The following is a 123,054-nucleotide window of genomic DNA, read 5'->3' on the forward strand; positions in this document are numbered from 1 at the left end:
CATTCTGAATACTTCACTGTTGAATTCCAAAAAGCCAAAGTTTTTACCATACCAAGAGACCTGTAAAAGCATTCTCTTACATTCCTCAACACCATGAATCCCCAATGGCCTGCTTTTTGATCCCATGGATCTACACACAAATTACTCTTAATGTCTTAGAGATTGTATAACATAACAGTCTTTCTGGAAGTTATGTCTGTGCACCATTTGTCAATGACAATTTACATGGTTTGAAGAGATAAAGGAAATGTAAGCTAATGACTGAAGCAAAAGTTAATTGTATACTAGAGGATTCTGCAATTCCAACAAGTAAATTCCAAGAGGATGAAAAATACCAATAATCATTGTTGTAAAGAATCTTTTCAATTCCAGCAGAAAACTATGTAAATCAATCAAATATACCTGATCCTAACGTATCATGAACACAGCGTGGTTAAAGGCCCTCCAAGGTCACATAACATTAATATAAATAAAATAGCCTGTTCCTATTGGGCACTTGTGACACTTCATTTTATGTACAGGAAGGTTTCTAAACCTCTTACATTCTGGCAACTTATAAACACAAAATCATTTTTCCATATATGAAGCACAGAGAAGAATGTGCCTATATTTCTCAACAGATTTGGAGGAACAGACGTGTATATGCAATGTTCAGATACGCTCACATTTTTTAAAATTAACATCTGATAAGCCTGGATACTGTTTTTTTAAACTATGCCCAAAATTAACATTCTTGAACTTTTTCACTCAAAAATAAAGCTCAGTTGAAACATTTCATCAATCATATTTTAAAGATACAACCTTAAATACCAATTTTTTTTAAAAAAAGGCAGAATAGCATGCCTGCACTGGAGCAGGCGGTGCATCATGCATATTGAGATACAAAATTCTGGTTTTAGATTACTGTGATTAATTGTGCTCCCTGCAGACACTAATGTCTCCATCCAACCTCTCCCCTCAAGCACAGTCACCTACAACAGGAACAACTGCCCAGGACAATATCCAGATATTCTGAATATCTCCAGTGAGGGAGACTGCACAGGCTCTCTTGGCAACCTCCAGCACTCAGTTACCTGCACAGTAAAAACGTGTTTCCTTATCAATCCCAGTTCTTTAGGGCTCGATACATACATGTGCAGACAAAATCTGACACCAGACCACTACATCCATCTTTAGCAGCATTCCCCAGGACTTCACTGCAGTCCAACCTGCAGGAAGCTCTCCCTGTCCATCACTCTGCTGGGCAGCAGCCCTCTGCAACAGCTCCCAGGACACTGGGGACCTGTGATACAGAATATAGGCATATTCTGTGTGCATATGTGCATGTGTATCTCTCCCCAACAAATACATAAGAGTTGTCACATCTGTGGTAGGCACTAAGCAAATACTAATTGTCTGGATCTGAACAGACACCAACACTTGCATATCCAGCCGGACAGTAGCTGCTATTATACACTGGAACTATTGAGATTCATTCTCCCTTGCTGAAGGGGCATCTTCACAGCAGTGTACAGTGCAGACTGATAAAAACCATCTCTTAATACTACGTTCTGATCAGTGGCCACCAAGACTGTTGCAAAAACCACGGAGGCGTCCAGGCTTCCAACATTCCTTGCCTACATCATCCAGCAGATGATGGGGGCAAGTACTACCAACCTGATCATTCCACCTACAGCAGACACATCAGCCTCGGTACCCCGTAAAACCTACAGCCGTACACATCTTGCTGAAGCAGGAGAACATCTGGCACGTCACAGTGCTCCGGTGGTCACCTTACCCAAGAAAAATACAGAGATGACCCAACGCTTCTCATGCACTGCAACAGCTGTACTCCTAGTCAGTCTTACCGGATAAATACCTGGTCTTCTTAACGCGTACAAGATTCACGTGCTTGTTTACCTAGAGGGCAGCCAGCCCATTCTCAGGCTGCCCCTCGCTTGCCCCCAGGGCGTGCAAGGGCCCTGAGAAGGTCCCTAACTATAACCGAGCAGGGCCCGCTGGGCTCCGTGTCCCAAGCGAGGCCGGCGGCACAGACGCGCGGCGGGGCAGGGACACGCGACAAGCGGCAGCAGCGAGGGACCGAGCCCGTGCTGCCCCGGGGGCCGAGCCCTGCCGTGAGCGGCCACGGAGCGCTTCCTCCCGAGGCTCTGCCGGGCGAAGCCGCCGCGCGGGGCAGCGGGAGAGCCCGGGCTGGGGGCAGAGAGCGCGGCCGCGTCACCTGAGGCCGCCAGCACCTCGCAGGCGCCCGGCTCGCAGTAGATGGCGGCGAGCGCCGACAGCTCCTCCCGCGCCAGCTCCGACATGGCCGCCAGCGCGCCGCAGCGCCCCCTGCCGGCCGCGGGGCCCGCACCATGGCCGCCAGGGGGCGCCGCCGCGCCGGCCCGCGCCACAGGGAGGAGAACAAAATGGCTGCTTTGCGGCGGCTGGGGCCCGCGCTCTGTCCCTCTGTCTGCCCCTGTCCCCAGGAGCCCGCGCCCTGTCCCTCCCTCCATCCGTCCGGCCCTGTCCCGAGGAGCCCGCGCCCTGTCTCTTTGTCCCTCCCTCCCTCCGCCCCTGTCCCGAGGAGCCCGCGCCCTGTCCCTCTGTCCCTGCCCCGGGGTGCGGAGCGTTGTGCGACGATCTGACCCATAGTGAGGAAGAGCCGGCTCGGCCTCGGGCTGCACACGACCCACGGAGTTGCATTCGCACACACCCCTGCACAAAGAGTTACTAGAATATAAAATTATGTTTCTTACAATCAACTACTGTGACTTCGCAATCCTGTTACCAGCGCTCATACCGAGGTTGTGCACTGCCAACAGTACAATTAACTCCCAGGCAAAATCATTCCGTATCTTCTGTTATTACAAAAATCACTTTAAAAAGCAAGGGCTGGGGGGGTTACTTTTCAGGAGATTATATCCTGCTACTTTTAAGCCCCTAACTTGTGTTGAAATAACAAGAACTATGAGGGGGCTTAGCAGGGGAGGAGGGAGATGCTGGGAGAGAGCAGCACTACACTTGGCAGCTGTCAGAGAGAAGGCTGTGGTGGAAATTGGCCTTAGAAGTGTCTCCATTCTATTATTAAGAACTTCCTTGCCCCGGTCTTTCCTCCTTCTCCTCTGCTACTTTGCATATTCCATTTTACATGTTTAAATAAAAAAGTCGATGTAAATGTCTTGAATTGACACTATCACTAGACGTGGAGGTCCCTATGAATAAGTTACTGCACTCTGACATTTGGAAGTCATCAAATGAGACAGTATAATGTCAGCTTGATATTTTTCACTCTATGAAAAGATCAGCTTCATGTCAAAGATCTAAATTCCATCTTAATGTAATAATTTTTCTTGTATTCACAGACAACTGAAAATGCTAAATATTTAAATTTGAAACGAACTTCTACAGTTACAATCTGGCCTTCAGAGTCTATTATTATGAAATTGAAAGTCAAGATCTTATTTCCCCTCTTCCTTTTTTTTATTTCTTCAAGCATTGCAGTGTTTGATAGAATATTAGCCATATTCTCTAAATGGATGAAAAGATCAGCTTCATGTCAAAGATCTAAATTCCATCTTAATGTAATAATTTTTCTTGTATTCACAGACAACTGAAAATGCTAAATATTTAAATTTGAAACGAACTTCTACAGTTACAATCTGGCCTTCAGAGTCTATTATTATGAAATTGAAAGTCAAGATCTTATTTCCCCTCTTCCTTTTTTATATTTCTTCAAGCATTGCAGTGTTTGATAGAATATTAGCCATATTCTCTAAATGGATAGTTTCCCATCAACATGTGGCAAATAAAGTTAAAAAAGAAAAGTCTCGCTTTTTAGAGTAAGCCTATATTAAACCAGCTCCAACATCCTGTCACAAAATGATTGTGCCACCACAATCTTCCACTTTGCCTGACAAGGCAAACAGAATGCAACCTTTCATACATAGGTAAGATTAGTCTTCCCAGTGTTATTTGCAAAAGCAGTATCCTTTGCCTTCCACTCACTATAATTATAGCCTTAATTAGGTGTTGTTTCAACAACCACCAGTGAATACATATAAAATGGTGCGTTTAGACCGGTTTTTCCCTAACCTAACAAGCAAATCAGAGGAGTAGACAGACATTTGGAAAAGAGTTAATTTGGAACATCCATCTTATTCCTTTTACCATCATTTCCATGCCAGCCCCTTTGCCATCTCATTGATCACAGCTGCAGGCAGTCCTAAAAACACACATTCCAGAAGGCATTAAAGGACCACTAGGAAGTCTAGATGTCACTGCAGTTGCCCATTTTGCGCTCATGAGACAGACACTAATGAGGAACCCATAACCATAGCGAAGGTGATGGCTGACCAGTGCAACACAAACCACCTCCGCCTTTTGGCACTGCTGCAGGACAGCTGCAGTTCCCATATTTTCTGGTACAACAGTGCTGCCAGCTCTAATGCAGCCAAAATGGCATTCTTACCAGTCAGAACTGTTCTTACCTGAGTTAAATAGCACTGCTTTTTCAGAGGCCTGAGAAAGAAGCTACCATTTCTCTAATAACAACTGTAAGTGTTATTGCAGTGGTAGAAGTCTTAACCAAAGTGGCTTGTACAAAAATGGCAGAGAGAAACCAACAGGAAACCTGTAAAATCTCTCCAAATAAACTAAGAGGCAAAAGCTTGAAGAAAACAGAAGGATAAACAATCCCAGTAATTGTGTAAATACATGATAAAACATGGAATTATTTTTCCCCCAGTATTCTCAAGTACAGTTAGTGCAAAAGTTTTCTTTTTTCTTTTCTTATTTTCTTTTTCATTTTTCTCTGTCTTTTTTACAGTTGAAATAAACTCATTTAACAAAAAGTTTACATTGTGAATTAAAGCTGCCAAAAGTTGCATTGTTTGCTGTAAGGTTAAATTTTCATGAGATTTTGCTTTTCAATTCTTGAAAATGAGATAACAAATTCTCACTGATATATTAAAAAAAATCTCTAATTTGAGGAAAAAGCAAAGCGGAGGAAAAACCTTTTCTACTACTTTTCCATTACTTTTCTTTGTAAGTATTTTAGAAGCAAGTTTTTCATGGATTTGTGATCTAGCAGTGCTTTTTAAAGGCACTTGCATTTATCCTCCATGCATCAAACTGCTCTAAGTCAATTCCCTGAGACACTTAATCTTTTGGCAGATGGAAACTCATTTTGAAAGTGTACTAATGATCAATTAAAGCATTAGCTATCTCTGCAGACAGGAGGTTTATGGGGTCATAGTCTTCAGAAGCTGGAGGCAAGAACAGCAGCATGTTAGCAAAATAGCTAAAACTTTCTGTAGTTACCACAAAATTGGCAAAACATTGGAAAACAAAAAACATGACAGGTTGATTTTTTTTTGCCATATTATGTAGAAAACAAATGTAATGGTTTCTATATGATGAGAGGCACAATGGTTCAAACTGAACATCAGCAAAAGAAATGATCTAATATTTTAAATTTTCTTAATGAAGCCTAATAACTATCCCAATATTTCCAATAAATTTACATAATCCTTTGAAAATTGGATTCATTCAGACTCCAGTCAAAAATATGTACCCACGCCACAAATATGCAGACACGTATTATGAGGAGCTGCCATCGGAATCTGTGGCTCCCTGGTAAATAATGTGTCATTTCACACATGCTCAAGGCTCCACAATTAGGTTTGAAGCCAAGTACTCTGCCCAGAAGTTTCTATGCAATGTGATGTGCAAGTATTAAGACCAAATAGCTGTAACTGTCACATTCATAAAAGAATATAAGATTCTTCTTCTAGGAGGTTGACAAGCCATTTTTTCTTGAAGGAGAAGCACCTAAAAGTGATTAGCCATCTAATGCAAAAATCTAATGCTTTTTATGACATGACATGTCTAGTATGACCACAGATTCCTAATACTAACATTGGTGAGAGAATCAATACTTACTTGATTCACTGCATAAAGATCTTTGCATGCAATTTACCTTGTACAAACATAGACTAATAAAGAGAACATATTTTCTTTCAGTGAGAATAAAAATGCATGAAGTTGCCCACTAAAAATTTGTAAAAAGCTAGCAACCCTGTGCATTTTTAAAAAGAACATATGTAAAAATACTTGTGGGTAGGGAAGAGTATGATACTGAGGACATAAGCACATCTAGCATCAAGTAGTATAGCCTATCCTCAAAACGTTCAGCTTCCACATCAAGTACATTGACTTGTGGAACCTTACTACATGGATCCTCCTCCAGGTGTAAGCAAAGGGAGACAGAGAATTAGCATGCCATTCAATTTAGTAAGTGTTGGGAACAGATGTCTTTGAAATGTGATGATTCTGAAAAAGGCATTTCTACCCTCTATAAAAACCAAACTTCAGTTGGAGTCCAAATATTAGGCAGTGCTTCTTAGTCTACCAGTTCATTTTTAGCTGCTGAGCTACAGCAATGTGCCTGTGCCTCCATCTTTTGCGATTAGGCACATTAACTACTCTTCCCCCACACTTTGATACAGGAGTGGAACAAACACAATGGGAGTGCATAGGATGACAGACTATTTATGACTACTTTCAGAGCACTGAGAGGTCCTTTGCCACACTCACACCTTTTGAAAGTAGAACAGTATTCATCAGCGCATTTGAGACTTCAAATTTACAGAGCACATTAAAGTCCTGATGGTGAATACATTATGTAAACACTAGACAGCATTTCACACTAAACTAGCATGCCTCTTTCACCTCATAATTCAAAAGTGGTAATTCAGAACATTTTGCTTTGGGAGTAGAAAGTAGCAATAATAAAGAAGGGACACAACTATCTTCTTACAGCAACACAGTCTCCTTCTTTTACAGCAAAGCAGGACAGAAAATTTTAAGGCTTAGCTTAAAATTCTTAGAGGAATTGAAGCTAGGACCATCAGCATAGTATGAAAGGAAGGAGCAAAGGTGTTTCTAGGGCACAGAGGAAAGAAAAATAAATGAACAGGAGAGCTACAGCTCCCCCTTCCAAACTGCCTGCAAAGGCAAAATGTTGCAGGCTCAACAGATGTCAGGAACTCCAGGCATCCCAGGAAGATAAGCCTCTGAATTACTCCCCAATTACAGAGCACTCGTGTTGGCCAGATCCTCACAGGACAAACTGCAGAAGAGCAGAGAGCTGGTCCATCGTGACTGAGCAGGGAGGGTGTTGGAGGCAGAGCACCCAGTCTGGTGCCCGTGTAGTGCAGCAGTGCCAGGCACCCCAGTGCAGGGGAGCCACTGCAGCCTGAAGCAACGCCAACAGCAAGTAGACAAAACCCATACCTGAACGCAGAATGGCTTCCTGCTCCAGGAAATAAAGGTCAGTACCATTCCTGACAGCATGTGACAGCATGTGCATGACCCAAGGCCTAATTACAGTTGGAAGTGTTATGCTGGAGTCCTTTTCCACCAGTCCCAGAGAGTGCAGTTTCTGGGCACTGCAACATCCTTCAGAACACGTCTCCAGGGCAGGCCAGGAGGGCACCCCTAACTTGTTTCGGCTGCAAGAGTCAAACACCATAGGTCAAGCAGGGCTTTGACAGAGTAAAGCAGAACACGGGTGAACTTTAGATATCTAAATACAGAACTAATTTTAGAAGCAGCCTTTTTTTAGCGACTGTCTGCATTTTCCCTTTGGAATGTGCACAAGGTTAACCTTGGTTTGAGATGTTGGGTTCCAAAATTCTGTTTCAGCCTGACCGGGACTGGGAACCTGATGTCACTGCAGAATTCCCTGAAAGGGCTGGATCAGGGTACTTCTTCACTTTCTTGGGCTCCATGAACTCTCCATACCTTCCTATACTTACAAAGAAAGGATATAAATGTATTTATTTATGTGTATACACAGATTTCTTTTAATATAGCCTGAACAATAGCTTTTCAGTTAAAACATCCTTCCTAAGGATTAAAAAAAAAATCAATTAAAATCACTGTTTTTCAAATTTACATTGGAATTATAATAATTCTGACATCCATACATCATGCATCAAGAAACCCAAGCCTAAAGAAGAAAACTCCATTCACTTCCTTAAGTCTTACTGCTTGTAGAAATTAGTTATTTTCATTTACTCTTTTTTTTAAATTTCCTTGCATTCCTCTCAAGTTAGCCAGACTCAGGATGAATGTATTTTTTGTCATAATATGTAATATTACGTAATATGTAATATTACATAATATGTAATAATATGTAATATGCTCTTATTCTCAGAACTGCTCTTTTAAGTTAGCAAACATCTGAATTTAGTTCCTTAGGTTTTGGTTCTATATTCACCTGAAAAATGAGTAAGTATATATTCAAAGATGTGACAATACTTAAGTTGTAGTAATATACAATAATACCTAGTAACGATATCAAATATATCCTCCATAGCAAGATTGTAGTTGCAACAGACTATAATCTCATATGACACATGCAGAAGCTCATCTTAATAATTCTTACAGCTAAAAGTATGATCACCAAATACCAAAGTTAAGAAAAGTATATTTATTTGATTCTCCTTTTAGTTTGATGACAAAGTAGTACATTTCATTAACAGTAGCACAGAAAAGAACAATTTTGAATCTGTGGAAGATGGAACGTAACAGGAGATAGTAAACACATGAAGTGGCTTGTGACAGTTTCCCCAGATTTGGCAGCAATTCCAATTTCCATAATGCTCTCCACATCATACTGCTGAAATCAACAAAGCAAACTCGTGCTTTTGAAGCTTCTGAAGTACTCCCTACAGTGGTGTAGCCTTTCCGTATTTAGTTATGAGAAATACAGAATCCTCAGTGTATCAAGCTGCCAAATGCATAAACCAACAGCTACAAAAAAAAATCCTAAAAACAACCCACCACCCCAAAAAGAGTGCTCCTCAATCTTTACTGTTAGAACAGAGCAGTTCCTTCATTGTCAGATATGCTTCATACAAACTCACTTTTCATTTATATCATCCATACAGTGCCTACTCAGATGGAATTTTTTTCTTCTGTTTATCATGCATATATCTATATCTGAATCACTGAAGGTGAAAAAGGAATAAGCAAAGTGGATATGGGCAAGAGCATGGTTTTCCTCTTAGGATTCTGCATAATATTTATTTCTACCTTGCACAATAGTTGCCTCTGAAGTAGGAACTATTTGTGACCATTAGAATTCTGAAGTAGGAAAGCTTCCCTGACTAGTTTTTCCCTAAATGGGAAATGACTTTCCTGAAACATTGAGAGGAACTTCCCATAAAAAAAAAAAAAAAAAAAAAGCTTCCAATGTCACTTAAATATAGGCCACTTTCAGAAAATGAAATGTACAGCTAGTTCCCCGTTAAGGCTGGGGAGTTTCAAGAAGGCAGCTTCCCCTATCTGAGAAGCTACAATGTAATAATGTCTTACTCCTTTCCATTCTCAAGTGTTTTGCACAGCACCCGAAACTTAATGAGTTGTGCAAACTTAAAGCTATTACAGTGGAAGACTTAAAAGAGAAAAGTTAGTTTCCCTTACTAAGCACAAACAATAATCAAATCTTTACACCGTGCATCGCTCCTAGAAAACACTCCAATCAACCCTGGCACTTTTCATACCCTTTTAGCCCAGTTATATACACACCTGGAATATACCTCACTATACTCACATGTGTGACTGTGTAGTCACTCCCCCTTGTGCAATTCCTCATGATATAAAAACCCAAGCTGTAATATCATTAACACAGCCAGGATGCTGAATACAGATGCACTGCAGGAGGTTCTTTAAATAAGGCTTAGCTCTGTCCTGAATTCATTACATGACACACATTAAGGACATAAAAATACTAAAATAATGCATTTTCTTACATCAGAAAACCACCTTCAAATTCAATATTAAATATTCAAATAAATAGCCATTAAATATCAATTTTTTGTCCTTTTAAAAATGCTGTTTTAAAAGTAACACTCATTTCCTGCTTCTAACTGGTGTTCTTCTGCTCAAAGATAAATTGCAGATTAAGGCAGGAGTATATTCTCCTTTTCTACATAACATACCTTTAAAATACTCATACTACACTACACCTCCTTTAACTGATTAACTGAAGTTTTCTGAGGAAGTATGTATTTGAATAGGTAAAACGTGAAAACAAATACATGGTTCTACAGTGTAAATAAAACATGTAATTTGAAAGAGTCCAGATCTTTTACCCTTTATTCATCATGGAGGTATCCAAATACTTTAATTATGTGAAATAATTTATGAAATTTCCAGTTTTCACTAAGTAATACTCAGAACTCCAGTCAGAATCAGAATAGTAATGTATTCGGAGCAGCACTCAAGTCATCAAATGAAAAGAAGGCGAGCTTACACAGAATCTGAGACAAAGTAAGAAAGGCTTCCCAGTTTTTAAGAAAATTAAGATACATGTTTTTGCCACTGTAACTTTATTATTCCATTTGAAACACCACATCACATTGGTGTACTTAACAAGAGATTTTCCCACCCCCAAAGAACAGTGGTGATGATGAAAGCAATGACAGCTGCAGTGAACTTCTCTCTCAAGTCCTGATACTCACATGTCCCTTGTCTAGGAGGAAAGTGGTTACTGTTTGAGTACACACCACAGGAGCAGTTAGGAAGTCCAGCGCCACCAGGCCACCTTCACTCTGTCCCAGACGGCCGAGAGCGAGTCCAGCGCAGGGCGCACATCCAAGATGGTGAACTGGTAGTTCTTGTCCACTGCCCCGCCATCATAGTAATCGATAACATAGCGCACTTCCTTCCCACAGCGGTCCACTATCCAGTCATGCCGATCAAAAGGCAGCTCATACCTGGAAAGGACAGGTAACAAGCCATGGAGATATTTTAATGGATGTTATGAACCTGGGAGAAGGAGTGAAGCCCAATTCAAAGTTTATTTGTCTGTAAGATCCCATTAGTACTGCTATTTTCTGGCAATTCTAACTTGCAATACCAGTTCTGAAACATCTTTAAATTAATTCTACACCATGGTTTCAGACACACGTCTCTAGCCTCCCATCTCACTGGAAGACCTTCTTTCCTGCCCACGTACCCCATCCATGAACGTATTCTGGCTCTTGGTGAGTACTCCTTTGCTTTGCCTCCAAACCGCATCAGTGACGGCCCACATGGACATTCCCTGTGCACACAGTTAAAAAGGAAAATAGTTTTTACCTTTTAAAACAGTCTTATTTTCGGTGATTAAATCACTATGGTAATTTGTTTTAGTAACATAGAAACTGAGCAGAAGAAAAAGCAACAGTAAAAAATTAATTACACATGATATAAACCAACTTTTTTTTCTTTCTTTAAAGGTTTGAAAAGCCACCCAGTTTCTGCCAGCACTTACTGCTGGTACAATAAAGTATCTCGGATATGCTCCACACCATTGTTCTAATTTGTCAACAAGGCAGTTCTCTGCAAATCTAATCCACAGATTTAATAGATTAAAGAACAGAAAATCATAATCCAAACTACTGTGTAACAATGATCATGAAATTTCAGAGAAAAATATATAATACCAAATGCTTTACTAGTCTGTCTCTTGTAGGAACAGGGACTATGCTGACCTAAACAAAAAGTGACAGTTTGCTTTACAACAGTCATGCTAATCTAAGTTTACAACTCATATCTTTGTCATAACATAATGACAAATATTCCATATGCAACATTTCATATGTACGTACATAGCATGTAGAGCTTCCCACTTCAAAATCTCCTTCCAAGCTTGCTCATTATTTTGGTTATGAATCTTAATAATGTTGGTCATGTCTTCACTTGTTATGTCATCATCTTTCCACCTCCACCTAAAAAATAAGAAGTTGAAAACAGTTTATAAACATTACAACGTAACTACTCCACCTTCCTCAGTTTATCTGAGGAACTTTTGAATTGAGATTTAAGGTTGTATGCCAGACACAAGACAAGTATGCAAACTTCTGGCTCATCTGCTTAAGCATCTTGAGAATCACTTCATTTTCTGTGCAGAAGCGTAGTTATCCAACTTATCATCAGAGAGATCCACAAATCCTACATAGCTAAATTAACAGCTTAACTGGATCAGAAAGTTATCAGAGTGTGCAAACATCACCACATCCACAGTATTCATAAAAATACTTAGGAAAAATCCCACTTGTATTCCTAATGCATGGAAGTCCTGTATTCAATACATTTTGCAAACACTTAGAAACACTTTTCATCTCTCTTGACACTGCACTGTGACTGTATGTGTGCTTCCTTTACAACTGGCATAACATTTAACACACTTCAATGTTTACAGGACCAAAACCTGTATGTTCATACAGGCTGCTCACGTCATACTGTGTTATGAACCATATCAACACACAGAACAAAGAATTAACTTGTTCCTAAAGTAAACCACCTGTAAAGTTCACCTGTTCGAGAATGACAAACAAATCATTACAAAAGAATGAGGAAACACAGCACAGGAGGGTGTTTAGACCACAGGAGACATTAATCATTCAGTTATTTCTTGTCTACGCTAAATTCCTGTAAATACCGAAAATATCTACTTGCAAATTTCCCCATTTTCAGCAATTCTGCAAAGTTAGATGCTCTCACATAGAACTTCTGCTGTCATTTTATATGATTAGTGTGAAACCAACTGAGTTTGAAAGCTGACAATCATGGAAACTTTGTCTATGACTGTGCATGGACTTTAAAGATAATTTTCTGAGCCAGTAGCGTTGCTTGACATTCCTTACTATCTTCCTGATCACTAGAAGACACATGGCCTTTGAGACCAACTCACCCTTTAAAAGAAAGAGGTTTATAAAAATAGTATTTTTTAAAAGAGCTACTTTATTATTTACTGGCTAAAATCCACAAACTCTCAAAAAATAATGAACAATAACTAATGATACTAGTTCATGAATTCCAGGCTCATAGACACCATCTGATAATTCACAGTGTATTTACCCTTTTCTTAGCATAGCATTCCAGAACATTTGCTCTGAAGGGTAGACCCATTTCTTGTCAGAATGTGCTCTAGGAATAGAAGATTCTTCTCTAACAGTTGACAGTGGAAATGGTTGACCTGGGGATGGCTGCTGATTGGGAGGAGGCATCTAGAGAACAAGGAGAATCAACAACAAATTAGAGTATTAACATTTTTTTAAGTTACAGTGTTCAAGAAAAATCAAAGCATAATCAGTCAGCTCCTACAAAGATCAAGAAGTTCAGCCTTTATTTAAATCCACTGAAATTATCTTTTTTTGCAGCAGAAGTCTCTGCTCAAGTTTGTCATCAGAAGACTAAAGGAATGCTTTCTGCCTCAACTTCAACTTTCAAAAGAGCAATGCTTTTTGTAAATCAGAGGAAATCCTGGAGAGACACTAATCAGAACTCAACCATACTGCTATTACGCAGAACCTAAAATGCACTAATGTATCATAAAAAACATATATGGAACTAGTAAGTAGAGAGCAAGAGATATTTAAAAACTGGAAAACCACCAGAGATGCAAATTTTAATACAATGTTAAATAAGATGTAATTTGTTTTGAAATAAAAATTTTCACACAAAAGGAGAAAAAGCAGCATTTAAAAAAAAAAAAAGTTACTTCCCAGAGTTTCCAGCTTACATTGTAACACTATTTACATTTCCAGGTATAATACTTCAGAAGAAACAAGACTAAAGAAAACATGTGAAATAAGCAAAAGTTACCATATTGCTGGGATCTATGTCATCTTTCACTTGAGAAGCACCAGACTTCACAGGACATGCTACAAACTCATAAGCTCTTTCTTGATGTGCAGGAACATCATCTGTATTCTCAGTTCTATGATCAGCAGTCTTCATGTGCATTGGACAACCTTAAATACAAGAGTAGTATACATTCTGCTACCAGATGAAAACTCTAAGACGTGAAATGGAAAAGTTCACTGAAGGCTCACATAAATGCAAATGGCTATTTCACTCTTTCTTCTGAGCTTTTCAACAGTTTTAACTGCTCTCTTTCCTGCATCTCAGGACCCAAAATCATTATAAGATCTGAGTTTCCTGTGTAGTCTTTGAATATTCATTTCCTACCCCATGCTGGCCCCAATACTGAATTGTTTGTACTTAAGATTTCCTCAGGGAAGCTAACCCAGTGCGTTGACTAAGTCAACGGAAGAGCTGATGTCCTTCTCCAGGCATTCATCTCACCACCCTTCTGCAGCCCTTTTCCAGATGCACGGGTTTTAGTGACAACCAGTCAAGCAGTCACCATCTCTGTAGGGGTTCCCTGACCCTCCGTGGTGTACCGCACCACAGAACAGATTTATATGGCCCCTGTGAAATGGGACAACTGGGGGTAACCCACAGGTTCTACAGCAAGCACCTCCTGTCTCTCCAAACAAAGCAGCTTACACAGCATTCTGGTGAACAAGTGACTCTTCCTAAAGAAAGTTTACTTGAGAACGAAAAACTGAAGTTTATTTGAAGAATTTCTCCCCTACCCCCAAAATTTTTCAGTCTGGTTTCCATGTAGAGTTTAATTCATTTAGGTTTCAAGAATGATTACCGCTCATTTTTTCCTGATGCATGGGACATTCTGACGGGGGAGACGCCGTGTGATATTGCCTGGATGCATTCGGTGACTGCTCTGCAGCAGCCGGGGAGGATGCGGACAAACCCATGGCCTCTGCACACCGGGCCTTTTTAGATCAAGTTTCTGAAGAAAAAGAAAGCAAACATTCGTAACACAAATCTACACTGGTTATTTATTAAGGTGAACGGCAAGTGCAGATACAGTGCTGCACCACAATTAAAAAATTAACTGAAAAATCGATTTAAGTAACAAGCTTCTAGCCCAAACAGAAACACAAGCGCCTACCAGGGCTGCCCCGAGCTCCTCCCGAGCCGCTCCTCACGGTCACTGGCGGGGGCTGTGCCCGCACACCCCGTGAAGGGCAGCGGCTCCCGCCGGAGCGCCCCGGCCCCCGCCGTGACCGACCCGCAAGGTCAGGGCAGGCCCGCCCCTCTGCGCGGCCCGGCGGCGCCCCCGCCTCAGCGCCCGCCCCCAGCGCCGCGGCCCCCGGAGCTGCCGCTGCCCCATCGCACTCCGCATCCTCCTCCTCCTCCTCCTCCTCCTCCTCACCTCGCCCGGCCCGGCCCGGCCCGCGCCTCCGCGGCGGCCCCAAGCTCCTCGCGAGAACGCGGCTCCGCTGCACGCCTGCGCCCGCCGGCGAGGGGCGGGCACGGGACCGGGCCCCGCCCGCCCCGGGGCTGCGGCCTCGCCCGGTGCGCAGATGCCGAGGTCTCGCAGCGCGGGGGAGCCGGCGGGGAGCACCGCCGGGGACAGGAGCTGGGTCTACGCTTGCCAGCGACAGCGAGCTGTGCGAACCGAGGCTCGCGGTAAGCCCGGGCAGCTGCGCTAGCGAGAGCTACGTGTGCTTGTACCTCGTGCTGTGGGCTTGTTTGCGAAATCGTTATCCCTTATAAATAATTGTTTAAGTGTAGAAGGGACTCACAACGTACTAGCAGCACGCATCGTTACCGTAAAGGTGTATCCTTTTTAGTATTAAACTTGCAGAGATAGTAAGGTTCTTTAAGATTATTTTTGAACATCAACTAACCAAGAAAAGTATCACTTCTCTTTTAAGATGTCCTAAGAATATTGCCTTATTTCCAAGCCAGAAGATGCAGTTTAACTATATGTGTGAAATACCGTGCATGACGCACTGAAGATGGAGCTCACTGTGCATCAGAGCATGGAATACTGCCTTCATCCCATCCCTTTTTGACCAACAAGTGATAAGACCTGGCTACGTAGTAACCACTGTAACAGTAGGTACAAACCCCACCGGACTATTTCAATGTTCATCCCACCACATGGACTCTCAAGGGGCTGTCGAATACAAAAAGCAGGTGGGGAGACGAGGAACATTCATTATAAATGTATAACAGTTAGAATTGATCAAAAAATAACTATAGCTTTTTCCCCAAATATTCTATTTCATTGCAACAATTAAGAATAAAACTAAAGTAGACAGGAATTTAGTCTTCAAGTGATACAGTTACTACAGTAGCTTAGGATGAAGAAAAATCAAATTCAAATCTGAAAGAAGGGTGCACGTAAATACAGAAATGAGTGATTCTCTCCCATTTCTTTCAAAAAAAAGATCACAAAGATTTAAAAAGACAAATTCTAAACCACACTGAAATAGTTCTAAGCAGCAGTATTTCAAAATATATAACTACCTGAATTTAAAAAACTTTTATATATTCCTCTCAAGAGCGCTTTTAAGATAATTTTCACATCCCATCTTTCAAAGTAGGATCTTTCTTATTAACAAGGACATTGCCATTCAGTGTGAACATGAAATAAAAATACAAGTATAAAGCAATATCAAATATTCATCCTTTCAGTCATCTTTGCCCTTTTATAGTCCTGATTACTTAAGAGGAAGTTGTTTTCTACCCTTTCTGCATGCAGAAATTATTACCATATTGAGAACCTTAAGACAGAAATGTAGCATCATGTCAGTAACTGAATCTCTACTATATGCCCTAGAAAACATTCTGATTGCCTCCATCATTTCCCAATTTAGGCATATTTGGCCTTTCTGTAGTATCTAAGACTACACTCACAGTAACTCCTGTGTAAGCAGCACTAAACAATCATTTTAAGTCTTCACTTGCTACACATACAGAACCACAGAACAGTTTGGGTTAGAGGAGACCTTAAAGATCCTCTTCTGCCAACCCCTCTGCCATAGGCAGGGACACCTTCCCCGACACCAGATAGCTCAAAGCCTCATCCAAGCTGGCCTTGAACAGGGGCATCCACAGCTCCTCTGGGCAACCTGTACCACAGGTATCACAGGGAAATATTTCTTCCTAACATCCAATCTAAACCTGTCCTCTTTCAGATTAAAGCCACTCCCTCTTATCCTATCACTACTTGCCTCTGTAAAAAGTCCTTCTCCAGCTCTCTTGTATCCCCTTTACATACTGGAAGGGGCTCTAAGGTGTCCCCAGACCCTTCTCTCCTCCAGGCTGAACAACCACAAGTCACCCATCCTATCTTCACTTAACAATACTGTTTAATAAGATCCTCCCACAGAGCAACTGAAATCTCTGCTTCTAAGTATTTCAAGTCAGTGGCAGAAGGACTCTATGGTAAAATAGATTTTCTCTCTCTGATGTTCTCAAATGGAAAATTGGTTCTCCTCTTTCCTCTCAAAGTACATAATACTGTAGATGTCAGTGTGCCATCTCCCTGCTTTCCGCCATCACGCTCCACCAGAAGCAACAACTGCACTGTGAGCCATTGTATACATAATCGTTTTCACCCTCTGCTAGATACGCCAAGTAGCAAATATTTTTTATGCAATATAAAGCACTTTTTACAAAGAAGACCAAGGTCCCAATCTCAATGAAGCATACGGTCTACCCTTAGGTATATTGCCCTGTGAACTCCAGAAAAGCAGAGCAAAAGATACCACAGTAGCCCACCATCTAAAAAATTACAGATATCCATTGCGAAGATTAAATAATTTTTTTCTTTAAATCTTAGTACAAAATTACCACACCAATACAAGGAGTGAAACAAAAGTTTTCAGCAAGAACATGAAGACTAATAAAAAAAATCCTGGGGAGAAAATGAAAAGCAACTTTGCACCTGAGTATGACAAAGAAGTGGATATACAAAATACTTCCTATATCCTACATCTTAGGGAGAGATAACGTTTCTCATGCTTTAAGCAAGACTTGTTGAATGCATCAGTTTAAGAATGGCTCACTGAAAGGCATCCCTTGCTCCCAGCCATGCTCAGCCCTTCCTTTCCACCATTCAGTGTTAAAAGCTGCCTAGTGCCAATACGAAAGCCTCTTACCAAGCCCCATTGTCCTTCCTCAAGCAGTTGGAAATCTGACCTATATAGCATCTGACCCCAAAGAATGTCTGTTTCCAGAAATTCCCACTCACTTTCTAGCAGACCAACTAGTTAATGAGTAGTTTACTACACTAGCAGTGTAAAATTAGTACCCTAAGTATATAATCTACAAATGCAACCAAATACCCTTCAAAAGATGAGAGGAAAAAAAGTAAAAACACTGGACTGCTTTATGTTTTCTTCTAGTAACTTAACCATTGCATAACACAAAAGAAAACACAAAGAAACATGAGTAATTCCTGTGCTTGGAAGCCAGTGGTTAAGATTTAAAACAGCAGCAATCTCTAAGGATGCTCGAAGAAACCTCTGGGCTTTACCACACAATTCATGCTTCCATGCATACGTTGACTGCACATATAGAACCTAGGAACTGCCATACTGAGGAACTGAATTGCTCATCTTAGTGTTCAGTAAGGGAGTGTGTAGTGCATCACATTTATACTGCACTGACAATAGCAGCTCTTTATCCTTAGAGCCTTCAGACAACTGTCCAGCCTATGCCCTGACACATGTGGTATTACAAGAGAGTAATACATTATATATATATAAATATATATATAATATAATGATACTATCCAATCCAAAAGTTCTTCCCCAATACACAACAAAAACTTAAACTGTAAGTTACATTCCTGGCCCCACTGATGTCCTACACAGAATTTCAGCATTGAAAAGTTCACCCACCTGAGCAACAGTGTGGCTCAGACCTCATACATTCATCTTCACCTTCTTTAAAACAAATAAGATACAGCATGGAATCTCAAGATACCATGAAAGCCAGTTGTTTCAGAATTGAACCCCGCAAAAATTGTTCTTTCATGATGCACTCATTATAGATACATAAGCTCTTGTCATATTAAGAAAGAAAAATTCACAAAATAAGAAACTGTGTTCCTTTTCTTTATTATGAAGTACCAATACCTTGCATACAACATGCAATTTATTGCTTATTGACATTATTGCATATATCAAAGGGAAAAAAATCAGCCAATATCATTTTATGCAAGCTCCTAAACTGTTCAAACAAAATACAGAAATGCTTTACAATATCACTGAAATGCTAACAAATAATTCAGATTTTTTTCTTATAATAAAAAGTATATTTAAACCTATAATACTTAATCATTCACCTTACTATGACAGATTACTTTTATCACCAATCTTCAGAATCGTTATATTGCATTTTTAAGTTCTTGTGCCATGATAAGGATTGCTACTACAATCAGGTCACGTTACTAGTTGAATTTAATAATGTGATCCTGACATTTTGTGACAGTATTAGAATTTACTGCAAACCAGATTGTCAAGATTTACCAGAAATCAGTCTAGCAGGATCTACAGTTTTCATCCTTGCTCTGCACATCAGTTAGATAAACTCATCAAGTTTCTTCTTAGACAGAAGATTATATAAACGTTTTTGAATTACAGGCTCCATTACTTATGCCTAACTTGTAACTCATTTGTTCCAAACAGGTTTTGTAATTTGATTTTATAACAGGTTAGCTGTGCTTATTCTACATATATAGGTGTCTGCCAATATTGAAGAAAACACTGGTAAATGCATGCTAGAAGCAAATCCAGGATACTTGGATGTGTGCATATTAAGTGTGCAAATTATATAGCCGAGCTCATGATTAGCCCTTTTCCTCCCTTCCCCCTATGATTTGATGGATTTTTCTTGTGAAACTGGAATAGGATTACTATAAACAAAACCACATTGCATTTAAAATTTTGTATTCGGTATTACAGCTTAGTATAAATATTTAAATGTTGCTTTCAAACTTAGCAAATTTTTAAAAATACCAAAATTTTAAAACTTAGAAGACAATTTACATGCAACGTGTTCCATTTGGGTGCAGATTCTCATATACTTAAATACTTCTAGGCTCGTAAAAGCATGTCCTGTCCACAAGACAAGTACAATGTTTGACATCCCACACATAGATTAAAAATAAAGATACAATACAGAATATTTTATTTGCTCTTATATTTTCAATTTCAGTAAGTAGGAAGTTATAAATAGCACACTGAATCATTATATGGTTGATACCAAGCCATGCTGAACTCTTCATACTTTACTCTCTTAAAGACATTTCTTTTACTTACAAGAAGGTTAAAAATGTATATACTTCATAATAAACAGATGCCCTCTCAGTGCAGGACATCACACAATGAAACTGTTCTCAGAAGAAATTTTGCCAAAATATTTCTTATACTAAACAATAAAATTTATTCTCCATAGCTACCTTCCATTCTTCACTGAGCTATAAAGTGCTTTGAATGAGAATGAAAAAGAACAAGAATGTCAAAGGAGGTAGCTAGTAGAAATTTTTAATGGATAAGAAACCTTACCAAGTGTTACCATCTAAAAGTATGACTTGATGCTTAATCCCAGATCCCTAAACAACCCAGGCAGCACATATTTCATCTTCTCTGCCATAAAAACAACTTTCAGGTTGCTTTCAGAAAATCCTAAGACCTTCACCTGTCTAACAGAGATTTTATCCAGGTTTGGATTAATGTTAAAAGTTCATAAATATTATCACTATTTCCATTTGACTGCTATCAATCAGAATATCAGCAATGCTTGCTGATAGTACTGTTCTTTTTCTGGCTGTATTCCACAGACAGAGAAATTTGACCAGGAGCAAACTTCCCCTCATGAAGTTCCTTGTAGCTAGATAATGCTGTTGTACAGTAGGCTATTAAAAATATCAAAGGGGCTTGTGATACTTTTCAAAGTGTTCTACACTTGCACTTTTTCATCTGAAAATTCTAGTCCCTTTCTGTTTGCTTTACCGATGGTTTTCAGCAGCAGCCAACACCACACCAGACCCTAAACTGGAGTAATTGTCAAGCAGCCCTTTATTTTCCTCTGAATGGCTCAGCAGAAGCATCACAAAATTTTTCAAACTTCTCTATTAAATGGTCTTTTACAGAAAGCTTGTACGTACATATGCTTAAACACACACAAGGCCATGAGAAAAAGTCCTCTTCATACAGTAATCAACAATTGGTATTCCATTTTATACAGCTTGAAAATTTTAAAGAATAAAGTTTCATTTTCCATTGCCAACAGAGACACAGAAACACCTAAACCTTTCTGCTACGTATCAGTCTGCTGTTGTCCCAGCTACAGCAGTAGGAAGACATCTGGATCTCTGTGAGTGTACTCAAAACCTCCTCCTCCTCTCCTCTTTAAGCCTGCCTGAATGCATGTCTTGGGGTGACTTTATGATGTGTATCCCATGTCGCTGGCCTATGCCCAGGAATTAACTTTGTGCCTTTCTATGCCTCTAAACTGATGCATTTGCTCACTCATGTAAGCTTTTATCCTTAGGGTAATGTTAGTTCTGCAATATAAGTAATCTTCTCCCACAATATTTTAAGTAAAGATGGAAGTAATTCTCTTCCAAACACCGTAACTAATTTACCTTTTAAAAAACTTTAGTACAAAATTTGGAATTGTTAAGAATTTATATATTAAGTCAGCTCTTCTCATTTTCCTGTGCATATATTTCATTATTAAATTGATTATTTTTTATGCAATTAAGTTATTAAATTACTGAGCTCAGTCAAGATAGCAAGTACTTACAGAGGTAGAGTAGGCTTCAGAGATGTAATTCTTACCACTGAAGAATTCACACAAATAACCCATACAGCATCTCGTTTTGTGAGACTTTCCACTGAAATCCACTGAAACACTCACTGAGAAAATGAGTATTTGAAGTATAATTCCTCTCTGCAAGTACTGATTCCACAAATCAGTTACAGAAAGCCTGACCTACCCTTCTCCTGTAGAGTTCTGAATGTGGTATTTACTCATCTTTTGATGAAAAATTAAAGCCATAAAAAAGGGTTAACTTGCATTTCTACATACAGCCTAACCGGTACAAATAGTCTCTCCCGTGATCAGCGAGCTAATTTTATGTCACCTGGTATTGAAGAATGGAAAAGAAAAGATAAACAGCAGTTTTTACAAGTCACTCCTTCCATTTGATATGCCCACAGAAAAGACACCTTTTTGGTGACATGCCAAGAGTCTGCTTTTAGAATGCATCTGTTAAAAATAGAAGTTTTAAGCCACTAATAAGATATTACATTCAAAAGCATTTGTTACAATGCTAATTATCATGCATTTACTTTTTTGCATAAAAAAGCAAAGACACAAGCTTACAACATTAAATTTCATTATTTCACCACATTTTTAAAATTAATAAAGTGCAATTAAAAATGGGTTCCTCAGCTATCTAATTTGCTGTATTATAAGCTTTTAATGGCAGGTAAAAAGTGCCCTATATACTACTGTATTCAGTACATCACAACTTTGCTGCCTGTTTACTAAAGTCTTTGCTGAAACCACAACTGTTAATAGTTTTTTCATAAGAAAATTTTCTTCTGATGCATCAGGACATAACTGTAATAACTTTTTAAAAAATGATAAAATTTGAAGCTAATGCATTGCAAAATAAAATTTTAATTACACTAATTTTGTGCCGCAATCCAAAATACTAGGTGTTCTGAAAGAATTTGTCCTACTGCTCTTCAATTCTGGACTGTTGGCCAAAGTGTAGTATGCAGAGTTTTGGATTGTTTTTTGTTTCTAAATCTAGTTTTAACATTAATTTAACATTTTATTATAGCTTGACTTACTTTTTTTTTTTTCCCCTACCAAACACAAGTCTATCTAGAAGTGGAAGAAGTAGACCATTTTAATGAATGGCCTCTACTGAGACCAAAATGTTTAAAATACTGAAATATTAAAATCAATGCTAAGAAATTATAAATTTCAGATACTTTTCATGAGTTATCACCCCAAGAGTTTCTCCAAATCATCTTCTCAATTTTCTCATCCTACTTCCCTAAAAAGAAAAGCAGACTTCTGCTTTCAAGCATAATTCTCCAAAATGCTTGAATTTACTCAATTTATTTTAGAAAAGAACAAGCTATTACAAAATTATTAAATCACAGGGATCTAGTGATTTAAAAAGCAAAGAAAAGAGTATTTCATATCCATCTTTAAATCATAAAGATGATAAAAACACAGCCTTTTCACAATTTTGCATTAGGTACACTGAAATCACATTTTAAAAGATACCAGGTTCTGCAAATTAGCATAAAAGAGAGTCTATTTCTTGGAGCAAAGCAAGTCACAGGATCAACTCTCACAGACTGTGGATTTACTGGTACCCAAACGAGGCACTGTGCTCACTCAGATCATACAGCTCAACAGATTAATTGCTAACTCTCCCAAGGCATAAATAGATTTTTTTGTCTGTAGGCCTGTGAAGTACTAATAATCACAGGGTCCAAAAAACACAAGTACTAACAATCCTTGCTATCTCCCTTAAAAAGGCAGGATTGGGAAACTGTTTTAGAAAAAAAGCCTGCCCAGCTGAGCAATGGAGCTAGGCTGTTAAAAGTGCATTTTACACAAGTCCAAACAATACTCCCTGACAGCATTTTAACTGGGAAACTAAACTCATTGCAGCTGCCTTGGTAAAAAGGCATTTCAGCCTATGCATTCCTCTTGGGTCTTACATCCAGCTTCTGTAGGCGGGGAACACTGAGTCCCTCACCAGGGAGGACAGCACGGGGCAGTCACACCTCTGACTAGGGAGGGGAGAGCTCACATCACCCAGCTTTGTCAGCTGGAGCAGGACTAGTCACCCAACACAGGGCAAATATGCTATCTTTCTCTTTGAAAAGAAATTGCTTTAACAGATTGCTACAATAATTGGGATGTGCGCTAAAGTCTCAGTGAAAACAGACACTTTTAGCAAACCTACACCAAGGAAAAAAACCAGAAGTTAATCAGTCCCAATTCCAGTTAAAAGAAGTGAAACAAAACAAATTTACACTTAAATATAGCTCTCAAAATTATTTTGAATAAAACAGAACTCAGAATTTCCTCGAATTGTATTATAATTGAGATTTAAGACTATTCCTAGATGGCAGGATTCCTCTCTGATGACATCCAAGCCTTCAAGTTCACAGAAGGAAGAACTGAGTACCTATTGACAAATGTGTGGTATAAAAAAAAATATGTGTCTACAGAGGTCAACTGTTCCTTCTGCAGAATTACCATACAGCTTTAGAGGAGTTTGGCACAGTTGATACAAGAGCGTTTTTAGTCAACACCTCAGATTTCTGACTTGATTAACAAGGAAAATGTGACCAAAATTCTGAACACTTCGTATCAAATAGGTCATTTCTGTGATAAAAAGGTATTACTGAAAGTTACACATCACATATACAGAAGATTTTTATTTCTTTGCTATTAAACTTTGAATCCAAATAGCCAATGGTTAAAAATACTCTGAGAAGAATTGCAGCCCTTCTCAAAGGTAGTAGCAGCAAAGGAAAAAGCGCTTCAGTAAGAATTATGCCATTTCCACGCATCATTTACCATATTAACTTACAAAAAAAGTTCCATGGGGAATTTAGATGTACTATTGCATGTAACCTAGCACAGCAAATGGTAATCCTTCCCATCAAAATGGGAAATCTAACAACTTTTAAGAAATCATATGGTCTTATAATACAGCATTTTAGATAAAATTATTTCATAAATTTCCCAAAATGGTTTGCATTCATATAAGGCAGAAAAAAAAGCAGTAAAAGACTTCACAGAATCAAAGCCAAATTTTTAGCTTTTCTTGCAAAAATTAAAAAGTTGTCAAGAATGAAATCTTGATTGTTATTCCTAGAAGAAACCATAGAAATGTGCCTGGAAAATTGCACCATAATCAGGAGTTTGGGGAATTTTTCATTTTCTAAAAAAACAGATATGTCAGTATTCACTGGATTTATAAAACATTTTAATCAGAGAAACCTGAGAAAAACACTTTGAACACACTGGTGGACAATAAGCAAGTAATCAGTCTCCTCCTTTCTAATTTCTGATGCTTGCAACTGCTTAGATCAGGCATGTGGAACTCATCTGTGTGAGCTTTTGCTTTTATTCCTCACTGGACAGGATCCGCAAAGCGTGGCCCTGGGTGTGCAGGCAGTGTGGCTAGGGAAAGAGTAAGATCAGTACAGAGGTAATACCTTGTTTCCATAATAGGAGCATTCCATGGCAGAAATGTGCACTGTTTCAGTGAACCCAAAATATTTTCATAGCAGAAATTTCATTTTATGTATGATTTCTAGGCAGATTTTCCATTTCTATGAGTTTTCGCTTCGTCCTGTCCAATAAGACAAATGACCTTGTAGCATCCTTTTGCAATTTTGACCATCCACATCACATTCATAATATCCAAGACAACACTTGAGATAATCCAGGCGCTCTGGGCTGCAAATCCTAATCTCTGGAAACCTTCTGTTCCAAATGAAGAAATTACATGGCTGTAATATACAGGCATGACGGCAATCCTCACCACGAAGAACACAACTGTCATCAGCACACCATTGATGATGTTGGCCTTTGAAGATCTGGGATATCCCAGTACTTCAAAAAACCACCTGCAAAAGAAGTGTTCACAAATACCAGGCAGACTTGAAGCCATCTCATTAAAACTTATTCTACGTCATGTTTCTTTTTAATTCATCATTTATTAATTCTTTCTACCTTTATTATTTCTAAATTATTGCACTGTGTCTTGGCTTAGTTAAAAATTCTTCTGCTTAGCTGCACTTTTTACCCACCACTTAAGCCGTGTATGATATCCAGTATATTGCAGAATAACACACAGAATATCCTGATATGAATTGTAAACCAGTTGACAACCAATGTGCATTTCAGTGACTATTGTGTAATATACATTCATAAAATTATCTTTTAAAATCATAAAGACATATTTGTTACTTGCTATTATAGTTCATACCAACAGCAGCTAAAATTCTCTTTGTTTCACTGAAAGCAATTCTAAAATTGCATTTGGATTTGGTAATCCAGGTGGAGCTCTAATTTCTCATAATTGGGATTTTCTGACTGCTTCTGTTCAGCCCAAAACCAGAACATTTTCAGAACCAGACATTGTAAGCTCTTGATCATATCACATCTTGGAATATTATGCAATTAAAAAGATAAATCTCTCTCTCCATCTACTACTGGGTCATAAATGGTTTTTAAAAAAGAATTCTTGCAAATTTATTCCTCAGTAGCCAGGCATAATTTATCTATTGCCTAGCACACAGAACCTGAGGGTTGAAAAAGGAACAACAGACTCCTCTAATCCTTTGTTATTCACACTTAAACCAGAATAAACACAAGTAAAATTTGTGCAGCAATGGCAGGCAGAACGAGAGCAAAACAACTTAATGAGGGATGGGGAAAAGAATGAAATAATCTGTTTTTTTCCAGTAAGATACAAGGCTAAAATTATTTAACAAAAAACAGTTCTAAAACTGGTTTTAAAAGTAATGTTTAATTTAATTACCTACAGATTACAACCCAGGTAATTATAAATACACTAAAAAGATTTGCCAGACATCCAGTTCTAACAGAAATATTCCAGAAATTCATTAAGCATGCAATTAGGACAACTAAAATACAGGCACTCGAGGTGGCAGTCCATCTCAGAAGCAGGATGCCTCACCACAGAAACACTTACTGGCATGATGAAGAGAAAAACCTGATATGTTTGGTCAGACTTTTACAATCAAAGCCTTTACTTTCAATGATATATACAATGCAGAAAAAAAGTAATGTAAAAAATGGTTTTCAAACATACTGCAATATGCCAGTATAGGTAATTGGACATCTAGCAACTTCCTTCTCCCAGCAAATTAAAAAAAAAAAAAAAAAAAAAAAAAAAAAGTCTGTAAATAACAGTTACCATTAGTTTTACCCACACAGTTCAGAATTAATTATATAAATGCTGATACTAACATTAAATGATCTAAATGCTTGGCATGGAGACAACCTCCAATTAGAGAACCCTAACAACACAGACAGGAAATACACAGACAGTTCTGAGATTAGAATATCTTTTTATATTTTAATAAGAGCTCTTTTGGTAGTACTAAGAATGCAAACAAGAAACATAACGTAAGTCGTTATCATTATCCACTTCTTACTGTCTTAAGTGTCTGATTCACTTCAAATGTAATGGAAAAAAAAATCATGCACTAATGAGATGACATCCCTTAGTGCAAGGGACTTTATTATCTCCTGCAGCAATTTCTGCTTTTCTGAGAGAGTGTTAAATGTCAGTATTCAAAAAGACCCATAATCTCACCATAGGCATTTTGAAAGTATAACATAAATTACTTTTAAGAGCCAGATGTACCACAATACCTCCTAACGCCACAGTCCAAAAGGTAAGCATCAGTGTAGGAACCCACAGGAACCCAGCATGACATCCTATTTTGGTAGAAGCTGGGACAACAGCCAGTCACTAGGGCATGAGTATCAATATAAAACTTTTTTTCTTCATTAAGTCTGAAGGAGCGTTTATTTAGTCTTTAGTTTCTCTGCACACAGAGCACAGGCTACGACACTGTAATCTACTCCTCAGCTGCACTGGGGCAGAGGAGAGCAGCCTTTGGAGAGCTCCATAATCTCACCCTCTCCTCCTGTATGTTTGAGTTTACCAAACTAATGTTCAAAAGGGATCTCAGCACAATCTTTTTTATTCGTAAGAGCTCTGAGGAATGCTACAGTGTATAAAACACTTCAGAGATTACAGTCACAATGCAGTAATGGGCAATAGCCTGTCTGCAGGAGGAATACAGTTTCTATTTGCCTTATCCTTTCTCTAACAGACATCTGGAAAAGAAAACAGATGCCACACATGCATCAGTAAAGCAGGAATGCACTCCAAAAAGCATGGGTAAGAAAAAGGCATCTGATACACTGAAAGTTCTCATCCTACATTGCAAAAAATTGGAGGAAGAGGAGAAGACTGCAGCACTGCTCTGTACCAAAGCCCCTCACCTGAGGTGAAGCCTTTCTGGGCAAATTCCTATCCCCAGCTGCGTCCTGGTGGCTACAGAGTAAAGAGAGAGGCCACCCTCCCCACAGCACCATGAAACTCCAATGACAGCTTTCCCCTTGCTGCAATGTGTGGCATTATCATCCTCCTTGTCTGATACAGCAGCAAATCAGGTAGAAACACTTGAACCAGCAGCCAGGGCAGGCTCTGACTCTGCAGGAAAAGCTTCTGCCCCTTTGTTCTCTAAGCACAGGTGTGAAGACTTACTATTTAAGATATATTTAAGTGCTCAAAATACAGAAGTATTTTTGAAAGCAAATAAAGAATATACATTCATATTATTCTAGACATTCATATGCATATATTAATATTGATCCACATGTGTGGGATATTGGAAAATAGACTTCCAAGTTATACAGGGCAATGCAATTCCATTCTAGGATCCTGATGACAATATTATCTTGCTTCTTTTCCTGGTCCAGGATACCAAGAAAAAACATCCATACTGAAGATGGCTTCATTATAAAAATTATATTAGTATACAGAAGTTAGTAAACAATATTTTATTTGTGAACTTTTTTGTTTGGCATTTTCATAAAAATCTGGCATTTCATAAAAAACCTGGCCTAACCTAAAAAGGAGGTCAGGGATGAATACATTAGTTACACTGTTGCAGCTATAGCAGCAAAATGTTTTCATAGCAAAAAAGACTTTCATATAGTAATCCTTAGTTCAATATATATAAATTCCCTCTCAGCAGACATACAACAACTATAAAAAGACTTCCTAAGTGACAGAAATAATAATGCAGATTGAATTTTAAAAGAACTATGGAAAAACTCCCTGACCACTTACCGCTGATTGACAAAAGGAGTGGAGAACTCTGCAAGCAGACGGAAGTTTCCAAAGTAAGCCAGGAGACCTTTGCTCTGGTTAGCAAAACAAAACAGACATACAAGAATCAACAATGTAGATGTGAAATTGTCATCGAGTCTCTAAGTGTACACAGAATGATACATTATCTCAACTTCTTCAATCAAACTGAGTTTGCCAGCTGAGGCCACCTTTCTTGCACTTTCAAAAGAAGGTTTATCACAAAAGCTGCAGTTGTCCTTCAGGTATTTCCAATCAGTAGCTTCTTACTTCAAATAAATCTTTATAAGACCTACAGGTAAACGGCCATGGAAAGCTAACTAGAGAAGACCTGCACAAGTAGTCATAGATTATTAATTATCATCATAGTATTACTGTCTAAAAGAATTATAAGTATTTTTGACTTTTCGATGTTTAAACAAGCCCAAAGAGAAACACTGTATCCTGAAGAAAAATCTCCCTGCATTGTTTTAGGACCATATTTCGCGAAAGCGAAGACGAATTCTCAGCTCTTATGTGACAGCAGGAAGGGCACGTGAAGCCCTTTCTTCCCTCCTGCAGAGGGCAGGGGCGGCCCTTTCCAGCAGCTCTGCCAGGTCCCTGCCGTGCCCGTGGGTCGGAAGCCGGGCACAGCTCCTCCCTGTGCCACATTCACACCACACCCCTCCAGCTGAGCCCTTTCCTCCAAGTGACACAGCACAGCCTTGGATCTGCCTTATCAGCTGGTTGTGCTGGAAACAGTATCCACTTACACAATGGCTGGGTAAACAGCAGTTTGCAGATGTAGAGATAAAAAGGTTGGGGGGTTTTAATTTCCATAGGTTTCCTGATCAACCTATGGAGTGTGCGTCATGATTCTTCCTTCCCCCATCAAGCAAGCAAATACCCACAACTTCAAGCTTCTCATGTCAGTTTGCACTACACCAAACAGAAAATCTGTGTGTTTAACCAAATTCTTTCCTATCCTCAAAAGTCAATTTGGAAATAACTTACTTAGGAGTAACTTTCTCTGAAGACAACAGACTGGGAGCAACACACTGACATCCATGGGCAGAGCTATATCCACATAGTAATAAATGCTTCAGAAGAAGTTCACACTAACACTGTGCTTTCTGTTTCCTCCAGAAACAACTAATGAATTTTCTGTAACGGGGATTAGCCTTGGTAGTGGTATTTTCATTTATCTAATATTCAGCTCTAATTCACTTTCATCCATTATAATATTAATAGATGTAATTATCTTCAACCAGAAACAGAGTATTTACTTGTCAGTGTACTTCAGCCCCTTTAAACTATTACATGGGAAATCTGACAGTAATCTGGCATCTCAACACTTTTAATATTATAAGCCTGGGATTCACACAGTAGGCAGGGAAAACATCATTACGGTTGGAAAAGACCTTCAAGATTGAGTCCAATAATTAACTGTGCTCACCACTAAAGCATATCCCCAAGTGCCACATCCACACCCCTTTCAAACTTCCAGGATGGTGATTCCACCAATTCCCTGGACACTTGCCTGACCACCCCTTCAGTGTAGAAATTCTCCTACTATCCAAACTAAACCTCCCTCGCACAACTGTGGCCATTTCCCCTCATCCTCTCACTTGTTACCTGGGAGACAGAAGCAGAACATAAGCACTTGAAACCATTTCCTTCTAACTTTCCAACTAAATATTCAAGCTTGTGGTTTTATTTAAAACCCTCTTCTATAACCATATGAAAAGCTCTTCTGTCAAAGTCTCTTTACAGCAAAAACTGAGAAAAGTTTTTAAGTTCAATGAAGTTACACATTTTTGTTGGAGTGTAACATTGAAAAGGCATGCCCTTACCACAAATAACCGATAAAAACATTTAAAAATAATGATTCAAAGTATAAATATGCCTCTCAATTTTTTTCAGCATTAAGCAAATGAGGTCTATAAAAGCCATGTCTGTAATCTCATCTGCTTATGTTACAAGAAAATACAGCACTTACCAGTACAAAATAGTAAGCATACAGAGCTGCCAAGTGATGTATTACAAAAAATTTGTCACCAATTGCTTTCCAGTAGTAAATAATAAGCAACAGATCTACAAGAGAGCAGAAATAACTATAAAGAACAATTTATTATACAACCATTGACCTCAGAAGAGTTTTTCTAAGTTTTAGAGATATACCAAGATATGGCATCAGTAGAAACCCTCTGAATTAATGATCTCTGAAGAGAACATTTTTATCCTAAAGACTTTACTTCAGTCAAACCATTAAGCAGCAGTATTCTCCCAACAATTTCCACAAATGGTTACTTTCCACATCAATGGAACTACAGATGAAATAACCTTAGCCAAAGTATTTTGGAAGGAAAAGGTGGATCCTGAATCTCATAGTGACTTTTCACACTTATGACCCCAAAAATCTGGAACAAATGACAAAAAAAAAAGGCAGGAGGGTCTCCAGGGGGCATAGCAAGCATACAAATACGTGCAACAAATGCTACTATAGAGAACCTCTGAATCAAAAAGTAATTATACCAGTAAATAGGGAACCATTTACCAAAAATATTTTGCAAGAGGCATTTGGAGTAAGAATCATATTGGTTTTATTTAATCCAAATTTTCCAGTTACTTCAAAAATGACATGGCAGACCCAAGTTAGTGTTATAAAGAAAGCTTTAACATAAAACAAAGCAAGACAAACAACAACAACAAAAACTTTCTTCTCCCATGATGGTCTGAGAATTCAGAAGATTTTCTTTTCTGTACTGGAACAAGCAATTTCTGTCCCTACTTCCTGCAAATGAGTACTTTGGACTGGAATATTATTGACCAAGGTTCCAAATCGAAGACTTTACCCCTGTGCCTTGATCTCTTTTATATTAGCTATCCTCAGGCAGGGCTCTACATCATCTGACATAGCTGCTTCACTTCCTATTAATAATTAAACATCAACTATATAGGGAAGTGAGAGAGAATGAGTGGCCAGGTTGAGATGCCTGTTCAAAGGCATTCATTAATTCATAATGAAACTTTAATGTATAATTATTCAAAAATAGATACTGATTAATTTTAACATGGCAGATGAAGCTATGAAAAAAACCAGACACTTAAACTCCTGCACAGTTTAACTGAGTATGCTGATCACCAGATTATCACTTCCACTGGGCTGAGAAATCTAGTGTGAGATAACCAAGTCCATGGCCCAGTCTCTAACCAGAGACTTCATCCTAACATGAGAAGTTTTCACTGAAAATAGTCCAAGTCACAAGTTTTTGCTTTGATAAGCCAGTATTATCCCCACACAACAAAAAAGAAAGCTCCAATCCATTTTTTGTGGCAAAATTCCCATGCCAGTGTTAGTTGACAGCAAAACTAAGAACATAAAACATATGGAGGAATAAATAACATACCAAGTAAATAATATTAAGTTACCATGTTTTATACATGAATAAATTTTGACTTAAATGAGACTAAAATATGGGCAGGCAGGATCCTATGGTATCATTTGCCTCAGCTTGTATCGAGGGTTACTAAAATTCTTCTGCCAGCATTCTGAGGTCACAGGAAGAAACTCATGATAGAAGAGTTAGGAGTTGTAGGCACTGTGAAGAGAGTGAAGGGCACTGCTCTAACACCTTCTCAATTGGCCAAGGGACAAAACTGAGCTGGAGCTGGTGGTTGCACATCAAACCATCACAAAGCCACACAGTGGCATTTCCTCAGTGCTTGAGGAGATAGTCCATCTTTCATATCCACTAGCAAGATCCTGTGATTTCCCCACAACCCACAAATCCATTAGTGATTTGAAAAGCCACAGTAGAAATTGTATTGTATGCACATATCACATCTTCACCATAGTGGCTCAGTATAAACATACAGGTATAGCGACTCAATAGAAATAAACAGGTTGTGCATGTTATATACATGTTGCATAATTACCAGAAATGAGGTAGCCTGTGGTAATAGCAATATTCAGCTTCACAATTGAAGGGTCACCCCTGCAAAGATACCAAAAATACATAGTTACAGCCTAATTTACAAAAGACATACACATCTCAAACACAATGCCCATCAGAACACATTATCCTTGGCTCATCAGTAAGGTATTATGCAATCTAGTTAAGAAGGGTTCTAATCATAAAAGTGGATTCCTTTCCCACCCAGATAAAAGATATCTACTAACCACCCTCATCACGATCAACCCCTGCCTTGGCATAGAGACTGCCCCAAGAGCCTTGCTAGAGACTTGAACTGACACCCAGCAAGCACTCTGAGCTGGCTTCTCAGGAAACTGAGGATAAAAGAGAACAGTGCAGTCAGTGCCTCTTAGCCCTTTAACTGACACTCTGTGTCTCCATTTTTGTCTTCTGCCAGTGCTAAAACTTTGGTAAGGATGATAAAAATATCTTGCTCAGCTGGTGCTTTTTATATTCATTTATAGGGATAAACAGAGTAGAAGGACACAGGAAAAGAATTATTTGCCAGTTCTTTGGAGCCAAAGAACCTTTGAGCAGAAATGCTTTTCAGAGTAGTTTCCACACCTTCTATCCCTTCCCTTTTGGTGCCAAACATTCAGCAGGCAAAGCTCTTGGTAGCACACACAACTTCAGTTTCTACAGAATGTTCAACAAACCCAAACTTGTGAATACAGCTCAAGAAAGGGAAGCATCCACATTACAGCAAGCAATGTTTGTTCTTCCCTCCACTGTCCTCTGTGCACTCCAACTTTGAGGAGTTTGGTAAGCAAGTCTTTTTTCCTTGGCATAAGGATTGGAACTTAATTTTTTAATTAAATTGTGCAACTAATCTAGCTATGTTTTGTGTAAATATGAATTGAGCTTCAAGTGACAGGTCAACAGATTCATAAAACGTGGACTGCTCAAGACAAGCTGTGAAAGTAAGCCTTGCTGTAAACCTTTCCAGAAAAAAGGAACCTAACTGTGCTTACAGCCAACTCCAATACAAAATCTGCCTCAGCCAGAACACAGTAAAATGCTATTACTTAACTATTTTTTCTTAATCCTGTTGGAATTGAGCGGTGGAAGAGATTTCCTGTATTATTACAATCTGATCACTAAATTTTAAGGCTTTCTTAGTGTCTAAAACTAACTGTTTCCCTCAGTAAGAGGATAGTTTACAGGAAAATAGGACTCACAAAACCAGAATTCTGCTGCTAGGTGAAGAAAAATCATTACCAGGAGAGTTTGGAGCTTACTCCATCTATTAAGACTGGCCACAGAGGCTCTTTTAACTACTGCTTGAAATAGGAACATTTTTCCATGGTTTCAAAACCTGATTTCATGAGCTACATAGGTTGTGGGCTGAGTGCTTCTTTAGGTTTAGACATAGAGCATAAACAGATGTGTTCTCATAACGTTAGCAGAAACTCTTTACATAGAGCCCTCATGTTAGAGCTCCCAGCTGCAGCAGCATCATAACTAAACTTTTAAGTGGTCCCAACACAGTTCAGCACATCACCACCAAGATTAAGCCTGTGCTCAAGAGCCTTCATATTCTCCAGAGAACATGCAAAGGACTGAGTATATGAAATTGGTTCTGTGATAATGGTAGACATGACTTAACTGGATGGGACAGGGAATGGTTCACTTTCCTTCTTTTTTTCCCCCAGAGAACGGTCACTTTGCAACAAACCTTCTCTAGGCTTTCTAAACCAACACTTCAACAGCATATATGGCTGCACTGTCCATCTGTCACACCCCTTCAAGAGGAGTCCATGTTAGAATCCCAAATTAACCTCAATAAATGGAAAACTCAGAATTTAGTCTAAAATCTTCCAGATTTCTTGATCTATCTCCTTGAATAGAAAGTGCAATGGAATTAATGGGCCCTGATGTTTGCAGGCCAGTTTTGATGCAAGCAAGAGTGTGGAATGACAAACAGGGAGTGACTTGAATAAGCAAATGGGAAGAGCTCTCTGGTGATTGCTAAGGAGGTATGTGTGGCAAACATGCACAAGCAGATAGAACAAATGAAAGCCCACATGACTGACTTTTTTCCAACTTCTTTGCAGATAGAGTCATATAAAATGCTAATCAAACACCAAACTTAAAAAACTGTAATGACTGTGAACAGTAATAGGAAAGAGCTTGTTCTCCTATGAAGCTACAACTTAATCCACTTATTTACATCTTCTCCCTCTCCTTATCTGATCTCTACCACCTCCACATTTTCTACCGTGTGATCCTCACCACCACAAAAACAATTTCTACACCATCTATGTTAGCTAGTCTCTAGTACATACAGAAAAAAAGGAAAAGTTTTATGAGAAGTCCTAGACCATCAAAAAATGTATACATACACAACACTGATGCTTCTCTGGAGCTTACTGTCCAGCTTACTGCTCCAGTCTTTGTTATGGTCTACTGTATCTATTTTCAGGCATTACCTGACAGTAATACCACATTTTCTCTGCACTGAGCCCAACCCTTTGCAGGGTTCAATGGAGAACTTTCACACAGATAGACACTATCCAGATCTGCTACAGCTTTTCAATTTCACTTTTAAATGATTACTGTAAATAGCAGAGTTTCAGTCATACTGACTTAGTTACAGTTTACTCTTTAGCAATTTTATATGCTATTTCAAATCAATTGCTTGTATTTTATCTATTCCACTTCACAGAGACACACTGAAGACATTAATACTCACAAAATAATTATCAAATTTTCACATAGTACAGACATAAAAATGAACACATCACAACTGCATATTTTAATGGAAAATGAAACAATCATTCAGTACTTAATACATTGCAGGATTTTTTTTTCTTCTCAATTATGTTATTTTTACTGTGTAAACACAACATATATGTAACATGCCTTACCAGATACGGTCAGCATTAACAGCATCATCGTACAATAAAATATATAGGCAAAACCCTCCAACCACCAAGGCGTGGAATGTGGACACTGTCCTGAAAAAGAGATCACAGTCACAAGGAGGTACTGCCATTCACAACTCCCCCTGCTTAAGGCAGGATGTTTCCAAAGGCATTCTCAACTGCACCCAGATACTTCTGTGGAAGACAATCATCTGTTCTCTATGCTACATCTGATCACTTACACAATGACAGGTGAGAAAAACAGTCAAAAAGAAGGACTCTTAAAATGGGGTGGGTCTCGTGATATTAGATACAAAATAGAGTCTATTATATCTTAATATAAAATATTAAGATATAATAAACTGAGATCCAAATTTTCCTCTAATTATTCCATATATTAATGAATCCTTAAATACAGTATGACATCTAGTTCTCTAACAAATGTTTTCTGTATTGTCCTATTTGCTGGAAAATTTGTATGCTTTTCACACTCAGATTAGCCCAAGAGTCCTGCAACAGCAGGTTTCTCCTTTCAGGCACCAAATTAAAAGACCCATAATAAATCTAGTTTGGGTTTGGTTGTTGCAGTGGGGATCCTGCAACAGGAAAGTGGCATTAAATGAAAAACCCTAAATTTCAGATAGAATTTCTAGTGCATTTGAAGTAGATTCTGGTTTTCAAAGAGAAAACTTGTATAACAAAAGGTTGTAGCTGAGTACCTGAGGTATAAGAGCTACAGGTTTATATCAATTAGTAACTCACAGCTTTGTATCGGACAAGAGAAGTACAAAATCAAACTCACAGTAATCAAGGTTGCCTTGTCCCTACCTGGGTATTGGACACTTTTTTCCCCTGAAGACAACAGTCTCCAGTATACAGGCTGCATGCACAGTGTAGATAGACTCTGCATGTTAACAAGCATTTACTTATAGAGAAATATCTATTTACAGAAGCCCTAGCAGGGTTTCTGCCAGCACACAGGCCAGGGCCACTCCTGCCCTATTGAGTCCACATGTATTCTTGGAAGGTAGAGCAATGCAACAGGCATGAGTCCAAAATGTGTAACCTTCCTCCTCTAGCCATGGATTTAACACTGATATAAGCTGCATCTAATACTGTGTAACTACTGTCTGCTTTCCCACTTTCCAAGTGTAACTAGAAAGAAAAAAAATGATGTGAAAAAATATCCATACTGAATCACGGATACTGTTTGAAAGATGAGAACTAAGTTCAATGCTGTGTGATTGGAAACACTTCACACCATATTCACAGCACCAACAATATGCACACAAATGTACAGATGCTGTATTCTTGTCTTTGTACATATTGAATACATGTATTTGGAAGTCATTAATAATTTAAATGTCCTTAAGACACTCTCAGGAGTCTAAGCTCTACCATGCAAGATTTGAAGAAAACATCTTACTTCCTACAGAAGACTTTGCAAAGAAAGAGAAAGTTATAATCCCTACTCCATTTATATTGTTATCTATTGGCAATATGGAAGATTCTGTAACTTTTCATAAAGGAGACTGTATTTACAATTTTTTTCAAGAGTGTCCCTGTGCTATTTTCAGCAGCATTTTCAACAGTGTTCTAGAAAATGAATGATTAGTATAATATGAGTAGTCAAAAGCTGGATGAGAAAAATTAATAACCATTATAGCACAGGCTGCCCTCCTGCTCTCTCTTCTTTTAACAAAGACAGAAAATTTAATTATCAGAATTTTAATGATAATTAATAGTTTAATTAAAAGGTCTACTCTCGCAACACAGGATTTAAAAGGATAGGAACTTTTCTTTCTTCTTGAAAACAAAGTACAGCATGCAATACTAGTGTCTGAGAAATACCTGGAATTTTTGAACTTGAGGAGAAGATAACGCTGCAAGAAGGAAAATTTGTCCTAAAATACAGCTCATTAGTTTACAGTTGCAATTTGTCTCTGAAGAGGCTGTTTATCTGAACCTTAGTGTTTAGAATACAAGCTATACACAAGTAGAGCACTTGAAGGGGGTGAAATAAAAATTAAAAAAAAAAAGAAAAAGAAAAGAAAAAGCAACAGATTTCCTCCTTAACTCTGGACTTTGAAGCTTCTCCGTAGAAGACAAGGCAGAAGGGAAATAGTACAACAGTCCATTTTAATATGGAATCTAGGTCAAGCTATCAAGCTCTGTACATTTCCTTGAAATTTTTGTCAAAGTTTACATCCTTTAACCCCTCATTAAGCTGCAAACAAAAAAAGTTGCACTGCTAAGCTGCAGATTTGCTCCTTTATTATTGAGTATACATATTTTTTTAAAAACTAATTAATAGCAGCACAAGCATGTATTATAGGAGAGATGACAGGAATATATGCACAACAACTTGAAGAGTTGGGACAAAATATAGCTTTTAACTCACTTTGAGTGTCTGCATACTTTAGATGCCAGAAGCAATTACTTTATTGGTTCATAATTCTTGGAAGGTCAGAATGAACAAACTGACAGCATGGAAAATACAGTCAAGAGCTGCAGCTCAAATGCTTGATTACAAAGCCCTCCAAACTGTAACAATATATTTTCAATGCTACAGCTCATTTCAGGCAGATGCCCTCTTCCAGACCCAGCTGAGCTGATAAAAATGCATAACCATCCTCTGTGCCAGTTTCCTTAGCACTGCCAACAGAATCATTTGTGTGTGCACTCCCTGCACCAGTTCAATATAGGACAAAATAGCAACCATCTACTTTTAAATAATTTAAATTAAACCAAAGGATTTTACTGGGACATAGTAACTGTCTCCACCTGCAGAGGTCTGCAGAATAAATACATACTCGTCTACGTTCTCTGAACTTGCAAGGTACTCCTTGAGGTATCTCTTCATTTTGGTGAAATACTGGAGTGACAGGGCAGTTTGACAGAGCACTGTGTTTGGTTAGCAGAGCTGAAGTAACACAAGCACAGCTAGCCTTTCTTTCCCTTCATGCCCTCCTCAGTTATAACATCCACAAGATGTTGATGAACCATGCTTTGTGTTTCATGCCTTCTAACTCCAGAATTGGATGAAGCCTGGGATCATGACCCATATGTGTCCTAACATCCACATCCTGCTATTAACCCCTAGGTAAAAAAAAATGTGCAAAGAGGAAAAAAAGGACATAGTCTGGGGTACTGTATCAAGTTGAGCAGTTAAACACCTTACTAGAAAGTAGCCCAGAGATTATGGAGCAGCTTATTTCCAGCACACTTGTGATGTGTAAAACAATTCATGTTATTATGCAAAGCACTACACCAGCATAGCGCTACCAGGCATGGGGTAAGTTCTCATAAAGCCTATTACGCAATTCAAGGGCCATTTGATGTGGCTTACAGACAATAGTTCAGCTTCAAATGGAAACAGTTTAGTTTACTTTCCCTGTCTGCCTCTATTGTTAATTGTAACAGAGAGATAAACCTAAGCTGCAGTGATACTGTGAACTGGCATCCTACACAGTTGTTCTGGCAGATAGGTAATTATTCGAAGATGGAACTGAAATCAAAATGGTGCCTTTAAGAACACTGCAAGTGGGCATTTGCCAAATGGAAGGGCAAGGCTATTTGAGTTGTTAATGCTGCCTAGAACAATGGAAACCACTTTAGAAGTATCCACCAGATACTAAACAGCACTGAGGAAGAATCGCTTTAAATTAGGGGAACACCTGAAAAAATATTTTAAGGCTGTAATAGGCTACTCAAAGTCATACTGTACCAATTAATTCCAACTGGAGAACCTTGTGTACTATACAGACCCTTTCAGAGTAGTATGTTGCAAATAAAACCTCATTCATCATCCCATTTTCAATTACTATCTTAGGCTTCCTTTATGGCTTAAAAGATTCACTGGGTCAAACAAGTTTCTAAAAGTCCTGTATCTGAAGAGACAAGTGTAATGCAGGTAGATCCATCCCACTGATGGAAGTGCAGAAACACAAAGGGAGTGAGGAATGTTTTTGGACTGAGTTTCCACAACTCCTTCCTGCACGTGCACCCTGTGTCTGCTACAGCTTCCCCCTCCTCCTCCTCTTGCAGTCTCGTTCCCCAACACCACACACATGTACCTGACTCTCTTCAATACTGCACCAAAGCTTCATTAAATTCCTTGGAAAACATTAACTTATATAAAGCAGTTTATAGTGTAGTAACACCAAGAGAACAGAGAGCAAATTGTTTTGCTCCCAAAAGCATGACCAGAGATACACTGGGATTTAGAACAAATTGCAATAATTTTGATTTTCATATATGTTTGAAAAGGAATTTTATATGAATTTTATATCTCTTCTCTTTACTAGAAGCATCACAGAGCATCCCTTCAGCTTATTACCTCTCACCAGTCACTGTTTTCTTTTTTTACTCACCTTCACTTGGGCATCACTGTCTAAAAAAGCATTTAATGTACGAGTGTTTGTAACGCTGTGTTTCCATGAAAGGGCCTCAACCTTTCACATGCATAATTTGTTCAGTGCCTGGAGCCAGCCATCTGATCTTAACAGACATTTAACTAATAGGGCTTTCTTCAGTCTTACACATACACACACAGATGGTTCAGGTGTCCATGATTTCAGGTAGGTCAGTAGCTGCTGTTGTTTTGAACATCCTACCTTGAATTCCATTCGATCTTCCTTTTTTGGCTGAGATTGTTAAAACCAGGTGTTATTCGTGTTGACACCCAAGAACTTAAAACATGGAACAGGAGCTGAAATACAGTAAAACTGGCCACAGCAATGCCAATAGTCAAGTTGCTGAAGTAAGCCATTGTTCTTCAGCCTGTGAAGAGAAGCAGAAGGTAATTTCACTCTGTTCTCCATTTAACTATTTTAAGCAGACACAGAAAGTGTTTTTGACACCAAACTTGTCAACAGAAATATTATTCACTAAAAGTTTCTACCTGTTCAATATTTCTACTTAAGTATTAACAGTATAAAGTAGGCCCAAACATTTAAAATAAAAGTTGCATTTTGGTTTTGTTTTTAACATTTGCGTATTATACATTTTTGTGGCCTAAAATTGCATATGTTTTATCTACACAGAAAGGGCAGTGGAGACCACTGACCAGCGCAACCACCAGCTCTGAAGCCTTCACTCCTGTCCCAAGAAGCTCTAAAGTTAAAACTTGTTTCATTATTGCCAGATTGACTGCTGCCAACACAATTTTAAAGTGCAACAATGAAATCTGCTAAGCATAGAAGAGAGGTTTTTGGGTCAGCTCAGAGAAGCAATATCCTCACTGCAGCTCTGTTTGTACACTTCCAGAGGCAGTAGTTCCCAATTCACACTGTGTTCACAGTTGAGAGCTTGTCCTTGTGATAGTCTGCAGGCTCTCACATTTGAGCTTTTTTCCTTCACAAAATTCCAAACTTCGCACAATTTCACACACACTGAAAGGCTTCCTATCATCACAGCTGATTGGCTTCTCAGTTGCTGGTTGTTCAGCTGTTTCATGAGGTCTAAATACCAAAACAATTCCAAACATAAATGTCAGTCTCTAATGCTTCAGCCATTTCTTCTGAGTCACCAGTATTTGCAACATTGAATGATATTTCCCAGAAGCCACAAACTTCTGACATACATCTCTAATTTGACAGTGAAGTGGTTTATACTCCAAGACTGGCAAAAGTAACAAACTCAAAAAAATGTCAATTTATATTACATTGAACAGAAAAGGGGGAAAAAAGCCAAATGGCTTCATTTCAAATATTTAAATAATTATTTTAATATCTGTAAAAACCTGCCGTCGCTTATTTTAGTTTTATTTAAGAAAATATCTAAAAATAAAATGAAGATTTATAGCATAGCATAATTTGTGTTACTACAGAAACCTAATGGTCAACAAAAGTGATCCAATTATATAATACATTTACGTCCACCTTTATTTCACATGCATTACAGATTGACTGAACATGCCTTAGATTTTTGCAACTCTATCTGCATTGCCAATGGTAAGAAACTTGAACTTCAGGAGAAAAAAATTGAAAAAAAGTCCACCATAATAACAAAATAACAACTTTTTAAAAAATTAAGTACACTGTTCTCACTTTGGGGTGTAAATGGTGAGTATATTGAAATACATATATCAGAAAAAATATACTTTCATCTTCAAAGATTTAGAAACAGAAGGTTCAATGGTCTCAAATTTCTCCCCCTCAACCTCTTTCTTTTCTATTTATTCTCCCCAGAACTGAAGTTAATAAAACTTCCTCTGACTAGTACCCACAGAGCTACATGTATAAAAACAGAATGCAGGACAAGTAAGAGCAGAATTTACTGAGTGAAACCTGCCTCTATCATCCGGATTTCAAGTGCTTACTTCAGACCAGCTTTAATTCTGTCCTAGGGACTCCACAGCTCTTGGAACATATTTGATGTGCTCCTAGGGCCTATCTTCCTGCCCAGTTGAACCCAAAAGGAATCCAGCTTGCATGCTCTGGGACAGCTACGCAACACAAATCAAAGGGGGTGACCAGATGATACAGTTTGTAAGTGCATTTTTAATCCAAACTAAAATCTTCATGTACACAAGCTGCAGTGCATTGTATCACAATCGATTCCAGTTGTTTTCTGATGACCTGTTCTAATGCAGCAGCATATAAATCCTGCATACTTTTTAATGTTACTCTATCAACACCTCCAATTTCAATTACTATCCTGAATATTCACTATTCTTGATTCTCCACATATTTCTCCCTTTGCCTCCACTGACCAAGAAGATACAAAATATAAACCAAACTTTATACCTTTTTCACATAGTTTAAAGTACCAGAGACAATGGGTGTTCGGCTAAATTTTCTAAAAGCTTACCATTTAAAGAATAAAACAATCAATTTAGTATCTACCAATTTAAAGCCACTGAGAAGCACTGCACAGTGTCCAATTCCAGATTCTACCCTCAGGGACAAAACTTTGTTATTACGTTATCTCATTTGTAGCAACCAAGTCTTCTCTTGGACCATGTAAGGAAAAAAAACTCAGTTGGTTTAATTAATGAAGGAAGCTGAAATCCAGGTTAAGTACAATTCTCTTCAGAAAAATGGCAAAACCACTGAGCATCAATCACACCTACTTCATCCTTTTGATAAAATACAGCAATTCTCATGATGCTACATTTTATTCATCTGCAGTGACTGTACTAATACCTCTGAGTTTCAAAGACATTGACATAATCTCTTGGACAAGAGAAAACCATGCTTTGTTTTGTTTCCTTAGTACCAGAAGATTTTATTAGATAAGTAATGCTTCAGCATTTGACAGGTGTTCATTTTAGTACAGATTATGGAATTAAACAAACCTTCCAACCATCCCTTGAAAGAAATGCATTAGAAGACTAATCTTTCTCCTAAGGAGCCTGTGGAGGGAACTAATTTTTAAAAAAGGTACTTGCATGGAAAGCGTATGATCTGACTTTCAGCAAATGCAGAACCATGAGGTCCACAAAGGAGAAACCAATGATAGTTTTAGAGATGAAGAAAGGCAGAGAAGAAATTAATCACTAAGCCTCTGTGGTTGGTGTCACAGACACTCAAGTTTTTGCAAGTCTGATTTCATATATGCTTATCAAGATGCTGTTTAAGTATATTAACTACCAAGTGCAGAATAATTTCATGTTTTACTTCAGCAATTAAGAGCGTCATATTTTAATTCAATTCAAGGACCAGCTGTAAATATAGCATTTCACATGTGACGGAAAAACAGTTCAGCTATAAACACTTTATCATATCTGTAGGTTATTTTCTCATATCTCTAGGTTGTTTTCAACTGTATCCTGTTTAACATGAAAATTAACTGTTGTTTACCAGATATTCTTTCCATTTACAAGAAAAATTATGTGCGTTGCTGAACCTAAACGGTTTGTTGCATTGTGCTTGTTGACTTAAAACAAGCACAATAAGCTTCTGATTACAAATTTCTTTGACAGAGGCCAAAGTCAGTAAGTCAGGCAGCTTCAAATACACTGTGGGGTTTTTTCCAAGTATCTTCTTGTAGCTGTACAGCAAAGTCTGATCAAGATACAGAACTTCGTGGATTATGCATGAGCAGACACTTTATCACCCAAACTGCATAGTCATTGATTACTGTTCTGTCAGCTGATACAGGGTTTGAGTTAATGGGAGGCTGGGTGGGGAGGAGGTTTAGTGTAACTACTTTGTAATTCAGAAAAAACAGTACTGTGTACAGGTTGGTTCTTCACCATTAGTATTTGCCTTGCTTACTCGAAATTACTGTCTTAACCATTAAGTTAACTACATACGATCAGAACTTCACTCTTGCAGCTTTTCAATGTAGTCTTTAGGTAAATAAATATTACCAAATATTTGAAACTAACATTTTTCAGCAAGGTATTGCTTACATGCCTAGTGTGATTTCAAACTACTCTATTGACCCAGTAACTCTGGAAAGGTTAATAACAAAGGGTTTTTCATCATACTCCACAAGAGCTAAAAATACGTTGGTTTTCATTTGCTATTAACAAATATGCAGTGGTTTTCCTGCAGTTCTGTTTCTACTTGAAATTTAGAAGAAAAAACTCAACAATATTAAGATGCAACATCCATTCATCCCAATATGAAAACACTATGAACTCCTGATAGAAACAAGTTGGCACTTAATGAAAGAGTATAAAGGAGCAGAAGAGTTATCAAGTGTTGTACCATCAAAAGCATTTAGCATTTATGTTCTCCTCATCTTACTGTTTCCACATCAATTTTTCACATCACAAAAATAAGAAATGTAGCAGTATAGCCACAAGACATGGTAAGAAGGTGCAGTGGAAGGTTTAAGGCCCACAGCCCTTACTTTGCTCGAGACCGGATTTCAAGATGAGTTGGATCAATTTCCAAACAAGATTACACCGTAAAGCTGATAGTGATACCAGGACATCGCATGAAGTACTGTGCTCTCCTGATCCGCTTAAAACTGAAAGCCAAATCCAATAGCTGTAAAACTTGTCACACCTATGTGCAGAGAGCAACATTGGACTACTGACTGTTTGCACATTTGATAATAAGCCCAGTAATAAAACATCTGCAGTGCTGGAGCTTTGCTGTGCACTTGGTTCTGAATGGTAGTTCCTATTATTGATATCTTACTTACCTCAGTAAGCAGCGTTAAGGAGAACCGCAACAAAATTCAAGCTACTCACACTTAAGCCATTCCCTTTTCTATTTAAGGCTATTCACACCCTAAACTCCACTCAGCTTTCTGCTCTTAGAACACCAAAGAAACCAGCAGATAAGGTACGCTTTTCATAAAGACAGGGTAGCCAACGTGAGGTGCCCGCTGATACCATTTACCGAATTTCCTCAAACCCCGCAAGCAGTCTGGAGTCGCAAAGCCCCCGAGAGGGAACCCGCAAGACTTGGTGGGCGCGGAGGGCCCCCAGGCTGACCCCGAGGGGCGCTGCCCCCGAGCCGGGCATTACCTCGCCGTCCCGGTCACCCGCGGCGCCCGCCGTTTGCACCGACCCGAGCGGCCGCCGGGCGGGCGGGCAGGAGCGCGGAGGCAGCGGGCAGGAGCGGGCAGAAACGCGCACCCACCGCGCTCGTTCCGGCCGCGGGCAGGCGCTGCCGCGGCGGCGGGAGGAGGCGGCCCCGCGCAGCCCTGCGCTGTCAGCGCGCCCCGCGCCGCCGGCTGCGGCCCTCGGTCCCCGGGGACGGCCCCGCGCCGAGGGAGGGAACGGACCGCTCCGCGCAGCCCCGCGGGGCGGGGGAAAGCGGCCGCGCCGCCCCCGCCCCGCCAGCCCCGGCCTCTCAGCGCCCCACCGCCCTGATTCCCCACCCGCCGCACCTGGGAGCGGGGCTACGGGGGCTGCGGCGCCGCCTCCTCCTCCTCCATGCCTTCCCCGCGGTGTAGGGGACGGGACAGCCCTTCCTGGGTGCAGGATGCTCCGGCGGGGATCGCGTTACGGCAGCCGTAGCCTTAAAGGGGCCGAGCCGCCGCCGCCACCTGCCGCCGGGCTCCGCTCGCCGCCTCCGAGGGGACGCGGCTTCCCCGGACCCTCCCTCCCTCCCGCCCGCCCCGTGCTGGCGGCCACCGCCCCCTCTCCGCAGCCGCCCCCTCTCCGCAGCCGCCCCCGCCAAGGGCCGCGCAGAGCGGGGCTCGCTAGCCCACGGAAATCGCCCGGGAGCATTCCGCAGCTCCTCAGCGCGACCCGGACTCAGCCGCGGTGACAGCGCACGGCCGGGACCGCCCGCGCGGGCAGCGAGCCCCGCCGGCCACCCCGGCTGCCACCGCCGCCCCTGCGAGCTGCCACCATGGGCTCACGGGGCCCTGAGCGCTGCTGACTGTACATGGTGTTCGTGTTGGGGCAGGAAAATGGCCAGTCAGGCATAGCACCTCACCTTCCAACAACATTTTAGTCAGTGTCTTTCAAATACACAGCCCGGTTGTCTGAAATGTGTCACGGGAAAAATGCTGATGTGACCGCTCGTGCCTTAGGAATGCATTTATGCACTCCTTGGGAGCACTGTACAGCACAGAGTACTGCCAAAACTTGCTCTTTTCTAAATTCAGTGCAGTGATTTATAACAAATTATTTTTTTATTTTACATTTTTGAGCTGTTGTGTTGAAAAACAGAAGCAAAATTACATCGACAAAATTAAATATGATAGACAGACATAGTCTTTCACCAACTAGAAAATTTAATGGTCGTGACTGCTCCTCTTGGCATCCTTCTGCTATCACCCACATCTTATACCCCCTCAACTTTACATTTCCATTAATGATTTGTGATCTTTCAGATCAATATATTAAAAATTCTCCTCTAACAAAATAATGATGAAGGTATTAATATATATGTCACCCTATAGATTAAGGTGCAGCTGACGAGTCATCTACCCCACTAGGTACATTGATCTCTCTTGAGAGACATCTCCCACTGCAGGAATGCTCTGGCTTAAGCCTGAACAGAAACTGATGTTGGCTTGCCTTAATGCGCCAATCTGCAGAACGCAGAAACCCAGGTGCTGATTAAGGAGGCATTGAGCCACTCCTGCTGCTGAAGTGGGAACCTGTGGGAGGTGGGCAGGGCATACCACCAGCATCTCTAACTGTTTCCAGCCAGTTTGGCTTAATCCATTGCTGGACATGAACCAACTACGAGGTGCTTGTGTAAACATCAGAACTACTGAAGTTTGATTTCGTGTGGACTTGTGTCTTATGATTGACTACCTTTTGCATTGATTTTTGTTAACAAAATCTCACATGACTTCCTCAGACAAGTGAAAGGGATCCCATTCCTGCTTCCAATCTCCTTCCATTTCAAAAACAGATGGACAAATAAAGACAGCAATACCATTTCAACACAATCTCTTAGTGAAATTAAGATTAAAACCTCGTATTTTAGTCTGATGTCATATCATTTTATTCCTGATATAAATGAATATTTCAACCTATTTTCTACTACATCTGCAATTTTTAGTGAATCAGAACAGCCACTAAATCCTAAGAAGTCCATGGTAACCACTTTCAAGATGACATAAACCATAAAAATTCCATGAGAATTTTTTCTTCATTAATTTACTTTCCAAAGAACAGCCCTCAATTTTGCTTAATACAATATCAGTGACTTTGAAGCTTCTTTACACATACTCCTTGCTCTTCTAAGTTGTAACAGCTGTGACACCACTACTCCATATGGACAAGCACTGGACTTCTGGGGTGATAGAGGACCTGCAGTGGCAGCAAAGGCAAGAATGGTTGTCCTCAGGCGTGCAGGCACTAGCAAGGACTCTTTCCACTCATGGCTAAGAAGCAAAGGCCAAAGGCTCTGAACAACAAGCTCTGGCACATTTACTTGCTGTGTTTTAAGATGTGATTTCTCTCAACTTCCTGAGGTTGTGATCATTCTAGGAGAGTACAACAATGAAAGTAGGTATTTTTTTAACAGAGTAAAAACAGACACTTGAGAGTGGTAATGTCTTAAACTGAACGGGTAACTCTGCCAAAGACCACTTATCAGAGCTCTAAGCCTCAAAACAACCCATCACCATTATGCACTTAGAGGTTAGGAAGCGTCTAGGAGAAGACAAAAACCAGACTCTCCCCAAACTTTGTATCAGGCCTGTGTAGCACACAGCCTACCAAACAATTGCTTTGGCCCAGTGTGCTGTGTGGGTGAAAGAAACAAGTTCGACCTGCCTCGCTGCTCTCCCCTTGGCCTGCGCTCAGCACGTTGCTGAGCACGCAGCAGATCGTGACCAGAGGCAATGCCCTCTTTCAACAGCCGCATAACATGTGCTGGTTCAGAGCTGCTGACTGTAAAGCTGAGAATGGTGATGCACTGAGGATTTCTGACTAGCAACTGCTCTCCACATGAGCATACAGCAGGGCACCTCTCACACTTTTGACAAAGAAAATTTGCCGATAAGAAAGAACTGGCTATGGGAAGCATGAAGGCATTGCATTAGAAGGGAGACCTATAGACCTGGTTAGATATGGCTATCATATTCAGGTTGCCTTAGATTCGTTGTCTGTCCTCTTTTCCAACCAGAATTGTTCTCTAGGGAGATTTTGAGAACTGAGTGTGTCTGGGATTCTTGGTATCTAATAATCTCATCATGTTACTGCATACATGCAGCAGTCTCACCTTGGATGTCCCATGTCCAGCAATCCCAGAGACCCTCAGAGCAAACACCATAGGCCCATATTGCATAGGCAGTGTAATGCCAACAAAACTAAGGGAGTGCTCTACCACTCCTACAAAGCGTTGCATGAACATACCACACAATTACTTTGAGCATTTCCAGCAAGTCCTAGAAGTATTAGGCTTACTGTACTTTCATGATGCAACTGGTGCACCTTTTTGTGCATCAGAAATAGAGTAGCCAAAGGGTGGGATCAAGAGGCACCAGAGCAGTATCACAGCCAACTGGTTGCTGTACAGTGACCACAGTTTGGCTTTCACAACTAATACACTTCTTCCTCCCTCCCTTGTGATACGCAGCCACCACCTTCCTTCCAGCTGCTGCAAAGCACAAGCTGCCATTGCTAAATGGCAATGGTCAAGAGCTGACCTCAGTAACAACTGCAACTTCTGAAGTCAAACTTCAGAACAGATGTACAGGCAATGGGCTTGTTGCTAAGGTGGGCTGCAGAACAGAGATTTAGCAACACAAGTGTAGTGGTTTTGGTCCAAAATACTCATTACTTACTTATTTACCTTCTGTATGGCATTGAGTGGGTGTACCATATCTGTTGCCATGCACCAGCTGCAGGCAAAGTGGAACGGTGCAATGGAATGTTCAGAAAGATGGAACAACACGTTGTGTACCGCAGGGAAATCTGATTGTTGGGTGAAAACCACCTGTAATGTGGAATACCTGTGTACCCCTGCTTGCTGAGTGTCACTTCCATAGCTATGCTAACCCATGACAACAAGGCAAAAAAGAACATTATATTCCACATCAACACATATGCATAGGAAAGGTAGGGAGGACAGGGAGGTATCACAGAAGCACTTGCATGTAGCAGCATAATTCTGTTGGCTTCAGCTGAATCATTTACACTATGTAAGAGAAAAATGGGGCTGTGCTTTTCATTTATCCTTTAATTACAATAAAACTTATTGATTATATTGATGATTTTCAGCTTCATGTCAATTAGACCCATTAATTCCATAAATGAAGAACAAATTTGTATAAAATGGATGGGATTTGTTACAACAGGGTAGTAACTGGAAGGCAGCCCACCATAAGTAAGTCAAAGTCTGCAGTAATCTATCCTCAGCTAAGCTGTACACACCTGTTCCATACCCTTCTCCTTCTGGAATTACTTTCAGAGTGGCACTTCAGGTATGGCAAAAATTTTTGTCAGATGACTGTTCCCACTAAAATCTGCAAGAGGGATGTGACCATGAAAGAAAAATACTCAGTAACCCTTCCAAAGTATGCCTGTAATTTCAGAATCGTGCTTTCCCAGAACTGAGCCCCCTTCTGCCAAGAATGAAGCCTTTATCATGGTTGCTGTACTAAAAAGTGAGACATAGGTGAGAAAGAAAAATACTTTTAGAGCATTTGAAAATTATTTCAGTTGTGGTTTTAAATTTACACAGGATGTAACTAACCTTTCTGTCTGAATTTACCCATTGTAGTAAGAACAGATCTTAATGAATGTTTAAAGTCTGAGCAGTTTATGAAAGAGATTATATAACATAATATTGTAGAAGCAGTGGATTGAATTCAGTGACCCAAAAATGCTTACATTTATTTCTGTCTTAGGAAGTTCCTAGGTCTACCTGTCAGCAGCAGGAGATATTCTCAGAAAATCAATTATACATGTAAGCAAAAATATAATGGAGATTAAAGAACATAGGAAAGAGCAAGCACAACTCTTCCTTCACAACACTGTGAATCAAGAGTAACTTCACTGAAGCCAATGAGTTACAGTGGTGTGAGTGAGAAAAGAACCAGCTCCATTGTCTGAAAATTACTCGGACCACCCATGGAGTCCAATCACAGGAACTGCAGGCAGCTAATATTGCAGCATTTAATTCAGAAAGCCCAAGATTGAAAAGAGGAGACTGAAAAGAAAGGACCTGAATTTGGTTTTAGTAAAAAAAAAATCCTGGAAAATGGTGAATGAAAAAGAAAAAAAAAATACTCCATTTCTAAAAAATCCTCCCCCTCCAAAAAGAATTTGCATAGACAAAAGAACAAATCTGTGTGCTCTGGGCTTTTTTTTAACACCCTGCAGGTACCCAGTTAACAGTTGCCGAGCTGTATGCCTCCCTGAAGGGAAAGTGTTATCTTGGCTTTCCTAACAGCAGACCCATTTTGTGAGTTGATGCATACTGTGCTACACCTACTCAGATGAGTGCTACAGAACGTGTGTCACACCTTTCCAGCACAGGTCACTGTAACATATCCAACCACATTTTTAGGTAGTAATATGCTGTCACTTTCCCTGCTTTAGTTCACTCCCTGTAAACACATGCTCCATTTTTCATCTGGTCAGTGAGTTTAACTTTCCCAGCTCCTGTCACCTCCCACTTGAGAGAGCACTTCTGCCAGTAGTACTTACTGTCCATAAGAGAACAAAAGCTTGTTTCTGGAAAGCTGTCTGTTCATGAACCTCTTCCTGTTCCTTCTTCAGTTTTTTTCCAGTTTTTCTGTCTTCTCCATTTATGTCTTTCATCACAGGCTGTCTCTTCCATCTATTTACACCTCACCTGCAGCATTACCCCCTCCACTGGTATTATTGTCCTGATTATAGCTGTTCAGAAGTTACTGAGGACCTGTAAAACAGCACATTGTGAGCTTACCATGCTGCACTACAAACCACTACACTGATGCACCACGTCACCATTATAACAAGACATCAAACCACATTAAGACAGATGTGCTGAGCATGATCCACAGAACTCACAGGAATGCCATCTCTCTTTTTCTTTTCCAGGTCATTCTGTCTCCTCTTTTACCCCTCTTCCACTTTATAATCTATTTTCCTAGCACCTTTTCCTTTTCTGTCACTTTATTTTCTTCCTCCCCACAGTTACCGTCCCCTGGATTCCTTCACTGTCTACCTCACATTCCTCCATGCATTTTCTTCCCTCTGATGTGCCTGCACAAAGGAGTATAATGAAGGCAGTACTGCAGCTTTGTTAAATATGTCTTTGGCTCTTTAGTAAACAAAGCTGTAACTGGGTGCATCTTTAGGATCTGTAAACCAGAAAGGTCTAGAGAAAGCATTTCATTCCCAAAGGCTTAAGCCAGAGAGCTCTGAGATTTAGAAAACTTCTTGGTTCCCTAATTTCTGACATGAAGCACATCACAAACAGCAGGAGGAATCTTAAATAATACCAGATTCTTTTCTTCACATGCACATATTTCCTTTTGCTTTGTGAGTTGAGGCTCTTAGCAACAAGAGCACTGTAGAACAGGGTAGTGACTAGAATTTGATGATGTCAGAACAGCAGAAAATGGAAGAAGATGTACTTTGTAATGGCACACAATTGCAAAGAATAAAATTGGTGCCAAACAGTGCTAAAACCAAACAAAATATTTCCCAACAATTCAGCATACAGAGGGTCAGAAAGCAATCTGGGTTTTAACATTCTTAACTGGTAATTAAAATCAGCATAATTCAAGTGGAGAACAAAACAGTGCTTGTTGAGAGGAGGTATTTTGTTTTATGTGATAGCATCAGATTTTCAGGTAAAAAGGCAGAGCACGTGCTTTGGATGATGCTAAAGACGGCTTCCAAGCCTTGCTCAGCTCAGCCTAAACTCTGGCACACACCACAGCAGCTGCACTGCATGTCACTGTGCCTCCTTCAGCACACACCACAGCGTGGAAAGAATGGTTTGCAAGGATATTTTAATGGCAGATGTGTTAGCCTGAACAGGTTAAACAGCTTCTTCAGGCAATATAATTCCCTCTGAGTGCTTTGTCAATTTTTACAATTTTTCCAAAAACTTTCTATCACATTTAGGGATTTTTTGATCCTCTGTTGATCTGTGAAAGCCTTGAGGAAACAAGGAAGGAAAATTTCTTGATGACACAAGGAAACAGTAAGACCTGGTCCACACTCACTTCAAGTATGTCTAAGTACTGTTGAAATCCATTAAAAAAAAACTGAATAAGAAAGCGAGAAATGTTTTCCACATAGTTCTCAAATGCAGTACTCAATAATACTTGTAATAATTACATATTTTTCAGAGAACATGATTTAAAAATTTCTATTTCTTAAATATTAAAACTTTTTCATTTCATATTTGGGGATAGATATGAAAGTGGTGTAATACATTGTTTCAAAAGTAAATATAATTTATGTCCTAATTTTGTCAGTTTAGGAGGTCCAGAATGTACTATTCATTTCTCCTTTCTTGCTAATAATGAACTCTAGCAAAGCCCCTGCTTTTAGCACTGCTACTTGTTAATATTGTAATTCTTTTCTAGTTTTGCATTGGCACTATTACAGATCCTGACCTAGGGTTTAATTGTTAGTCTTTCTTGATATCAGGAGGTCTAGTGCTTCCCCACGCCCCCAAGGCCTTGATCTGCATGTTAATTCATACAGACATATTTCTGTTCCTCTATACAATTCTAGTTACAGGAAGGATATCATACTCTATACTGCTAACTTTGAAATCTAAGATTTAAGACAGCAGTCCTGATAAGAACATACAAAAAGACAAGAAACTGCATTAAATACAGCAGTGCTAGAATTCAGAAAGAAAGCTTGCCTTTCAAATCAAGTGAGGAATTTTGTTTAGGCTTCTACTTCCAGTGACACTATTCAATACCATACATTACTGATTAGACAAATACTGGAAAAATATCGACTATAAAACCCAAGAATACCTAAAAATAAAGAAAATACAAAAATAATCCTAATTCTATATGTGAGATAGAGATAGATAGATAGATAGATAGATAGATAGATAGAGATTAAAAATGCTAAGGTGGAAGAGTTTCACCATGAAAGTGTATCATGCAAACATTAGAAGTGGATTTGAAAAGTCATTTTGTGAATTGCACCAAATGTATTGTCTAACTGAATAAATTGCAGAAAAATTGCATTGTGATATACACAAATCAGAATATCTTGGTTGTGGGTTCTTTTTAGTGTTGCAAATTTGCTTTTATTTTGTAGTAAACACACACATTTTTCTGTAATAACTCTAATGGGACTGCTTGAAGAGCCAACATTTCAGCACCTGCTCATCTGATTTGCTGAATAAGAGACATCACACATCTGGAGTGCCTCAGGCGATGTCCTCTTTTTCTGTGTGGAAATTTTGCCCCAGTGGAAACAGGAATCTCACCACTGAAAGTGGAATCTTTACAATTCAAGGTATGTTGGAAAACTGTACCTGCACATACACAGACCAAAACATTCCAGTCCAGTGCCACGTTCTGCAGTGCCAGGTCAGGTGAGTTCCGGCCACACTGTACACCACACATATCCACTCTTCATTTGGAACAAACTTGTTTTTTCTTTTGTGTGTACAGTACTCTTTAAAGGTGATTGCAGTATACCTTAAAAACAGTTCATCAATTAAATAATAATAATGATAATAATGATAATCATCATCATCATCAAGACTTATACAAGCTCTTGGCTTGACTATTAGCTACTTAACAATTGCTTGTATTTACAATTGTACCAGTCCTCAAACACAAAGGTAAAATCAAAAAGACAACATATTTTTCCTTCAAAGTATTCTAAAAAGAGTATGAAATCACATGTAAGGTTTCTTTTTGGAAATTATTTCTATTATTTCTTTGTTTTAGTCAGTATTAGTAAATTGGAAGCTGACATTGGAAGGTGACACAAAACTTGTGTTTCACATGTGTGAAGCTTTTTCTTTTCAGTAATATATTAATCACAAGTCAGCAAAATAATTAATACCATAACTTAACTCTAAGTAATTGTCTCATTATCACTGTTTAACTCACAGGCACTGGAGTCAACCAACTAACTCTCTTGACACCTTAACAATGCATTAAATTCACAGTAACTAATGCAAATGGTTTATAATTTCCTAGCATTCATTAAAACTGTAATAAAGGCAAGGACATTTTTTTCTTGTACTGTCAAACAGAGACAGAACAGTGTTACACATCACCTGTGGTTGATGAAAAAAATGTGAGGGGTATCTAGTTTTAAATCTTACATTATCACATAATTAAAGACTGTTAAAGTACAGTGCAGAAGGCAAATTATATTGGCAATAGCTGGACTTTACACTGTGACATCTTTTTCTTGATGGGGTTTGCTGTGCTTGCCATCTTACATATTTTTGACTAAACAGAAGGAAAAAAAAGAATTTCATATTTTGAAATTTTAATATTTTGTCTTGCAAGAATTATACACAAACATACAGAAATTAAAACACTGAGATACCTTTGGCAGCCCTTGCAAACTCTGCAAAGAATTCAATTTATCTCCATAAGAGAGAAACTCCACAAGAGCTGGTGGAGTCATTACATTCAATTGCCTTAAATACTACTTGATCAAATCCCCAAATCCATGGCCACACCTGGCAACATCCCTAAAACAGTAGTCAATAAATGACATATTTTTAAACACAACTGCTTAAAGAAAAGATGGGAGGAAAAGAAAATGAAAGACAGTGTAGAGCAAAACCAGAAGACATCTTCCCTTCTCCTTTAATATGACCAGTTATTTCCAGCTCCAGCATGGCATTAATTCAATGCTAGACCTTTAGAAACATAAACAGGTCAGAAAACCATCCTCACTTTCAAATGAGTAGCCTTTCCTTACAGAGTAGGGTCTCAGTTCTGCTACATTTTGAATGCTCATAAGGAGAGGCGGGTGAGAATGCAGAAGGATGAGACGCCCGTTCCTCAAGCCTAAGATTGCTGAGAGCTGAGCTCTGAAATCCAGGGCCATGACAGCAGCAGCAGCCCCAGAACTGCCTGGGTTTCAGTCTGAGAGAGGAAAAGCTGTGCACCCAAAACAAGCTGATAGCCTGGTCTCATCTACCTCCCTGCCCCAGCAATGGCCAGTTTTCTGACAACAGGAACCCAGGAAAGGCTAAACCAATGTGCATTTCTCCTCACCCTCCTTACAGGTGCTTACATGGAGAGCTGGGGAAAACCCCAGTCAAAATGCAGCAGTGAATATGTAGAGAATCCTACATCCTAACCCCCAAGTACCCTGAAAATTTCATTTAACATTACAGATCAGAAGACATATTTCCAGGAGATTAAGAACAGACTTCAAATCTATTTTTAGGAGTGTTTTAAAAAAAGGCCCTATTTTCACAGGCCAGGTGGCCTGAGGCACCCAAGTGACCTCCAGGACACTCAGTACTTTTAAACAGCAGTCTCTTTCTCTTGGCCTTTTGAACAGATAGAAGAGCATTATTTTACATTACGTTACAGGGACTGCTCCCTCAACACACTACCCAGTCATTACAACAAGTTGCATTATGTAATTTCGGTGCTGTCTACTACAAAAGTTCCTGCTTCATAAAAGCACACTGAGAATGCACCCAAATGGTTACCACGCCTTGTGTCATCAAAGCCACACATACCAGCCCTCCAGACATGCTCTCAGATGTAGCAGGTTAAAGAAACATCTGCTGGCAGTGTGGCTCATGCCTGTTAGAGAAAAACATTTTCCTTACAAATTGCTACGCTGATTCTAAATACGTACATGGTATTTAGACCCAAACAAATTTCTAAAAATAACCTCCTCTCCCACTTCCAAAGACTATTTTCAGAAAACTTGACATTGCCAACAAGGGGGAAATGTTCAAATAGTAGGAGTGAAGGATACCTTATTTATTGAGCTTTTGTAAACTCACATCCACTTTGCTGTCTGTCACTGAAAATTAAAGTGTAAAGAGAAGCAAATGTGAACGAAGGAAAAAATAAAAATTTTTAAAAGTTTTTAGTATGGAAAAAGTCTCACTATTTGGGGAATTTGGTTCCACTTTTTTGGCTATTTAGCACAAGCACTGTTTAAGTGTTTGCAAGTGCTGTATTTTTATATCTAAACAAATGAGACTCATCTTAAATATATACGAGAAGTGCCCTAATACCAGGACGCACAGCACTAACTGTAACGTTAACATAAATATTACAGCTGTTATTGATTGCAAATACAAATCAGGACTTCTAAGATTACATTCCTTTAATTCTAATGACTCATAAGAAAGTGAAACTGCACTTGGTCCAAAGTAATTGAAAGTAGCAGCTGTCTAAAGGGACAAATTTTGCCACAGACTGGCTCTGATAACATCCTAGTTCTGCCTTCAAGTGAGATCGGCCAGTAGCTTGTCTCCAGCTGATCCCAAATGGTCTAGTCCACTGATTAAACTAAAAACACCTTTCCTTCCCAACCACAGAACTTTTTACAATACTTAGGATGTTATTGTTCTTCTAGAGTATTCCAGATGCAGTTTGCATTTCTAATATTAAAGAAAAACTGTGAGAAACCCAGTTAGAAGCCTTCAGGTTTTGTCTAATCAAAAAGCATATCACTTCTCTTAGTGTTTCTAGAAACACCATAAGCACATAAAAAGAAATAATTGCTTCCTGCAAAAAAATTAAATTTATTTATGGACTGTATCTGTTTTTACAACTCCCTTCTATGAAAATATCATGCAGAAATTAAGAATAATATTGAGATATATTTAAATAAATTACTGAGGTTTAACATGATAAATGGTTCCACATGACAACTTTTTCCAGTAGCAAAGCCTGACTAAGTGATTCCTGCCCTTTTCTCACTCAACTGCTTCTACCATTTTGCTAGTTTACTCAGCAGTAGTGCTGATGCAACTGTTTGTGGAGATGCACTCTAAGCCAAAACAAGAAAAAATGACCTCATTTTAGAAAACAACAGTACACTCACTCTTGTTCATAGGCCTAATTTTAGAACCCGTAATTAGAAGGAAAAAACCCCAAACATTACAATTATTCAAAGTGCCATTTAAGAAATCATGAATATAAGGTGTATTTCAGTTGAATGCAAAGACTCTTGTTTAACAGTTAAGAGTCAGATCACTTACAGGTGGAAACTTAGAAAGGGAATTACTAATAGCCAAAGCTGTCTACATTTCATTTCGGGGGGGGGGGAAAAAAATTCTATTTCAAATACAGCCTTTCCTATTGGAGACAAAAGAAACTGAAACACAAAGAGAGCGAGTTTTGCTCAGTTGCCTTTAGTATCCAGCAGTGTAACTTTCAAAGAAGACATGCACCCCATGTACCAGTAGGCTTCCACAGAGAATATTCACATATAAAAAGGAGAGCAGCATGTCTTTCTTTGGAACATTGTCTCACAAGCAGTACATGGAAAAATCCTGTACCTATTTTTGCCTATTCAAGAGTTTCAGAGTTGCAAAACAGTGACAGATTATTTAGAACAAGTGTGGTTCATGTCTCTTTCAGTAAGAAGTTCACAGCAAACTTCCTGCATCAGTAGCAGAGGTGTCAGAGGCAGCTTCTGCACCTGCATCACTTTCTGTCAAATGACTTTTCAGACCAAGTGCACTGCTTCTCCCAGACACACAGGTCACTCACTCACTTGCAGCATCAGTGATTTTGCAGACTGGAGGGCAGTATCCAGCACTAATCACTGCCCTCCTCATGGAAATCCTATACTTCACCTGCTTCACATACTTAGCTCACGTGTTGTGCTAAATTTTGGGAGAGTTCTTGCTTTTCATATTAGCTTTCATATGCACAGCTGATGCTGAGATGAAGAATTCTCAAGACACTTCCCACATTGGAATCATGGCCAAGCATTCAGCACACAGCTGGAGGAGTAAACAGCAACCTGCTTTCTTCAGGACTGTTACAGCTGTTGCACTGAAGTCTCCCAGGCCCAGAAGGTGGTATCAAGGGAGCAGGGAGTTGCCGTGATGAAAAAACACAAAGACACCTATGTCCTGCTGAGAAAAGGCATAATTAGCAGTGTTACACTGCAAGTGGGATCTTCATGAGCTCTGCTCAGTTTTCACAAAGGAAAAAAAATATCCACAAAACTTTATTGCAACTAGGTAGCAGACTGTTGTTTCAGTCTTTAGTTATTCTAACCAACCTTAACAAACCCTGACTCCTCCCTGAAGCCTTGCAATCTTCTGCGGATACTACTTGAAAACTATATCCCTTACTCTTGCAAATTTAACAGTGAATTAGCAGACTTCAAGCACTAGCTGTAGGAGTTTATGAGGTAAACTCACTGGTTAGCTTTTTAAACTCCTTGGAAGTCAAAAACTTTGCTTTGCATCCAATAAACTCTCTGCTCCAAAGAACAGGTATTTCCCAGTCTGCATCACTCTTATCTTTTCCTCTTGTTTTTAAATGCCTTCCAACTTCCCTGGGTTTAGGTCAGTTTCTCATTAATTTCACCAAATACCTTTACAGAAGAATTCTGTATTAGAGGGGGAAGTATGTACGTACAGAATAAATAACATGAAAAGGAGAAAAGGAGTTGAAGCTTTTTATATCACCCTCTATTGCTGAGTTTCCAGGACTGTTTCTTGGAATAAAATGCCTAATAAAAAGCAGTTCTTCAATACTTATGGTACAAAAAAAATAAGAGCAAAGGAAAGATCTTGAAAACTCTTGGAAAAAACACACCTTAAATAAAACGACTGCTAGCTACACCCACTGTGGCAACCAGGATAAATTCTACATCAATGACATTATTTTCATTGAAGAGAATACAAGCGGGGAGAAGATGACCATAGACAAAATTAGTATTTAAATTGTCTATATAATTTACTGTCTTGTTTTGACTTAGTAGTTAATGTCCTGAAAAGGTACTGTGGTACTTTCTTCTGTCATTGACTTGCATCTCTATTTTCCCTACTTATTAGTTTTATGTAGCTAATTAAGTGGAAATCAAAATGAATTTTTGAAATTCATGCATCATCAACAGAACTTTTAATTAAAACCTTGTTGCTTTCAAATGTCAACAATGACCAGTCAGTGAGATACTTTTTGTGAGGTTACTCATTTGGGTGGAAGACGAGCTTACCATGGTAATACTGTTTTTAATAGTCTCTGCTTAAAACAACTGCAGAATTATATGTTACAATGATGTAAAGAAAAAAACATAATCTGTAAAGCTGTGGAGCATGAATCAGAAAGATTCACTTCAGAGCCAAAGATGGCAAAGGATTGCTGGAGTGTGTATCTTTTACTTGTATGACATGCAATAACCATTGGAATCCACAACTGGCACATTTTTGTTAAAAATGAGAAAGAAACATTCAGCTTCCACGGCTGGTAGGGATACAAAAAGTCCAATTTGTTCAGAATGAGTAAGAGGCAAAAAAACAGCCGGAGAAACCATGGCAGACAGATGCAGAATTGCAATGTGTTTGATCTATTGTGTTTGTGCACTTGAGGTACAAGTGCACAGCTGTCACGTTTTATGTTTGACAACTCACCCCATAAAGCAGTAGCGTCAAACCTCTCCATAAAGCTCCAGAGTTCATCGCTCCTGATTCACTGGCCAAGAGGAGCGCCTTGCTCCCTGGCACATAATTTAAGGACAATGATGAACAAACTCTTTCCTAATCATAAAATGCAATATCTTACTCTTTCTAGCAAACACACGTCTCATCTGAGATTAGTCCGATGGCTGAATCATCGCCATCTCCCAACAAAGACCGGATGCTGACGGAGACAGAAAGAGTGCTGATCTGTTGCTCCACGCTTCTTACTGAAATAAAAAGCTTAAGTACTACCATGAATGAAAACAAGAACCACGACAAGGAGTGAAATGTTAATATTCTTTATTTTATGCATTCCTGCAGGCCGTGTAACCTTTCAGTCGCATGTGAGCAGACGTACCTGGGTCCGTACCTGTGCGCGGCAGCGGAGCCCCGCTGCGCTGTCCTACAGCAGGCAGGTCCCTCTCAGCTCCTGCAGCCCGCGCACAGCGGCAGCCTCGGCCCGCGGGCCCTGAAAGCGCCGGCTCTCGTTCCCCCCGTGCTTACAGGGGTATTTCGGAGCCCCGGGACGCGCGGGTGCCAGCGCTGCTCGGAGGTGCGGGGAACCCAGGGCGGGCACACGGGGAGCCCCTCATGCCGCATCACCGCGCCCGCCGAGCCCCGCCCGCGGCCCCCACCGCCCCCGGCGCCACCACCGCGCTCACAGCGCGCTTTGAAGGGAGACTTGAACCGCGCCGGCCGCCGTACGGGGAGGTGCCACTGTCGCTTCCGCGCGGGGTGGCCCTGGCGGCGGATGGAGGAGCTGCCTGTCGTCGTCGTCCTGCTCCTCCTCCTCTCCTTACTGCTTGTCCCCCTCGTGCTCCTGGATAAGAGGCGCCGCGGCCGGTGGACGCCTCCGTTCAGTCTCCTGGTGGTGGCCGGCTCTGGTGAGTGGGGGTTGGCGCCGACGGGAGCGGGTGGCGGCGCAGAGCTGCCACTCCAGGTGCCGGGAACTACGAGTCCCGGCATGCAGCGCGGCGCGCAGCCAGCGCGGTGCCGTCGCCGATGTGCCTTGGTGTGTGCCGGGAGTTGTAGTCGCGGCGGCACGTGTCAGCAGCCGGGCCGGGGCCCCGCCATGGTAGCTCCCGCGGTCCGGCCGGGCCGGGTGTCCTCGGGGCCGCCGCCTGTCTTTGCCTGTTTTGGTTCTCGATTGGAGTCATTGTTATGCGACATACTCGTCTTGGGCATTTTCGTCCGTGTTTATGTCCGGCAGTTCAGTTTCAGAACCTTTCCCTCCAACAGCACGTGCATTTCACAAAGTGACGCGCGAAGGCATCGATAAACTGGTGCAGGACTGACACGTGCAGCTTCTCGGTCTTCTGACTGAAAATCACTGATGGTGATGGATTACTGAGGGCACGGCTTTCCAAAGATTGGCACGTCCCTTACATACGTGGCATTTTGCAATTTACCCAAACCATCTTGCTGTGATTTACTTACAAGAGTCACACGTGAATCCATTAGAGGCAGGAATGTCACCCCACGCTCACAAGGGGGTATACTACTCCTTGTTACCCCTCCAGAGTTGAAGGGCAATTAATTTACCCCAAAAAATTTTTTTTTTAAATTTGCAGTTGACAAATACAAGCCAGCTGTGATTTCAGCACCTCAGTATCCCTTTGGTTTTTGCACACCAATGAATTGAGTAATAATCCCAAAATCTTTCTGCAATCTGAGTTTGACTGGCAGTTTTATAATTCTTGAGGTCATCTTTACTTCCACTAGGGCTGGAAATGTGTGTGCTTTCCTTCAGTCCTTTGGAATCTAGTTTGTCTGTATTAAAAGAATACTTCCACTATATATAAGCTTACCAGGTCAAATAATGCATGTCAGTTAAGATTCATGTAATGTTCAAGCTTATTCTGTGAGACTTTTAAGTAGAAATCTCCTGTTCTTCTGTGAGTGCTCAGATAATTGCATTAAAATTTGTGAAACCTTTAACAAACACCACTCCGGAGAAAATATCTCCAAATGAATTTGAAAAATACCGTCGTGAAATTGTACAGAAAGGTGGCCAAGTCTGGTGCAATGCTGCAACATTGCTTGTCAGTTCTTCACCAGCTACAAGTGCTTAACCTGTGCAGCAAAGGTCTCTTGGGAGCCTAGAGATGCCGAACAGCAGGAGGTAATAGGAATACATTTAGTTTACTGTTTTGATCTGCAACTTCCAGCAGAAAAGTAACACATCCAGTAAACACTTATGGGTGCGGTTTCATGTTGGTCTGATCTCTAACTGCTTTTCAGGAAACTCAAATGACCAAAAAAAAAAAAAATTAACCCAGCTCCCAAAAAGCACAGTAAGTACACCCTCCCCTTCTCTCTGGTTTAGTGCCAGTTTAGCTCCGGGACAGAGTGACCCTGCAGGAGAAGGTTGTGAAGGCCTGTTCAAGGGCAGTGGTCAGAGCAGCAGCTGGAGAAGGACAGCTTGTTCTGTCAGCACCCAGCGGCTGCACCGCTGTGGCTGCAGGGTGACACCGCTGTGGCTGCAGGGTGACACTGCTGTGGCTGCAGGGTGACGCTGCTGTGGCTGCACCGCTGTGGCTGCAGGGTGACACCGCTGTGGCTGCAGGGTGGCACCGCTGTGGCTGCACCGCTGTGGCTGCAGGGTGACACCGCTGTGGCTGCAGGGTGACGCTGCTGTGGCTGCACCGCTGTGGCTGCAGGGTGACACCGCTGTGGCTGCAGGGTGGCACCGCTGTGGCTGCACCGCTGTGGCTGCAGGGTGACACCGCTGCGGCTGCACCGCTGTGGCTGCAGGGTGGCACCGCTGTGGCTGCAGGGTGGTGCTGCTGCCTGGCTGGTTCGGTGTGATGAGCTGGGATAGTGCAGCCCCTGCTCTGGCAGGTCACAGCACAGGGCAGGGTCAGTGACAGTTCTGCTTCCAAGGTGCAGCTCTGAGCCAGATCCCGTCCAGCTTCATTTTGACCATCGCACCATGGGGTGGCCTTTGAGTACAGATTACAGTGTCACTCTTTGCCCGGTGTTCTGCACTGTGTACAGGAGATTAAACACAAATGTCAGATGCCTGTGTGACCCTGATTCAATCCCATTTCACTGGAAAACATCCATCAATACCACTTCAGTGGGAGCTGAGTTCTTTCCATGTTACCGTTCTCTAACTGAAGCCTTTACTCCCAGAAGATACTCTCACTTGTAGTAGTAGTACCAATATGCTTTAAAATGAAAAGTGACTGATTCAGCTGAAGAAATGGAAAGCTACGAAATTTTTCACATACTAATTGCAGCTTTTGTTTAACAGGTGGGCACACAACAGAAATCCTGAGGTTACTTAGCTGTTTGTCAGAGTCATACTCTCCTAGACATTATGTTTTGGCGGACTCAGATAAGATGAGTGAAGCTAAAATACGTTCTTTTGAACAAAAAAGAGCTGAAACATACTCCAACTCCCAGGTAACTTGTTAAATATACTCATGTAAGAAAAATCTTAACATGACATTCTAATTCAAGGCAGTTTGGAAGTGGTTCTTTGGAAGGATATTTATATAATCAACAAGTGCGTTTGATTTTCTAGGTATTGATGATCACTTGCACTAAAGCTCAGCTAAGGGTGCCATTCTATGCAAACTGGTTCTAGAAATAAAATAAATAAACACTACTAATTAATGCTGTACTAAAGAGACACTGAAAATGCAAAGTAAATATACCTAAAAATAGCAAATGCCATTCTTGCTCCTAGTTTGCATTACCACCTTCCTTACTTTCTCTTAATAGCCTTTACCTCTTGTTTAACATGTTAATCCACTTAAAATGATGAGAGAATGTAATTGTAGTGAAAGTGACTGTACAAGGAAGGCTCTCCCTTGCTCAAGAAAAACATGCTGAAAAGAAGTCTCATAATTTTGTAAATCAGCTAGCCATTAAAGTGTTACTTGTAGCTATAAGAGTACTGGGGTCAAAAATATGGCAGAGGGGATTTTTTTTTAATTTGGCATTTCCCTCAGTGACACATAGTATTTTTTTTGAAAGAAATTATATATAAAAATATTTTATCTAAGAAAACCATAATTTAAATTGTATTGGCTTTGTGTGTTTCTAGACTGTGTCTTGGTTGTATTTATAAAATAAATTATTAAACGTGTGTTTAAAAGGGATGCAAGGCCTCTAAATGTCAGCTTTCTGACTGATAACCTGAGCAAATGCTGAACTCCTAAAAATCCTGAAAAAATCATTAAAATATCTTGTTTATCTTTTTCTCAGATGTTTGCTTGCTTTCAACTAGTTTGCTGTATGATTAACAGACAGCAGCGTAACTGCTGACCTAAAGTGGGATCTGACATCCAGTGAGATTAGTAGAGAGTATTAGTGGAATAAGTACAGTGGAAATGAATGTTCTGACTACAGAAATTGTAAGTTCTTTTGAGCAAATAGTACAACACACAGTAAATTAATTATTTACATGGTGTTGATTTCACATGGTGCACTTCCATTGTCGTCAGCAGCCCTATTGGGACAAAAGACTGTCGGACTCAGTACCAATGATTTTCAGAATAAACCCTTTTAATATAAGGCAACTGCTGCTAAGGTGGAGAACAGGCTCACTTAGGAATGACATTTTTAAGTTTGTTCACCCCAGCTTTCACCTCTCATTGTGCACCAAGGATGGATGCTTAATAAAGTGACCAGAGGTATTTCCTGTCCAGAGAAATCTTGCTGGGTAAATAGCCATTCACGCAGTCATGTTTGCTTACCTGAAAAATTTCCAACCCTAAATTATTAAATTTCTTGAAGATACATATTTTCAATATTAAAAGGTTATGTGGTTTTCATAGTTCACTTGTTTTTGCTAAGCAGCTTCCCTTTTATAAACCCTCCAACTACTAACAGATCCTGTAGTTATATTTCCCCTCAGCGTTGAAAGCCAGAGGAACGCTTTTGGCTGCATGTGGGTTTGATGTCTGGATAACAGATGCTGATGATCCTTTGACCATTCTCTTTCTACTGAGAAAAACTTTTTAGAGTGAAAATGAAAGATAAATTTTGGAAAGTAAAGATCACATGCCTGTAACATATATTTGCTAACTTTCAGAGTGTGCTTTCACACACTCATACACCGTGTGTGTTTTGTTATTGGGGACACCGGAGATCACCAAACATTTAAAAATTATGTCTTAGCTTCTTACAGCTTTGCATAAATGAAAGGGAGAAGTCTGAATGCTTCAACATATGGTCATTCTCTTCCTCATCTTGTTAAGGAAGTAAAATTTTTCAGAACTAAGGACCAGATGGAAGACAAATTACAATGATGATGTAACAGAAAATCAGTGATGTAAGAGAAAATTAAACACACACACCTCCCCAAGTATTTTTCTTTTTCATCTGTGGTCTAGCTCCATTCTAACAGCTATTCAGGGAGAAGGAAAGAAAGCCAGAATGGGCATCTTGCTTACAAGAAGAAAAATGCTGCACCTTGACCCACTCAGTCTCTTGAAAAAGAAATCAAAAATGCCTCCTATGAAAAGTCTCTGGTTCTGCTATCACTGACCTTTTTGTTGCCCCCCACCTTTAACCACAGCTATTCCACATGGATGCCCCCAGAGCTGTTACTCAGGGAACCTTCTGTGCTCCTACAGAACCTGTTTTAGCTGCTGTCAACATCCTCTAGCAGCAGAGAGACAACTTAGATTTGTTGACTGAAGAACACGAATTCCTATACCCCCATTGCTCATGTCTGAGATGAGCAACCAGATTAACTAACCTTTACATAAACCTCTTCTGACCATATGTTCTTTTCCATTTTATGTTTCATGAGAGGTACTATGCTAAGAAATATTTTTTCTCAGCATAAAAAAGAATTAAGTAAACCCAGTTTCTTTGCAGAATATTCAGCTAAGCATATTATAATAATTCACAGCAGTTGCAGTTTCCCACCAGCTTTTCCTTGCATCCTTGCAAAACAACAATATTTACTAGGTAAAGGACTACATCACTGGTTTTGAAATTACATTATGGACTTGCCAGTTTGGAACATTTGTTTTCAAAGAAAAAAAAAAATTCATCACTTACAAAGATGTAAAGAAAAAAAATGCAACAATATGACACCATAATAGATAGAGGAGAAATCTTTTTCTGGTATCAGACATATTATGCAGTATTCCAGCAAAATAGACAGGATGTACCTTTGTCTGGAACATTGGCAGGACTTCATGAGGTGAGAGTCTGGGATTACAGAAGCATCTGGCAGTGGCTTTTAAACAAACAAACAACAACAACCCCCCCCCCCCCCCCCCCCCCCCCCCCCCCAGTTTTGTTTTTTCTTCTTATTATTTAGGAGTTGTTTGATGTGTGGATTGAAGTCCTAACATGACATAAACACTGATGTGCAAAGTTTTCAGCATGTTTTTTGCAAAGTATAGATAAAATCGGCCTGATTTTTACTTGAATTATACGAGTAAATTTCTACTTTGATACTGTTTGGAGTTCCTGCCAAGTTTTGCTGAAATTATTTGGGTTTTTTAATGATGGAGAAAATAATGTACAGTTTTTTTGTCAAATACTCTTTAACACCATTCTTACAGTGAAGGTTCATCTGAATAGTTCCACTGAGCCGTGATCTGCCTAAAACCACCTTACCATACCCATATTTCTTGCAGGGCTGAGTACTACGCAAGGGTCTAAACTCCACTTACAGCATTTCTTTTTATTACCTGAACTCTTCCAAAGCTTTAAGAAACAGAGGCAGTGATAACCAGAAACCTGTTGAATAGGGAGCAGGGGGGATGTTTATTTTTCCATATTCTGTTGTCAGAGTAATGCAATCAGAGTTTCAACACCTACAAATAAAACATTAAAAAATCAGTTTGTAACACCTGTTAATGCTTTCCAGCTATTAAAGAAACATATCACAGTGAAACAGGATCATTTCTGTCAAGAAAATTAACATTCTGCATTTACAAGTGTTAGGAGTTTTTTTATTCTTTCCACCTTATATATTAAAAAAAAGTCCCAGTTATTGCTATTCAAAACAGATTTGTACTTACAGTTTGTACTTACTGTACAGCTTTTGTCATCTCTCAGGGGCACAAATCACCAGGACTAAGCTCTGACAATTAGCAATGTGCATTTGAAGTAACTGGGCAATTTTCAGTATTTAGAGTTTCTCACACCCAATGTAAGTTCTTCCTGAGTAGTAGTGATCTGGTGTCCCATGTGAACTGAGATAACAACTACTGTCCACATGTCAGCATCACTGAACACTGCACTGCAGCCACTACAGTTGTTTCATTTAATCTGTCAACAGTGTCTGTCAGGAGGAGTGCCTTCTGACATAGCAGTAATTCCTAGGGGCAGCTCCTCTGCATCGAGGTAAAGCCACCTGCGAGGAGGGCAGGCAGCCCAACAACTGCTCCCTGCTCCCAGAGTTTCAAGACAAAAAGACAACATCCTTGCTTTATTAATTTGGTACTTTTTACACACAGTGAATCATCTTCACTTAGGAAAAGAACCAAGAAAGTTACTGCTTTACCTCTTTTTTATTTAATGGTAAGATGTTCTTTCCTGTTTCTTTAGGCAAATATTTTGCGTTTTGAACATGCATCATGCATATCTTTTGAATACTCACTGAGTACTCCTTTAAAGGATGGTGAGAGTTGCTTTTCCGTTTTTAATAGCACTCCGCGGACATCAGCTGGGAAAAGCCGCTGCATTTCCCGCAGCGCAGCCCCCCGGGAGTTTCAGGGGCCGGAGGCCGCAGTGCGGCTCCGAGCGCCGCTGGTGCCCACGAGGTGCCGCACTCGCCCAACACTCCCGGCACAACTGCGGGGACTTGCCAGTGGCTTGGAGTAACCTGAGACGGGACTAAACAATAGCTACACAGTTCTGGTATTTCTCTGTACTTTTTATACTTTACTGTATGCTTTTTATACACAAACGTCTCCAAACTAGAGTAAAAAAAAAATTAAGAAAAGGTTGCTACAGACAGATTTAGAAAGAAGGAGCCACAGCATTCTCAGAAAAGTAACAGCTCCTCTCCTCGTGCTCTTTTCCAGTTCACCCTTGATCGCATTCCCAGAAGCCGTGAGGTTAGACAGTCTTGGATCTCCTCTGTGGTAACAACACTATACTCCATACTTTACTCTCTTCCTCTGACCTACAAACGGAAACCAGATTTGGTAGGTAAAGAAAATTGTAATTTATTGAGAACTTGCTAATCCCCATCATAAAAACACTTGGAATATCAACAAACACATTGCAGACTGCATCTCATATGTATGCTTAGATTTGCAATTCACAGGAAAACTATTTTTAATGTTAAATTAAATAGTGCAGCAATACATCAAGAAAGAACAGGTTGCACTGCTGATGAATTAGAATAGCAAATACCAGTTTTCCCTCTCGAAGTTTGCAAGTAACATCAGAGAGTCACTCCCTTGTTATGCTGGTAGAGCTAGCAAAAACAAGATTGCTCCTTCCTGATAATATCTCTTCAGGATTGCAGCAGCACAAACTATGCCTGAAAGCCTGGTTATCCTGTTGGCTGGACTTGCTTCTAAAATGGTATGACCAGTCTGGCACAGACAGGTTCAGACCAGCACAAATATATACAGATTCAGTTCTTGTGCTTACATGGACTTTTGAGCTACAATGCATATTTATTTAGTCTTTGGCTGACTGACATTAATTATCTCATCTAATGACAAAAAGCATCACTGCTGAAGTAGCAACTCCTCAGCACTTTAGTAGCTTTTTCAAGCTGTTCAGAAAACTGCACTCTCATGCTAATTACATTTATTTTAAAATATTCCACACATTTAAACAAGGCAGAAGCATTCAGGATTGTCAGATGGTAGAACTACAATGGAGATATTCAATCCATAAAGTTTTGTGTTAACATAAAAGGTAGTGCACTGGTCTCCTAGATTTAAGTCTTAAAATTCTGTAAGAAAAAATTTGGTTACAGCTGGCTTCTCACTAGAGTTGGTGTCATCTTAAGGAGTTAGTAATCTAAACTTGAAGGCTTTTTAAAAAGCATTATGTTAGCAGAACTTCAAATTCATATTTTATGAGTTTTAAAATATTTTAATGAAGCATGTAAAAACTAGTGCAGTTACAAGGTATTTTTCATAGTTTTGTAGTCGCATCCATACATGCACAGAGGATACTTGTAAAGAGACTTCTTAAAAATCCCTATGTGAACTGTGTAACTAATTCTAAAGAGGCTTTTTAATGTTTGTGATATTTTGAATGTTTAGAGAGGCTGCTGTGAGTAATTTGATCTCATTTGCTTCAATAGTACTGGTCAGTTCCTGTCAGATCAAAAGCTGCTTGCTTGCTGGAGTTTTCAAAGCAGTTTAGTGTGCAGAACAACAAAAGTAGCTTTTTCTGCAGTTACTGTTTTTCAAGCCTATTTCGAAAACTGGAGATAAAATTGGGAGAGGGGAGAAGGTGGCATATTCTTTCTGCAGTGATTTTGATTGGCGCAGAGGTGATAGTCAAGTTTGTTTACATGAGCAAACAGAAGAATGTGAGTAACATAATAATCACTTTGCTACACCATTGTGTTAGGTTAATGTATATTTATTTTTTTACTTATTACAAAAGAAATTGACTGGAAAAATATCACTGTGTAGCTTATTATAGGAAGCAGGAAGTTACTAATCTAATTCTACATTTTCTCTGTTTACCAAAGGAATTTAAAGTGACAGTGAGATTTACACATAGAATTATTAGAAATGGTGTTGGAGTTGTGAACTGTGACAAGCTATCAGAAGACTAACGTTTTTGAAGAACACTTGCCCTTGTAAAATTAAGGATACATTTTAGCAAGGTCTTTAAGCCCTTTGCAGTGTTTAAAGTAACCCCTGTCTCAAAATGAGATCCAAAGAGTCTTCATCCGTAGTTAAAGAGCTGCAGGGGAAGGCAACCCCAACTACTTTTTGTCAGGTGCAATTATCAACCACAATAGCAGCTGGCAGAAGCATCTCTGGCATTGTGGCAAATCGTGTACCAGTTGAAAGCTGCTTACATACTACTACTTGTGTGCATATCTTAGTTTAAGAGTTCTGTAAAATATAATAACTCAGAGAGCTGCAAAGATTTTAAAACGCTTATTTGAGGAGACTGATTCAGGGATTAAAATGCCTCACATTGCCAGTGAAAAGACTGTATGGTATGTGAAGCAACTGGTAGTATTTAATTGCCTTTCAACAAAAATGTTTGCAGTGAATTGAAACTCACTCTACTCTTGGCAAAATGCAATGCTTAGTAATGTAAAGAACTAGAAAGGCTGGGACAAATGCTGGCATTCACAGGACTCATCTATAACTTTTGGCATGGAAGTCAACAACCGAGTTTAGAAACAAGCACCATATTACATCATGCTGAGAGCTTTGTATTTTTAAACAGCAGAGCTTACAGAGGGTGCTGTACATTTTCAGTCTAGACACTGGTTTTATTTAACTGCAGGAGTGAAAGACAACTTTGAGTTGCTTCTTAGTCATTTGTATGTATGAGTGATGCCCAAATCCTTACCTGTGATTTCAGGCTTGTCAGAAATATGTTTATAAAGGAATGACTGAAGTCTTCTCTAGGTACCCAAAATCTAGAGAAACACAGAAATGTTGCAGTTGTCAAGAAATGCAGGAAAAGAGAAGTACTGCAAAGGGAGCCCAAAACCATTAGGTGCACAAAGGCAAGATTTGGAACAGATATGCTAGTTATGCCAACCTAAGCCTATCTGTGGAGTGCAAATAGCTGCAAAAGGGAAACAGCAAACCCAGCTGCACAGGAGTTACTTGATGTATGCTTTACTTGATGAGCACTTTTGTATCTCACACTGATCTGGCAAAGCTTCTTGGTTTACTTTCCATGAGAAATCAGTTCCATCTAACCTTTCTTCAAGACAGTAAGTTCAGAAAGAACAGAACGACTTCCTGGAGATCTTTGCTTTCTTGCAGGACTTGACCCACACTTGAAGTGGGCCTCCAGAGAGTTTTAGAAATATAAAAGTTAGCTTAGTTGTTCAGCTTGAGATCATCTTCAGGAGGCCCATTTCTGAGTTACAAGCATCTGCGCTCTGCAAAGTTAAGTCCCTTTAGAGACATTAAGCCAAGTAACAATTAAGATGTCAGAAGTCATCTGACATGACTTGGCTTCTGTAGCCAAGAATTACAGAACTAATGTGTCAGAGTGTTTTGCAGGTGAATGTGTGGTGGGCAGTTTTTACATCATCTATCTGCCTTAGATAGGCTTCCTATACAGAGACCTAAAATTCCAGGGAAGAAAAGGCTTGTGCCAGCACACATTGCCTACACCTACCTTCCCCCAGAAAAGCTTTTAAAAGCATTTGTCAGCTGCAGCCAGACTTAACATGCAGTCTCAAAGATTGCAAATTCCTACCATGAAAACAGGCAGCTGGTCAGAGAAAAGAGACTTTTATTGTCTTCGTTGAGAGAAAGGCTAAGAAGAAACATAAAACCAGAAAACAAGATGTTATAAGATCTGTTATCTAGGAAAGGATGCAAATCCTTCGTATTTACAGAAAAATTAGACAAGCTGCACAGATATTTTTTCCAAAGATAAAGAAAATTACTGCATCTTACACAGATTGTTTGATATACAAGAAGGACAAAACTAAAGTTACATCTTTCTTATAATATGCTTGAGGTCAGTCAGTAGATACAAGTTCAAAGGAAGCTGGCCTTCTCTTCTCTTGCTGCTTACTGAACCATTGTCCTTGGGCTAGTTTGCCAACCCTGAAGCTAGGTTTTCAGGTGATCTAGCCTTTTGTCTGGGTCATGATTATCCTGGTCATTCTGGCATACCTGAAAGCCAAACTGAAAACAAAGGATGTGCACCGGCCACACAGCAGAAGCTGCAAAATATTCTATCCATAGCCATAGATGTATCCAAGCCATAGATGGGTTATGTAACTGGGTCAGTGATTTGCTATCCTTTAATATAATTAAATTTCACCTAGAATTGTGCAGAAATGTTGCATAAAGTTCCATAGTAGATTGCACATTCTGGACCCTTAGGACCACACTTTTTTTCCTTTTCTGGGGACACTTCTCAACAGTTCCTACTGCCTCAGGGCAGTACAGAGCCTGAAATAAGTAGATATTTTCAGATGACTGCTACTTGGAAAAACCTGGGTTAAATCAGGCTAAGAAGACGGTCCTCCCACATTAGGGCCTCCTTCCTGTGGGAAGTCTGTAGTAAGTTTACTTTTGCACAGCAAGTACGTGCTCTGCTGTTGCTCCCTCCCCACCAGCTGTCAGTTGAATGAGTCTCTCCTTTTTAAACTTCTTTCTAGAAGCCTGAAAGCTGCACAGCTCACCATGCTTGTAGCAATCTACCTATTCTTTTATGACTGCACATCACACATGCCTGGTCCCCTGACTGGTTAAACTGACTGAGGCGGCTTCTGGTTACAGAAGTGTTCACACAGTAAGCTAAATGAAAGGAGATCATTATTTCATTGAGCTAAGATTTTCCATTCTTTGTGCCCTGCCCAAAATATCTTAAGTTCATAACACTCTCACAAATTACTGTGACAAATAGTAAGTTATTGTCCCTTATATCACGGTTCTAATTGGAACTTTGTGGAAAGCTACAAAATCTGGGTGGTGGCGTTTTTTTCTCTATTCATTTTTTAACAAGTGAACTTTGTATAATGCAGTATTAGGACTAACTGCTGCATTCTTTTGTATGCTGAAGCTTTCCCCAGTGTTTATAATTCTTTTCGACCAGATTGACAGTATGTCTGATCTACTCTTGTGTTTCTAGGATCACAACAGTCAAAATAAGCAAGAGTAAGAACACTGGATTAAGACCTCCAGTGATACAAATCGTTTCACCTAAAAAGAAACCAAAGGGAAAGCATCGAAATTTGTGTTTAACTTCTCAGTGTTGATGAAAATGAGTCTTATTCACCCCTCCTACCTTGTGTACAGCTACCCTGCAGCCACAATGCAGAATTACCCTGTGCTGAGCACAGATAAACATCTAAAGCTATTCCAATCAGCTGGTTCAAAGCCGAATTGTAGCTCTGCCCTTTCTGCCCTTTCTGTGACTGCTCATTAGATGTGCCTATAGACACTCCTTTTCAGAGGGAGGACAGAAGTAGCAGTAAAGATGAACTGAGATCTTAGCTTAGATTTAAGGAGGCATTTTTAGACCTAAGAGTCTTAACTCATCAAGTATCAGGCTCATTATGAACCTAATGAACACCCTGGTCACACTTCCACATATGTTATAAAGCATAACAGTCTTGCTAAATCTAACCACTGGTATGCAGATACAGACTGCCAACACCCCTAGGTTTTACACTTACTTAGAAGGTATTTCAGGCAGGTATTTGGTGCACATTCCTGCTATACCAGCTTCAGTGATTAGGCAGTAGCTCGGAGATGTTTTATGTACATTTAAATGTCGTGTGTAGTTAACCTAAAATACTGCTTTCAAATTGAAGTTAAACGAATGCCCGATTAATGAAAGACACACTGAGCTTTGCAATAAAAGGCTCATTTTAGGCTGCTATTAGTAACATACATGAGTATATTTGAAAGTCCTTGGATTTAATTTCTCCTTTCAAGTAGAAGCAGGCTACTAGAATAAGCAGTATGTAAAAATTATTTGTAAAGAGGCTCTAAAAGGTTGGATGGTATTTCTCATGGTGACCAAGATGATGTAGTCAGGTTCAGATTCAGCCAAGGTGATGTTGCTGAAAGCCAGATAGTACCTAGTGTTGTAGCTAGAGATGTAGTTTAGTAGCTACCATTTAATTTGCTTGGCAAAGGCCTTTTACTGAAGTCTTTTATGACCAACTTTTTCATCTACACTAAGTCAAATTTCCTCTACTTCCTACTAATTTGTCAGCAGCAATAAACCACATACCCACTCCATAGTAACATAGGCAGGGAGTTAGTTTATTCTCCACCCTGTATCTGCTTTGGTAATCTTGTTCTTTCTTAACCAACCTTCTACCCATCTCCCACGGTTTCTCAAAAGACTCAGTAGTTGTTTTGTTGGTCCCACTGACAGCCTGGGTTTTCTTGTAATGTTTTGATAACCAACACTAACATTTTCACAGACTTGAGCCTTAGTACCAGTCTCACAGCTGTCATTTATTATTATTTTTAATTGAACATTCTGTGTTTCTCATTTTACGTTTGGCAGCTAGGCTGGGAAGTATGCTGATGGAAACTACCACTCCAAAGACCTTTTAATCCCAATGACAGACCTGTCACCTGGCATACAGGGGCAGTTAGGTAAGGTGCCTAAGGTTAGACTCCTTAGAAAAAATTAAAGCTTGCATGTTTCTTTAGACATCCAAATGAAGATTCTCAAACCTTCCTCACTAAGCCGTTGCCTAACTTCTGACACTCTTAATGACCCCAGTCATATCTTTTATTTTCATCAGTAAAGCCCTTGGGCATACCCACAAGCAGACCTGAGCTGTTTTAAGTCTTTACAGTGTCAAATAGCCACATGCACAGCTAAGCTCCTGTGCTCTGCTGGAATCCAGGAGCTTCCCTCACTACTTTGTATGTGGATGCTGATGCAAATCACATCAGCTGAGCCTCTTCCCTTGTCTCTTGCCCCTGAGGACAATGGGTTGGTAACTCTGGGTCAGGCCTAGAAGGCAGAAGTGACAATGCCTAATGCTGTTATGATTAAATCCTTACATCTAGTTCCTAGTGCTTTTGCAGAAGCTCTCCTTTTCTCCTATAGAAAAATCCACTAGGTAGGATTTTCCTTTCTCTCTCTCCCCAAACCTTTAGAAAGTGAGAGCTGCATAAAAGATGATGCTTCCCAATCTATTTCATTCTATGATGAAAGTAATACTCAGAAACAAATAGAACTCCAGCTGTGTAGTGTACTGATTTAAGTCCTTGCTCTTCCACTTCCCCACTCTGGCATTCACTAATCTTATTTATCCTGGTTAGGTAATCTGCCTGTAGGACCACACATGTCTCTGCTTGTTTTGAAGAGCACCTCATTTACTGGGTGTATTGTACAATAACAAGAGCTACTGTACCAGTGAGATCCAGAGGTGAAGAAGAAAGGTTTTCATGGCAGTGCTACAAGCTCAGCTGCTGACCAGCCCGAACACAAGCTGTTGCTGTAGGACACTGTAACTTCCTTCTTGCACCCCTGATGATTCAAGTGATTTAGACAGTAGAAGATAAAAGTGTAGTCAGGTATAATTCATTCTACCTTAATTGCCTGATTTACATCAGACTACACAGCTAGTTTTTTGGCATTTTTTTGTCCTACCTTGCATTCTGCAGGTAAGTTCAAACAGCAAATAGGGTGTGAAGTTTTAGCTGGTTTTATATGCAGGTGGTGGAGGAAAGTGAACTGGATAAGATCTTCACTCTTCAGAAAGAATAAACCAGTAGGTATTTAACAACCTTTCTATTGTTGAAACAGAACCTGAAATTCTTCTTTCTCCCCATCATTAGCAATAATAAGGAACTGTTGAAAAAGGTTCCTGCTTTTTTTAAACCGTAAAACATATTAACAGTTCTAAGTTAATTTTTCTTAAGGTTCAAAACTTGAATTTTCAGACATACTAAAGAGCAGGACTAGCAAAAGCTTCAATAACAACACTCTCTCTCAACATGCTTAAGTATTTGAGTGTGAAGTTTTTTAGACAATAATATAGTATTAAAACCAAGCAAGTGCTGGTGAGCTCATGAGATGCTGTAATTTACACAGCAGAATACAAATCAATTCATTGCAGATTCTCTTCTTGTGCCACAGAAACAACCACCTCCCCCATCAAAACAAAAACCACACAAATGAAAACATTCATTATTCCTATAACATAGAAATACCTAATGGGGTTTTTTTCCTACATTGTTAAAAAGTAGGTATATTGCATAGCAGTTTAAAAAGTAGGACTTGCATAGATATATATATTTCTATATCATTCAGTTAACTCAGCTTTGGTCCGTTTTGTATCACTCCACTTGCCTTTGCCTCTCTTAGTAGTTGTCTATCAGCACCACCTCCTATTCCCTTAGTCCTATCTCCAGTTGTTCAGCGCTGTGGAGTAGGGAACAACGCCAGAATGAAGGAGGTCCAAGCAGTGTCCTAAAGGTCCTCCAGGAGGTCACTCCATGCCTGGTAAGCAGCACAGTCTTCAGTTCACACATGCACATCCCAGCAGCAAACAGCATTGCCACACTCCCACCAGCCCCAGCCCCAGGGAGCAGGGCAATTTTTCTGCTCTTGACCAGGTGACAAAAGGCCAATCTCTGCAGAAGACATTAAGGAGAACAGCAGGTGTTGCCAGTTTCCTATGCAAAGCAAAACACAAATTAGTTTTCCACTTTCTACTAAGTTTAGGGGGACTTACGTTGTGCTCCTTTTGATTGTTATAATTTGAGAACATAAGTAGTACTTAAACACTTGTTCTTTAAAAGATACACAGCAATTGTATGTTTATGTACTAACAAGAAGAACTGCAAAGCATTTTTGGTCTAACCAGTGACATTTAATCCCAGTGAAGCTGCAAGCTCTGCTTTCAGTGTTTTCACTGGTAAATGTCACTCTGCTACAGTGCTGCATTCACCAACTCTAAAGTAGCTTTTATCAGCAGTGGTGCCATGTGCCAGTGTTCCCAGCAGTTCCCAGACTGCTGGCTTAGCTTATTTTCTTTCAACAGCTGTGGAAAATATCTGAAACACAAAGGCAAGAGCTATTCCATTTTTATATAGAAGTGATTAATAGGAAATTAGATTTATAGAGTTGCTGAAGGTAAATGTTGTATTCTGATCCTTTACTTCTAAACTTCCAGTAATATACAGCTTGATTAGTTTATTGTCCTGTTTAAAGTTTGGTTTGATTGAATTGGAAGTGAATTTTAGTATGTAGGACTTAGGTTATAGACCTGACTGCGAGCCCAGGCAGCCAGTGAGCCAATTTAACAGTAAGCCGGGCATTTCTTTGCATTAGAGGTGCATATAAATGGTGTAGAGAGACCTGGAGCACTGGCTTCTGGGACAATCCCTTACAGCTTCTTGGCAACAAAGTTGGAACCCCCAGTGACCTGGAAAGACCTTGGACAATTGCAGCTCAAGAGGTCACAAAAGTGACACAGAAATTGTCTTTGCCGCCTCTTTCCCCCTTTCTGCTGCCTCATTAAGGAAGGCTGAACTCAGAGATTTTCAGAGATGTATATTCTACAGGCAGCCTTGTAGCTAAAGTAAGTAGATACTGAGGGAAGTAGATAATTGTAAATAGATATTTGAGGGAAACACCCTCAATAGCTGTTTGACCTTGTAGAGGCCCTGGTCCCCTCTGGTCCAATAGATTCCTGCCTCTTCCCACAGCATACTGATGATTGCCATGGGGTTCAGTAGGAGATACTGGTATTCTGCTGGTGGGGAAAAGCAAAAGCCTTGGTCTTTTTGAGGTGTAAGACATCAATCATTCTCCAAAATTTACTTTTGAATAGTGTTTTGAAATTCACTAGTAGGAGTGCTCATCTTCTCATCTTTAAGGAAGGCTGTAGATGATTCAGTTCCTTTCCATCATCCTTTCTGGTTTGTGTGCTGGCAGGAGCTGAACAGCAGCATTTCTAGTTTGCACATTCCCAAATGATTCCTCTTCTTTATAACGTACATATTTGTTTTCTCAGAATTTTCCCCTGTATTCCTTGAAGAGTGTATGATGTTGGACTCCAAGCAGAAGGACCACTGGTCTCTCTTCCTGCTGGCAGTGTGAGAGGGAGTAAGTAGGACTGGTCAGACCAGATTTTTGGAGGGGAATTGCCGCTGCAATTGCAACTGCACCAGTTCTAGGTAGGACATGTCTGCAGACACGCACTGAAGATTAACTGAAGGTTAATCTTCAGTTCTGATTTACAGATCACAGGCCCCAGTTCAGATAGTGATCTATTTGTTTGTGGGCTTCAGCAGGTTTATAACAGTCTCTTTCAGGGGCCAGTTCCTGAATCTAAGCATTTTGGGATAGGAACACCTATAGTCAGAGTATTATGAGGATTTTGCATACAGAAATCCTATAGAGCCACATCTGCTTTGTCTTGTTTGAATTCACATGTGTGAAAGGGGAAAGAGCAGAAGACATGAGTTATGATCGGATCATGGTTTTTTTTAAAGATGCCAAGTCTATAATTTTCCTGGTCCTTTTTCCTGCATGCAAGTGCTTTTCCATGGATCAAAGGGCATCTGAGAAGCAGCTTACAAATGATAAACAGTCAGTAGAAGCTATAAACTGAGTACATCATATCAAAACCTGAATATAGGAGAGGTATTTTATTATGATTTTGATTGTTGCCTGTTTTGTACCTCAGCAAAGTAGTAACAGCAGCTCAGTGTGGCGTTTAGAGCTACATAGAGGTTCACAAATAGACCCATTTAGTGTTATTTCATTACATGATGTTTTGTGAGTACACTTAGTTTGGAATTCGTTATGGCAATTACCTCTGTGTGTGCATCTAGACACAAGGATACCAAATACTGAAAGGACTGGAGCTGCTGGCCAGGCTTAATAAAGGGGAGAAGTACGATGAAGTGTATGGCTTGAGGGAGACCATGATTGTAAAAATTCAGCTTTTTATAAAACCTGTTATACAATTCTCAACTTCTGGGCTCAGTAGAATGTTAGGATGGCTACCTGATCTAAATCATATCCACAACTGGTGTTTTTTGTGTCAGACAGTGGAAAGTAAAGGACCAATGCTTGAGCTTTCATAGTAGATGGAGGCTAAAAGAATGCAGAGCCATTTAAGAAGGAAGACAGCTGGAAGGGTGCCTGAGAAGAGGGTTGCAAAGAGAGATGAACACCAGTGATCACAAAGAAAACTAGGGAAGAGGATGGGTGGGAGACATCTCGGAGGATTGGGTAGAGTGCAGACAGATTGATGGAAAACAATGGCAGTGAGGAAAGGACAGGAGAGAGGATGGCAATAGAACAGAAATGGCAATAGAACAGAAATGGCAATAGAACAGGTGGCAATAGAAGAGAAAGGGCTCAGGGAGCAGTGAAGATAAGACAGTATGTGTACTCCAGGTAGCTCTACTAAAGCAAAGGGGAAGTGGAGTTCCTGTTCAGCAGTGGTGCACATTTTTGTCTGTTCACTTAAAGCTGGATTTTGAATAGGAGATCAGTAGTTATACTGTACATTCAACTCACAAAAATAGTAAGTAGTAAATAATTTATTGGGGCTTTAGGTGCTTCTTATGCACTTGTCTGAAACAGCCCAGCTTCTGCAGGGATGCTGGTGGGTTTTGCCTGCAGACACAGGAGAACACATTGTTTCCTATGCCTTTATTTTCACTACAGTAACAAATGTTATTACAAATAGACATACCTAAACATGCCTTAAGTTACATGTCATGTAGTCGTGTACCAGTATTGCAGTCAACATTCCTGCAAATTAATTAAACTTTCCAGAAAATAAGACAAAATGCATCATTTAGTTCACAGATATGGAAAAGTTTCTTTGAAATGCAAAAAGGCAGCATGTGTGGTTGTTTTATGTCCTTACTCACCAAGCCAAACATATAAAAAACAGATCTTCATTCTCAGTAGATTGTAAAGTAGGATTTAAAGTCCCAGTGTGGATGTGCTTGAACTCAGGTTCAGCAGGAGGTTTGAAACCACAGTATATTGCTCTGATTTCAAAATTCAGGTATGCAAAGTTGATGCGTTCAGCTTCTGAGCTATAGAATACAAAAATAATACAAAATAAGTACACCATTGCAAGTTCCAAATTCAAGTATCTGTGAAGTTGATACCCTAAACTTTCAAGATTAAAACTGCATGCAGCATGTTACTTGTAAGGGACTTTGAGAAAACATCAGCAAAGTTGTGCATTAATAAATAGTTCAATTAAGATCAACAATAAAATCAGAACTGTTGGGGTCCCTCCCCTGCCATGTAGCCCTGGGAGAGGGGCCCTGAGGGCACAGACACGGGGTTTCCCTGCCCCTGCTCAGCCTCGTTCCCATTGGTTGGTTTGTGTTCCCTGCGCGGGCAGAAGGACCCTTGGTCCTGTGACTGGAACAGTTCCTGAGCAGAGCCCCGGCCATGCGGCTGGAGAAATAAACATCTCTCTGAAACAGCTATCAAGAATCTGTCTGTCCGTATATATTTCCTTTCCATGGGACTCCTGGTTTGGTATATGCGTGTTGCAGGATCCCCACTGCAACACAGAACATTTTTAGAAACAGTATTACAGTCTGTTGATTGTGGTAAGAAAACACAGCATTGCAATTATCACATCCCCAAGCCTGATTTCTGGGGCTGTGATCAAGGCAAAGCATGGGTGAGAGAATTTGGAACTCTGTAGCTCCAAAGCTGTTGCTTTTAAGTGAGGCTTCCCCTTTATCAGTGGGATCTTGCCATGAAGCAGGAAAGGAAATGTTCTGAACTGATTGTTATAGCCCTGAAGCAGAAACTCAGATTTTTTTCCCTCACCAGTGTATCTTTTACAAGCTGGTGAACTTGGAACAAAAAAAAAAAGGGGTATAGGGCCATGCTTTTATAAAAGAACTCTTTATTGCCATGTAACCCCAGCTGTGCAGAAAAGTACTGATTACATGGTAGTATTTAAGTTTAGTGAGAAATTTCTTGCCTGAAATTAATTTTGATACCAAGTGGAGTGCCTAATATACCCTGGTTTAAACCTTTTACTTTTAAGCAGTCTGTTTTTCAGTTGAACAATGTCTAAAATTAAGAGTACATTGTTTTGTTGTTAACATTTATACATGAATTTGAGATCCTCTGCTCCAAGGACATGACATGTTTTTGCCAAAACACCTTCCTCCTGTATGCTTGTAACTGTCTCCTAGTGTTTATTAAAAATAAAAAATAAAACCCAGTCACACCTATCAGCTAATAGATTCTTGTGAAGGTCCTAATACATCAGCCCATTTTTGATCAACTCTGAAGTGTTCTGCTGACTTAAGCCAAGGTTTAAGAGGTTTGTAAGTGGATCCCAGGTTTAATCCTAATTCAATTTCTTTGGCTTTATTATGTGCACAGATTTCATGGCTGATACTGATACAACACAAAGCTGTGACTGAGAGTGGGAGCTGTTTTGGTTATATAACCATGAGTCAAGGAACTGTAAACTTTTCCTTCATAGAAATAACCATGCCATCTCAGAGCTCTTTTCCTCCTTCATGACATGTAAAGAAATAAGGTATTTTTGACAGCTACTTTGAAATAATATCTTTTGTTTGTCCCTCCCCCATTTTTTCAAATTCACCTGCCATTGCCGTTTTTGAAATATATTTTTTGTGTAATTTTAAATGAATATACACACTTCTAATTTTTTACTTTATGAAAATACTCATTATTTACTTTTGTAATGTGTTTCATTTCTTTCAGATATTGTGCAATGGACCAGGAACATGTGTTCCTGTCTGTTTATCTGCTTTTCTTCTTGGCCTTCTACGAATGAAGAGAACAATCATTGTGTATGTAGAGAGCATCTGCCGTGTGGAAACTTTATCCCTGTCTGGAAAGATTCTTTACTACTTTTCAGATTATTTCATTGTTCAGTGGCCTGATCTAAAGAAAAAATATCCCAAGTCAGTGTATCTTGGTAGAATAGTGTAACAACAGAAGAAAAGCTAAGCTTTACCTAAAATAGACTCTGTAAGCTCCTCACTCACATTCCTGTAGTAATTTATTTTCAAGAATTCCTGTTACAAAATTAGGCTGGTACTGAAAAATGAGACAATAAAGATTTCTCTACATTTCAGTAAAATTTTTGTGTAGTTGTATTTATTGCTATCATGTAGGTGTGTTCACCAATAACCCATAGTGGCTCTAAGTCTATGCTGCCTCTGTTTTCATCTAGTTTTCCTGCTATATGAATGGTAATTTTTGTCTACAAATAAATATGGGAATTTGTATGAATGTAGCATTTCCTGTAAGGAAACTTTGTGTCATTTAAAAAATTGTAAGCAACAAAGTCTTTTCTAGCACAACAGGCTTTATTTCCTTTATGCTAGCAGTGAAGTCCCTTGTGAATCCTTCGAGTATAAAGGAAACAGTTATATTAAGTTGGCTTCATGACAGTTTGTACTTTGTAGTCTTCCAAAACCCGCAGAGCATTTAACTGGTATTATTTTTCCTCTGGTCTTGTCAAAGCTGTCCTTATGATCTGTTGTGCACCTTTTGAAAATTGTTGCTCACTTCTTAAGATAAATAAAAGAGTGGCAAGTGTCATGCTACAGGCACAATACTTACCAATTTAAGAGGTAGTTTCTTCAAAGCTTATGTACAAAAAGCCATACCAAATCTACATCAGAGCAAAACTGTCATCTGGGGAAATTGAACTGGTTCAAGCTCTAAAATAGAGAAAAAAAATCAGTAATAAGGGAAGGAACAGAGTTTCCCTCTTTTTCTGATACAGTGAATTTGACTTTCAGTATATCCTGTTTTCTCATTTCAAGGACCTTACTTTCAACAGTACAATATACACTTAAGACTTTGCCATGAAAAATGGTATCCTGTACATTGGAACAACTTTTAAAAGGTATTTTGTTGGCAGTAAGTGTGTGAAAGCATACTCCAGCATTTCACATTCATCTGGCAAAATGTAATTCTACAACTATCCCACCTATAAAGCAATATAAACACATCTGTCATCTGTACACACACAGAGCTATGTGGCTGGCTACAGAAACATAAACAAAGAAAAAAGCTCAAAGAGGAGTAGAAACGCCCTCGAGAGTGCACAGCCTGACTCTGGTGAAGCCAAGAGCAGCTCCTCACGCTGCCGCTGGAGGAGACTCTCGGAAGCCTTTTCCTCAGCGTCAGATGTCAAAACATTGCAGCAGCTATTCTGGTAGGGAATGGGGATGGAATTTAGCTCAGCAGAAACAATGGTTCCTGCTGTTAGGAAACAAGAGTCCAGAGGAATAGGCTGCTTTATGCAGAAAATCATTCTAAATCATCAGAAAACATTGTGCAGAAAACTACCGTCAAGATATTGCAAGGCCCTGTGTGGGCCTGTGGGGAAGCCAGCTGTTATAACCTGTCCAACAGGCTTAATAATCCTCAGCATAAGCAGAGGCCCTTGATGTGGTCACATGTGAGTTCAGAACAGGGAGTTTTTGTGGGTTTTAACCAAGATTATGTCTGAAATTAGAGAGCCGTTAATAGGTTAAGGCTATGTGAGAAGGACTTTGTGCAGCACATACTGAGGTCCTTGAAAATGACTTGGTTGAAGTAAATCTGATGTGTCCAAGGGCTTTTTTTCCCCCTGAATCAGAGTGAGGACTATCTTATGACTTTCTGCACAGTTGCAGATAGCTTGATAAGTTGGAGATACACTGGACTTTATTATGGCGACTGGTAATTTGTTTTACATCAGTGCTTTCTCTCCTGAATCTTGCTTTCTGTTTTGCAAGGGAACTAGAGTAGAGGGGAAGAGGACAGAGGCAGCCTCTTGCTCTGCTGCGGGTGCGGGGTGACGGCGCAGGATCAGTGCCCCGCGGCCGGGAGAAGCAGGGAGGAGCAGGGCGGTGGATGCGCTCCCGCTCCTCCCGCGCTCAGCAGCCCGGCCCGGCCGCGCCTCGGCGCCAGCACCGCCCGCGCTGCCCCTGCTCGGAGCAGGGCAGGGGCACCCGCCCGCACCCTGCTCGGGATTCCTACCGCAGCGAAAGCATCTCTGGCTGCTCTGTTACTCCCTCAGAGCCCTGCCCAGGGCAGGATTTGGGGTTTTGGTGTGCTTTCCAACTGCGGGTTCATAAACTTTGTGAGTCTGCCTTTGAACGCTGTGGAGTTCCAGGAATTTTCTTTCACCTGTCACCTGCATGGCAATGACTACTGCTAAAAGAAAGAACTTGCCTGTTCAGACTTGTCACCTCCCATGTAAACACTCTGAAGGTAACAGTGGATTTCTTTACAAGAGGCTGTCCTGAAAATCTGAATTGCTCCAGGCCAACTGATGTAGAAGAGTCTCATTTTCAAGGATTTGGGAAGACTTTTCCCACTTCTCTTCACTGCCAGCCTTCTGGGAGAGCAAAGCTAAGAGTATCTCAGCCTGTGTTCCCCCAACAGCACATTCTTTGCTCTGGTCAACGTGGGAAACACAGGTTAAAATAGCACATATAAAGTGGTTTCAAATTCAGATTGTTGGCTATGAGAGTGTGGGACACTACCTATTCCCTGGTACTGCTATTTTCCTTACTGGCTCAAGTGCCTACTTGAGTTAAGGGCATTTACTTTTCAGCTGTTTATAATTAGTTCTAGCAAGTGAAAACTTGGATTAGAAGTGACCCAGAAGTCTGTAAAGTTGAAGCAGGTAGAACTGCTCTGGAGAGCTCAGAAATGGGAAGATCACAGCCTAACTCTGACCAAAGCCCTCAACAAAATACTGCATGACAGCCTTAGGAGACAGTTCAGAAAAATCTGGCTCAAATTCTCTTAAAGGAAGTTTTGTTATCAACCAGAGCGACCTTTCCTTGAAGAGATTATCTCAAATAACTGCTAGTTCTCTCCAAAAGCACAGTGGAGCTGAAGTAAACTAGCATTTTGTTATTGAGAAGCTCTTTCTTATCTTTTGTTTTTAGAAGGTGGGTACAACCAAACAGTCTATTGTTCTAGGGGAAAACTGCATTCTTCCTCCCCCAGCACAGAACAGAAAACAGCCCTCCCAGGGTCTAGCAATCAACTTAAAGGTCGCTGACTGGATTCCTTAAGTTTAGATTCTTGGGGTTTGCTATGTCTCATTTTTTCTCTTAAATATTAATATTATGTCAAACACGTTTGCATTGCATACAAGGAATGTTTGATATGAAATACATTACCTCTTTTTCTCCATTTCCAAAAGAGGAAACCATAATACCTTATATTTAAAGCAAAATGAAGAACTATATTCTTAAAGAAAGCAAATATGATTTTATGGAAATATCATCATCAAAATTGGCAAAGATTTTCAAAGAGAACAGAAGGCATCCAGAAATTCTTTCCCTGAGTCCTAGCATGAAAGCCAAATTCTAAATGAGTTTTAGTTATCAGATTGTTTTATCTAGATATGCATTAGCTGACAAATATTAAATATTCAGAGTTGCTTCTCTTTGGACCTGGTTGTCTCCTAGTGGAGAGTATGTAATGTACATTAAAGACAGGTTAATTTTATTTCTAAAAAGGAGGAAGAGAAGGTAAAAGAGGAGCACCAGTTAGAAATAAAATAACTATGTAAGAAAAAGGTTGACTCTTGATAAAAACAGCTTAAGAGAGTATTTCTATGTTGTACCAGAAGAAAGCTAAACAGACTGATCTGAAAGCTTAACAGACTGATCTACTTTCAGACAATGATTCAAGTTTCTACAACTCAGCCATGGCCATTCCAATAAAGTTATGCTGTTCTGTTTCATTTTGCAAGACATTAAGGATTTCTGGGAACAGTAGTCAAAGTCTCAGGAACAACTTCTGAAGTTGTACTCACATAATTCTTTAGATACCTGTTTTTCCATGCAAAAACATCCTGTCATAACAAAGGACAGTTAATACCTTGAAATAAAAGGCTGTATACAAATAGCACATAGATAATTTTAAACATACAAATGCAAGTCATGTTTGTAAAGCAAAGAGATCCTCTTAAATCTGTGCAAGGGACTCTAGAGCATATCCAGACCCAAAGTGAACACCTTTTCCTACCTCATTTTCACCTCCAGATGAGCTTATCAGTGTGCCTTAGCCAATGTGCAATCACAGACTGCATCCAAGCAGCAGCCAGTTTCCCTGGGACAGGAGAGAAAGTAGGATGCCTACAGGGAAGAATAGCTCAGAGGGAGTTAGTGGCACTTGCACAAAAATCTTTACTTTGTTTAGTGCCAAGTGGCACCATCCAGCTGAAGACATTTTTGCCCCACACTTCAGTCCTTGGCAAACAGCACAAAAGACTCACTGACACCATTTCTTTCTAGCTACTGTTCCTCTTACATCTTCTTAATGGAAATGAAGGCTTCTAACAGACCCTCAGGTTGCTCGCAGCACAAACTGAGCTCTAGACCTTTCTGAAACTTGAATTTGACTTTTTCCAATGACCATACTTCCTGATAGTGTAATGGTAGTCTCATGACCAGTATTGTTGAAATCAATAGGAAGTACTCAGAGGCAGAGGTCATCTTGCATAAGCAGCTTGGTAACAACCAGAATTTTGCACAAGAATTCAAGAAAACCAGTAGCTCTCACAGTAACAGCTTTGGACAACATTTTTCCTCTGCATTGCTGTTTCATGCTGCAATGGCAATGGAGAAGGAAATGAAAGTGGCATATGATACATGAAGATGGACCTTTGTTGACATACTGCTTTACACTCAGGTCACTATTCTTCAGAGCGTAACATTTCCTATTTAGAATTTCTTATATCTATTTTACTTCCTCACCCAAAAATGTTTAACATGTTTTGTAATCCAATTCATTAACTAGTCAGACAGAAATATGCATGCAACAGAAATAAGCAATCTCACATTTAGCTGTGCCAGGGATAGGCTTTAACCATGCATGCATCTATAAAAAGATGTATTTGTTGATTGATAATGTGAGTTTTACACATAACTTGTGTTACCTTTGCATGTACTTGAGGAACAAAGCTGAACAAGATGTTTGATGTGTTTGTTATTCTCTAACAAGAGACAGAGTAGAAGTACCAATATTTAAGAGACAAAAATGGGGGAAATGAGGGTCTCTCTGAGGAATGTTTAATGTTTCAAAAAACTTAAAACACTTTATCAGTTATTATGCATATTAAACAAGTATATTGTAAATTGATGAATTAATGAACAGTAGCACAGACACTAGTCCACTATTCCACCCAGAATGTTTCATTTGCAGTTTGGAGTGCCTTTTTTTTCCCCGAGGAAGTGTGTTGGGGGTGAGACAAGTGCTCAAAGAGATTTTGTATGAACTTCAGAGGAAGACAGTATTCTTAGATGGATTAAATTGTCCTTGCACTATGTAGCAAATAATTTTTAAAGGAGTCCATAACAAAGTTATAGTATTTTTTCAATATTGAGATGAGCTTTAAGAAGTATTTTAGACCCTACAGTGAAGTTGCTGTGCATAATCCTACCTCTTCTATGCATCAGTGCACAGTAGGTTCTTAAAATCAAAAAAACCCTCTACTTGGTTTAAGAAAGAGTGGATATTTGTAATGCTATATCAACAGTCAGATCTGCTCAGTTAGCATTACTGTAAATTCTACTTTCAGCTGCCAGTAGCTTGGCAATTAGAGTTTCCTGCTTTATTGTTAAACACTGCAATTGAACTCTGCTGCTTTTCATTTGTGATCCAGCTTGGGATGTCAGCTGACACTGAAATGAATGTCCTAACCTCCAATTCAGTGGCTTAAAGGATATCTCCCCAGCATTCACTGCCAAGATGAAATCCAGAAATTATTATTCAGCAGCAGTAAACAGGGCCTGTTTTTGCAGGCACCCATTTGTAAAAAAGCAAGCATGACAGCTGGGAATTACAGTTAAATGTGCTTTTTATACTCACACTGAAAAGCAGAATATTAAAAGTAATGTAGCTGTATTTGTAAAGAAGCACTTAAGTGACATCTTAGCAGCTCTGCACTAATACTTGTAATAATTCCTTTAAAAAGTAACTTCATATCAGGGTACACTAAGTCACATTTTTCAGTGGAGTTAGAGGAAAAATAAATACCTTCAAAAGTTACTGGTGGAAGGATCTCCACTCTTCTGTCACTTCCAGATAGAAGATGACCACTGACAAGAAAATCTCAGAGCACATCCCAATTCTAAACATATTTTTCATTAAACTCCAGACTAGAGAGAATTCATTAAAATCTTCATCTAACTTTTTATTTGAATAACACTAGGGGTAGAATAGGAAGGCTGAAGAAATACAGACAGAGCTGCTTCCATGTAAAGTGTTACTTTGGAAAGATTGAACAGGTAATTCTGAAAGAAATTGTTACTGCTGCCTTGCTGCCCTAACACAGCGCCCCCCCTCAAGTTCCTTCAGGTTTATTGAAGAATCAGAATATATCACAAAGCAGTTACGATTTTATACTGGTTAGACTGAATTTACACAGTTCAGCACTGTGCCATGATGTAATGAACATTTCTATATGCTCGTTTGCCAAGCTTTTCCTCTGAAGAAAGTTTGTTACAGACTGCAGATACAACTTTATTTTGTACCTGTTTACTTACAGTTTTAACCTCCATGACCAGAATTTTCCTCTGTGTTTACAAGTAAACATTACCAGTACCTTCTACTCCATCCCACAACCCCTTTTGGAGCTGGGTCAACACATGCAGGAACTGCAGATACAGAACTGAACCATCCCCACACTGCATTTATTACTGGGCAAGCACACCTAGCACACACTAAGTACATCAGATTGATATCACTGAGTTTCAAAAAATAGGTGTTGCTTGCATTAAAACTTAAGCAAACAATTATTTTAAATATTAAATCTTTGTTTCAGTTTGGGAGGGAAAAAAAAGAAAAAGAAGGGGAAAAAATACTTCTCCACAGCACCAAAAAAACACAAAGCCAAAATAAACAAGCAAAAAAAAAAAAATTGAAACCATCAAAAAACCCCCACACTTAACATCATCTGGAAATTCTGAAGTTTTGTGGGATGCAATGTGAGCATAAAATGGACAAGATTAATGACCTGGGATAAAGTGGCTAAAAACCTCAGCATTCTGTATTCTGGTACAGTCTCAGTTATCTGAGCATCAGCTATTCCTAATTCCCTTCTCTCCCCCAAGTCTGAATCACATCCTCTGACATGTACTGAAGTACATTAACAGTGACATGGATTATTTGAAACCTCTCTTATTCAAACAGATTTGGGATCCAAACTATTGTAATAACTGAGTTTCCATGCCATGGTAGCCAGCGTCTGGCTAAATGCCACTGTATCTCAGCCAGTCATTCATGTGCAACACTCAGCAGTCTTTGCACCATTCCAGTCCCAAAAAACCCTATAAAGCACTCTGATGATCACTTGCTATTTTTTTTGCAAATATTGTTTTGCTCTTGAAGTTATCTTAATTTCTAAGTATAGCTTTTTCATGAAATTTCACAGAAGGATAATGAACGAAAATTAACAGAGAGGCAAAAACCAGCACATTTTCTCAAGCTTGTAAGGATACCATGTCAGAGGTGGAAAATATTTATGACAAGGAATTAGTCTCATTTAGAAAGTACTGCCTAGATAATTAAAATTGGAAGAAGTCACGGAATTAGACAGCAAGGAGAAGGGTTTTATTCCTTTTTTTCTATGTAAAGATTTTGATTATTAAGACTGGATTAAGTTTATTATTACTGGATAATTAACCAACCTTTTAAAATATCAGCACTGCTCAAGAATAGTCTTGTTCCAATAAGTGAGCACAAAGACTTTAACCATCAAATAACTGATCTGGTTACAGGTCAATTGTTGTAATTATTTTGTGTTTGGCATCCAAATAAATAAATTTGAATAATGCAGCATGAATTTGCATGGAAAAAAGTTACCACATACTACTTTAAATCAATTATCTTGTGATGTTATTATTGGGGAACACAATGGAGAATGAAGAAAAAAATTGGTGTTATCACACCAGTCCTTGAAAGATGTGAATTTGTTCAGACCTGTTAAGAGCTGCACTGAAATAAAAGCAAGGAGAACATGCTCAAGTGGCATAAAAATCAATTTTAGAGGTTCAGAAAGGGAGATAAAGTGTTGAAATCAATCTCAGATCATGCTGAGCAGGCATCAGCCAAATAGTAAATGTAATAACTTCTTCTGCATCCTGGAGAGACAGAAATTGCTTCTTCAATATCTATACATGAAAACTTACATTTCATGTGTATAGATGGAAAGTTAAAGTGGTAGCCAGAAGCCAAGAATTACAGAAGCACAAAATACCACAAAGTTACAGTTTTCTCCCTTCCCCTGATTCCCTCACAGAGCTATCCCCTCCAAAAGAGAGGGCAAAACTGACTTACAAAGCTTCATTAAAAAATAAGGAATCTTTCAGGCTTTAAAGTCATTCTACATCAGAATTAATGTGTTATAATCATTAACTTTTGCATGCATTCAGAGTTTAAGAGTGGAACACCTCCTTAATATTCCATCTTTATAATTTTGAGGCAGTCAGGCAGCACCCCCTTCTCCTCAGGGCAAAGGTGCCTGTGCCTGGGGTGTTCCTTCGGCTCCCAGAGCAGCAATTCCCGTGAAGCTGCAAACAGCAGCAGCTCATGTGAAGACCACTTGGCCTTCCTCTCTGTCATTAGAGAATTACAGTTCAAAAACAGTTTTGGCAGTAGGTGTGTGTGTGCTCATCCTTTGTGGCTCATTCCTCTGCCACAGGGAGGACAAATTCTGGTGTGTGCTGGCTGGTTGGGCTCAGCCTTGGCTCATCCAGGGCTGCGAAGGAGGTGGCCTGGTGAACTTCAGGAGCTACAGTGTGACTGGTAGGAAGTTTTAAGAAGAGCCATCAGAAGCAAAATAATTAAGAAGGAAAAGGCCACCCTTTTAACAGGTCTAGTGTTTACAAGTAGCACAAAGAGACAGTGCCAAGTTATTTTCCTACCAAAGTCTGCCTTAAGTAGAGGTACAAGAACTGAGTTGTTTTTTCTTCACACACGTGAAACAGAACAGCGAAGAAAGACACACCAAGTCTTGTCTTCCTTGCAAGGAGCAGTTCTGGTAGCACATGCTGTCCCTGCAGGCATTTCCTTTGTGTGTATTGCTATACTGCTGTTGTAGGCAAACATCGCTGTGAAATGAAACTGAGGGCTGTTAACACCGAGTCAAACACTTCGGCACCTCTGTGCTGGTGAGACAGTCTGGCTGCAAGTGTTTAGGTCCTACTGATGGAGAAGTGGAGCCATCAAGTAAGAGGGAGAAAGGGCCCTCTGATCCACCTGCTGCAAGCCAGCAGACTGCTGTTCCCGTGCTTGAGGAGCAGAATTGTAAAATATGTCAGGCATTTTGATTGCACAGCAAGCAATCTGAAGTCCTTTGTTGCCTTCTGCTTGTTTTAGCAAGTTAAAAACCAACACCAGCAGCAAGCCTTTCACCCAGTCAGGGAGGAGGCAGGGAGAGGCACATGACAACACAGGACCCCCAACAGTAATCAGGTTGCTGGTAAATTATTTTTAGATTTTTTTTTTCTATATTAGCACGGAATGTACTTCAGCATTCAACTGTTCTTCTAGCTATACCCCCACTGATAAGAATGCAGCTATCACAGCTTAAGAGACGGTCACGAACCTCAAATAAAAATAAAAGAAAAGTCTCCTTAAGCTTATTTATGAACAGCTAGCACCACAAGGTAACAAAACCCCCTATTCTCATAAAAGTATGGGGGACAGAAGATGACATCAGTGCTAGAATGAGTGAAAAAGTAATAGACTAAGAAGCAAACATTTAGATATTTTAACAAACTGAATATATTGTTTTGGTTTAAGTACAGCTTAATCTCTAAAAATACAAACATGTAGATACGTCTTTCTCTTCAGCAAGTTATTTTATCATAAACATGAGTAACATATATGTCCTTAAAAAATAGTCACAAAATGGAATCTTTCCCAACGTTAAGACCTGGGCTCCCAGTATTGCAACTGTCAGAACTGATGCTTAAAATCTCTTCTCAAATGAGGGACTTCCACCACAACACACTTTGAAGAAAAGTCTGTGTTTGAATTTCCTTTTTTTTTTTTTCTACTTCAGTATTTTAGGTTTGGTCCTATGCAATTCTCTGAGCATTTTGGCTTCATGTGCATCTCAGAAAACATCTCCATATAAGGGAATTTACTCAAGCAACATAGGGAAAACACAGAACACAGATATCAGATAATAATTCCATCAAGGCTGAATTTGGCCCCATGATTCAGTTTGTGGTATTTGAAAGAAGTCTCTGTACTTAGTTTTTCCAGATGTTGATTTTAAGACACTTGCAAGCTACTTTTAGGTAGAATTAATGACTGTCGAGAAAATGCTGTCTTCTGCAGTCTGGTACAGAGGAAAGGAGAGTGGGCTATGAACACCTCTTAGTGCCTGTAATTGTTCTACAAGGCAAGAGGATCTCTCATGGGATGATAATGGTCTGGTAAAGTAGTTGAGAGGCAATACAGCACACATACAGCATGGCATGTTTAATCAAAGTACCAAGGGCAATGCTGCAAACCCCCAGAATGTTCCAAAGTAATTAGCAGTGTGAGCACAGCATTGTTGTAAAGTAGATATTTGAGGTAACATATGAATAAACATTATACCAGCTTACCTAGGACATGCATTATTTTGAAAAGGAATCCTAATAAATGAAAGATTAGGAACAGCTTCGGGTAGTACTAAAGCTCTTCTGTAGAGTTCTTATTTTGCAGTTTCAGTGCTGTTGCTAATGCTAACCATCAGTAAGATTCAAGTCTTACTGGAGTCACAAGTTGTATTTATCCTACAGCAATTTTAATAACTTTAGTCACATAAGTTAATTAGGCTAAAACATTACTGAGCGTTGGTGTCACCACCACCCTGGGACGGGCCATTTCACAACTGGGAGCAGTTAACACGCTGACATGGCAGCCTGAGAAAAACTCCCCCAAATTCAAGAGAATTGCAAAAGGGCTTAGTTAGCTCCTTGCCTCTTAGCTGAGGCACATCAAAGGGGGCGTGAGCAGTACAGCCTTCCTTTGGCCTCACCAAGTCAGTACACTCACTCACTCACTCAGGAGTATTCCTTTTTCTTAATCCTTAGGAGACAACACAGTTGTAACTCAGAAATCCTAGAGTATCCTTCCCCTTCCTGAAGCAGCGGGCTCTTGGCCAGCGCTGTCTTTAGCCAGCTCCCCCCGGTTACCTGCAGGCCAGCGAGCTCCATCGACAGCAGAGCAGTGTGGGACCCCTCCTCCCCTGAGTCACCTCCTGCCTGTACCAAGGCAGCACAACTCCTGCTTTGATTTCTCCCTGCACTCCAGTACTTCCAAGCTCTGTAGCTCCCACTTCCCACCCAGGAACCTACTCCTCTGCTCCAGGCAAAAATCACACCCATGACCACAAACACACACAGTGGTGTATTTCTTCATCTGCTCCTACCCAGCCCCACGGCTGGTACCACCATTCTCCCCCGTTCAGAACCCTATTCCTCTTCCTCAGAACAGCCACACCACTCGGCAAAGCATTCCTCCTTCCCCTATAGATCACCCTTTACAGCTCATCCTAGCAAATTATCTTCCTGTACGGAGTTTAGCTCTCCCAAACTAACTCCTTTATCCTTTAGGGAAATCATCCCACTCCTCCTCAGCTGAGCCAGCTGCTTAAACCAAGGCCCTTTATCAGGATCAGATGGGTAAGAAGGAGACAATGCTGCACCCCTGAGATGGCTGGGCTCGACTCCACCAGTAGGAGTCAACAGTCTCTCTCCTGCACATCTTCAGCCATTGAGGAGAACACAGAAATCAAATGTGTTTCTGAAAGTTTGATTGAGCCACATTGATTCTATAGATTATGGTGGAATTACACATGGGATAATTTAAACTCAGGGAGTTTAACTGGACTACACATATGCTTATAATAATTCATGTGCAAGAATATTTGCAAGATTATGGTCCACGTTTCCAAGAAAACAGACTTAGTCTCTTCAGAGCTCTTTTTCTCTCATTTCCAACTGAAGTCATCAGCACGTGTTTATGATATTACATGTGGTGGCTGAAGAAGTTATTACAATGTCACAAAGAGGATTATGATTTCAGGTGGGGAATAATTCTTGTACAAATCCTCTTTCCATACAAACAGCCTTAGTAGTAAGAAATGTGGAAAAATAGGGCAAAGATAAGAGATTTACCCATAATGAGCCAGATTGCCCAGTATGCTCCAGCTGCTTTGTAGTGCACTGATGGGCTTAAATTTGCTTTGTGTTGTCAGAGTGATGCAAAAGAGAACGTGTTTTTAACTACACTCAGATATTTATTGTACAACCTCTTCCCCCAGGTGTGAGCATATTACCGACCACAGAATAAAAGGCAACAATGACCCCAAAAGATTGGCAGTTTCCTAATCAGATGTTCAGTATCAGCATAAAAACAACAAATGGTATTTGTGCCCTGCTCAGATGAGGTAAAACCCCCACAAACTACAGGATTTATTTGAGGATAATTTAAACTTAATTGTACAGCAAGAAAATGGCAGGCCATATTTTTGCCTGCTACTAATCAGGACCATTTTATTCCAAAATTGATGAAATGTATAATTTATGGAGCTGAGAAAATCATACCAACTGTAAATGTCTCAAACTTCCCAAGCCACTGTGTATTGCAGCAAAAATGACTGAGAGCATTAACAAACAGTGTCCTGATCCAACATTACTTAAGTAAATGGAAACATTTCCAAGGACTTTGGAGGATGTTGAATCTAGCCCTAAATCACATGTTCTCTGAGGTCATGAAAGATGAGTTTATCCCAACATGAATGTCTAAAAACTAATGAACTTTCATTATGTTTATGTGAACTGCCATTTCCCTCACCCCATTCTTCAGTTTCCTGCCTCTCTTGCACAGTTTCCTTTTCCCAATGGGTTCTTTAGGCAGTTCTGCTTCCTTTAATTAGGAACAGCCCTGGCTGTTTTCCTTAGAGGCAGTGCAGTGGAGAAGCGGTTTGAGTTGAGCTGATCCACAGCACCACCGAATGAAACAACCTCTGGGCTGCCCTGCAAGTTCCTCAGGACTGTTACAGCCCCACCACAAGTCCTTTGAAAGAGGCGTGTTGGTTTCAGCTGGAGTTAGACCACTTAGCCCTGGTATTTTGCTATGAAATTGAAGCACAGACCTGTTCTCTCTGTGGGATACCAAGTAGGTGGCTAAGTGGGCCACAGCTCCAGCAGCCAGCCTTACAGCCTGCTGTGTCTTATCCAACTAGTCCTACCAGTGGATCATCTTAGGATATTTATTTTCAAATTTATTAAAATTTAACCGTATTCAAAAGGCTACTTTAACACTGAAGGAAACACACTGCTGTATTTTCGGGTCTTCACTCCATGGACCAAGTGTTCACTGTGTACTCGCTTTCCAGAGTGGTTTCAGTGCCGAAGCCAGGTCCATCGCTGGCTCGCAGGAACGAGCGCTCCCTGGGCTGGATCTGGTGTAATCCCGCTGGTATGCCCAGCACGTGTGTGCCCTGTGCCTTCCACAGAGGGACGGGACTCCCACGGCTCCCCAGCGGCCACTAACACAGCGCAGCGCTGTCTTTCCGTGCCTTAACGCCGTAGGGAAGGGGGTGACCCGCACCAAACTCCGGAGGTGCTGGCTCCCGCAGGATCCGTGCCCAGGAGCACATGGTGCAGAGGAACTATGAGATCGAGATGAGCATGAGCCCGTCGTCCTGCTACACTTCAATCTCACTTCGACGACTTGTGCATGTCTTTCCTCCGTCTTGCTCCGTCTCCCAGCGTTGTTCCAAGTTTCCTGATATTCTGTAACCCTTTCAAGGAATTTCACAAGTAGCTCAGGCCACGGCACAGCGCAAGACAGAGGTGTGCATGAGCGTTTCCCCGGCATCCAGCCCTGCCCGCGGCCGGTCCCACTCTGCCCGGGCTCCCCGACCCCTCCTCTCCGGCGGCGGTCCCGCACTGCCCGGGAAGGGCCCGAGGGCAAGCATCGCCCCGAACGCAGAGCCACCGCCGTCCTCCCGGCTTCCCTGTCCTCAGTGCCGTCATCCCGGTCCGGCGGGGGCTTCCCACTGCATGCGGCAGTTCGGAGGCCCCCGTGAGGGCCGGGCAGCGCCGGACCGCGGCCGCCGGTCCCTCGCCGAGATTTCCCCCCCCCCCCCCACTTCCCCGGGTCCGCCGCGTGCCGCAGCAATCCGCGGCGCGGCGCATTCCGCGGCGGCGGCCCTCGGTGCCCGCGGATTCCTTCCCGCTGACGTCCCCCCGCTCCGCTCTGCTCCCCGCCCCGGCCGGACCCCCGGGCGGCGCCCGGCGGCGGCGGGCGGGGCGGGCCCGGGCGGGGCGGGCGCCCCTCCCCGCGGCCCCGCGCCCCCTCCCCGGCCCGCCGGGGGGGCTGCCCCGGCCCCGCGCCCCGATTGGCGCTCGGCGGCTCCGGCGGCCGCGGGGCCGGGCCAGGGGGGAGGGACTAGAACTTTCCGCGGCCGCGGGCGGACTCTCATCTCAGCCCGGAGCCGCCAGCGCCTGCGATCAGCGCCCCCGGACCGCGGGAGACCGCCGACATGACCCACTTCAACAAGGGGCCCTCCTACGGGCTCTCCGCCGAGGTCAAGAACAAGGTACGGGCAGCGCGGGGTTCGCCGGGCTTTGTCTGCGCCGGGACGGCGGGGCGGGACGGGACGAGGCGAGGCGCGACGCGACGCGGGGCTCCGCTGCCTCCGGCTACCGGCGGGGGTCCCGCCCGCCCCGCGCGGTGCAGGCGCGCAAGATGCGCCCGCCGCCGGCCTGGGATAGCGCTGTCCTTCGCGGCAGCGCTCGGGAAACTTGCGGGCACCGGAGAGCTGTCAGCGCCGAGCGGACCCGTGTGCGGAGTCGCGATTCGCGCGGTCGCCCGGGCTGCACCTGCCCGCGCCGGCAGCCCTGGCACGGGACATCCCGCTCGTCCCTTCTCCTCCCGCCGGGGCAGGGCGGGGCGCGGTGCGGGGGCCGCAGCAGTCCCACAGCCAGCGGCGCGGCGCGGCGGGCAGGGTGCCCCGGCGGGGCAGAGCCGGGCAGGGCGCGGGCGGTCCCGCCGAGCGGGGCGATGCGCGGAGGGGTGCGGGGGGGTGCGGGCGCTGCGCGGGCGCTGCGCGGCTCGCGGCCCCCCGCGCGGCGCATTCCAGCCGCATGACATCATGGGCACGGGCGGCGCGCGGCCAATCGGCGCGGGGCCCGCACAGACGCGCATTGTCCGCCCGCCCCGCCCCGCCCGCGGGGGCGCACAAAGGCGGCGCGGCTGCGGGCGGGGGTCCCGCGGCCCGCGCCCCGCGGGGAGCCCCGCCAGCGGGGACAGCCAGCACGGAGAGCCCGGCGGCCGCCGCCGTGCCAGGGGCTGTGGTTGAAAGCGGCAGAAAAGCCAGGGCTGACAGCAGCCGGGCCCCGCGGCCGGAGCGGCGGGCGCCAGTTGTGCGCGGCTTTGCTGAGGTTCTTCTCATATTCTTAGGAACAAAAGGTGTCTCATGTTGTCCTGTTATAGTGGCTGCTACGTTGCAGCGAACAATTACCTGATAAGAGGAAAAACCTTTGCAATAAAAGTTACACCGCTAAACAAGTGGGGATAAGTTGGTGCTCAGTGTCTGTATTCACAGGCTTAAAATCCAAACCTGGTATTATTTAATAACCGGTTGTTTCTCACGCATGCCTGGTTTCAGGCTTCAGCATCCCCAAATCCTGTTTTACTTGTAGCTGAGTAGAAAGGAGAGTAGGGAGAAAAGTCGTTCCTTTAAACATTGTAATTTATGCTTTACAAAATAACATTTTGCTTTTTTTTTTTTTTCTTTATTGGCTTTCTCAGGATGGTTGTGGGTTCTGCTGCAAAGTTTGATGACATCATGTAACCAAATGTCTTCCAGAGTGGTTGCTTCCAGCATCTAAACTTAGTGATTTATCTACACCATTACACACTGAAAAAAAACCCCAAAACAACCCAAACCTAAAAAAAAGCCTAAAACGTGTAGTGTGTTATTGCATGTTAATTAGGAAGAAAGTAGATGCTCTTCTACTTTAAAAATTATTGCCAAAATTATGTAGGCTTAACAGTGATCCCTTAATGGGGACAAGATGGGAAGAAGTTAGTTCTTTGTTCTTTCTTTCAGTTTCTTATTGCCATCAGCTTCCTTAGGCCCTCCTGAGGAACTGTTCCAAGCCCATGCATTAGCAGAGGGTTTGAAACTGGTGTATTTCACACCTTTATGCAAAGGGCCTTCTACTTCATTTTGCTGAGTTTTGTTTCACTCACATTCTCTGCCTTCAATGCAAATATTGCAGAGGGATGGATGTTTGGGGGCAGCTCCAGTTTACTTGTTTGCAGGTTTCTGTTGCGTTCTTTGGAAATGTCATTGCAGCAGTGCCATAGAAAATAATTCAAGTGCACCAAAGAGGAATGAACTCATCTCCCTTCAAAAAACCCAAGCAAACAAAAAAGCCACCAATGAACAGCAAAAACTCCAGAAGAGATGTAGCCTTGAGCTTTTAGAATGTTGTTCTCACTGTAAGAGATCAAATTTCAAAGCAGTTGTGTTATATACAGATATATCGTGTACCTCCAATCTAGTATCTTGCATGTGTTTGTGGGTTAGATGTGTGTCTGTCTGTTCATCTGTATAATTCTAGAGGATCAGCAGATAATGTCTCTGTAAAGATCAGAAATGCCTTTTTCCAGATTTTTCTGTCTCATGAAGATTTGAAGAATTAGTTTCCAACTCTTGGAGGATCAGTTTTTGCTACTGATTATAATCACGCTTTCTAAAATATTGGCCTTTGTGCAAACTATTGTGTTATGGGTTTTTTAATGTGCTCTTAGGGTAATGTTTGTAAGTAGCTGTAGTACCTCCCTGCTTGAATGATAGTGTTAGATACCCTTGTTTGAAATTTTCAGTGCTGATCCCAAGCAATGTTTTTCTGCAGAAAACAGACAGCTTCACAGCTATGCTGCCTGAGGGTCCAGCTGTGCTGGATAAAAAAATCCTTAGGTTTTGGTTTTTATTTTCTCATTTGACATTGTATTAGTGTTCAGAGAGACCTTTTGTTTGCTGTGGTATTTGAATAGATGAATATAACATGTCCTGATACTTTTTAAGAATTTTATTTAATTGAGGTTCAGGATTCAGTCTCTAAGCTTAAAATCTATGTGTAGTTTGGTGTTTAGGGATTTTTTTCCTTTTTTTTTTTTCTTTTCCTTTTGAGGCTCCACCCTTCTCTTGTTTTGCTGCTTACCTTAGTTCACACCAATATGGTGTCTGGTCTCTGTTAGGGGTCTCTTTTCCTCATTCCTACAAAAAAACCATGGAGTTTGTGTACTGGTTCCCAGCTGTAAGGAAACTTGTCTGCATGAGAAATGTGTAGGTAGTCTTAACTAGTGTAATCCCTTTGAAGCTGATTCCCTGTTTGCTTGAGATCACAGAAGATATTTGATCCAAAACAAATATTCAGTGGGGAGCTCTTTAAACTGATTGAAATGGATGGTTTCTTCTGCAGGCAAGAAATAATTTTCTTCTTGAGCAATGGGGGAGTTTCTGCAGTATGTGAGGTTGACATAGCATGAGATGATGATGCAATTAGATAAAGCTGCAAACTCGTTTTTATATTTGTCTCTGATTTATGCTCCATTGTCTCACTGCAGAAGGTGTGGAACAAACAGGAACACTGGGCAGCAGGAGGAGAGGTTCCAGTTCATTCAGCTGCTTCCTAGTGACTCCACCCTTCCCATGGAAATGTTATTTGTATGGGGCAGGCATTTATCTTCTCCCTCCTCTTATGTTTGATGCAGTGCCAGTTTCATCTTCATAAGAAAGTAAGGATGGGCAGGAGTATGGTTTGTATGGGGAGTTAAATTTTGCATAGCATTTATTGCATGTCCCTGACTTTCCTTCTGAGCCATGCCTGTATTAGGAAGCTGTCGCTGGGCAGTACCATTTTACAAACTTTTTAAAGACAGAGGAATAACTGAAGTGAGTTATCCCATCCCTGCAGCTGCCACGCTGAAAGGTCAAGCCCTAGCAAGATGGAAAAGGAAGGGAAACAAACTTTTTAAAGGGAAGGCTGTTAGACAAGTGAAGCCTGTAAACAAAATATCTCCCTATTTTGCAAGTGTGCAGGAGGGCAGTAGTGTTTCTTGCTTTCCTTCTTGAGGGCAAATACAGATTAACAAAAAATAATTGAACTCTGTGGTGAATAATGCAAACCAGCCCTAAGTATGATTATTGTGTTCCTCTTGAAACTGCTGAGAAGAAAATTCTTGTCCTCTATTTTACCTGCTACACACCAAATAAACAGATTTAATTGCGTCCTCCAGAAATTACTTTTTTTTTCTTTTAATAAATATTTTTATCTGGGAACCAGATTAAAATAATTAACTTTCAGATTTTTTAATTAGTGATTTAATAGTGAGATAAGTTTTGGCTGTCTGTGGTTCAGCTGTTAGGCCCTCTTCTTCCTCTTTCTCATCCCTCCTTTCAAAACAGAAAAATATCCTTTTCCATTCTTAAAATGCAACTCTTCCTACTATACATTTGCTTTACCATGCCATACTTCCTCTAGACTATTTTCCTTTAACAAAATTTTAGATTTGCTCACCAAATTTTATGAACCCTAGGTAAGAATGTTTGCTGCTGATAAAATTTCTATTAATGTTGTTTGAAATGATGTAATAAATATTGATACTGTAGTGGATAAAGGCAGTGAAAATTTAAGCTTTGAGAGCAGAGGACAATAGCTTCTGTCATCATAAGTGACAGTATAAGATCTCTGCATTCCTTCTCTCTTGCACGTAGACAGCTATGTAACTTTTAAACTAATATATTTCATTTACAAATTTTGAATTAAATTCAGATGTTTAGTTTAAAATAAAATCAGCCTGCATGACCGTCTGCATTATCTTCATTTTATTGCATGGGGAATAAATAAAAAAATCTAATATTTTAGTGCTCTTAGAAATATTGTAGTAGAAATATATACTGAAAATGGAATTTCAGAGAAAGTGGCAGAAGACTTTATAGGAGCAAGCATTAAACTTCAGTTTGCTCTGGTTAATTCATGGTTTCTGATAGTAGATCATAGCTCTTGAAGTTAACATTTCCTAGCTAAATATCAGTTTCACTGTGGAAAGCATTAGAACTTTTCTCTTTGTGTCCAGTTTTTGTATTTTTTTCAAAGAACTGTGATTTTCTTCCAGCTAGATACAGACATTGGTAACAGATCTACAGTTCAAGTAAACTGCATAACTTTGTACTTAATGGTACAGTTTTGATAATTGAGTCAACAGCAAAACTGTCCATGAAACATAAATATGACAGTAGAATAATTCCATAGTTAAACTTACCATCAATCAATATTTGGCACAATAACTACGTGCATCGCTTAAAAACATGTTGGTGATATAAAAAATGAAAAAATGAAACCATCTATTTGTCAGTTAGTCTTAAGATAAAGTGGTTGTTGATACATTAAAAAAATGTATGAGAAATCTCCTATTTGTTTACAATTTCTCTGCTGGTTACTTGTTTCTGATGCTTAGTTTTACTTTGACTGACAATGTTAAATTTCAGTTACTTGCATTCAACAACACTTACTTGAGCATGGTCCTGCTGCCCTCCACTTCCAAAGCATGCTGTGTTCCTTTTCTGGGCAGATGCCTCTTGCACTTCTGAGAACGTGTTTGCACCTCAGCTGCTGAAACATGAGTTTAGTCTCTTGCTGGAAATTTTGCAGAGGATTTTTTTTTTCTTTGAAACCCAGTGAATCACTGGTGTCACTGTTGTCCGCAGGCATGGCATGAAGAACGACACAAATTCAGGTCAGAGAAGATGGTCAAGGCTGACTCTTTAATGCCAAAAACCCGTCTTTTTATAGCATGATTCGCAATAGAGAAATTACATGATTGGCCTATTGATTAACCTCCCACCAAAATGATTGGTTGAGAGAAATAGTTCCCATTCTCAAAATATTATTCTCAATGAACCAAAACAATATCTACTGAATTCTCACAACACTCTGCACCTGTAAGTAGTTTACAAAATAGGAAACCGTCTCTCAGCTAGTTCGCACGAGAACAGAGACTTTCATAGGAGACTGTAAAAGGTAGAAAATTTCCCTGCTTGCCTCTTCAGCACCTATACACTGGCTTTATTAAGCTGTAGTAACCTATCTCCTGGTGTTAAATCCTGTGTGTGAAGGCTTCTCATACTGACTGAGAACTGGTATTAATGCAGATTAATTAGATTTTTTTGTTGTTTTTAGACAAGCAAGATAAGCCAGCAGTGGAGAATCTTACCTACAATCTTTCCACTCATCTTCATCCTTTACTCTCTCAGTGTGTCTACTCTACCTTGATGTGTCTAATCCATTTTCCACTTTCACTATTACAATCTCGGGACAGGTCTGTTCTCTTAGGCATGATCAAGTGCAGGTTTCCAATTCTGTGGCTACTTCAATAGAAGTATTAATACTACAGCACTAAAAAGAGGTACAGACTAATGGCGATGGAGCCTAAGTAGCATTGGGTTGAGAGTTCATAGCAGGGATACATCTCTTTTTACAATGAGCAGAAGCAAGTGATTTGCCATGGAAACACTTCTCTTGCCAGCAGCTTGGATGTTAGCACTCATGCCTGTTCTGCACACTTGCCCAAGCCCACAAACGAGACTTGCCTTTGGGAGCCCTCGCACAACCCTGCCTGGTAGATATGCCCTGTACCCAGTGTCACAGCTCGGGAGCCCCAGAGTAGATTAAACAGATATATGAAAGTGGCTGCCCCGGGAACATCTATTGCTGTAAACCACTGACACAGGAGTTAACTTCCTTTGCCCAGTGGTTTAAATCCCCAGAAAATTTTGACACTTCATTGCAAAGTTGGCAGTTATCTTTTGGAGTCCTCAGACCTGAGGCATGGAGCAGCGCAGGCCGTGCTTGAACTGCAGGGCAGGTGTCACTGCCCGTCTTAAGCCCTGAGTGAGGGGTGTAATTTCCAGTTCTGCCTCTCATCTTACACCATTTTTTCTAGGAGGAAGGTGATGAATGGCATGGCATAGCCAGGATTAGCTCCTGCTGCCTCATGAACCTCAAGGCAGAGGTGGAGCACCACACGGGTCTGCTCCTGTGTGTGGGGACAGCACAGACAGAACTGCCAGTGCTGCACCAGCATGGGGCACAAGTAAATGAACAGTGAGGATGTTGGCTGAAACTTTTGTTATGTTTAACCTTAGTAAGCACACTGTGTCTGCACTTTAAAATTTAAAGCATTTTCTGTGCCTGTATAAAGTGTATTACAGTGACCTTGTTTATGGTGGATTAATAACCTTCTAGTAAATCTTACACTGGTGGTAGAAAATCATAAAACTTGCTAAGGTTATTTTTTAAGGAGATAAGTATTGTGCATCGTTTGAATGCAAGCTCACAGTGTACCTCTTATGACTAGAACACTTCTGAAGAAAGCAAATAGAGCTTGACAGTCACAACAATTAAATGGGATTAGCGGCCTCAGAAAATAAAAACTATGATTTGCATTACAGTAATGCTTGCTTGTTTAAAATTTACAAATGAATGTGGTCTTTATGTGGTTTCAGAGTTAGACTTAGCTTAAAATTTAGAGAAAAATACTGATTATAGTCCTGTTGCTGAGTCAATACCCATAAAACAGATGAATGCACACATTCTTGTGGGAGAGCAGCACATCACTGATTTTTGTCTCACCTTGTCTTTTTTTGACAGAACATTAATTTGGATGCTTTTTCTTGCCTGCAAATAGTTTATAATTTGCCTTGGAGAATAAAGGATAGACACTTCTTTGTACTCAGAATTGTTAGCTTCTGTAGCTGCATAACGTGGTATACACTGGGCATCTGACACGTCCTTTTAAGGCAAACTTTGTAGAGATTCCCATCCCCTATGGAACTGTACAGGAAAGGCCTTCAGTAAAAATGGGCTTGAGGCCAGGACACGTAGGGCAATTTGAAACAGATTTTTTCTAAGTGAGATCATGTGAAAATCTTTCTTTTTTTCTTTAAGAGAGACTTTTGCTTAAAAATGCTTTTTGTAAGTATCTGATTCTAAACAACTGTTAACTATGTTCAGCAGCAAATACTCTCTTTTGAGTAAATACATTTGGTTCTGCAGTAGTGTCTCACAGTAACTTATATCATTGTTTCTATTTAGTGGGGTTGAATTACAGTGTTTTTCTCAAAAACTGTTTTGACTTTCTTCAGGTGGGTGGTTCCATGTTTGGGACTTTTTTTTTTAAGCCACAGTAACCCTTCCCTCCTCCCCCCGCTTTTTTCCCCCTCCTCCTCCTCAAACCTGTTCAGATTTTAGTAGATATTTAGAGGGGGAACCTAATTAAACTTCTTGCTGCTTATACAATCTCTTTTACCCGAAGTGGACGCTATTCTGGATGTATAACTGGCAAAGGCTGGCAGGCACTGGTGCCCCTGGAGGAGCTGGCAGTATGGGGAGGCCACTGAAGCGAGGATGAAGTGCTGCTGTCACAGCCACGGTCTAGTGCCCTGCTTGGACTCTCCCCAGCGCCTTGCCCAGTCCCAGCAGCTGGGCCAAGCAGGCTTTAAGCCTTGGGAGCCTGAGCTTGCCCTGGTCACTGATACTCATTCGCTCACGGAAACCAGACTTAAACCATTCAGTGCCTTTGCTGCTTCCCTTCCAAGACACAACCTTGTCTTCTGGGGTCAACACAGGATTTTTCTTGAGGACTTTATTTAGGCAGACCTTTATACCAAGTAATCCTTAAGAGGTACAGTGAAGTGAAACAATATGTAGCTTGTGCATACACACAGGATCTGAACACCAAGTGGTTTCCTAGGTTTGGGCAAAACCGAAATATTTCTGCGCTTTCTTGCTGTTCTGAAACGCTTGCATGAAGATGGAATCTGATCTCCTGAAAATCCTAGCTGGCTGAATTATAGATGGATTCTAAACAAATCTTGTCCTGCTTCGCATATTTGTACCATAGCTCTTCCCAGGATAAAACTGGATGTCACTATTGTAAAAACCTTACTTTGCTTTCCTGCTAAGAAAGCTCTCCTGTTATATTGCTTTCCTGCTGATATTTCCACTGCTACAGCCTCTTATTTACAGACAGCATTATCTTAGTATCCCTGATTTTGCTTGAATATGAATAATTTAATTAAAAAGTATTTTTCTGTTGTCCCTAATCAGTTGACTAAATACTAGAAGTCTTCACAGAAAAAGGTGAGGCATAAAATACACATGCATTTGGGAAGGGATTTGGTTATAGTTAAGAGTTCATGGTGAAAAGCAGCTCCTGCCTTGCTGCTGACATGGACCCCACCGGAGTATTTTCCTTCTGTGTTGAGCATGGGCAGAACACAAAGTCAGAGCTCAGGCCAGTACACACCAAGCAGAAGGATGTGTTGGAGCAGGACCTGTACTGCAGCTCCTGTTGTGATTCCCGCTGTGTGACCAGCCTGAGCTGCCACTGCTTTGGTTCACTTCATAACACTGCGGGAGATCAATTAGAAGTTCCATTATATATTGTAATTGGAAGGCAATACAGTGTTAAGTCAATGAAGATGTAGTTCATGAATGTGTAGTTCAGGCACGTATCTGGTGTGCTAAGACTAAATGCTCTTTGCTTAATTTTGCAAGAAGCTTACCTTGCAAGTTCCCTTACCTTGCTGACATTGTTGTATTAATCAGGCCCTATACAAGTAAAAAGTACAAATAACTGTTGAAGAAAAAAAAGACTAATGCCTTCTTACTATGGTCTGTCTTGATAGCAGCCTTTATCATTAATAAATGATGGTATGAAAATGTCTTTGATATGGAAAGCTACTTCTATTTGAAAGAATCTAGATGGTTTTAATAAAAAAGTAAACAAAGATTGTGAGATTAAATATCAGAGATAAAACACTGGTCTTTGAATGAATGGAACAGTATGGGAACAAAACATAACTAACAAAGTTAGTCGGCCAGTGCACCTGAGCATTTTCTTCTACAGAACAATTATGGAACCTTTAATAATTGAGGATTGAGACATCTCGCAGTCATTTGCAGCACAGCATTGCCCCCATTCTGCTGGGTGGGTATTTCAAACCTACTGTCAGTTCAGGTGTGCAGCATAATGACACCACAGCTTGCCTTGTGGCATCCTGAGTTTTGGACGCAGTGTGTATGTGCATCTCCTACCCACCCCCAGCAGTGCCAGCTGTTCTTTCTGCTTGTGTTGAATTGCTGAAAAACACTGCTTTGAAAGTTTCTACAGGGTATTGAATCAGAACCTGTTACTTTGGAGTTTGACTGTCTTTTCTGCTTTCACACTTGTACTTTCTTCTTTACTCATAAACTCCAGTGTAGTGGGCTTATGGCTTGATTTGTACGTTACTAAAACTATATTTTCATTAAATAAAAAGTTGAGCTAGAAGTTCATGTAATCATAAATTTTGTCACTTTGTCTTACTTTTCTTAGACTTTCTTCTTAAAGATGTATATTATTAGAAAATTAAATAAACATTTTCTAACGTGTTTGTGGCCATCAACCTTTTTTAAAAAAAAATCATTAAAACACTTTTTATGTGGTTAAAGCACAACTTGTCTGGGTTGCCAAATCCAAAATATTTTTGAATGTTTCCTGGATTATAATCAGCCTTATGCATCACCTACTGAACTTAAATTGGTCAGAGATATACCCAGGAGGGGGTGAGGTGGAGGACCAGGAGCAGCAGATTATCATTGTCTTTCATTCTTTGTGCCAAGTTCATTCTTGCAATATTTTTGCTGGCAGTAAAGCAAAACCAGAGTATGAAGCTGTTGATAGACAAAGTCTTCTAAAGCTTAGGGTGTGAAACCTGCATTTCTTGTGCTTCTGCTAAGAAAACTAGCAATGGGGAAAATTACGTCCACCAGAAAAACATGCTATGCATGAATTGAAAGATTTTGATCTACTACCTTTATGAAAGATAAATCTAGGCAGCTCTTACTACCAGAAGCAGCTAAAGGAAGTTCTCAAGAAATCATGTCTTTCACCTAAATTACAAAATTGAATTGTTATGTGCAAGGATGAAATGGCAGTAAGAATGAGAGGAAACTGTGTTTTCTGTATGAATACCTATCACAGGCACCTCAGTGAGCCTGTTCAGCTAATGTGAGTTCATGGAGTTAAATTGGTGCAGGCTGACAGGCAACCAAGTAGTGTCACTGCAGTCGGGTGGGAAATGCCTGTTGCCTCAGGACCTGCCGTGTCATCTGTTCATTTCCCAGTCAAGCCTATGCCTGGCATCACAGCTGGCAGCAAGGAATCAAGTACCTGAGCTTACTGGGTGCAGGCAAATTAGAGCAATAAGAGCAGAGTCTTGAGGTTTACCTTTGGAAAAAGTGCTGAGAAAATGCAGCACAGACAGTGCCTAAGCTTGAGAGGCAGAAGGAATGTGCATTTTGAGTAAATTTTACAGCACTTTCTTTAGCCAACTTTTCTGAGAGGTGTGTTTGAGTTACCAGTTACCTGCTTGCTGCTGTAGAACATAATTACTCTGGTTTTGGTAAGTGAAGAGGGTTTGAAGAGAAAAAAAAAGGCATGGAGAGAGACTCAGACTGAAATAATCAGATTCTGTAGTCCTATTTGGAAGGTAAATTTGAAAGACTTGTCAGCATAGTTGGGCCTTGGGGAAGGGCTACCAAGTCACAATACAGTTCACTTATAAAATTACATATTTAGAAGGCATTCTACTGGGGAGAAAAGTGAATAAGCTTGAAAGAATATATAATTTCCTGGGTTTCTGTAGTAGCAATAGATTAAAAAAGTATTCTGAGAAAGACTGAGTGATGATTGATGTTACTGTTTCTGTTTGCAGGTTCCATCTAGGCTTTGAGAACTACTGTTCCACCAGAGTTACAGTAACAATTGTCTCAGGAGATGTTTCCAGGGTTGCTACTGGAAAAACTAAATTGTTTTCACATGCTTTGGAGTTTTTTTCTGTTTATGCACCAGATTTTTCTGTATGATTTTTTTTCCTTTCCCCCACAAAAGAAGATTAACTAGGCATCACTGAGGTCTGTCAGGTTACCAGGATTTTCCGTGCAGCACTCAGTGTGTTGTTTCAGGAGACAGTGCTGCTTGTGATGTCAGAGCCTGCCCAGATTTGCTGTGTCATATCAGTCATACTGGTGGTGGATTTCAGAGCAAGGAGAATTAAGTTCCCATCAGGGACTAACAGGCTTTTGTTCATTGGGTTGGACCAGCTGTGTTTTAGCTGAGAAGAAATTTCATATCCCAGTGGTTTTTTGAAACAAAAAACCAGCAGTGATTCAGAATAATAGGTAGTGAATACTACTGGAACCATGTTCTGTGAAGAAATATAAATAGTTCAGCAATATACAGACTAAATAAACAGAGCAAAGGAACTCAACACCAAGAAGTATAATGTATGGTGGCATGACCACAAGGTGCTACAGTTGACAGTGGAAGCTGATGACTAAGGAGAATTGGAGTTAAAAGCCAGAAAATTGTGACTATGACAAAACATGATAAGAGCAAGAAGTGCAAGAAAAACTGAGAACGTTTGAATAAGTGAGGGCATTGCAATAGCTGCTTGAGAACAAGAGGGAGCCAGCATTCAGTCCAAGGACAGGCGTGTGTCCCAAGTGTTGGTGCACTCTGGGGGAAGAGATGGTATCACTGGCTTCTTGAATAGCTTGCAAAATGTCATGAAGTCCTACTGGACAGCCAGGGGGTAGAACACTGTTCTTCTAGCCAGCTGATCTGGCAACAAGCACCATGCATGACTACAGGTATCTGTACTTGTAAGATGACTTGGAAACTTTGAGGCATGGTTTGTTCTCACTTCAGAGTTTAAACTTGTGCCTATGAGAAGAGTGCCAAGAATTTTGGATTAATGCTCATCCCTCTCTTCTTTAAAGATTGTAGCCTAAATTTTGATTTACAGAGAAAACAGTGAGATGTTGGCAGGGTATCAGTTATGCTACACATAAAAAAAAAAAATTACTGTTGAATATTAACCAAAATGGATACATCTGTAAAGTTTTTGTTCTAAGTAGCATATTGGGATATAGTGAGATCTTTCAGTGTTAATGCAGTGTTCTCTGCCTTTCTGTACAATAGTCCATAATGACAGAAAAAAAAAGCATGTTCAAATACCAGGGCATACTGAATGGTGGTTTTGAGTTTTTGAAGTACTTTCCCCTTTGGTTTTCATCTGGATTGTCACATTCCCTTTACATTTGGGTTTCTAGTGCACAAATATGCCTCCTCTGACGTTTGCTTTTGCATGCAATCCAGGTGAACATACATGAAATTAACAGGGAATTTTAATTTGTCCTTATGATGAAAGCGCATTGGGTTGATATGGCAAGAAGCTCCCCTTGACAATCACCTTGGTACCCTGTCACTTCCTCTTCTTATCCACTTTCAGTAAAAATCAAACTTTATATTTTTCCACTCTTGTGTTCTCTGTCTCAACTTACAGGGTGTGCTATTTATTTACGCTATGACTAAATAATCAATGATTATGTCCTTGCCACTCTCTGTCACCTCTGAAGCTGAAGATTAGATATGTATAGTAATCTATTCACACCATAGAATTTTAAAGGAAAGTTTTAGCTTGCTTGTAAAATTAAAAAGAAAAAAATTAGAAAGTCATTCTCCCTCTCCTTTAATGAGAAGAGTTTACTCTCCTGTGCCTTTTTCTTGGTTACTCACATAGCCAGTATGCTCTTAACACTTTTCTTCCCCAGATATTTTGCTGTGTAAATTTTAGATAGGTGATGCAAAAGTGTGTTCTGGAACACCAGGTGATCAACAGGAATTCTGGATAACAACTTGGGACTGGCTGTGGTCTGCCTGACTCCCCACTTCTGAGCAGTAAGGACTTTCAAGAGCTATTTCTGTCTTGATACCAGGAGAGAATTTCGCTTTCATCTTTCCCCATACCCCATCATAAAGCCTTAAAAGGGGTAGGAAAAAGATTTCATCACAAACTAGTGCCAAGCAAAGAAAAAAAGAAGTATCATCATTGCTGTCTTTGGCCTCAGCAGGACAAATCACTGCTGAAGGTAGTGCTTATTTCAATGCAAAGGATGTTTGCAAAGGCAGCACTGAAACCACAGCAATTCAGTTTCACTCAGATAGTTCCAAATTAATAAGGATTGAAAAGTTGATACAGGAACAAATTGCTACTTAAAACTGAAACTGTACAACCTTAGGCCTTAAAGCCTGGAGTTTTCCATTTGTTGTTTTTATTTGCTTTCAGTAGTTTATGATCTAAATGTGTAAAATTAATATTAATCCCCTGGCTAGACATTAATTAAATTCAGTACAAGATGAATATGCTCCTATACTTATTAGAAATTCAGTAAGCCTTCTCTACTCAATCTTGTTTTTTAATTAAAAAGATAGTAATTTTGTGTTACTTTAAGCAAGAATATGGGCCATACCAAACTTCGTCCTATGAAGAACATTAAAATCCAAAACTTAGGGCTCTATGTATTTTTCTGTTCACTTTGGTGAAAAAGCATATATGTAACCTCTTCCATATGCTATCTTATCTTGGAGTAAAGTCCTGGTTATTTCTCTTGCTGTACATGGCCCTGTACTTTATTTACCTTGGAAAACCAAAATGTACAACCTACTTTGCTGCAGTTTTATATGTACATACATCTTAAGTTTTATTGACAAACACAGTTCCTATGATAGAATTGTTGATGCACTTTGACAAGTACAGGCTTTTCTTGTCAAAACTGATGACTAGAGAGCAGTTTTTTCAAATGCCTACTAGTACTTTAAATTTAGCATGCTGTACATTAAACCTTCGACTCCTGCTGGGGAGGGCAGGAAGCCTGCAGCTTTAATCAGAAATTTCATCAGAACAAAGAAGTGCAAGCTGTTATGACACGATGTTTAACTTTGAAAGTTTTGTCTTTTATACCTGCTTTTTAACTTAGTAAGATTTGTGTTTGCTAGTCCCAGTGTAAAAAGAAGTGCAGTGTGCTTAAACTCTTTCTTGAGATCCTGTTACAGTATTTTTCCAGAGTAGCAGCAATATAGCCAGCTGAACTCTTAAACTGGAGATTTGGCAGACGCCTTGCCCTTAGCGTACAGTGTGTACTGTGTAATTTGGAAAAGATTAGTATAAAAGGACAACTGAAAGTCCATGTGATATCAGTTATGGTGTGAAGTACTGGTTAACATCATCACTCAAACTAAACATGCTACAGGCACACTGAGTAACTTCAAGGGACACAGACAGATCATTAAAGTTGGCCAGCAGAACTTCGCTAGCTTCCAGGAATTCATGAGCTTGATAAAAACAGTGATGATTATTACTGTCCCTGTACTACACATTGAGGGAGGGCTTTTACCCTCCAACATGTCCCAAACCGGAAAGTCCTACCTGAACAGAACTAGGTGTGAGGATCAGGTGTGAAGTTGCCAAAGGAATCAAGTTTAACCCAAGGATTCCAGCCTGAGGCATACATACATTGGCATAAACACATGTATATCAGTTTGTAATAGGCAAGTAACACCCAGTCTTTTCCTTCCACAACCTTGGATCACCTATAATTTTGACCACTTGTATAAACATTAGTTTCCTTTCGAAGATATTTCTAACTATTAAACCTGTATCTTTGAAGTGTCAACAAAAAGAGCAACATTTACAACTTTATATATTTTTCAGAAGAAAGGAAAAAAATTAACAGTTGGCTTCCTGCTATCTTATATTAAACTTCTGTAAAATCTTATATCCATTGCTACAATTGAATAATTTCTACAGTATTCTGAAACTGTAGCTTTTTTTTTCATGGCACTGATGGTACTTTGAATGAAGCTACTTAGCTACTGCTTTCATCTTCAGTAGACAATGGTTTCTTTTGCTGTAGACTTGTAAGATTTAAGTATCTTCCATGAAGTATTTATAAAGGATCAAATGTTGGCACGTTGATGAGTAGTAATGGAAAAAGACATAATTTTTTACATTTATATCAAAGCCTCTGTCTTCACCTCATAGATAGCAATCAAAGGAAAACTGGAACAACTCTGATATCCACATATGGAAAATATGAAATATTCACTAAGAGTGTTACGTAACTTCTGGTTGTGCCATTGGGAATAGAAGAGCTAAGAATTTAGAGTAAGCATAATGCCTTGCTTCTGGTAGTATCTGACCTGTCACTCTCCCTGTTTAATCCCTTCTTCTCACATGTTTAAAGCCTGATTCTAAAGATTTCACATCACTAGCTTTCAGGTAGATTGAATATAATTTGCAGAGAAAATAACACCAATTTTTACTTTTTGTAACTTAGTTTCCCACTAGCTCAAAAATCAGAACAAAAATGTTATCATATTTAAGTCAAACATTGCAGTAGGTGAAGACAACTTTGAAAACTAGGAGATTTAATAGTAACGCTTTTAGTGGCAATAAGAAAAGTCTCATGTGTATAAGCATTTTTTACTTCCTATCTCTAGATAACCACTGTAGTGATATCCCAAAACAAATCCTCTTGAAAAGCTCAAGATTTGAACACATGGTAAAAGTACTCCAACATAAAGTATATGTTTTTCAGAAGTGATAAAATTCCACCTGATTATTTCTAAGGTTCCCAAGCAATGGGGTCAGCAATTTAATATTCAGTTCAGTTGTAATCTCACATATGGAATGCACTTAGTATTAAATGAGGAAAATTTCTGCCATGTTTTTTCTTTTAGATGCTTGCCAAGAAAGATTAAAAAAGCCCCACTTCCAGAAGTCTTTAGGGTTCTCACTCCTACTGGCTTCCATATTTACTTTTTTTTTAATATTGGGAGAGAAAAGTTTAATCTTCAAACTGTGTGTCTTGGTGGTATGATCACAAACTAAATTTCCTTTTTTTTTGAAGGAAAAAAAAATATTGCTAGTGTTTAAAAATAAAAGCGGTAGAAACAATCTAGTTCTATTCCAGAAAATTTCAACTGCAGGATGACTAGCACTGTCTTTAAGCTACACTGAAACTGCCTGAATTTTCAGAAAGCACAATGTTCTTTATATATGTAACTAAAGAATTGTGGAGGAGATTAGCTCAACCCCTGTTTTGTACCCACATGCATGCTGGAATGGTGATTTTATCACAATATGAACTGTCAGCATATGAATGACCAGCCCAAATTATCTGCTGTCTTCTGACTGGGGCATCAGAATAGAAAGTTCTGGCTTTTCTATAAATCCTGTTCCTTCATTTGAAGTGGGGTACAGAAATAAATTATACACTACACGTCTTGCCTGTAAACGTAACTTAAGGTTTTGTGGGTGAGGTCACTTTTGCAAGATTTTAATAGGTCTCTAATTTGTAAGAAGAGTACAATGCTACATTTCAGTCTTTTGGGGGGGGATGTTTTGGAATCTTTCTCTCTTGCACATATATTTATTTTCACACAAAATCTAAACTGACTCAATTCTGTCCAAGACTGCTTCTCTTCTATAATTTTGAACAAGCCAGTTGGGTTCTGCCAGATGTTACTGGGGAGACAAATTAAGGCTGTGATCACATAAGCTTTGCTTCCACAGGAAATAAAAAGATCCATGAAAAGTCATTTGTAAGCTAATCACCAGGTTAGGAAGGAGAAAGATGACAGCTGACTTCTTCATACACCATTTTCAAGATGTTACCCACCCCTGCTATTACTACCATCACTGTATATGAATGTGGTTGTGCTGCTGCTGGTGCTAAACTTAAGGGAAGTGCAAGAGGGGCTATTTGCCACTCAAGAGGGGAGACCACAGCCATGTCTGAAGCTGTGACCTTCAGTTAGCTTTCCTAGTCTGCTTCTAGTCTTAGCTAATATCCAAAAGGTATGATTAAAAAATAAAGTTATGAAATTTTCCTTGTCATCTTGTACAAAATAATGACCAAAATTTTACACCTTAATCAAGATCTGAATGTAGGAATGGGTTAGTCCATTATCCTCATCTGTAACTAAGGCACCATAGCACTACTATTACAAATAGTCTAAGGAAAATAAGTATTACTCAGACAAGTTTTTGAAGTAAAGCCAGAGATACAGGAATTTTCCATTCCCCTTAGAAGAAACATAGAGAAAAGAGTACTGTAATTTGTAGTTTGGTCAGTTTGGAGTCAGGGATTACTAATGCTAGCCAAAATGTAGCAATTGCCTCTATCCAAGTAATTCAGATATGTTGGAATTATAATCTCCTGCAGTATAAATATAGCTGCTAATAGCTGGCTTTTCTTGGCTGAAGTCTTAAAACTATATGTATAAAGTCTCAAATGTACATTTTGATCTAAATGTGATAGGCTGTACATGAGTTTCTTGTTAGGAGTTTGTAAGCAACTGGTGTAGCTGAGCTGATTTTCTACGTGTTAGAAATACTGCAGGTACATTCTGTGCTTGCCTGTCAGGTTTCTCAAGGTAACCTCACTTCCCACCTTGCTTACTGACCCATGCAGGACAATTAATGAAGGTGGAAGTGTTGCCAACCTCTGCACCAGTGGAGGTTATTTATCCCACACAATCTTGTGCTCAGATAACTTGTTTTGTTTGCAGAAAAAGTAGTGATGATTCAAGTGACAGAATCCATTTTGTCCAACTTGCCAATAGCGAAAAGGATTGCAAAGGTGGCAGGTTTAACCTGAAGGAAGTTGGAGCTGCTTTTTGGTGCCTTCAGGGGAGGGGAACAAAGGGCAGAGTGAAGGAACACGGATGCTGTTGACAGCTGGTGCTGTTGAAGTTCACTGGTTTTAAGCATTCCTTTCACATGGATTGATTTCTAGTGACTGAAGCATAAACTTACAGAGTAGTGAAGTCTGAACATCTGGAAAATGAGTTTTTAAGTCATCTTGCTAACAGCTCTGGGTCTCTGCTTGATGCCTTTAACTTCAAAGATTATTGCAGGTTTTCTTTCTTTGCAATTAAAATATGAGATCACAGTTTATTCCAAAAGAGTCTTCCAGGAAGATCGAAGAGAAAAGAAATAGCAGGGATACTAAAGGTTAATGATAAACCAAAACACACACGCAGCCCCCAGAAACCCCAGCAAGATAACTCTTAATGTTGTAGCAACAAGGAGAAAATTTATTAGGTCATCTCCATTAATCATAAACTAGCTGTAAAAGAAAACCCACTATAATCTTCAGGTGAATAACTTCAAATCTATTACATAAAATTTTTCATGTAGTGAAATCTACATGTGAGCAGTAGTACTTGATGGCATGGCAATTCAGAATACTTGTGTTCATAATATACTATTTCCCTTCCTTACTTCCTGCCAAAGTACAGCTTGAATCAAATATTTTTTCAAAAATCATTCCTCTGCAGCTGTCAAAAGACTTTCCAGGATCTCCAGGAATTCTTACCCTAGGAAAAACTGCTACATGCTTCAAAGTGCTTTTTGCAAATAGACCTTTAGTAAAGCCATGAAAATTATAGTTAGAGGGATAAAGTGCTTACATCTGTACTCTGATGCATAAAATACCGTTTAAAAATCCAGCAGTAAAATTATTGGATAACAGCTATAGCATACTCTGAAATGGAATTGGGGTGGGGAAGAGTTGGAGATTTCTCTCCTGAAGTAACTTTATAACTGCTTGTGTTACAGATTGCCCTGAAATATGACCCCCAGATAGAAGAAGATCTGCGTAACTGGATAGAAGAGGTTACAGGGCTGAGTATTGGTGCAAACTTTCAACTGGGATTAAAAGATGGCATAATCTTATGCGAGTAAGCATTTATTAAGTAACCTTATTCTTAGGAGCTTTCTACTTTCAAGGAACTAAGAAGGGACTTTCTGAAGATTCCCTTTCAAAAGACATCAACAATAACAGTCAAACATAGCTGACTGTAGGACAGGAGACAACTTCTTTGAAACTGTTGGAAAAATGAACACTTAAATCTCCTTTATATTGCAGCTAAGATTTCTAAGTGTTTCTAAATTTAATGGCATAACTCATTTCTATAGTAATCAAATGGCACACAAAAATTGTTACTCTATTAGACTTGTGAGACCTGAGAACTGAGCTAATCCACTGTATGAACCAAGAAATTGACCATTTTGATGAAACTAATGCAACTAATAAAGCATGAGTAAAAGTATTATATAATGCCTGCACAGATGGTATAAGGATGAGATTTATTGTTTAAGCATTTCCCTCTTTTTCACCTCCCCAGGCTTATAAATAAGCTGCAGCCAGGATCAGTGAAGAAAATTAATCAATCAAAACTAAATTGGCACCAGGTAAAACAAAAAAAACCCCAACCTCAGAACTACACCTCTAACCCCCTTAACCCCCAAACAATTATTTTGTTCTGTATTAACAAATTTGCTGTGAAAGTGGTACATCTTAAATCTTAGTAGCACCAAGTTTACATATGATACATATCCAAGAGTTGAGGATGCTGCAGACATGAACAGTGTTTAACAGAATGCAGCTACAGCTGAGGTGGTTCATCAATGGCAGTTGAGTACCTGTATTTAATAGCAGCACTTTAGCTGCTCAGGGAAGTGTCAGATGGAAGAACAACTTAGAGCCCTATAGCAAGGCCTTTTCCCAGTTAAAAAACCAAGATGTTTACATTTTATTAAATCGCAACTGAGTTTTCCATCCAGGCAGTGCTGCAAGGTATTAGGTCAACAGCTTGCCTGTACCCAGACATCTCTGTATGAAGCATCTTCTTCAGAATGTGTCTGGAGAGGATGCAACATGCACTTGGAACAAGCATTGGAAGGGTTGCTGCCTAGGGTTGCTGCCTTTGCTGTTGCTGGGTCTAGCTTAATACTGTTATGTCAGCGTCCTTGTTTTCTTGGCATTGAACACTTCTAAATATGGGCGAGGATTTTTTTTTTAAGTTTTAATACCTCTTAAAACTTCAGAAGGAAAGACGAGATTTGGTCCTTACTCTTTGTATTCCATATTGCCTCCCAATTTCTACAGCACATAGTGCTAAAATGTGCTAACAAACCCCAAAGCTTATTTGTCCCAGTAGGTGAGCAAGATAATGCCTTCAGTCCATAGAAGGACCCCATCCACATAGTTATGTTTTTATTTTATTCAAAATTATCAGTTCTTGAAGTCAAATAGCATGGACATTATGTAAAATTTTCTAATTTTGAAGCAGGTTTTAGATTAGAATTTCTCTTGGAAGGGACAGACAGTTGAGACAAGTTTTCTTATCAAAGCCCACTCTAACAAAGTATATGGTACTCACTGATGGAGGAATGCCAGGCTGGATAACCTTTTAGTCTGATTTCTGAAATCAGTATTAAAACTAACAAAAAATAATCCCAGACTTCCCACCAGTCACTCTTAACCATGCCAACTGTTTTGTCCAGTTTGCACAAGGTAAAGAACTTGAGTAAAACAAGCAAACAAACCAACCAACACCAGAAGGCTTAAAATTACTTAGTTTCTGATTTGAAACACTGTGTAGAAAACTGGCTTTTTTGTTTCTGTTTAGCTGGAGAACATTGGGAATTTTATCAAAGCCATCCAAGTCTACGGCATGAAGCCACATGATATTTTTGAAGCAAATGATCTTTTTGAAAATGGAAATATGACTCAAGTACAGACTACTCTAGTGGCACTGGCAGGTCTGGTAAGTATTTGTATTCCTGGAGTTGGCCCAAATCCACAGGCCAGTTCAGATGCACCCTTCCAACCCATGTAAATACAAAAAAGAGTGTCCAGCCTGTCAGGAGAGGACAGACAGTACTGAGAGTCTGAGATACTGCAGAGGTTGCACTTCAGAGGGCTGTGTGCTCCCACATGCCCCAGGGAAGGCTTAGTTCAGAGTGAGGGTTCCTGACTGCTTCCATGTGCTTACACAGAACAGAGGAGGCTCACAGGAGAACACTAATCCCTGCAGAATATCCTTTTGACTCAGGTAGCTCTGGAGTGCCACCTTCAAATGGCATAGGAAACTGGTACCTTCTCTCAGCCCTGACACACAGTCTCATGGAAATAGACCTGCTTGTGGCATCATTTGAGAGCCCAGGCTCAGGGTGTGGAGACAGAAAATACACTTCAAACACTGAATATTCTATTTTCCCTCTCCCTACATAGGCAAAAACTAAAGGTTTTCATACTACAATTGATATTGGTGTCAAATATGCAGAGAAACAAGCACGAAGTTTTGATGCAGGAAAACTAAAAGCTGGTCAAAGTGTAATTGGCCTGCAGGTAAGTATGAAATTCAAGTTTGCAGTTAATTTTTTACATTTGAGAACAACTTCCTTGCTTTGATTAACTGATACATTGTTTACGCAAAACCAGGTGCAGAATAACACTATATTCTTATCTTGGAAGGAGGAATAAGGTTTTAATTCTTGTAAGCAGTTGATTGGCTTTATAAGCTCAAGTCACTGCCTGGAAGGTTGGTTTGTTTGTTTTAAATCTTCTGTAAGAGTGATAAGGAGGAAAGGAACAGCTAGTATTAGCAGCATCATCCTTGTCTTTGGATAGCTGAAGTTCCTTGTATGGTAGAAACTTTTTATTCTCTTCTCTTTCCTTAGTAATCATAAAAGCCAAAATAAAGTCTTAAAATTCCTGTGGTAGAGAAGTCGTGGCAGTATAAATGACTCATTACTGTCCAAGGTAAAAGTTACTTATTACATTTTGAGGCATACATCCATTCCAATTGCAATGCAGTTGGGCAAATGCCAGTCACTGAAATGCCTTAGGATGACAGTTGCCTTTATTTTTCCTTTTGAAACTCAGTAAGGAGAACAGGTAATTTATTACAGGTAGTGGTCAAACTACATGAGGGAAACATGCACTGAAATTACTTCTTTTTATCAGCCATCACAGTTACCAACCATATTTGTTTCCTTAGACTGTTCTTAATGTACAAATAAAAATAATTTCTTCTGTCCACCTCTTCCTTTCCCCAATAAAGATGGGCACCAACAAGTGTGCCAGTCAGGCAGGCATGACTGCTTATGGAACTAGAAGACACCTCTATGATCCAAAAATGCAAACTGATAAGCCATTTGACCAGACGACGATTAGCCTACAGATGGGCACTAACAAAGGAGCCAGTCAGGTAAGCAGGACTGTGTGTGACATGTGCAGGGTGGACACAGCTCTCAGCCTACTGGGACAGGAGAGCCTGGAGTGGTGCCCAGTAGCAGAGTCTAACAGGCAGCAGTGAGTGGGTATAGTTCAGCTGTGCTCTTATTCAGTAATTGAGGAATTTGAATCTCTTACCTTAACCAGTGTGTCTGTGCTGAGTGTCTTAAGGCATAAAATTGACCTGGTTCTTCTAGAATTTCCTGCTGGCAGTGTTATGGCAGAAGAAAACAGTAACTTCATTTTAAGTATTAACTAGACAAAGGCAAAAAAGAAATTGCTTACTGGCACCATCTTAGTCAGAGTACTCGTATATTCTTTCCAAAGAGGAACATAAATTGGACCTTTTTGCAAGGACTTTAATCTGTGACTTACCTACTAGTGAACACATGCTGCTGTGCTGTGCTTTGTTATACTTTAATTCCTAATTTTCAGCACTTTCAGTGAGGCATACTAGTTGAAATCATAAATCCAGTAATCACAGCTCTTGACCTTCTTACTGAACCTCTACAATCCTGTTTTATTAGGCTGGTATGCTGGCACCAGGTACCAGGAGAGACATCTACGATCAGAAGCACATATTACAACCTGTGGATAACTCAACTATTTCGTTACAAATGGGTACCAACAAAGTAGCTTCACAGAAGGGAATGAGTGTGTACGGGCTTGGACGGCAAGTGTATGACCCCAAGTACTGTGCTGCACCCACAGAACCTGTCATTCATAATGGCAGCCAAGGAACAGGAACTAATGGGTCAGAAATCAGCGATAGTGATTATCAGGCAGAATACCCAGATGACTATCACGGAGAGTACCAAGATGACTATCAAAGAGATTACCATGGTCAGTACAGTGACCAGGGCATTGATTACTAGCTTTGCATCAAAAGTTCAGTATTAGTCCATTATTTTATTCAGTAAGAACGAAACTAGCCTTGTGGAATTGTTACTTGTCTTCCCTACACTATGCTTAATGTACCTAAAGAAATACTGCCTTACATACATTCCTTTTTCCTTTCTCTGCCCTTTCCCTGTCTAGTTGCCTTTAGTGCTGTAACAGTTGTAGTCTACAGCATAAACAATAACTGCATATGAAGTAAAAGGAATACTGTGAAAGGGGGAGTGCTCTCGTACAGCCAGGTTGTTTAATAAGGAGCTATGCATTCTCACAACCTCTACTTAAGTAGGTCTTTACATACCAAGTTAAGCCTTCATTTTACATATTTACAGCTTTTCTCCAGAGGAGATAAAAGAATCTCATGCTTAAGGTTACATGTGGTCTTTGCCAATTAAATTTAAGATATCTCATTAGTGATTTAATATCATTGTTATGTTTCTTAAGGTATTGTTTGCTAATGGTAAGTCCTGCATTTGTGATTGTGTATTCATTCCATTATCAACACTGACCAAACTTAGAAATAGTTGTCTTACTAAAAAGGGAGCTTGTACAAAGTCTTGAGCCAACAGAAGTTCCATGATTGATGGTGCATTTACCTTTTATTGTGCCATAATATATCCATGTAGAAATGCTTTTTTTCTTCCTTGAACTGTATTTATTGCCACACTTCTCAAACTGATCCCATTGTATTTTTATAAATAAATATTTTTTTCTTAAAGGTATGTAGACAATCTTGTCTCATTTGTTATGCTATCTGTCTTAAAGATTAGATGTCACAAGAATTATTCCCAAATAAGCATCACCTTTGCCTGTGTTAAGGGTAATGTAGAACTCTGGTCTGTTGCAGTTCAGGTTCATTCTTTTCCATGGGATTTAATCTAACAATTTTGTAAAAACCTCTCAGGAATGAGTGACACTGACTTAAGAGGGGAGGAATGTACGTCCTTCACAGCCAGGTTCACTTTCCTTCTTCATGACTCTGAGGTTATGACCGGAGATCCTTAGCTGTTCACTAAATCCCTGCTGTTTTCTCAAGGCAAAAAAGGATCACACATGTTTATTGCTGCCTCTGCTTCAGCCTGTTGCCTTTATACCATCACTTGGAGAACTCAAAACACCCTTGCTTTAGATTATGTAGAGAGACACCCAATCTTTGTGCCTGCCGGTCTGCAATCCCAGTTACTGACAGTAGAGCTTTATTCCTAAATGGAGGATGCTTTCTTCCTCACCATGGAGTGCAGAGAGGCTATACTAATTTACCTGCACTGTTTTTAAAAGGAGAGAAAAAAGAGCATGTATCAATGGGGGGGCAATGTTGCAGTTTCTGACTTCTGTAAAATAATTCAAGGTTGTCTTAAAAGTGTTCACTGCAGTTTAAACATACTACATTCACATGTGAAATGTTTTATATTTGCACGTTCTGGGTTTATGAAGGATCTTCCCTTCCAGACTGGAAATTGTTTGTGTGTGCTACATTAGTTTCTATCATCTTTGAATGTGATGTGGTGATCTGACTTTCAGCTGACCTATTTGTTGTGTAAGTCTTAAGCTTATTTATTTCACAGAATTTAAATTAGAAAGGCTCTGTAGAGGTCACTGGTCCAAGCCCTGCAGCTGAGGCAAGAGAATTATTAGCAACACATCTGTTAAGACCTGCTTTTCCTGACTGACACTATTTCTCCCCCTTCAAAATAACAGTATTTAACTATTTAGAACTGTTGTATTGAATGCTGAAAAGCAGTTCTAAAATCAATAGCAAAAGCTTTGTTGTTTTTATAGTTTGGGTGAAAGCAACCTCTTTTCTGAAGCCTGACCATGCCCTCCTTCCTACTCCTTCTGAATCCAAAACTTAGGCTTTAAACTACTTGCTCACCCTTATTATGTACTTGAACAGAAGAAACAAACAACACACAAACTGTTGTCAGTATGCATGTTTTCTTTCATCCACAGAGGTATCCAGTGGAATCATAACTGAATTGAGAGTTTGAAGTAGACACCAAGCAAGACCAAAATCAAGCTGCCTTGCTTAAAACCATAGGCTGCAATAATTAGCCATTTTCTGGTAAACAGACACCAGTAGTCCCTATCTCCTATTTTTAAGGAATATAGTTATAAAAGTACCTTTCATTCTGCTGAATCTAATCTTCCATAGCTGCAGGAAAAACAAGTCCACACTTACTGGGCTGCATTGCAGGGCAGACCTCAAATTATTGGAAGTGGCTTAGCCCACCCTCAGAACCAGCAGGAACCGTATTCCCAAGAGCTGTGCCTACATACAGCCTCCTTTGCAGCTGCCTGACTACAGTACTCTACAGGGAAAGGTAGCACTGAGAAACAAGCATTAAGTAGCATCGGCTTCTGTAGGCGTGCCTTATCCCTCTGAGTCAGGTGAGGAACTCCTGCCACACAGGAATACTGCAGCTGGAGGTTGTTGACACAATTGCTAGTGCAATGTATGTAAGACTGGGAGGTCTTGAGTTGTAACTGAAAGCTATAATGCTATGCTTTCTGTACAAATTTAATGAAAAGCTATGTGTTTGGAAATCTTCTATAAAAATACACACAGTTCTCAAAACTTATTTTATAATGTAATTTCTGGACTAGTGACAATAGAGTATTCCTTAAACAGAATACACTCAAATACAGCTTAACCAGCATTTTTCAGGACCTCCCTTCTTTGAAAGTTAACCCAGAATTTGTAGGAAGTGTCTGTAAGAGTCCTTTCTCCACTCTGGAGCTGCAGTGAAGGCAAATGACACTGCATCATAATTGCAATGAGCAGAACCATAGAGTTGTTGAGATTGGAAGGAACCTCTGAAGGTCATCTAGGGATTAGATAAAAATTTCCTTCCCTTTTTTCCACCAAAGTTCCCGAGTCAAAGGCCAAAACATGCAGTGTGAGTATCAAATACAAACAGGAAAAAAAACCCCAAATGTGTAATAAGAACTGGGGGGTTTTTAACTTCAAAGCAAACCTCTTATGCTTTGTAAATTGGTAAATATTGTGTTTACATTGTGAAGACACTTCTGCTCTGAAGCAATCTTGGCAAACCCATGGCAGAGGAAAAGTTTTGCCCCTTTGTAAGTACTGTATCTGCACACTTCCTCAGGGTTAGAGAGCTATTGCTTATTCAGGACTTTTCAGAAGTTCCCAAAGCATCCACAAGCCGAGCACCAACAGTATCCAAGGGTACAGATTTAGCTAAGGAGAGGCGGTGAGTCACAGCCAGTACATTATCAGCTTCACCTGCCAGGCAGAAAGTAATTAATCTGTTTCTTTCCCTTTTTCATCGTTTATCCTATATTCCACAACTTCTTGAAGTGGCTCATATTAAAGTAGACTGAAGTTAATTAAATGATGGATAAAAAGCAAGTATTTCTTAGCATTCCGTAGCAGATTACTAGTCTCCTTTCAACAGCAGGAGACCAGAAACAGTATTTAAATGAAACAGATTTCTTATTCAGGCCATCAATGAGCTTTTCTGTACGTCATTTCCAAGCTGTGACTAATCAAGGGTTTATCAATATATTCATTAAGACAGTTCTGAGTCACTTACCCTCAGTGATGTCTCACTTCCTGTATAGATAATTTACTGAAATCCCTGGTTGGCATCATTTTCCCACCTCAAACCTCTCCTGTTTTTAAATTTTAAACAAAATTTAAAGGAGCGTTTGAACAAAGAGAATAAAATGTGCCACCAAGTAAAATCTAAAACTACTCCATACGCAGAACAAGGTGGAGTCCCCAAAGTGTATTACAATCAGGATCCAGGTACAAAGTTTAAACAAGCTTTAAAACTGCTCACAAGAAAATGCTGGCAGACTGTTACCAAGTTAGTTTTTTTAAAAGTGTCTGCACTTATGTTCCTCTTCTGCCTAGAGCCCTGACAGTTGCTACATTCCTCCATGGTGTATTTCACACCCATGTTACAGGTAACATTTCTATATAGTATTATTTATAACATCCTTTTATCTCATGTCTGTCCTGTTCTTCTATCTCTGTCATCTGCTACTTTGTCAAGCTCTAAATCCAGATACAAATTCTTCTGCTTCATCTTTTTAATTGCAGAGGGAAGGAAGGAAGGACTGTTCCTCATCTGCCTTTTGGAGAGGACCTGGACAGTTTATGATACGAACTTGTAAAAA

General features: G+C 40.1%; 5 protein-coding genes and 3 long non-coding RNA genes across 14 annotated transcripts in view; 3 read left to right on the top strand and 5 right to left on the bottom strand.

Annotated features, from left to right (window-relative positions):
• RWDD3 (RWD domain containing 3) overlaps positions 1 to 2,323 on the bottom strand; it is an 11,043-nt gene extending 8,720 nt beyond the window's left edge. Inside the window, exon 1 of the mRNA XM_048312994.1 lies at positions 2,219 to 2,323. Within this exon, the coding sequence (XP_048168951.1) occupies positions 2,219 to 2,303 (85 nt within the window). The 5' untranslated portion in view covers positions 2,304 to 2,323. The remainder of the gene's footprint in view (positions 1 to 2,218) is intronic.
• Positions 2,324 to 7,094: 4,771 nt separating this feature from the next.
• On the top strand, positions 7,095 to 13,969 carry LOC125330154. 3 transcript variants are annotated; one of them, XR_007205387.1, is made up of 3 exons: positions 7,095 to 7,309; positions 10,951 to 11,033; positions 13,581 to 13,969. It is a non-coding gene; the product is annotated as an uncharacterized LOC125330154 (long non-coding RNA). The 3 variants fall into 3 exon arrangements; XR_007205386.1 differs by lacking the exon at positions 13,581 to 13,969 and adding an exon at positions 13,194 to 13,574; XR_007205388.1 differs by lacking the exon at positions 13,581 to 13,969 and adding an exon at positions 13,197 to 13,574.
• On the bottom strand, positions 8,459 to 28,614 carry LOC125330151 (holocytochrome c-type synthase). 3 transcript variants are annotated; one of them, XM_048313031.1, is made up of 7 exons: positions 28,592 to 28,614; positions 14,480 to 14,629; positions 13,639 to 13,787; positions 12,892 to 13,040; positions 11,640 to 11,759; positions 11,006 to 11,092; positions 8,459 to 10,763 (listed from the first exon to the last, which is right to left on the bottom strand). In XM_048313031.1, exons 2-7 carry the CDS (start codon positions 14,592 to 14,594, stop codon positions 10,565 to 10,567), a joined length of 819 nt encoding a protein of 272 aa, XP_048168988.1. In that variant the 5' UTR covers positions 14,595 to 14,629; positions 28,592 to 28,614; the 3' UTR covers positions 8,459 to 10,564. The 3 variants fall into 3 exon arrangements, with proteins under 3 accessions (XP_048168988.1, XP_048168986.1, XP_048168987.1); XM_048313029.1 differs by lacking the exon at positions 28,592 to 28,614 and adding an exon at positions 15,056 to 15,160; XM_048313030.1 differs by lacking the exon at positions 28,592 to 28,614 and adding an exon at positions 14,792 to 14,895.
• TLCD4 (TLC domain containing 4) lies at positions 18,743 to 45,422 on the bottom strand. 2 transcript variants are annotated; one of them, XM_048313032.1, is made up of 7 exons: positions 45,225 to 45,422; positions 40,046 to 40,211; positions 35,433 to 35,522; positions 32,528 to 32,586; positions 30,588 to 30,682; positions 28,592 to 28,665; positions 18,743 to 25,322 (listed from the first exon to the last, which is right to left on the bottom strand). In XM_048313032.1, the coding sequence occupies exons 2-7, from the start codon at positions 40,198 to 40,200 to the stop codon at positions 25,007 to 25,009; spliced, it is 789 nt and encodes a 262-aa protein (XP_048168989.1). In that variant the 5' UTR covers positions 40,201 to 40,211; positions 45,225 to 45,422; the 3' UTR covers positions 18,743 to 25,006. The 2 variants fall into 2 exon arrangements, with proteins under 2 accessions (XP_048168989.1, XP_048168990.1); XM_048313033.1 differs by lacking the exon at positions 45,225 to 45,422 and adding an exon at positions 44,860 to 44,993.
• A 657-nt stretch (positions 45,423 to 46,079) lies between these two features.
• On the bottom strand, positions 46,080 to 60,147 carry LOC125330156. Its single transcript, XR_007205389.1, has 4 exons — positions 59,721 to 60,147; positions 53,252 to 53,417; positions 50,458 to 50,671; positions 46,080 to 47,109 (listed from the first exon to the last, which is right to left on the bottom strand). It is a non-coding gene; the product is annotated as an uncharacterized LOC125330156 (long non-coding RNA).
• On the top strand, positions 60,062 to 81,068 carry ALG14 (ALG14 UDP-N-acetylglucosaminyltransferase subunit). The gene is made up of 4 exons (XM_048313034.1): positions 60,062 to 60,246; positions 62,619 to 62,770; positions 67,366 to 67,488; positions 80,687 to 81,068. Exons 1-4 carry the CDS (start codon positions 60,114 to 60,116, stop codon positions 80,915 to 80,917), a joined length of 639 nt encoding a protein of 212 aa, XP_048168991.1. The 5' UTR covers positions 60,062 to 60,113; the 3' UTR covers positions 80,918 to 81,068.
• Positions 81,069 to 95,391: 14,323 nt separating this feature from the next.
• On the top strand, positions 95,392 to 119,630 carry CNN3 (calponin 3). Of its 2 annotated transcripts, XM_048313586.1 has the most exons (8): positions 95,396 to 95,558; positions 98,600 to 98,770; positions 114,546 to 114,667; positions 115,115 to 115,181; positions 116,402 to 116,539; positions 117,007 to 117,123; positions 117,839 to 117,985; positions 118,539 to 119,630. In XM_048313586.1, exons 2-8 carry the CDS (start codon positions 98,702 to 98,704, stop codon positions 118,884 to 118,886), a joined length of 1,008 nt encoding a protein of 335 aa, XP_048169543.1. In that variant the 5' UTR covers positions 95,396 to 95,558; positions 98,600 to 98,701; the 3' UTR covers positions 118,887 to 119,630. The 2 variants fall into 2 exon arrangements, with proteins under 2 accessions (XP_048169544.1, XP_048169543.1); XM_048313587.1 differs by lacking the exon at positions 98,600 to 98,770 and having other exon boundaries at positions 95,392 to 95,558.
• Positions 96,696 to 103,230, bottom strand: LOC125330472. Its single transcript, XR_007205552.1, has 2 exons — positions 100,548 to 103,230; positions 96,696 to 98,249 (listed from the first exon to the last, which is right to left on the bottom strand). It is a non-coding gene; the product is annotated as an uncharacterized LOC125330472 (long non-coding RNA).
• Positions 119,631 to 123,054: the final 3,424 nt, after the last annotated feature.

This window comes from Corvus hawaiiensis, chromosome 9 (assembly GCF_020740725.1).
Source record: "Corvus hawaiiensis isolate bCorHaw1 chromosome 9, bCorHaw1.pri.cur, whole genome shotgun sequence".
Lineage (NCBI taxonomy): Eukaryota > Metazoa > Chordata > Aves > Passeriformes > Corvidae > Corvus > Corvus hawaiiensis.

Coding starts and splice junctions, on each gene's coding strand:
- ALG14 (XM_048313034.1), top strand. CDS start 60,114: ATGGAGGAGCTGCCTGTCGTCGTCGTCCTGCTCCTCCTCCTCTCCTTA. Junction 62,771..67,365: donor AAACATACTCCAACTCCCAG/GTAACTTGTTAA, acceptor GCTCTTTTCCAG/TTCACCCTTGATCGCATTCC. Junction 67,489..80,686: donor ACAAACGGAAACCAGATTTG/GTAGGTAAAGAA, acceptor CATTTCTTTCAG/ATATTGTGCAATGGACCAGG.
- LOC125330151 (XM_048313031.1), bottom strand. CDS start 14,594: ATGGGTTTGTCCGCATCCTCCCCGGCTGCTGCAGAGCAGTCACCGAAT. Junction 13,788..14,479: donor GCATCAGGAAAAAATGAGCG/GTAATCATTCTT, acceptor CTTGTATTTAAG/GTTGTCCAATGCACATGAAG. Junction 11,760..12,891: donor AATGCTATGCTAAGAAAAGG/GTAAATACACTG, acceptor CTTATTTTTTAG/GTGGAGGTGGAAAGATGATG.
- TLCD4 (XM_048313032.1), bottom strand. CDS start 40,200: ATGGCTTACTTCAGCAACTTGACTATTGGCATTGCTGTGGCCAGTTTT. Junction 32,587..35,432: donor GTTAATGCTGACCGTATCTG/GTAAGGCATGTT, acceptor GTATCTTTGCAG/GGGTGACCCTTCAATTGTGA. Junction 25,323..28,591: donor ACTCCTTTTGTCAATCAGCG/GTAAGTGGTCAG, acceptor CTTCTTTTGCAG/GTGGTTTTTTGAAGTACTGG.
- CNN3 (XM_048313586.1), top strand. CDS start 98,702: ATGGGGCAGGCATTTATCTTCTCCCTCCTCTTATGTTTGATGCAGTGC. Junction 98,771..114,545: donor AGTTTCATCTTCATAAGAAA/GTAAGGATGGGC, acceptor CTTGTGTTACAG/ATTGCCCTGAAATATGACCC. Junction 117,124..117,838: donor AAAGTGTAATTGGCCTGCAG/GTAAGTATGAAA, acceptor TCCCCAATAAAG/ATGGGCACCAACAAGTGTGC.